The 144,179-nt window shown below is 36.6% G+C and overlaps 3 non-coding genes and 1 pseudogene across 3 annotated transcripts; all 4 read left to right on the top strand.

Moving 5' to 3' along the window:
* The first annotated feature begins 9,341 nt into the window (after positions 1-9,341).
* Positions 9,342-9,449, top strand: LOC112793317 (small nucleolar RNA R71). Its single transcript, XR_003198015.1, has one exon. It is a non-coding gene; the product is annotated as a small nucleolar RNA R71 (small nucleolar RNA).
* A 43,106-nt stretch (positions 9,450-52,555) lies between these two features.
* LOC112793753 (small nucleolar RNA R71) lies at positions 52,556-52,662 on the top strand. Its single transcript, XR_003198450.1, has one exon. It is a non-coding gene; the product is annotated as a small nucleolar RNA R71 (small nucleolar RNA).
* Positions 52,663-66,436: 13,774 nt separating this feature from the next.
* On the top strand, positions 66,437-111,970 carry LOC112777238 (large ribosomal subunit protein eL18-like; annotated as a pseudogene).
* On the top strand, positions 101,898-101,977 carry LOC112793587 (small nucleolar RNA snoR53Y). Its single transcript, XR_003198285.1, has one exon. It is a non-coding gene; the product is annotated as a small nucleolar RNA snoR53Y (small nucleolar RNA).
* Positions 111,971-144,179: the final 32,209 nt, after the last annotated feature.

Below are 144,179 nucleotides of genomic sequence, written 5' to 3'. Positions count from 1 at the left end.
GTGGAATCATGGCCTTGGTGTCCCCAGCTCTGTAAGAGACTCCGGCTACTGAGACCAGATCTGAAACCAAGACGGGAAAGGGTAGATTGCCCGGAATCTGTACGTGTCCCATGGCTTGCCGGAGGTGTATTGGTAAGTTGAGAGGCTGGTCTGTAAGGATACACTAGATGAGAATAGCCATGTCTGTAGTGAAAGAGGACGCGTGAGTGCTCGGAAAGACATAGTGGGGCATAATTTGTGCCCACACTCGAGCCTCCAAGGTAAGTGCTGAAGCCAACATGCCCTTAGGTCGGGATCGATGGTATCCATGGATCCATCTACTGCCATGTTATGCTATAACTCTGAGGACGTTGTCCCAGTTAAACTGGTATATCTAGCGTTTTAAAGTGGCTTTTTGGTATGCGTCCAATCCTTCTGGAGCATGAGGGAGATCTAAAACTCACTGAATGGCCCCTTCAGATATAGGGACTTAGTTCTAATAGACATAGACAGACTGTAGGGCTGGCATGTGAAAATTAGAGTAGAATTTAACTACCAATGAGAGGTTGACCTGTCGTGGCTGCTTCCGTAAGAATCCCTATTGTCTGCGCTCAATGCGAGGCTCTACAAATTCAACAATGTGGGTAGGGAGGATGAGTAGGTGTTCATTGTTGTAGTTCCGCTCAGCCAAGATAGGGAACATGTGCTCACAGTAGCGGTTAGTGAACCGTGTAGTGTCCTTTGCTGGAAAGGCTTTCTCGGTTTTATCGACCTTGATGATCCTCTTGACCCACTTTGTTGATGGCTTTACTGATGTTGAGGATGGTTCCACAGCTAGTGCTCTTTTCGTAAACACATGGTCGTGACTCCATGTACTTAGGACATCAATGGAAATATAGCATGATAAATTAAGACAATTAGACGCAAGATGTTTATTAGCATGCCGGCAAAGGCATGAGTAGCATAGATCAAGCATTAATAGGTCAATTTGATTATCAAATATAACAAAGTAACAATCACGTTTGTAACAATTATATTTAATCAATAAAAGATTGCAAGGGTTTTGTGAAAAATAGGCAGTAGAGTAGAAGAAAAGAATAATTAAGAATTTACAATGCCATACGGGATTTTCATAAACACTTGGTATGCATGTAAAATATGTTAGGGAAAGTATGAAATCCAAACATGCATGCAACCCAAAAATTAATATTAATTGTCAAATCACTCCCTAATATATCCACAAGCAAATATAGAAGAAAACAATCACCCATTTAAATTTCTAACACCAATGAAAAGAATGTAAAAAGAACAGATAAATAGTAAGAAGGAAAGAAAGAACCTTGAGAAGAAGATGAAAAGAGGGAGGTAATGGAGAATGTAAGTGGGAAAGAAGTAAGAGGAGAAGAAGAAGAAGAAAGAAGAATAAAGAAGGAAGAGATTAGGATTAGGGGAGAAAGGATAAGAAATCTGAGCGGCGTGCTGTTGTAATTGTGTGTCGCATGCGACACGTACGCGTACGGCACGCGTACGCGTGGGTCACATAAAGTTCAAGTGATGCGTAAGCATCTGGGACGCGTCCGTATGTTCTTAGTTTGTGCGAATCGCGCGAAGCCAGCCCCTCGCACGCACAACTCTTGAGTTAATGCGCATGAGGGCTAGATAGACAGACGACGCGTGCGCGTCAGCTATGCGCACGCGTGGATGGGGATAAAGTGAAAATTACGCGCACGTGGCAATGACACGTACGCGTGATGAAGATTGTTCTTCTAGCACAATTTCATCCCCCAAGCCATCAGAACTCTCTAGCCAAACACCTATTTACGCCGATTTCCTTGGTCTCGTGTATGCGTCAGGGACGCTTACGCATGGTCTGCTGAAAGCGCAAGCAATGCGCACGCGTAAGGTACGCATACGTGTGGGCTTGCTTGGGTGCAAAGTACACTTCCAGCGCCACTCCTGCCCAACTCTCTGTTACTTCCTTGGTGTCGCGAATTCACGCATGACGCGTACGCGTCAGCAACGCTTGCGAGTCGAACACCCTTTTTTTTCTTTTTTTATTTTTATTTTTTTATGCAGAATGCAGGTGATGATGCAGAATGTAAGCATGTATGCAGTGATAATGAGAAGAGTCACTAAAATAAAAATGAAGAAGAGAGGAACGATCATACCATGGTGGGTTGTCTCCCACCTAGCACTTTGCTTTTACGTCTTTAAGTTGGACGGTCCATAAGCTCAGTCTGTAACTATTGGCAGATCTTCCAAGAGAAAGATCTCTAACTCTTTGCTGTTCTTCATCTTCAGGTGATGTCCATTGACTTTGATGAAATTGGAGCTTGAAGGATGACTCAGGTGAAAGACTCCGAATGGCTCTGCCTTTTCTACTCTGTAGGGCCCTTCCCATCTTAATCTCAACTTGCCTGGCATGAGCCTCAACCTGGAGTTGTAAAGAAGAACCAAATCCCCAGGTCAGAACTCTCGCCGCTTGATGTTCTTGTCATGCACAGCCATCACCTTCTCTTTGTATAGCCTGGAGTTCTCAAAAGCTTCTAGGCGAAGGCATTCCAGTTCTTGTAGTTACAACTTTCTCCCAGCCCCCGCTTTCTTGAATCCCATGTTGCACTCATGCACTACCTAGAAAGCCTTGTGTTCTACCTCCACTAGGAGGTGACACACCTTTTCGTAGACTAGGCGGAAGGGACTCATTCCGATTTGTATCATGGACGCAGTCTGATATGCCAGAGTGCATCTGCAAGCCTGGTGCTCCAATCTTTCCTATGAAGCTGGACGACCTTCTCCAGGATACGCTTGATCTCTCTGTTGGACACCTCGGCTTGTCCATTGGTCTGGGGGTGGTAAACTGTGGCCACCTTGTGAATAATACCATGTTTCTTCAGTAGACCTGTCAATCTCTTGTTATAGAAGTGAGTGCCTTGATCACTGGTGCACAAAATTGTGATCATCAATGGCGCCATCAACATGGTACACTCAATTGCAATCTCAACTCTTTATCACAACTTCGCACAACTAACCAGCAAGTGCACTGGGTCGTCCAAGTAATAAACCTTACGCGAGTAAGGGTCGATCCCACGAAGATTGTTGGTATGAAGTAAGCTATGGTCATCTTGTAAATCTCAGTCAGGCGGATTCAAATGGTTATGGAGGATTAATGATTAAAAGATAAATAAAAGATAAAATAAAGATAGAGATACTTATGTAATTCATTGGTGAGAATTTCAGATAAGTGTATGGAGATGCTTTGTCCCTTCCGTCTCTCTGCTTTCCTACTGTCTTCATCCAATCCTTCTTACTCCTTTCCATGGCAAGCTGTATGTTGGGCATCACCGTTGTCAATGGCTACAGTCCTGTCCTCTCAGTGAAAATGTTCAACGCGCTCTGTCACAGCACGACTATTCATTTGTCGGTTCTCGATCATGTCGGAATAGAATCCAGTGATTCTTTTGCGTCTGTCACTAATGCCCCACAATCGCGAGTTTGAAGCTCGTCACAGTCATTCAATCCCTGAATCCTACTCAGAATACCACAGACAAGGTTTAGACCTTACGGATTCTCAAGAATGGCCTCCAATGGATTCTAGCTTATACCACGAAGATTCTGATTAAGGAATCCAAGAGATATCCACTCAATCTAAGGTAGAACGGAGGTGGTTGTCAGGCACACGTTCATAGGTGAGAATGATGATGAGTGTCACAAATCATCACATTCATCAAGTTGAGGAACAAGTGATATCTTAGAACAAGAATAAGCTAAATTGAATAGAAGAACAATAGTAATTGCATTAATACTCGAGGTACAGCAGAGCTCCACACCTTAATCTATGGTGTGTAGAAACTCTACCGTTGAAAATACATAAGAACAAGGTCTAGGCATGGCCGAATGACCAGCCTCCCAAAGAGGGTTCAATCATAAAAACATGATCAAAAGATGATCCGAAGATTGAAAGATTCCCTCCATACAATAGCAAAAGGTCCTATTTATAGAGAACTAGTAGCCTAGGGTTTAGAGAAATGAGTAAATGACGTAAAAATCCACTTCCGGGCCCACATGGCATGTGCTTGGGCTGAGCATTGAAGCTTCCATGTGTAGAGACTTTTCTTGGAGTTTAAACGCCAGCTTTTGTGCCAGTTTGGGCGTTTAACTCCCACTTTTGTGCCAGTTCCGGCGTTTAACGCCGGGAATTCTAAAGCTGACTTGGAACGCCTGTTTAGGCCATCAAATCTCGGGCAAAGTATGGATTATTATATATTGCTGGAAAGTCCTGGATGTCTACTTTCTAACGCAATTGAGAGCGCGCCAATTGGGCTTCTGTAGCTCTAGAAAATTCACTTCGAGTGCAGGGAGGTCAGAATCCAACAGCATCTGCAGCCCTTTTCAGCCTCTGAATCAGATTTTTGCTCAGATCCCTCAATTTCAGCCAAGAAATACCTGAAATCACAGAAAAACACACAAACTCATAGTAAAGTTCAGAAAATTGAATTTTAAATAAAAACTAATAAAAATATAATAAAAACTAACTAAAACATACTAAAAGCATACTAAAAACAATGCAAAAAAGCGTATAAATTATCCGCTCATCACAATACCAAACTTAAATTGTTGCTTGTCCCCAAGCAACTGAAAATCAATAGGATAAAAAGAAGAGAGTATACAATGAATTCCAAAAACATCTATGAAGATCAGTATTAATTAGATGAGCGGGGCTTTTAGCTTTTTGCCTCTGAACAGTTTTGGCATCTCACTTTATCCTTTGAAGTTCAGAATGATTGGTTTCTATAGGAACTCAGAATCCGGATAATGTTATTGATTCTCCTAGTTAAGTATGATGATTCTTGAACACAGCTACTTTATGAGTCTTGGCTGTGGCCTAAAGCACTCTGTTTTCCAGTATTACCACCAGATACATCCATGCCACAGACACATAATTGGGTGAACCTTTTCAGATTGTGACTCAACTTTGCTAGAGTCCCCAATTAGAGGTGTCCAGGGTTCTTAAGGACACTCTTTTTGCTTTTGATCATGACTTTAACCGCTCAATCTCAAGTTTTCACTTGACACCTTCACGCCACAAGCACATGGTTAGGGACAGCTTGGTTTAGCCGCTTAGGCCAGGATGTTATTCCTATAGGCCCTCCAATCCACTGATGCTCAAAGCCTTAGATCCTTTTTATTATCCTTGCCTTTTAGTTTAAAGGGCTATTGGCTTTTTCTGCTTGCTCTTTTTTTTTTTGAATTCACTGCTTTTTCTTGCTTCAAGAATCATTTTTATGATTTTTCAGATCCTCAGTAACATGTCTCCTTTTTCATCATTCTTTCAAGAGCCAACAATTTTAACATTCATGAACAACAAATTCAAAAGACATATGCACTGTTCAAGCATACATTCAGAAATCAAAAGTATTGCCACCACATCAAAATAATTAATCTGTTATAAAATTCAAAATTCATGCAATTCTTCTCTTTTTCAATTAAGAACATTTTTCATTTAAGAAAGGTGATGGATTCATAGGACATTCATAACTTTAAGGCATAGACACTAAGACACTAATGATCATGAGACACAAACATAAATAAAACATAAAGCATAATTTTTGAAAAACAGAAAAATAAAGAACAAGGAGATTAAAGAACGGGTCCACCTTAGTGATGGCGGCTTGTTCTTCCTCTTGAAGATCTTATGGAGTGCTTGAGCTCCTCAATGTCTCTTCCTTGCCTTTGTTGCTCCTCTCTCATGATTCTTTGATCTTCTCTAATTTCATGGAGGAGGATGGAATGTTCTTGGTGCTCCACCCTTTGTCCCATGTTGGAACTCAATTCTCCTAGGGAGGTGTTGATTTTCTCCCAATAGTTTTGTGGAGGAAAGTGCATCCCTTGAGGCATCTCAGGGATTTCATGATGAGGAATTTCCTCATGTCCATGAGTGGAATCTCTTGTTTGCTCCATCCTCTTCTTAATGATGGGCTTGTCCTCATCAATGAGGATGTCTCCCTCTATGTTAATTACAACTGAATTACAGAGGTGACAAATGAGATGAGGGAAGGCTAACCTTGCCAAGGTAGAGTACTTGTCTGCCACCTTATAAAGTTCTTGGGATATAACCTCATGAACTTCTACTTCCTCTCTAATCATGATGCTATGAATCATGATAGCCCGGTCTATAGTAGCTTCGGACCGGTTGCTAGTGGGAATGATTAAGCGTTGGATAAACTCCAACCATCCCCTAGCCACGGGCTTGAGGTCATGCCTTCTCAGTTGAACCGGCTTCCCTCTTGAATCTCTCTTCCATTGAGCGCCCTCTTCACAAATGTCTATGAGGACTTGGTCTAACCTTTGATCAAAGTTGACCCTTCTAGTGTAGGGGTGTTCATCTCCTTGCATCATGGGCAAGTTAAATGCCAACCTTACATTTTCCAAACTAAAATCTAAGCATTTCCCCCGAACCATTGTAAGCCAATTCTTTGGGTCTGGGTTCACACTTTGATCATGGTTCTTGGTGATCCATGCATTGGCATAGAACTCTTGAACCATTAAGATTCTGACTTGTTGAATAGGGTTGGTAAGAACTTCCCAACCTCTTCTTCGGATCTCATATCGGATCTCCGGATATTCACTCGTTTTGAGTTTAAAAGGGACCTTGGGGATCACCTTCTTCATGGCCACAACTTCATAGAAGTGGTCTTGATGCACCCTTGAGATGAATCTCTCCATCTCCCATGACTCGGAGGTGGAAGCTTTTGCCTTCCCTTTCCTCTTTCTAGAGGTTTCTCCGGCCTTAGGTGCCATAAATGGTTATGGAAAAACAAAAAGCAATGCTTTTACCACACCAAACTTAGAAAGTTTGCTCGTTCTCGAGTAAAAGAGGAAAGAAAAGAGTAGAAGAAGAAAAAATAGAGGAGATGGAAGGGGCTTTTGTGGTTCAGCTGAGGGGGAGAAGTAGTGTTTAGGTTGTGTGAAAATAAAGGAGTGAAAAAAGGTTTATATAGGGGTGGAGAGAGGGGTAGGGTTCGGCCATTATGGGTGGGTTTGGGATGGAAACTGGTTTGAATTCGGATGGTGGGGTTTGTAGGGTTTTATGAAGGAAGGATGTGAGTGGTGAAGAGAATGGTGGGATTTGATAGGTGAGGGTTTTTTTTTTGGGAAGAGGTATTGAGGTGATTGGTGAATGGTGAAGAAGAGAGAGAGTGGTGGGGTCGTTGGGGATCCTGTGGGGTCCACAGATCCTGAGGTGTCAAGGATAGCTCATCCCTGCACCAAGTGGCGTGTAAAACACCCTTTCTGCCAATCCTGGCATTAAACGCCGAGCTGCTGCCCTTTTCTGGCGTTAAACGCCAGTTTCTTGCCCATTCCTGGCATTAAACGCCAGTCTGGTGCCCCTTTCTGGCGTTAAACGCCCAGAATGGTGCCAGACTGGGCGTTAAACGCCCATTTGCTGCCCTTACTGGTGTTTAAACGCCAGCAAGTTTTTCCTCCAGGGTGTGCTGTTTTTCATTCTGTTTTTCATTCTATTTTTGCTTTTTCAATTGTTTTTGTGACTTCACATGATCATCAACCTATAGAAAACAGAAAATAACAATGGAAAATAGATAAATATAACATTGGGTTGCCTCCCAACAAGCGCTTCTTTAATGTCAGTAGCTTGACAGTGGGCTCTCATGGAGCCTCACAGATGTTCAGAGCAATGTTGGAACCTCCCAACCCCAAACTTAGAGTTTGAATGTGGGGGTTCAACACCAAACTTAGAATTTGGTTGTGGCCTCCCAACACCAAACTTAGAGTTTGACTGGGGGCTCTGTTTGACTCTGTTTTGAGAGAAGCTCTTCATGCTTCCTCTCCATGGTTACAGAGGGATATCCTTGAGCCTTAAACACAAAGGATTCTTTATTCATTTGAATGATCAATTCTCCTCTGTCAACATCAATCACAGCCTTTGCTGTGGCTAGGAAGGGTCTGCCAAGGATGATGGATTCATCCATGCACTTCCCAGTCTCTATGACTATGAAATCAGCATGGATGTAATGGTCTTCAATCTTTATCAGAACATCCTCTACAAGTCCATAAGCTTGTTTTCTTGAATTGTCTGCCATCTCTAGTGAGATTCTTGCAGCTTGTACCTCAAAGATCCCTAGCTTCTCCATTACAGAGAGAGGCATGAGGTTTATGCTTGACCCTAGGTCACACAGAGCCTTCTCAAAGGTCATGGTGCCTAATGTACAAGGTATTGAGAACTTCCCAAGGTCCTGTCTCTTTTGAGGTAATCTCTGCCTAGTCAAGTCATCCAGTTCTTTGGTGAGTAAAGGGGGTTCATCCTCCCAAGTCTCATTACCAAATAACTTGTCATTTAGCTTCATGATTGCTCCAAGGTACTTAGCAACTTGCTCTTCAATGACATCTTCGTCCTCTTCAGAGGAAGAATACTCATCAGAGCTCATGAATGGCAGAAGTAAATCCAATGGAATCTCTATGGTCTCAGTGCGAGCCTTAGATTCCCATGGTTCCTCATTAGGGAACTCATTGGAGGCCAGTGGATGTCCATTGAGGTCTTCCTCAGTGGCGATCACTGCCTCTTCCTCCTCTCCAAATTCGGCCATGTTGATGGCCTTACACTCTCCTTTTGGATTCTCTTCTGTATTTCTTGGAAGAGTACTAGGAGGGAGTTCAGTAACTTTCTTACTCAGCTGACCCACTTGTGCCTCCAAGTTTCTAATGGAGGACCTTGTTTCAGTCATGAAACTTTTAGTGGTTTTGATTAGATCAGAGACCATGGTTGCTAAGTCAGAGTGGCTCTGCTTAGAATTCTCTATCTGTTGCTGAGAAGATGATGGAAAAGGCTTGCCATTGCTTAACCTGTTTCTTCCACCATTATTATTGTTGAAACCTTGTTGAGGTCTCTATTGATCCTTCCATGAGAGATTTGGATGATTTCTCCATGAAGGATTATAGGTGTTTCCATAGGGTTCTCCCATGTAATTCACCTCTTCCATTGATGGGTTCTCAGGATCATAAGCTTCTTCTTCAGATGAAGCGTCCTTAGTACTGCCTGGTGCAGCTTGCATTCCAGACAGACTTTGAGAAATCATATTGACTTGCTAAGTCAATATTTTGTTCTGAGCCAACATGGCATTCAGAGTATCAATCTCAAGAACTCATTTCTTCTGATTCGTCCCATTGTTCACAGGATTCCTTTCAGAAGTGTACATGAATTGGTTATTTGCAACCATTTCAATGAGTTCTTGAGCTTCTGCAGGTGTCTTCTTCAGATGAAGAGATCCTCCAGCAGAGCTGTCCAATGACATCTTGGACAGTTTAGACAGACCATCATAGAAGATACCTATGATGCTCCATTCAGAAAGCATGTCAGAAGGACACTTTCTGATCAATTATTTGTATCTTTCCCAAGCTTCATAGAGGGATTCACCTTTCTTCTGTCTGAAGGTTTGGACTTTCACTCTAAGCTTACTCAATTTTTGAGGTGGAAAGAACTTTGCCAAGAAGGCATTGACTAGCTTTTCCCAAGAGTTCAGGCTTTCTTTAGGTTGTGAGTCCAACCATATCCTAGCTCTGTCTCTTACAGCAAAAGGGAATAGCATAAGTCTGTAGACCTCAGGATCAACCCCATTGGTCTTGACAGTGTCACAGATTTGCAAGAATTCAGCTAAAAACTGATGAGGATCTTCCAATGGAAGTCCATGGAACTTGCAATTCTGTTGCATTAGAGAAACTAATTGAGGCTTAAGCTTAAAGTTGTTTGCTCCAATGGCAGGGATAGAGATGCTTCTCCCATAGAAGTCGGGAGTAGGTGCAGTAAAGTCACCAAGCACCTTCCTTGCATTATTGGCATTGTTGTTATTTTTGGCTGCCATGTCTTCTTCTTGTTTGAAGATTTCTGTTAGGTCCTCTACAGAGAGTAGTGCTTTAGCTTCTCTTAGCTTTCGCTTCAAGGTCCTTTCAGGTTCAGGGTCAGCCTCAACAAGAATGCTTTTGTCTTTGCTCCTGCTCATATGAAAGAGAAGAGAACAAGAAAATATGGAATCCTCTATGTCACAGTATAGAGATTCCTTGAGATGTCAGAGGAAAAGAAGAATAGAAGGAGGAGGTAGAACAAGAAGAATTCGAACTTATCGAGATAGAGTTCGAATTGTTGATAGTGGAGGAGTGTTAGTCCTTAAATAGAAGGATGTGAGAAGACGGGAAGAATTTTCGAAAACAAATTAAAAGATTTTGAAGAAATTTTGAAAAATTGAAGAATGATTTTCGAAAATTAAAGTTGGGAAAGAAATAAAGTGATTTTTGTAAAAGATTTTGAAATTAGAAATCAAAAAGATTGAAAATTATTTGGAAAAAGATGTGATTAAGAAGATATGATTGAAGAGTTATGGTTTTAAAAACATATGATTGAAAAGATATGATTGCGAAATAATTTAAAAAGATTTGATTTTTAAAATTAATGACTTGGCTAACAAGAAATGTAAAAGATATGATTCAGACATTAAACCCTTCTTAACAGAAAAGGCAACATACTTGAAATGTTGGATCAAATCATTAATTGTAGGCAAGTATTTTTGAGAATGGAAAGAAATTGATTTTGCAAATATATGATTGAAAATATATGGTTTGAAAAAGATTTGATTTTGAAAAATTAAAAAAAACTTGAAAAAAATTTGAATTAAAAACAAAATATTCCCTCTTGTATCATCCTGGCGTTAAACACCCAGAATGGTATCCATTCTGGTGTTTAACGCCCAAAATGCTACCCTTTTGGGCGTTAAACGTCCAGCCAGGTATCCTGGCTGGCGTTTAAACGCCAGTTTTCCTTCTTCACTGGGCGTTTTGAACACCCAGCTTTTTCTGTGTAATTCCTCTACTGCATGTTCTGAATCTTCAATTCTCTGTATTATTGACTTGGAAAGATACAAATTAAAATTTTTTTTGAATTTTTAATGATGAGGAATAATCAAAATGAAACTAAGATCAAATAAACAATGCATGCAAGACACCAAACTTAGAAGTTTGTATACTATTGACACTAAAAAATTGAGAATGCATATGAGAAACAACAAAACACTCAAGACAAGAGAATTTAAAGATCAGAGCAAGGAAATCATCAAGAGCAACTTGAAGATCAATGAAGAACAAAATGCATGTAATTTTCGAAAATTAGAAGAATAAAGACATGCAATTGACACTAAACTCAAAATTAGACACTAGACTCAAACAAGAAACATAAAAATATTTTTGATTTTAAGATTTTATAAATTTTTTTGGATTTTTTCGAAAATTGAGTAGAAAAGAAAATAAGGATATCAAAATTCTTAATAAGAATTTCCAAGAATCATGCAATGTTAGTCTAAAGCTTTAGTCTAAAAAGATTAGACATGGCTAGCCAAGCTTCAGCAGGACATTACATTCAAGAGCTAAATTGATGAGAATCAATCAGCTTTGGTGATGATGAAAACGTCATCTGAAACTCTAGAATTCATTCTTAAGAACTCTGAAGAACAAAATAAAATAAAATTACCTAATCTAAGCAACAAGATGAACCGTCAGTTGTCCAAACTCTAACAATCCCCGGCAATGGCGCCAAAAACTTGGTGCACAAAATTGTGATCATCAATGGCGCCATCAACATAGTACGCTCAATTGCAATCTCAACTCTTTATCACAACTTCGCACAACTAACCAGCAAGTGCACTGGGTCATCCAAGTAATAAACCTTACGCGAGTAAGGGTCGATCCCACGGAGATTGTTGGTATGAAGGAAGCTATGGTCATCTTGTAAATCTCAGTCAAGCGGATTCAAATGGTTATGGAGGATTAATGATTAAAAGATAAATAAAACATAAAATAAAGATAGAGATACTTATGTAATTGATGCCAAGGCATCTTAGGCTAGTTTCACTAGCCTTTTTCTGTTAGTTTTAGTTGTTTTATGCACTTTCTTGAGCTTAAAGTAACCAAGAATGGTTAAATGAATAACAAAGCAATGAACCATTCAAACAGTATGATTTTGATGCAAATTCCATGAGTTTTTAGTTATATTACTTGAATGCTATGAATGGAAGAATTCTCAGGAAATTTTGCAAGACTTTGATGCAGTTGTTTGGATGATTTCAGGGAAGAAGAGGCTAGGCAAGGAAGCAACAAGATCAATAAAGGAAGCTTGAATATCACATGTGGAGTTTAAGTTCCAGTTTAAGCTTAAACTGGAACTTAAACTACCAAGCCATATAATGCTGGAAGTGGCGTTTAAGCTCCAGTTTAAGCTTAAATTGGAGCTTAAACGCCAGAATCATGAAGGTTGAAGGTGGCGTTTAACTTCCAGTTTAACCTTAAACTGGAAGTTAAATGCCAGAATGAGAAATGCACCAGGGAGCACTTCCACGTTTAAGCTCCAGTTTAACCTTAAACTGGAGCTTAAACGTGTTCGACCCAAATTATGCACCAGGAAGCCATTTCCACGTTTAAGCTCCAGTTTAAACCTTAAACTGGAGCTTAAACGTGTTCGACATTTCACACTCCTGGGCTACTTTCTTCATTTCCACGTTTAAGCTCCAGTTTAACCTTAAACTGGAGCTTAAACGTGTTCGACCACAATTTGCCTCCAGGGTTGCTTTCTCATTTCCACGTTTAAGCTTCAGTTTAACCTTAAACTGAAGCTTAAACGTGTTCGACATTTTATCCTCCAGGGTGCTTTCCTCATTTCCACGTTTAAGCTTCAGTTTAACCTTAAACTGAAGCTTAAACGTGTTCGACAATTCCACCCTCCAGGATTGCCTTCTTCCATTTCCACGTTTAGGCTTCAGTTTAACCTTAAACTGAAGCTTAAACGTGCTTGAATTATATCACCTCCAGGAGTGTCCAACGTTTAAGTTGCAGTTTAAGCTTAAACTGCAACTTAAACACCTCTATTTGAAAAGGTTTCTGGGCCAAAAATATTGCAGTTTAAGTTAGCATTTGAGCACAAATATTAACTTAAACATACTCTGGTATGAAACCCAATTGAATATCATGGTTTATGGGATTGGGCCTGAAGAATTGATGAGTCTGGAATTTCAATTGTTGAGTCATGTGTCATTACTTGATTATCACTAAGTTGGCTCAATGAATGTTACAGAATTGGATCAGCAGCCTCATCAGGGTTATGGATCATAAACCCAAAGCAAAAGGAAATCAAGAAAAGGCCTCAAAGCCCAAGAAGCACAACAGAAGCTCAATTTAGAAAGTGTATAAATAGGATAGAATTTAAGTTAGAAAGGATCGGGACTTGGGATTTTTGGATAATTTTCTAGTTTTACTTTGTGTAATTGAATTCAGAGCTATGACTCACTAAACCCCTTTCATTGGGTTAGGGAGCTCTATTGTAATTCAATGAATCAATCATAGTTTTTATCTTCTTCTTCAATCTTTTCTCTTGAATTTTGTTAGAAAGCTTCTCGATCTAATTCCATTGGTTAGTTGGCTTGGGAAAGAGACTATCCATAATTGGAATCCTTCGGAACCTTGGGAAAGGAATGGAGGATTCATGCTAGAGAAGTTTTCTCACAGTGAATTGGATTGGGGTTTGGATGGATATTGTGACATGTAATCCTACCAAATTGTGGTTCATGAAACTGTGTGGTATAATCAGTGATCGAGCATCATCTCTTCTTATGAACATTTAAACCAAGGGATTGGGAATTTGTTTGTTTTTAGAGAGAATTGGTGAGCCAAGGAATTGGGATCCAATCATATAAGATTGCCAAGCAAAATTCAATGAATGCATTGGTTGAGGAAGGGATAAAAATGTTTTGATTCGGAGATCTCAATATCTCCTGAAACCCAATGAATTCCCCATTTCTGATCTACACTTTCTCTTTACATTTTGCAATTAATTTCATACAATCACCCCGATCCCTTTTTAATTTCAGCACTTTAATTTCTCGCTCTTTAATTCATGCAATTTAAGATTCCGCAATTCTCATCTAAATCTTGATTCCGCTCAACTAGAACAACTTCTAATCCGAATTGCTCATTCAACCAATCCTTGTGGGATTCGACCTCACTCTATTGTGAGTTTTTACTTGACGATAACCGGTGCACTTGCCGGAAGGAATTTTTGCCGATTGTGCAATTTCCTAAATCGTAGCTATCAAGTTTATGGCTATCAGTAATTCATTGGTGAGAATTTCAGATAAGCGTATGGAGATGCTTTGTCCCTTCCGTCTCTCTGCTTTCCTACTGTCTTCATCCAATCCTTCTTACTCCTTTCCATGGCAAGCTGTATGTTGGGCATCACCGTTGTCGATGGCTACAATCCCGTCCTCTCAGTGAAAATGTTCAACGCGCTCTGTCACAGCACAGCTATTCATCTGACGGTTCTCGATCATGTCGGAATAGAATCCAGTGATTCTTTTGCGTCTGTCACTAACGCCCCACAATCGCGAGTTTGAAGCTTGTCACAGTCATTCAATCCCTGAATCCTACTCAGAATACCACAAACAAGGTTTAGACCTTCCGGATTCTCAAGAATGGCCGCCAATGGATTCTAGCTTATACCAAGAAGATTCTAATTAAGGAATCCAAGAGATATCCACTCAATCTAAGGTAGAACGGAGGTGGTTGTCAGGCACACATTCAAAGGTGAGAATGATGATGAGTGTCACGGATCATCACATTCATCAAGTTGAGGAACAAGTGATATCTTAGAACAAGAATAAGCTGAATTGAATAGAAGAACAATAGTAATTGCATTAATACTCGAGGTACAACAGAGCTCGACACCTTAATCTATGGTGTGTAGAAACTCTTCCGTTGAAAATACATGAGAACAAGGTCTAGGCATGGCCAAATGATCAACCTCCCAAAGAGGGTTCAATCATAAAAACATGATCAAAAGATGATCCGAAGATTGAAAGTTTCCCTCCACACAATAGCCAAAGGTCCTATTTATAGAGAACTAGTAGCCTAGGGTTTACATAAATGAGTAAATGACGTAAAAATCCACTTCCAGGCCCACATGGTGTGTGCTTGGGCTGAGCATTGAAGTTTCCATGTGTAGAGACTTTTCTTGGAGTTTAAACGCCAGTGTTTGTGCCAGTTTGGGCGTTTAACTCCCACTTTTGTGCCAGTTCTGGCGTTTAACGCCGGGAATTCTAAAGTTGACTTGGAACGCCTGGTTGGGCCATCAAATCTCGGGAAAAGTATGGATTATTATATATTGCTGGAAAGCCCTGGATGTCTACTTTCCAACACAATTGAGAGCGCGCCAATTGGGCTTCTGTAGCTCTAGAAAATCCACTTTGAGTGCAGGGAGGTCAGAATCCAACAGCATCTGCAGCCCTTTTCAGCCTCTAAATCAGATTTTTGCTCAGGTCCCTCAATTTCAGCCAAAAAATACCTGAAATCACAGAAAAACACACAAACTCATAGTAAAGTCTAGAAAAGTGAATTTTAAATAAAAACTAATAAAAATATAATAAAAACTAACTAAAACATACTAAAAGCATACTAAAAACAATGCCAAAAAGCGTATAAATTATCCGCTCATCAATCACTCATGATTGCTCGTGGTGATCCAAAGCGACAGATAATATTATGTCAAACAAAGGAGACAACAGTGTTAGCATCATCAATACGGGTAGGAATCGCTTCCACCCATTTAGAAACATAATCTACAGCTAATAATACATATAAGAAACCATGAGAGTTTGGAAATGGACCCATGAAGTCAATGGCCCAAACATAAAAAACTTCACAGAACAACACAGGTTATTGGGGCATCTCATCCCTCTTGGATATAGTTCCAAACCTCTGGCAAGGTGAACAAGATTAACAAAAAGCAGTAGCATCCTTAAATAGTGTGGGCCACCAGAATCTACAGTCTAATATTTTTCTGGCCGTTCTTTGAGGGCGAAAATGTCCACCACTCTCAGAAGAATGACAGGACTCCAAAATGGACTAGAATTCTAATTGAGGCACACACCTTATAATTACCTGGTTAGCACTACATCTCCATAAATATGGGTCATCCCATATATAATATTTGGACTTGCTTTTAAGCTTGTCCTTTTGATGCTTAGTAAAATCAGGAGGGAAGGTACGATTGACAAGGTAATCAGCTATAGGTGCGTACCAAGGAACTACTTCAGATATTACGTGCAAGCTATCAAATGGGAAAGCATCATTGGTAGGAGTGGAGTCATCCTTGATGTGCTCTAGGCGACTCAAGTGGTCCGCCACTAAATTCTGTGAACCACTCCTATCCTTAATTTCTAAATCAAATTCCTACAGCAACAATATCCAATGTATGAGCCTTGGTTTGGACTCTTTCTTAGCTAATAAATATTTTAGAGATGCATGGTCTGAGTACACTACCACCTTAGTACCAAGTAAGTAGGCTCAAAATTTATCCAGAGCAAAAACAATTATCAGAAGCTCTTTTTCAATGGTAGTGTAATTAGGCTGAGCAGTGTCTAAGGTCTTCGATGCATAGACAATAATAAAAGGGTCCTTACCATCGCGCTGAGCCAGTGTCGCTCCTACTGTATAATTGGAGGCGTCACACATTATCTCAAAGGGTTGACTCCATTCAGGCCCTCTCTCAACAGGGGCTTGGGTCAAGGCGATCTTTAGCTGATCAAACGCCTCCTTGCAGTCCGCATTCAGCTCGAACTCAACATCCTTCTACAGCAGGCGGGATAAAGGCAGTGCTACATTACTGAAGTCCTTGATAAATCGCCGGTAGAAACCTGCGTGACCAAGAAATAAACGGATTTCCCTCATGGAGTAGGGGTAAGGTAAACTAGAAATAACGTCTACCTTTGCTGGATTAACTGAAATGCTAGTATTAGAAACAACAAGTCCTAGAACAATACCTTGTTGGACCATAAAATGACATTTTTCAAAATTTATTACAAGGTTTGAACTAACACACATGTCCAATACTCTAGCTAAACTATCCAAGCAAAGGCTAAAAGAATCACCATACATACTGAAGTCATCCATAAAGACTTCCATACAGTTCTCAAGAAGATCTGAGAAAATACTCATCATGCATCTTTGGAATGTTGCCGGTGCATTACACAAGCCAAAAGGCATCCTCTTATACGCATACATTCCAAAGGGACATGTAAAAATAGTTTTCTCCTGATCTTTAGGAGCTATATGAATCTAAAAATAGCCAATGTAACCATCTAGCAAATAGTAGTGTGATTTACCTGATAGACGATCGAGCATCTAATCGATAAAGGGTAGGGGGTAGTGATCCTTGCGAGTAGCTTGGTTGAGACGCCTGTAATCAATGCATACCCTCCAGGTATTCTGCACTCTAGTTGCAATGAGCTCTCCATGCTCATTCTTTACTGTTGTGACTCCTGATTTCTTTGGAACCACCTGTATTGGGCTGACCCATTCACTATCCGAGATTGGATAGATGATGTCAGCTTCAAGCAGCCTGGTTACTTCCTTCTTGACCACCTCTAGAATGATGGGGTTCAGCTGCCTCTGAGGTTGACGGACAGCCCTTGCTCCCTCTTCTAAAAATATATGGTGCTCACAGACTTGAGGGCTGATGCCTACTATATCTGCCAAGCTCCACCCTATTGCCTTCTTGTGTCTTCTTAGCAACTAAGCAGCTGCTCCTCCTGTTGGGAAGTGAGTTGCCTTTCAATGATAAATGGGAGCTTTTGATTATCCTCAAGGTAAGAATACTTGAGGTGGGGTGGAAGGGGCTTCAGCTCCATTTTCTGTTCATGACTAGTTTCTTGATCATCTGGAGCTAATTGTGGTGGCAAGGTATCCTGAATAAGCTCAGAGGGTGTCCCCACACTTGCCTCTTGCTCCAAAAGTGCCTCTTCCACCTCTTCTTGGTGAACTTCAGCCACAGTCTCATCAATAATGTCACACTGGAAGATAGAGTGATCTTCCAGTGGGTGCTTCATGGCTTCATCCAGGTTGAAGCTCATTGTTCTGCAAGTTATCTCAAAAGAGTAAGTTCCTGAGAAGGCATCCAATTTGAACCTTGAAGTCTTCAAAAATGGCCTTCCAAGCAAGATGGATGATGGTCTTCCTGATTCATTAGGGGTCATTTCCAAAATGTAGAAGTCAATAGGAAATGTTAGCCCCTTAATGCTCACTAGTACGTCCTCAGCAATTTCAGCTACTGAGATAATTCTCTTATCTGCCAAAATAAAACGTGCTGCCGACCTTTTTAAGGGAGGGAGCCTCAAAGCATCATATACAGATAATGGCATAATACTCACACACGCGCCTAAATCACACATGCAGTTAGAAAATTGTACACCATTAATAACACAAGTAACCATGCATGGCCCCGGATCCCTACATTTTTCCGGTATGGCACCCATTAAAGAAGAAATAGAGCTAGCTAGAGGAATAGTTTCTAAGTCATTTATTTTATCTTTATGCATGCACAAATCTTTTAGAAACTTAGCATATTTAGGTACTTGCTGAATGGCATCGAAAAAGGGAATTGTTACCTCAACCTTTTTGAATATTTCTACCTTTTTGGGGTCTAGCTCCATCCGCTTTCTGGGCTTCCTAGCAAGGTGTGAAAATGGAATAGGAATGGCGCCACCTGTAGTGTCTACGCCTCTTGATGCTTCATTCCATGGTGGAGCTACTTCTTCTTCAACTGCTCCTTGTACTCCATCCGCTTCTTCAACGTCCTCTACCTCAACAATGTCTTCAACTGGGATGTCTGCTTTTGAGCTTGGCTCCTCATGACTCCTCTCTGGCAGTGTAGTCTCGGACCTCAAAGTAGCAGCATTGATTCCTCCTTTGGGGTTAGGTAAAGGTTAAGAAAGAAGTGTATTTGAGCTTGCAGGTTAATTGTTGAGGGTCGAAGCTGGTTCCAATCGGTAGATGAGAGCTTGTAAAGTGGAGTTAAGAACATTCATGGTAGAGTTAATTGAGTTCTAAAGGTCTTTTTGTCCTTGAGCAATAGAGTGAAGCAGCTCATCATTGGGAGAGAAAGAGGGGTAAGTAATTTGAGGGGCTTGCTGCTAGTTTTTTTTAGATGCATGGGCTTGACTTTGGTGAGGTGCTCGGTAAAGCTAGTTTTGATTCTGCTGAGACCGGTTTTATTGATTGCTATTGTTGTTCCATCTCTGATTTCCACCATTGTCTCTGCCTCATTGATTGTAGTTGTCCCTCCATCCTTGGTTAGAGTTACCTCTCCACCCTTGGTTGGAGTTATCCCTCCATCCCTGGTTGGGGTTGTCTTGCCAACCTTGATTGTAGTTCCCACCTTGATTATAATTACTGACTTGTTGGTGGTATCCTTGATTCGGGCGGTCATAGAAGTTATGGGTAGCTACCAAGGTGTTGTCTTCTTGTTGGAGTTGCGGACACTCATCAGTGTAATGAGTATAGCATGCACATATTTCACACACTTTCTGAGGGATCAGCTATTGACACTTTGTTATGGAGGAGGCTGAGGTTGCTGTTGACTCAGCTATATTTGCTTTAGTAAGTTGGTCATCTCACACAGAGTCTGCATGAGGGCAGTAGTCTCACTGCTAGAGGAAACCTCTGCAACAGCCTTGGGATGGTTATTCCTGTGCCTAGCATTTCGAGTAGATTCAGCCATGTTGGTGATCAGTTGCCATGCTTCATCCGCAGTCTTGTACTTTTTCAGAGAACCATTACTCGCACCATCTAATGTAGTCTTGTCCTGAGGCTTCATGCCCTGTGTAAAGTAGCTGATCAACACAAACTTGTCAATCATGTGGTGGGGACAAGCGTCTAGGAGGTTCCTGAAGCGCTCCCAATACTCATACAGAGTCTCCGAGTCGCCTTGAATAATGCAGGAAATTTCTTTCCTCAGTCTATCAGTCACTTCAGCTGGAATGTATTTTTCTAAGAACTCTCTCCTGAGCATATCCCAGTTAGTAACAACTGCTTCAGGTTGAGTGTAGTACCACTCCCTCGCCTTTACCTCAAGAGAAAATGGGAAGGCGGTTAGCATAATAGAAGTCTCGTTTGCACCATGACGCCTAACAGTAGAACAGGCTGTCTAAAAATCTCAGAGGTGCTTGAGAGGCTCTTGAGCAGGTAAGCCATGAAACTTCGGCAGTAGATTGATTAGTGCAGTCTTCAGTTAAATATCTGCACCCAGATTTGGATGACACGCTTGGAAAGGTGGCAGTGTAAAGTCCAGAGCTCCTGCTTCCTGGAGAGTAACCCTCCTAGGTGCTACCATGTTATCTGCACGTAAATCAACAGAGTCGGTAGAATAGGAGCTTGTTTCTCCCTCAAATGACACTTCAGATTCGTCCTCAAAATAAAACTGGTGAATTGGTGGTAACCACTTCACCACCTTCAGAGGCTAACCGACGCCGAGCTCGCCGTATACGTGAAAGAGTTCTTTCAATTTCCGAATCAAACGTGGCTAAGCTCAGATCAGGTAGTGAACGCGTCATTCAATGAAAGAAACATACGGCTCATGGTAATAAAAATATAAAGTAAAATATGCAAATATGTAAATTAAAATATTTGCACTAATTAATAATTTAGCACACTATTACAACTCCCCGGCAATGGCGCCAAAAATTGACGTGCGGAAAATTGTCGATTAAGAATTTATGATGAACTGACATTGCGAGTATAGCTCTTAACCAACAAAGATTCCACGTATCAATTTAGAAAGGGGTTTTATCACAATTTAAGAAAAAAATACTGGGAGTATGAATCCCATGTCGTCTCCCAACGAGTTGCTAAAAGAATGCTATTTATTGATCAGGGGGTTTCTGGGAGATTTTGGAGTTAGAGAATAAAATTAGAGCAAGGAAAATGAGTGAGAGATTTAATTAATTATGATAAAAAGCCTTGACTGGGAGGAGATTAATTGGAAGTTCTATCCTTGTTGGTTTCCCCAATATTAATAATGATTGATTGTTGTTCTACTTAGTTAACCCTTACCGAATAAGGGAAAGTCAAGTATTGAGCCAACTTCTATTCACAAGTCCTAATCCTCTCCCTTGGGAAGGATTAGCGTTAGTAACTAGAGAGCTGGCCAACAACTTCCAATCACCGATTAATGCTTGAGTATCCCAACTCAAGGGTCTCCTTTTAATCCACTCCCAAGTCAAGTTGGGAGTCTACTCCATTGACATGGATGCCAATTTCACATACATATTCAAGGGGTAGAAGGAATACATAATAATCAAATTAATTGAAAGCAAGCAACAAACAACGAAACTAAATGGAAAAAGGTGTTCTTTGCATTAATAGATCCCAAAGTCAGAAATATCCATAAGTAGCTCTGAATGATGTGAATGGTAAATAAAAAGGAAAAGGGATTAGAAAACAAACTGTAATGCTTAAACTTCACAGAGGTAATAACTCTTCACAACTATCCAATCCAAAATGTAGTACTAGAAAAAGGTATGACAATGACAAACCTTGGAGGAAGTAGTATCTCTCTTCCAAGATTCAAAACTAGACATAAAAACTAATCATTGATGATTGCCTGTGTCAATGTCTCTTGAGTCTCTGCTATCCCCTGGCTCTAGTCTATATTTCTGGGCCAAAAACTGGGTATAAACTCGGCCCAAAATCGCCCCCAGTGTTTTCTGTGTTTTCTGCACGTGGAACATGTCACGTGTATGTGTCAGCCACGCGTACGCGTCGATGGTCTTCTTCGTGTGTCACGCATACGCGTCAGGTACGCGCACGCGTCGCCGTGCAAATCTCCAAATCACGCGCGCACGTCAGGTATGTGCACGCGTCGCTCCTCGCTGGTTATCTCCTTTAAATCTTGTGCTCCTTCCATTTATGCAAGCATCCTCTCCATCCTCTAAGCCATTCCTGCCATATATAGTCTGAAAACACTTAACGCACGGATCACGGCATCGAATGGTATAAAAGGGGATTAAAAAGATATAATTTAAAGGTTTTGGAAGCAAGTTTTCAACCATAGAACCAAATTGGAAGAAATTGTAAAATCATGCAAATTGTATGGATATGTGTGCAAAGACTTGGTAAAAACCACTCGATTGAGCATAAGATAAACCATAAAATAGTGGTTTATCACCTGACAAATATGACTTTGTTGGCAGCTTCCACCTGTCCGTTGGCTTGTGGGTGTTCTACGGAGGTGAACTGGTGCTTAATTTTCAAATCGGCTACCAGGTTTCTGAAGCTGGTGTCGGTGAATTGAGTTCCATTGTCTGTGGTGATGTAGCATGTGAGACTCCAAACCTTGTGACAATATTTTTGTACAAAAACTTCCTACTTCTTTGGGCGGTGGTAGTGGCTAAAGGTTCAGCCTCGATCCATTTTGTGAAATAGTCTATTCCTACAATGAGGAACTAGACTTGCCCTGATCCCTGGGAGAATGGTCCGAGGAGGTTGAACCCCACTTTGCAAATGGCCAGGGTGAAGTGACGCAGATGAGTTCCTCGGGTGGTGCGGTATGGAAGTTGGTGTGCTTTTGGCATGGGGGCATCTTTTGACAAACTTTGTTGCTTCTTTTTGTAAGGTCGGCTAGAAAAAACTAGCTCGAACTACCTTTTTGGAAAGAGCTCGTGCCCCGAGGTGGTCGCCGCACATGCCACCATGGACTTCCTCTAGGACTTCCCTCGTAGCGGAGATCAGGATACATTTTAGGAGGGGTGTAGAGATTCCTCTCCTATATAGGATGTCGTGTACTATGGTAGTGTTGTGCTTCCCGTACTAGCCTTTTTGCCTCCTTTTTATCTGCGGGGAGTGTTTCAGACTTAAGATAGCTGATTATGGGAGTTATCCACCCTTGGTCCTGGTCCGATATGCTTAAGACCTTCTTTTCTTCCGAGGTTGATGGATTTTGTAGTGTTTCTTGGATGAGGCTTCTATTGTTGTCCCCTATTTTGGTGCTGGCTAGTTTCGAAAGTACATCAGCTCGGGTATTTTATTCTCGAGGTATATGTCGGATCTCATATCCCATGAATTTTTGGAGCTATTCTCTGGTCTTGTCTAGGTATTTCTTCATGGTGGGATCCTTGGCCTGATAGCTCCCTTCTATTTGCGAGGTGACTACTTGTGAGTTGCTGAAGATGGTAAGCTTTTGAGCTCCTACTTCCCTGGCCAGCTTCAAACCGGCCAGTAAGGCTTCATACTCGGCTTGGTTATTTGAGGCAAGGAACTCGAACCTTAGGGAGAGTTCGAGTTGGATTTCCTGATCACTTTCTAGGATCACACCTACTCCACTCCCGGCTTTGTTTGAGGAGCCGTTGATGTAAAGTTCCATTCTATGGGGTGCCCCGGGTGTCGGTGTACTCTGCGATGAAATTGGTCAGGTATTGAGATTTGATGGCTGTTCGAGCCTCATACTTAAGGTCAAATTTGGACAACTCAATTGCCCATTGTAGGATTCTTCCTGCTAAATCAGTTTTCTGCAGGATACCTTTTATGGGTTGGTTGGTCCGAATTTTAATGGTATGAGCCTAAAAGTATGGTCGGAGTCGTCGAGAGGTAAGTATAAGGGCATAGGCGAACTTTTCTATCTTTTGATAGTTTAGTTCAGCCCCTTGCAGAGCCTTACTGATGAAGTAGATAGGTTGTTGCCCGTTTTCGTCTTCTCTGACTAGTGCTGAGGCTATCGCCCGGCTTCCTACGGTGAGGTATAGGATTAGTTCTTCACCTTCCATAGGTCGGGTTAAGATAGGTGGTAGCCCCAAGAATGTCTTGAAGTCTTGGAAGGCTTGTTTACATTATGGAGTCCATTCAAACCTTTTTCCTTTCCTTACTGTTGCGTAGAAAAGGAGAAATCTTAAGGCCAATCCAGCTAGAAATCTAGATAGAGCTGCTATTCTTCCGTTGAGCTGCTAGACCTCTTTGACACTGGTGGGACTTTTCATGCTAAGTATTTCTTGGCATTTATCCGGGTTTGCTTCGATCCCCCTTTGGGTGAGTATGAAGCCCAAGAATTTTCCAGCTTCTACCGCAAAGGTTCATTTTGCGGGATTAAGTCTCATCCCATGCTTTCTTATGGTGTTAAACACTTCGGCGAGGTCTGATAACAACATTTCCTCCTTTTGTGTCTTTACCAACATGTCGTCTACATAAACCTCCATCAACTTCCCGATGTGATTGGCGAAAACTTTGTTCATCAACTTTTGGTATGTAGCCCCTGCATTCTTGAGTCCGAAGGGCATGACTATGTAGCAGTAGTTTGCTCTTGGGGTTAGGAATGAGATTTTCTCTTGGTCGGGTTGATACATCGGGATTTGGTTGTATCCCGAGTAAGCATCCATGAAGGAGAGGTACTTATATCCCGAGGAAGCGTCGACAAGCGTGTCTATATTCGGGAGTGGGTAGGGATCTTTTGGGCAGGCTTTGTTGAGGTCGGTGTAATCAGTGCACATTCGCCACTTTTCATTTGACTTTTTAACCAGTACGACATTAGCCAGCCATAATAGGTACCTTACATCACTTATAAACCCTGCCTCTAACAAGGCATGTACCTGTTCTTCTACAGCTTGTGATCTCTCTGGGCCAAGCTTCCTTCGTTTCTGCCATACTGGCCGAGATCTAGGGTATACTGCCAGTTTATGGCACATTAGTTTAGGATCGATGCCAAGCTTCCTTCGTTTCTAAGCCTTCCATGCAAAGAGGTCGGAATTATATTTTAGGAGCTTTGTCAGTAGCTCCTTTAGGTCTCCTTTTAGATTCGCCCCTATGTTTGTTGTTTTGTCTTGAGTGTCTCTGATTTGAACTTCTTCGGTCTCACCTTCTAGTTGAGGGCGGATTTCTTCGCGAGCTCGGATTCCCCCGAGTTCTATAGTATTGGTTTCTTTTCCTCTGGGGTCGCCTTTAAGGTTCAAACTTTCGTTGTAACAGCGTTGCACGAGTTTTTGGTCTCCCTTTATGGAGGTGATCCCTTCTGGAGTTGGGACCTTCATGCATAGGTGTGGAGTGGAGACCACCGTGGCGAGCTGATTTAGTGTTGTCCGACCTATGAGGGCGTTGTATGCGGAGCTCACGTCGACTACAATGTAGTTTATGCTCAGCGTTCTAGACCGTGTTCCTTTTTAAAATGTTGTGTGTAGTGGGATGTACCCAAGTGGCTGGATTGGGGCGTCTCCGACCCTGAATAAGCTATTTGGATATGCTTTGAGCTCTTTCTCTTGTAGGCTGAGCTTGTCGAAGGCGGATTTGAATAGGATATCTGCGGAGGTTCCTTGGTCTACCAACGTTCGGTAGAGATTGGCATTGGCGAGTATGATGGTAATGACCCCAGGGTCATCATGCCACAGTATGCTGCCTGCGGCGTCCTCTTGAGTGAAGGTAATAGCGGGGAGGTCGGGTGACCTGTCCCCTTCTCCGACATGATACACCTCTTTAAGGTGTCTTTTGCGGGATGACTTAGAGATCCATCTTCCTGTGAATCCTCCATTTATCATGTGGACATGTCTCTCAAGGGTGTGAGGGGGATGTTCAACTCGTCCGACCTCTTCATCCCTTCTTCTCTTTTTGGTCATCCGCTTTATTGGCTAAAAACCGATCTAGTCTCCCTTCTCAGGCCAATTTTTGGATGACATTCTTCAGGTCGTAGCACTCGTTGGTAGAATGCCCATAGATTCGGTGGTATTCGCAATACTCTGTCCGACTTCTGCCTCTCTTGTGTTTAATCGGGCAAGGGGGTGGGATCTTCTCAGTGTTGCATATCTCTCGGTAAACAACCACAAGGGACACTCGAAAGGGAGTGTAGTTGTGGTACTTTTTGGGTTTCTCAGTAGGTTGGTCTTCTTTTTTCCTGAAATCTTTATCCTTGTCCCGAGGTGGGTAGGAGAATCCGGTTTTTGAGGTTTCTCCTAATCGGAAGTTCTCCCATATTGATGTACTTTTCTGCCCGTTCTTGTACCTCGTTCAGAGATGTTGGGTATTTTTTGGATATGGAGTGGCTAAAGGGTCCTTCCCATAGACCGTTGATGAGTCCCATAATCGCTGCTTCTGTAGAAAGATTCTGTATGTCAGGGCATGCTTTATTGAATCTTTCCATGTAACTGCAAAGACTTTCCCGATCTCCTTGTTTGATCCCTAGCAGGCTTGGAGCGTGCTTGGTTTTGTCTTTTTGGATGAAGAATCTGGCTAAGAACTTCTTGGCGAGGTCATCGAACCTTGTGATCGACCTTGGCAGCAGGCTGTCGAACCACTTTATTGTCGTCTTTGTCAAGGTGGTCGGAAAGCTTTGCAACGGGTCACGTCTGTAGCATCTGTGAGGTACATCCGGCTCCTAAAGTTGCTGAGGTGATGACTTGGGTCGGATGTACCATCGTATGGGGTCATGTCTGGGGCTTTAAAGTCTTTTGGGACTTTAGCCTTCATGATTTCTTTCGTGAATGAGTCTTGGTCCTTGTGGGGGCTATCTTCACGGTTGGACCGAGTGGTTCTAATTTTGAGGTCAACCTCAAGCTTTAAGAGTTTGTCTTCCAGCTCTCAACATCGTCTTGTTTCTCTCCGGAGATCTCGCTCGGCTTCGCGCTGACGTTCAGCTTCTTGTTCGAGCTATTTGAGGCGATCTTGCTGTTCACGAATGGCATCTAAAATTTCTGTGTTCTAAGTCTGTTTGTCTCCCTTGGATTGGTGTGTGTCCTTTGGGGAGTTTGGTGTGGCATTTGCGTTCTTAAATGGTGTTCCTTCTTCTAATCTCAATTTGAGGTTGTTGGCAGGGTTGTTTGCCATGGTGATGGGGTGACTTCCAAGTCTCCGACAACGGCGCCAATGTTCCGATGGTTACCTGAAACGATGAGGTCGATCTCGGATGAGATCTTCTGGTTTGGTCAGAGCTGTCGTGTCTGACTTGTTGGAGCTTGAGGTGCTGTTGATCCTTGATCACTGGAGGGGGTGGCACCTGCAAGAGACTCCGAAGCTTAAGTCAGCACGGGCTTTAAGCAGATTTTTTGTAGAATTGGAGTATGAATTATACATGGGTGCTCTAGTGTATTTATAGTACTGTTGGGTGATCTTCCTTTGAGATAAGTAGTTATCTTATCTTATCTTTCGTGGGTGAGATCACTTATCTTTTGGTCAGCCACCTTCAGGTGGGCTGTGTTCCTCTGCTTTGGGCCTGTTTTGGGCCTCTACAGCGATTTGGCCGAGCTCTTTAGGAAGAGGTCGGTGACTAGCCAACCTTAAAAGAGGTCGGTCGTTCATCCAACCCGGACCATATAGCTCGGTCCAGGGTATGAACACTAGGGTCCCCTAGGAATCTCTTTGTATCCAAGTAAGGAGGTTGGCCCCAAGTATCCTAAAAGAAGTCTACCACACTCCTCTCGAGATCATCTAACTCGTCCACTTTTTGCCTAAGGGTGATGAGTGTATGTTGGCAATATAAGGGAAAATGAGGCTCTTGATTTCACCTAAAAAGAAAGGCCGGACTCCCTCAACACCCCGAACCTTAAAAAGGTGGTTCTTAAAGTCGTGAAAAGAATCATAAAAAGTGGAAAAAAACTTCCGACCTTGAACAGCTCAGAAGGATATCCAACCGGACTTCTTTGTGGAACTCTAGGGATTGGTCAAAACAAAAAGGTAGAAGAATACATTTAGAGAAGGTCGGACATCTAACTCCCGACATAGGAGCTGATATATCTTCAAAAAATCCCAAGAGTTAGGGTGCAATTGAGTAGGGAAAAGTTTGCAGGGCCACAACACATTGATCTCGAAATCGGTAAAAGAAAATCGGACACCTAACCTAGTAAAGAAACAGTCATAGGCATAAAAGAAAGGTCACTCAGATTTCTCTAAAGGGAGGAAACATACCCCCTCTTATGGATCGGGCGCTATTAATTCATAGTTCCTCTCATCTTCCCTATTCTCACATAAGCTATGGTGTCTACGAAATTCCTCACAATACTCTCTATTAGTTACAAGAACACAAGAAAGGACAATGGTGTCTATCCAATTTCGGAGACTATAAGGAACTTTGGTTGACATAATTGTAAGAACAGATCGTGACATAAAAGCTACACCAACAATCAAAATAACAACAAATGTCACTACAAACAACTCAGAGGACCGATCATAGAAATTGGGTTCAACCCGAGCTACTCTGGTAAAAACAAAAACATATCTTCATTACCACAAAGAATACCAATGAATCCAGAAATGGTACCCCTTTTCTAGACTAAGAAAAACGACGCCATTCAGGGGTAACACACACATAGTAGCAACAAAATCAAGACAGTTATAAATTCCATAATTCGAATCAAACAACAATCTTTATAGAAATCATATTGAGGCCCCATCATTTCCACCAATGAGCGTCCAAAGTTTTTGAAAAAACAAAACAATAAAGGAACTAGCCAATGAAGATAGGAACGGTTCTTCCTAAGGAATAGTTTTTCATAAAATTTAACACACATTAATGCAGCAGCGTTCGAACTATTCGAACTAGAAAGCAGAGAAAATCCAACCTCGATGAAGATGCAAAAACAAGGGTGGGCACGTCAATCAGCAGAAGCACGAACGTTCCTCTTCGAACACCACCAGACAGCTCCAGAAGAAACAAGATGGAGAAATCTTGGAATCAAGGGTACAGAGGAAGCAAGAAATTAAAAGAAAAGTAGAAGAAGTCTTTCACAATATGAAGGAAATGATTTCAAAGTAAAGAAATGAGAAAAGGGAGAAGGGAAAAATGCCTTATATAAGGGGAACAATAGCAGGGCAGCCGTTACACTCCTTACCAAAATGTTTGTGAACCCTAAGATAAACTGCCGACCTGAAAGATAGCAACGTTCAAAATTTTGAAATACATTGAAAACCCGACCTGAAAGCTAGAAGATCTATGATGCTTGAGCCTGACTTCTTGGAAAGCTCAGACTCAAGTAGAGGCACTATTTATATCTTGGCCCAAAGTTTGAAGCCAGGCCCACTAAAGAATAAAAGGCCCAACCCATAAGGGTTGGTCTTCACTTACCCGACCTCTTTAAAGAGGTTGGATATCGTTGAGAGAGCCCAGCTTTGCTTGCTTAAATCAAGTAACTGCCTCCGCGAATCTCTCCACTATCTCTATCTTCCCTAAAAGACAGACCTCAACAAACTCACAAGATAAAAAGGAATGGTTATCCGTCAATAAAGATGGAACTACTGTAACAAAGATGGTTATCAAATCTACTATAAATACACTGACACCTCTCAGGTATTATTTACGTTCTAATCTACTAAAAACCTGCCTAAAGCCTTTGCTAAATTAAGCATCGGAGTCTCTTGCAAGTTCTACCCCGACCTCCTCGCGAGAAACTCGGATGGTGGCACCTTAGAACCAATAACAAGTTAGTCGCTGCCACTAAAGGAGCCTGAACCTCACGTTCAGACCGAAATCAACATTTCAGGTAACCCTGGAAACAGTTACTTTATTAGTTCTCTCCCATTTGTCTTTGATCGGTTCATTCTAGTGTGACCACACTAATTTAATTATAAAGCTATTTTCAATTTTGAAACAATAAGCATATATTTTTCATCTTGATTTTTTGTTCTCTAATAATATTCTATCCATATAACATAACTAATCTAATTGGCCTACTATGATAAATTTAACCTTATACATAGGATTTTATTATAAATAAATAATTTAATTATTTTATTTAGAAAAACATGTAATTTATGGTGTATTTACTAATTTATAACATATTGATTTATCTCGTTTACAATATAAACAAAATAATTATGAATGTATCTTATTTATACTATAAACAAGATATATAAAATTTGAAAAAATATACATCATATTTCATTTACAGTGTAAACGAAATATGTATATTATTATTAAAAAAATTACGATTAAAATAATATCAATTTTATTAAAAACCAACTCATTTGAATTAGTACTCAAATGAGTATATAGAAAATAAATCAAATTGGATTGATTTAAATTTGAAAAAAAAAGATTTTACAAAGGATGAAAAGTTACGTGTAAAAATTAAAACATTGAGTATGCTTATTAGGGATGAGAGGTTACGTGTGTTCAGATCCATAATAAGAGAATATATGGGATGGAAAGTTATGTGTTCTGGTTTACGCGATTATCTCTCCCACTTGTTTCCACTTGTTTTGGTTTTATGATGAGAACATGCAGTTATCTCTCCACTTTTTTTCTGATTTATATACCCCATCAACTTCACAATTCTTTTAATATAATAACTGTCTATGCCTGATATTCTTTCGCGCACCAAACGATTCAATTACCGCGTTTCTTCTTATTATGGGATTTGAACATGTACAACCATATTTTTTTCCAAATTTAAATTATATACTCTTTTTAAGTACTAATTCAAATGAGTTAGTTTTCTAAAAAACATAATGCACTTATTTCAAATGGATAATTTTAAATCACTAGTTTTAAATAGAATAAAGTATCGTTTTTGTCCTCAATGTTTGGGATAAGTCCCAAAGTTGTCCCTAATGTTTAAATCGTCTTATTTAAGTTCCTAACGTTTTAAAATTGACTCAATGATGTCTTGCCGTTAAGGATCTGTTAACAGAATTGACAGCGAGACAAAATTGAGATGATTTTGAAACGTTAGGAACTTAAATAGGACGAAAACATTGGGGACAAAAACGATACATAGAAATAAATTTTAATTTTATCCTTCACTAATATCACTCTTTTACAGTACATAGTTATTTAATTATTTTTTAATCACATATAAGTAAATTACACTTAATCACATTACTTTGATTCTAAATAAATTTATGTTTTTTTTATAATTTTACTCTTAAAGATTTTTACTCATCATGAAATATTTGTATAATGACTAGAATCACACTACTTTATTGTATATGTATCATTTTTTTCCCACAAGTTTATGTACTAGTCATTCTATAAATATTTTATAATGAGTAAAAATTTTTAAGAGTAAAATTATAAAAAAATAAATTTATTTAGAACAGAAAAATGTGATTAAGTATAATTTAGGGTCAAGTACTGAAATCGTCCCTAAGGTCTGGGGTGAAAATCAAAATCGTCCCCAACCTTTTTTTTTTGTTATTAAAATCATCTTCAACGTTATAACATGTTATAAAATCGTCCTTTTCTATTTTTTTGGACTAAATTACCCTTAATTATTAATAAAATAATATTAAAAAAATAAAACCCCACCCCACCCACACCCAGCATCCCTTCGTCTCTCCCTCCACCCCAAACCCACCCCCAATTCCATCATCATCAATTCCCACTCCCTCACCCCTTCATCCCCACTCCCTCACCCCCTCACCCCCTCACCCCTGCGTTCAACCCGCGCACCGCCCCTGCGTCCAACCCGCCGCCGCCCCTGTGTCCAACCTGCCGCCGTACCTTCGTTCTTCTTATTTTTTCTTTTTTTAATTTTTGAAGAACATATACATGATTGATGATGGATTGTTGCTAATTTTGTGATTATTTTGTGATTGATGTTGTTGTTGAATTTTTTATTTATTTTGGTGATGAAGAAGGGAATTGGGGGTTACTGGGTTAGTGCCGATGAAGAAGGGGGTGAGGGGGTGAGGAGTGGGGGTTACGGTGAGGGGTTTTGTGACTGTCTCTACTTTTTCCTCTGCTCTGCTTGAACTTCTACTTCTAAAATTGTAACTTGATAATTATTGAACTTTTGGATATAAAAACTGAAATTGTAGTTGATGATTATTGAATTATTGTTTACTGAAATTGATGTGATTATTGAAATTGTATGTTATGCTTCTTCTGCTTCTGATTTTTTTGTTTTGTGAATGTTGCTATTAATTTGTTTTGTTATGAGTAATGAATGGTGCGAAAAGGGAGAGGGAGAGGGAGGAGGTGGAAGGAAATTGGGTGAGTGAGGGAGTGAGGGGTGAGGGGTGAGGAGAGAGGGGTGGGGGGTGAGGGAGTGGGTTGAGGGGGTTACGGGAGGGTGAGTGAGGGAGTGGGGTGAGGGAGTTATGAGAGGGGAGGGGGGAGTTTGTTTTAATTTTTTAATATTATTTTTAATTATTTTTATTAATAATGAAGGGTAATATGGTAAAAAAATAAAATTGAAGTAAAAAATGACGATTTTATAACGTTTTGTAACGTTAAGGATGATTTTAATAACAAAAAAAGATCGGGGAGGATTTTAGTACTTAACCCTATAATTTACTTAGATGTGATTAAAAAATAATTGAATAATGATGTACTATGAAAAATTGATATTATTGAAGGATAAAATCAAAATTTATTTATATGTATCATTTTTGTTCCCAACGTTTTCGTCCTATTTAAGTTCCTAACATTTCAAAATCGTCTCAATTTTGTCCCGCTGTTAATTCTGTTAACAGATCTCTAACAGCAGAACAACATTGAGTCAATTTTAGAACGTTAGGGACTTAAATAGGACGATTTAAACGTTAGTGACTTAAATAGGACGATTTAAACGTTAGAGACAACTTTGAGACTTACTCCAAACGTTGGGGTCAAAAATGATACTTTATTCTTTTAAAGACGTAGCGTAATAGTTTTAAGATATAACTTTTAAAAACTGGATTAATTTAAAAAATAAAAATTAAATTGATATTACTTTAATCATAACTTTTTAATAATAATACATATAGAGATACATTTATAATTATTTCATTTACACTATAAATAAAATAAATTAATGTGATATAAATTAATAAATACACTACAAATTACATATTTCGGTAAAATAATTTAATATTTATTTATAAAAAAAATCCCTTATACATATGCAACTTTATTCTATGTTTAAGCATATAATTAACACCTCTCTGTCCTTAAGAAAAATTTTTTAGTTATACATGTTTCCGTTTTAGCAAGAAAGTGTAATATATTAAAATGAAGCGAGGTTTGTAGTGTATACGTGGGAGAGTGTTATAAACTTATAATAAGGAGGGGACATGAAGAGAAGAGAAGTGAAATAATTTAAGAACAAGTTGGGACAGTTGGTAGGGAAGGTTCCCTCCAACAGTTATTTGTGCCGTGAATCTCGCTCCTTGCTTCTTTCTCAGGACTCCATTATTGAACTTGTACTCTTATGTGTCTTCACTGTACATTTTTTGAACTTATACTATTATCTCAATTTTGCCATATAACTTTTTATTTTTTGTTATTTAAAAATAATTGGTAACGTCTCAGGCTCCATTTGTCATTATCTAATTCTAATACAAATATTGAATTGGTCGATCAGTAAGCAAATTCCCTTCCTTTTTTTTTTACTGATTTTAAATTTAAGTCTTAAAAGTTAAAGTAATAAATAGTCACAATTTTTTAAACCAAATTAAATACGAAGACTCAATAGATAATAGGATTCAGATGCCAATAACAAAGATAGGAAAAAAATTGCCATGATTGGTTGGTATTTATTATTATCGGTCCTCTTAAAGGAACATAAATTAAATTTTAGCAAAATATAAAATAATTTTTCACATTCTTCAAAATTTCAACAACGGTACATCCAAATTTTATTATGGCTGATTATTATTACTTATTTTTATTGTTACTCATCATCATCATCATCATCATCATCATCATCATCATCATCATCATCATCATCATCATCATCATCATCATCATCATCATCATTATTATTATTATTATTGGAATAATTCGATGAAATTTGGCGTCCAATATTCTTTTTCAATTTTAGTGCTTATAACTTTTCCACGATCTATGCAATTTTCTTTTATTATTATCATTAAGTAAACTAATTTTTGTTATTGTCAATGTGTCGCTCATTTTTTTATAACTACCATCCACGAAAAAGAAACCATGATCTTTCACTTATTATAAAGATGAAATTAAGATAGATTAATAACAAGTACGAAGGTAGAGGTCGTTAATTAAGATGCAAATTATTATAGAGATTAAGGTTTCCACTAATTGGCCCTTCACTGTAATAGGCAACTCTCAGGAATCACCAATTGATAATGAATAGTTGCTAAATTTAATTTGTTGGTCTTTTTTACAAGGAAGAAAAGTGATCTTGTTGGTCAATAAGAGGGTTAATGCTGTCCATCCGAATGTGATGAGAAGATTATTAAAATTAGATATAAATACATATATTATTATTATTATTGAACATATACAAGTTACCATTAGCTAAGCCAACGATAAATAAAAATTTAACTTGGTGCTAGTTTAGAGAAGTTACACACTTGTACCCAAAACATATATTAGCTAATCAAGCTCATTTTTTATTTCCAAGAATATAAAATATTTTAACACACTGGTATAGTTAAACAACAAAATAAGTATAAAATTCCTTTTCGATCCTTTTTTTTTTATTTTAGACAATCTGCCCTTTAATAATTGAAAAATGATAATTTATCTTTTTTTTTTCTTTTGTTAGACATATGAGCTAGGAAGCACTAATACGACACGGGACACGGACACGACACGACACGGATACGCCGACACGTTTTTTTTTTATAAAAAATTAGATACGATATGTTTAGGATACGTTGTGAATTTAAATTTAAATAATATATTAAATTAATAAAATATCATATTATAAATATAAGAGTAAATATAATTGCATAAAAAAGTCTTAAAATTATGTAATTATTAAAAAAAAAAATTTAATCTACTCTTGCCATCTCGTTAACAGAAAATGTATCAATTTCTTCTCCTCTAAGTCCATCATCTGCAAACACCACAGCTTCCATCATCTGCAAACACCATGCACCACACAATGTAGTTCTTCAGTTCGTCTTCAACCTCTGTATCTTCTATTATTCTTATTCTTCAATATAACATAGAAAATCAAGAACGGCTAAGCTAGTGAGTAAGTAAGCTATCAAAGACAAACGGTAAATAGATTTAGGTTTTGATTTATTAATTATTTTATTTTTAAATTTAAATTTTGATTTGTTTTAATTTTAGAATATTTTAAAATTAGAAAGAAAAAATTGGTTAATCGGGCCATAAAATCACAAAATCAATTGAAGATTTGCAGTCCAGCAGAAAGATCCGTTTCATGAATATCTAAATCGGGTCGGACTCGTTTAGATTTGTAACCGCTCCACTAAAATTCTGCACCGCAAGAAGACACGCCGCCGATACGCTCGTTTGAAGTATCCACTACGTGTCGGCGTTGGATTCGTGTCCGACATGGATACGCCGGCACCAAGAGAGAATCCGTGCTTCATAGCATATGAGTCCTTATGTGAGAATTTTTGACAAAGAATGTCAGAAAATACTTAGGTGTAACATAACTTCTATAACCTAACCTTTTTTAGTCTTACGTGAATGATAACCATTTTATTGAGACGGTTAAGTTCTTCCATAATCATCAGAATAATGTCTCAATCAAATGGTTGTTATTATCATCCATGTATATTAAATTATTGTGTTATGTTTATTTGTTATCTTATTTTTTTCTTTTAGAAAGAAAATTTGTTATGTTTATCTTTTTCTAAGTTAGTTATACTTATTTTTCTCTAATAGAATCATCTAGAGATTCTGGTTGTTTTATCTTATTTTAAAATTCTAAATCAATTTAGTAATTAGTATAAATAGGTAGCATTGTTCTCCTATATACAACAACTTACAATAAAAAATTTTCATCTTATCTTTTCTTGTTTTTTCATAGTTTTATTATGGTATCAGAGTCATGGTATCCTCCTTGAGGAGGATATATAAGCTATCATCTTTTTTTGTGAGAAATCACCATGTTTCTTTTTCAACCTCCTCCCACAATAAATAATCAATCTTTCAATTTAGCTCAGAATCCAACCTTTCAACCTCCTTTGAAGATCACTCTTATCACGCTCTGCACACCCTCTGAAGATCAATCTTATCGCGCTTTATGCGCACTCTAAAGATCGATGCTTGCTCTTTCTCCCTCAAGCACAACATTTCCTTCTATGTTTGTTTTTGCATACCTTCATCTTTTCTTTTCTTATCCTTCCGAATCCAGTAGACCCAAAATTGTGGCGCTCTACGCGCCCTCTGCTTTACGCACCTTCTGAAGATTGGTGCTTGCTCTCTCTCCCTCAAGTATGGCATCTCCTATGTTTATGCATCACCGCACCACACGCGTCTTCCTCAACTATTTCATCAGAACTTATTCAAGCTGTGGATTATTGACATCTTCCATCCACCAGCTTACGGGAGCATATTAAATTCTTGTGTTATAAAGACATTACTATAAACTTTGTACCATTCAAGGTGCCGCTGATTTTATATTTGGTGCTGGCCAATCTTCGTTTGAGAGGTGTAGCATAAATGTGATTGGAGAGGCATTAAAAAAAGAGTTTGTAGGATATATAACAGTACAAGGGAGGACAAGTCCAAAGGATTCAAATGGGTTTGTATTCAAGAATTGTAATGTCTTTGAAAATGGTACAACTTCTTTGGGAAGGCCTTCGAGACCTTATGCTAGAGTTCTTTTCTTCAACACAAGCATGTCCGACATTGTTCAACCCTCTGGTTGAGACCCATGAAAATTCTCTCAACATGAGGATCACATTATGTTTGCAAAGTATGACAATTTTGGACTAGATTTTGATACCTCCAAACGAGTAAATTGGATTAAAAATGTTGGATTTAGAGACGGTTAATATGATGACAAGTGTGAATTTCATAGACTCCCAAGAATGGCTTGATCATAACCAACTGTTTTAGAAAGAACAACAACATATAATAAAAATCATTCATCTTTTTCTTTTCTTATTATTTCATAATTTTATTAATGTGGGACAGATGAAAACCAAATTATACAAGCTAACATCACACGTAAGCATTATTTTTTGTCACTTTTTATCGGAAATTTTCATAGAAAGGCTCATGTATCTGACAAAAAAGAAGAAGAAGAGGTGAATTGTCATTTTTCAATTGTTAAAGTGCGGCTAATCTAAATCAAAAAAGGATAAGGATAAAAAAAGTTTTACTCATAAAATAATAGCATAACTCTAATATTCAACAACATATTAGGATATATTATAAACAAAAAAATATAAAAACTAACCGTGAATTAGGAAAGAAGGGAGAAGAAAGGATGAACCTTGGTTAAGGCACGGTTTAGGATGGAGGGGAGAAGAAGTTCGGTATTGTGTGTTGTCTTTGGGTAAGAAAGGGTTGTTGTAACGTGTTTGGGAGGAATGTATGAATGAAACAAAGGCAAATAGATTAGGAGGTGTTGTTGGTCAATTTATAGCACGAGAATGCACTATTGGAGAAAGTAATGAATTGGTGGTTCGGTTATGTTGCAAAGAAGGGTGAGGATTGAGCATGTCTTTATTGAAAATCCATGGAATGGACGATGTGCATGTAGAAATGGGTGAAGACATGGATCACTCCTTCATTGGGCATGTGGTTCGGCCTCCTAAGTGTTAAACCATGCAGATTTTATTTCCAAGAGAACACAATTCCCTAAGTACATGTGACTCACTTTTCCCCCTTGTGACAACCGTACATGATGTGGTTTTGTCCTTTCCTCAATCTTCTTCATACCTATCCACATGAATCAAAGCAACATTGAGTTCAAATTTTAAATTTCATATGGTGGTGGTTATCAAGTAATATATATATATATAAAGAAAATGTTGTTATATGTTCCTTATCTATGAATAACCAACTATGCCCCTTAGAAATTGAACAAAATTTTGGTGAACACCAAACTTGTTTTCTGCTAAGTGATTCATATGAAACCCAATGAATATCTATCATAATTAGTCTATTCATTATAAGGAAAATTTTATTTGCTACCATACTACCATAAACTCATAAAATGATGCAATGTATGGTTTATCTATTCATGAATTTGAGCCTTTGAGCAAAAGTGATTTTCTTGAAATTCATAGCATATATAGACATCAAACTTAATGTTTGGCTATATACTTAAACAGAATGAACGAGTATATATCCCAAAATGGTTCTATGATCAATCATGCTTGAAAAGCTATTTTAAAGTGCCTTTAGGCACACCAAACTTAGGAATCAAACATATACTCCAAAATGATGTGTGCAGTTATTAAATCTACTCATGAGAGCTCAAATTTATGCTAGAAAAATCATTAATTATTGAAATTAAAACAAAAACAAGAATATTAAATCATGGGCTGCCTCCCATGGAGCGCTCTTTTATTGTCACTAGCTTGACATTGGATCCTTGTTAGGGTGGTTGTTGATTATGGTTCCTCAGCTTGTCCCCTCTCACTGTGAGCTTTCTTCTTGTGCTTTGTATGGTCAATCTCTATGTGCTCCAACGACAGTATTTTATTGACAATGTAGTAATCATCAGTTTGTGGGCCTGTCTCTAACTGTTGATATATTAGTTTCACTTTGTCTCCTTCTGAGGATCCTTCAGTTGGGATTTTTTTATTTTTCCACCCTTTTGGAATCCTTTTCTTGCTCTTCTTTCCTTTCTTTGGTGATCCTTCTGTCTTGACAGCAGGCTGTATGTTAGGGTATGTCTTTCTAGTGATCAACTCCTCACTCTCTTCCTGCCTTCTCTTCTCATTCTTTGCATCTTCATTCCCTTTTTGCTCTTCTTCATTGTTTGTCTTTTGCTTCGGAGGTGAGCTAATGAGTACTTCATCAGGTTTTTCTTTCCAATGCAAGTCTTCTTCTTTGACCCTCATACAGCTTTTCTCTTCAACAGTATGTTGTATTTCCTGAAAGACATTTAGAGTGATCTTTTTATCATGTACCCTCATAGTCAATTCTCCTTGTTCCACATTAATGATGGCCTTTACTGTGGCCAGGAAAGGTCTTCCTAATATAATAGAATCATTCCCTTCTTCCCCTAAGTCTAGGATTACAAAATCTGCTAGAAATATGAATTTTCCCACTCTGACCAAGAGATTTTCAATCACACCGTTGGGAATTACCAGTGATCTATCCACTAACTCCAATGACATCTGTGTAGGCTTCACTTCATCTATAAATAGCCTTCTCATCATAGATAAAGGCATCAGGTTGATACTGGATCATAAATCACACAGTGCCTTGTCAATGATTATATTACCAATGGTACAAGGCAAAAGGAAACTCCCAGGGTCTTTGAGTTTTGGTGGGAGGCCTTCTTGGATCACTGCACTGCATTCTTGTGTTAGGCGGATGGTTTCTTTCTCATGCCAGCTCATCTTCTTGTTGATGAGTTCTTTTATGAATTTTGCATATAAGGGCATCTGCTCCAATGCTTCAGCAAAGGGAATGTTAATTTCTAGCTTCTTAAAGACTTCTAGGAACTTGGAGAACTGTTGGTCTTTGATCTCCTTCTAAAATCTTTGAGGATATGGCAGAAGAGGGGTGCACGACTTCACCATCTTCCTCTGTTCTTGTGATTGTTCCTCCATGACTTGCTTTTCTTTCTTTAAAGCTTGTGTCTGTTCCTCTGTCTCCTTGAGATTTTCTTGGTCTTTCTCCTTAAGTGTCACTTCTTCCTTGCTGCTGGCCTTATCATTCTCAGCTGGCCTCTTGTTGGCATCTTTGTCATTCTTCAAGGTTCTTCCACTCCTTAATTGGATTGCTTTACATTATTCTTTGGGATTGAGAATGGTGTCACTTGGTAATGCATTGGGTGCTCTTTCAACCACTGTTTATTTGGACAATTGCCCAATTTTCCTTTCCAGATTCCTTAGTGAAGCTTCATGATTTTTACTAGTTAGCTCTTGATATTTCATCATCTTTTCCATAATCATCTCCAAGTTGGAGATTCTTTCGGATTCTTGGGGTGGTTGTGGTTGATTGTAGGATGTGGATGGTGGGTGAAATTTATTTTGGTTAGTGGATGGATTGTTGGGTGGATAGTAGTTGGATAGGGGTGGGTTGTTTTGTGGTTTTCTGTATTGGTTTTGGTTAGTGTTTTGATGATTTTGATGGTTTATGTTACGTGAATTATTTTAGTTAGAGTTTTTCTGCCAAGATTGTTGGTTTTGGTTGTCTCCCCAACTCAAGTTGGGGTGGTTCCTCCAAGATGAGTTGTAGGTATCTCCATGGAATTCATTTTGACCAGCACCTTGATTGTGCATATAGTTGACTTGCTCTTGTTGCTGCTCTTCTTAATTTTCCTCATTTTGCCCCCATGTAGATGATGGTTGATTTGTTGTGTTCACTGCAGCTATTTAAAGACCATCATTCCTCTTGGCCATCATTTTTATTTGTTGTTGAATCTGTTGGTGCATCACCTTGTTTTGTGCCAAGATGGTATCCACACCTTCCAGTTCCAATACACACTTCCTTTGAGCTGGTTGGCGTTGCCTTTGATGAGCATAGAAGTATTGGTTATTTGCCACAGTGTCTATGAGGTTCTGAGCTTCCTCAGCTGTCTTCATTAGCTATACTGATCCTCCAGCAGAATAATCCAAAGCATCTTGAGCTTTTAAAGTCAATCCCTCATAGAAATTTTGAAGTCTATCCTATTCATTAAACATCTCTGGTGGACACTTCCTAATCAAGGCTTTGTATCTTTCCCAGGTTATATAAAGTGATTCTCCATCCATTTGGGTGAAGGTTTGCACCTCTGTATTCAATCTTATGATCCTCTGAGGTGGGTAGAACTTAGCCAAAATTTTGCTCACTAAATCCTCCCAGTTGTTAATGCTTTCTTTGGGAAATGCTTCTAACCATTGAGTAGCCTTATCCCTCAAGAAAAATGGAAACAGCAGCAACTTATAGATGTTTGGGTGTACACCATTTGTCTTAACTGTGTCACATATCCTTAGAAAGATGGCTAGATGCTGGTTTGGATCTTCCAAGGGACCTCCTTCATAAGAACAGTTGTTCTGCACCAGTGTAATGAGTTGAGACTTCAATTCAAAGTTGTTTGCATGAACATTTGGAGTGAGTATGCTACTCCCACAGTGTCTCGCATTGGGGAAGGTGTAGGAGGCTAGAACTCTCCTTTGGGGTTGGCCATTGTTAGCCACTTCGTCTGTGGATTAAGGACATTCCCCTCTATTTCTTGATTCTCCTTCTCTAATTATTCTTCTCCAACAACTCCTTTCCCTCTTGCTTCTCTTCTCAATCTCAAGAGTGTTCTCTCTGACTCGGGATCAAAAGATGTGGATTCACCTCTTCTTCCTCCTGACATAAAACCAAAACAACAAGAAACACAATAGAGCACTCTATAGCTTGAGTGCAGTTAGGATAAGTAGAAACAAAGTCTCAAACAGTTGGTATGCTTAGCAAAAATAAAAGAAAAATCCTTAATCTAGATTATCACCCTACTTAATCATTGTCAATCTATATCAATCCCTTGCAACGGTGCCAAAAACTTGATGAAGGAAAAATGATTCCACACAAACTCCCCAGCAAGTGTACCAGGTTGCATCAAGTAGTAATAACTCACAAGAGTGAAGTCGATCCCACAGGGATTGATGGATTGAGCAACTTTAGTTAGGTGATGAATTTAGTTAAGCGAATATTTGATGATTTGATTGAAACTTGATTAACAGAAGTAAAATTGCAAGAAAATAAAAGGGAGAATGAAAATTTGCTGAATCTTAAAGTGCAGAAGAAGTAAATTGTAGGGACTTAAAGTGCAAGAAAGTAAACAAGCTGAAACTTAAACTGCAAGAAAGGTAATGATTGAAACTTAAAGTGCAAAAAATGTAAATTGCTAAATCTAAATTGCTCGAAAACTTAAATTACATGAAGAATAAAGGGATTTGGGTACTGGGATTCAAAACAAAGCTAGAAAATGTAAAGTGCAGTAAATTAAAGAAGTATGAGATGAAGAAAAATTGCAGAAGAACCAAAACAGAAATGAAAAATTGCAAAAGAATCAAAACAGCAAGAAAGCTTAGCTCAATTGTGAAATCCTAAAAGAGAAATTGACAATTGCAAAAGTGTAACAAGAACAGAAAGCAAATCTAAATCCCAATTACTCTCTTGAATAAACAGTAAAGAAGAAATTGCAAAAGAAATAAAATGAAAGCAGAAAGAAAGTTCAGATCCAATTTCCAGTTCTTAGAACTATAAAAAGGAAAAGTAAAAGATGATTCTCAGATGAAGAATTTCAGTGGAGTTCTTCAATCCGTATTCAAAACCCAAAACAGAAAATTAAAGTTGCAGAAGAAATTAAAATGAGCACAGAAAACAAAATTTAGATCTGATCCCAATTTCCCAAAATTCTAAAGGAAAATTAAAAAGAGAAAACTAAAAATGAGCTAAAAGTAAAAGTCTGTGTGTCAATCCAAATCAAATTTGATCCTATTTATACACTTTCTATTTTCAGTCATTGAGCAATTAGAATGGGCTTTTGGATTGGCCTTGAATGAAATTGGGTTGGGTGCATTGTGAAGCTCCCAGTGGAGCGCTCAGTGTGCTTTGTGAGCACTACGTTCACTTTACCAGGGCATGACCCCTCACGTGCTGAACTCCTTCTACTAGAGCTCACTTATTGAGCACTCAGTTGCTTTGTCGAGTGCTGCACCTTGTGTGCTTCCTTGGTTGAGCGCTTCTCCTCATAGTGCTCCTTTACTGACCGCTACCCTTTCTCCTTAGGTGTGTGCCTTTCTTCTTTGGCCAGCGCTCCCTTATTGAGCGCTACGTTCATTATTTGAATGCTGCCTGGTACGGATGGCATGAAACCTTTGCTCCAAAGCTTGAGATCCACGAAAAAGTTAAGAAAGTGAACGTGGCACTCACTTCCAAAGTGAACGCAAGCTGTTTGTGTTCCTAAGCGTGGCGTTCTCTATTTGAACGTAACGCTTCCCTAATTGCTTCCCCCTTTTCTTCATTTCTTCACCTACAAGCAACCAAACAACCAATCAAAGTCTCACCAAAATCACAAAGTCTTTGTATCATTCATGAAATCAATTAATTCTAGCATAAAACCTATGATTTTGTGTAAAATAAATAATGTTTGATTGATTCAAAACAATCATGAAACTCCACTCCAATCACTTACTTGTTGTGCAAGAAAGTGCATAAAACTTAATGAAACTAATGAAAAATGCTTATGAAACTAGCATAAGATGGCTTGTCATCAGTGACTACATTTCGTGTCAAACGCGCGAAAGGTACACAGTTCCATCACAATTCTCTGGTTTATGTACCGGGGATGGCAGCATTCAAATATGACACGTGTGCGTCTGCCACGCCCATGCGTGGAAGGTCAAAAATTCAAATGACGCATACGCGTCAGCGAGGTGCACGCATGGGTCGGTTTGTGCCTCTAGCACCCCACCTGCATGGTTCCAATGCAAATCTCTAGTTTTTGTATTAGAGCATTACAGCGTTGCATATGACGTGTGCGTGTCGGCCATGCACACACGTGACACACAATTTTTTTTCAATAAACATGCTACCAAAGTAATGCCAAATATTATTAAACAATTGAAACCACAACTTAAACTAAAGAAACCTAACTAAAAATAAAAATTCAACTTATTACCAATATAAACAAAAGGGAAAATAGGAAGAATTTACCATGGTGGGGTGTCTCCCACCTAGCACTTTTAGTTAAAGTCCTTAAGTTGGACATTTCGTGAGCTCCTTGTCATGGAGGCTTGTGCTTAAACTCATCTTGAAACTTCCACCAATACTTGGACTTCCAATAAGCTCCAACATTTCCAAAAAAATTCACCAAGGCTTGATGAAGTTCTTCACATGCTTTGAGCTTCCAAAGTTGATCCTCTTGTACGCCAGGATCCCAAATCTTGTTTCTATACCCGTCTTCAAGTTAATCATCAAATTCTCATGCAGGTGGTAAGCAAGCCGAATTCTCAATTAAATACCCAAACAACTTTCTAGACCCAAGCAATCTAGCTCTACACCAACCTTTGCACTTCAACGTTAAACATGCAACCAAATTGAACCTTGCATGACAACTCCTACTACTAACCATCTCCCTTGTGCTCTTAAAGCCACAAAGAGCTTTAAGTTGACCATCCGTCTCAAACAAACCATACTCAAGAGGAAAAGTAAAGTTTAAGGATAAGAATTTTATCTACGTAAATATTGTGTTGGATGGCAATGGCTTGGAGAGAGGTATTTTTAATGATCTTGCAAGCTCTACTCTCTTGTGCTCTTTTTTGATAACTTCCACCTCTTGACACGCTTCTTTAATTTCAACCTCTTCCTCTCGATAGCTTTCTTCCATTTCAATTCCTTGCTCACCAACTTCTTCTGTACATTCCTCATTATTTAAGTCATGTGCTGGAGGTTGCGCTCTAGCCTCCTCAACATCAATTTCAAGCTTCTTGGAGGGAGGTTCTATGACTTGAGATTCCCATGGAGGTTCCGCATCTCCTAAGTCTTCAACCATTTCGTCGCCTTCAACAATTATAGCTTCCTCTAGTTGTTCCAATACAAAATCCCACTTCTTTTTCTCCATCGGAGTTTCTAATCTCTCTTTCACGCTACATTGTTCTATTGATTCTCCACAATTGGCAATGGAAGTGCTTTGAGTGCATGAGTATTAGGAGGCCAAAGTGTTTACTACTTCGGTCAAGGTAGCCATGAATTCTAGTGTCCTCTTTTAAGTTTTACGTGAGAGAATCATCTCTTGGGGCTTGGGGTGGATAGAAGGGTTTATTATTTGAAAGGAAGGGTTCAAGATAAGAGGGTGGTTCATCTTGAGAAGGATATGGAGATGGTGTATATTGAGGTGGTATATGGGAGAATGGTGGTTCTTGGGAGTAATTGTGTTGGAATGTGGGTGATTCTATAGGTTGTCTTTTATAGTGGTCACAAGGATGAGTTAAGGGTGATTGGTTGTATGAGGGTATGGATCATAGGTTGGTGTTTTGTAAAATGGGACTTGTAAGGTAGGTTGAAAACTATATTGAGGAGGGGGTTCATAGGCATATGGTGGTGGTTGTTGGTAGTCACAGGGAGGTCCACCATAGCCATTGGATTGGTATGCATCTTGGAATGGCCCTTGCTCATAATGCATTGGAGGAGGTTGTTTCCATGAAGGTTATTCATAAGCTTGAGGCTCCTCCCACCTTCGATTGTTCTATCCTTGATGCATGTTCTCATTGTAATCTCCATTTCCTACAACATAATTTGAAACAAACCCATAGCCAAAGTGGTAAGAATCATAATGAAAAGAAAAAATAAAAACAAAAACTAATAAGAAATGAGTAAACAAAGTCCTAAAACTAGCAAAAACTAACAAAGAAGCAAAAAGGCAAACATATTCACAATATTAACAATAACCAATAACAAGGCACACATATGCAATTCCTCGGCAACGGCGCGTAAAACTTGACGAAGGAAAAATGTCGGTAAATATTTTCACAAAAGTATTACGTTGCAAGTATAGTTCTAAACCGACAATTAAACCTCAATCAACGTTTATATTGTTTGTCACTTAAGCAAACCCAATAAAATTAACCGAAGTATTTAAACCTCAGATCGTCTTTCAAAGAAATTGCAGGGAAGTGTAGTTTATTATTGGCTATGAGGTATATTTTGGGCTTTTTGTAATAAGAAACAAGAAAGTAAAATGGCAATAAAATAAACTAATAACTGAGAAAAGTCCTAGCAAGAGGTAAGAATTGGAATTCCTATTCTCATTATCATCCTATCAATTGTGATGGTATATGTAAATTGCCTTCACTCAGTTAACCTCTAACCAACGAAGGAAAGTCAAGTGCGTACAATCAACTTGAATTCACAAGTCCTAGTCAAACCATAGTGAAATACTAGATTTAGTGAAGTTCAAGTTAACCAGAAATCTTCAATTACCATTCAACAAGAGACTTTGATAATTCAAGAGTCTCCAAATCATCAACTCAAGCCAAGAACACAAAAATCTATTTTAAAATCCAACCAAGCATTTCATCAAACACTTGGAAGGTACCAAATAAAAACATAGAAAATTCACACGAATTATTAAATCTAAACTACCAAATGCAAGAATCAATAACCAACAATTAAAGAAAGAAGCAATAAACATGAAATACCTCAAATTGCATTAAAAGAAAATTGAATCTAACAAGAATAGTTCATAAATGAAATTAGGGAAAATAAAGAAATCAACAAGAGAAGATAAACTAAGACACTAAAACAATAAAAGGTATAGGAGAACTAAATTAAAACAAGATAAAATTCTGAAACTAAGAAGAAATAAGACTAAAACCCTAAAAATCTAGAGAGAGGAGAGAGCCTCTCTCTCTAGAAGCCTACATCTAAAACCTAAAGTGTGTGAATGAATGAAAAGTGGAATTGTTTTAATGATTAGCTCCACTTCCCAGCCTCTTGTCTTCAATTTCGGGCCAAAAACTGGGTCAAAAGCAGCCCAGAAATTGACCCCAGCAGTTTTCTCGTAACTGAGGCACGTGACGCTTGTCATGCATACGTGTCGCTAGATATTGAACTTGCCACACGTATGCGTCATTTGTCTGCTTTTCAAATCTCTAAATTCTTGTGTTTCTTCCACTTTTGCATGCTTCTTCTTCATTCTCCATGTCATTCTTACCCTATAAACTCTAAAAACACTTAACAAACATATTACAGCATCGAATGGTAATAAGAGAAGATTAAAAATTAGCAATTTTAAGGCCAAAGAAGCATGTTTTCAATTATAGCACAAAATTAGGAAGGAAACTTAAAAGCATGCAATTTACATGAATAAGTGTGAGAATAGTTGACAAAATCCTCTCAAATCAGTACAAAATAAACCATAAAATAGTGGTTCATCAGTCGCATCCCTTAACTCCTCCAACGAAGTCGCCGTCGCATTCCCCCACCGAAGCCACTTGATATCGCGAAAACTGTCTCTCAACAATTTTCTACCGACAAGTCAACCGGATTATCGTCAAGTAAAAACTCACTATTGAGTAAGGTTGAATCCTACAGGGATTGGTTGGTTGATCAACGTTAATTGAAAGATTGTTCTAGTTGAACTCAATCGGATTTGAAATTAGGATCGCAGAATGTAAATTGGCAGGAAACTTAAATTGCAAGAAATTAAATGGACAGAAATTAAATTGCAGAATGTAAGAACAGTAACTTAAATTGCAAGAAATTAAATGGGAATGGGGATTAAGCATCAAATTAAAGAACGGAATGTAAAAGAATGGGTAGATCAGAGATGGGAAAGCTCATTGGGGTCAGGAGATGTTATAATTCTCTAAATCAAATTCTTTTTTATCTCTTCCTCAATCAATATATTCATTGATCTCCTTGACAATCTTAAATTATTAGATCCTAATTCCTTGGCAATCTAATCTCTCTAAGAATGAACAATTGCTCAATTCCTTGATTTAAGTGCTCATGGGAAGAGATGAAGTATGGTCACTGATTATACCACAGATATTCATAGATCAAAGTGTTGGTAGGATTACATGTCACGATATCCATCCAAACCCCAATCTAATCCAATGTGAGAAAGCATTTCTAGCATGATCTCCTCATTCCTCTTCCGAGGTTCAGAGGAGATCCAATTATGAATAGCTTCTTTTCTAAGATAACTATCCAATTGGATGAAGACCGAAAGCTTTCTAGCAAAATCAAGAGAAAAGAAAGAAGAAGAAGAATGAAAACTAATATTGATCCATTGAATTACACAGAGCTCCCTAACCCAATGAAAGGGGTTTAGTTGTTCATAGCTCTAAGAATGGAACACGGAATAGAAAAGTACATTGCAGAAAGAACAAAATTGAGAGAAAGATAAAATTGGCAGAGTTTCAGTACTCAGTGTATCAGCCCCCTTACTGACTTGAACTCTAAGATATTTATACTACTTTCTTCAATTGATCTTCAAATCATCTTAATTAGGTATTTGGCCTTTGTTGAAGTTGATTCAATTGGCTCCCATGCTGTTGAGAAAAATGGTGATTTGAAATGCAGGGTTCTGATGCCCACGTTTGAGTTCACGTTCGAGAGCAAACATTGAGTCAAACGTCCTTTAAAGAAAATTGATTATGGACGTTTTGAGCAACATTTGACTCAACGTTGAAGTGCCAATATTTTCTTGTGCACGCGCACGTGTGATATACGCGTGCGCGTGGATTGTACAAATAACCATTTCATGCATCTGCACTGCCTATGCGTATGCATGTTTGGTGCCAGAATGCTTATCCACGCGTGCGTGTTTCCTACTCGTGCGCGTGGATACAAAATCCCCAAATTGAATTTTAAAACATTTTTGTACATGTTGTCCTCAACGTTGGACCAACAATGTTCCCTCCAGTGTTGATTCATCCACGCATACGCGTCACTGACGCGTGCGCGCGGATTACCAAATTTCACTCTCACACGTACGTGTGCGCGTCGATGCGCTTTTCCAAAATTGAGTTTTAAACTTTATATCGCGCACGTTGGCATCAACGTTTGAGTGGCAACGTTCCCTCCAATGTTGGCCTATCCACGTGTGTGCGTCACCTACGCATGCGCGTGAATTGGCAAAATTCACAATCCACGCCTACGCGTATAGCACGTGTACGCGTCACCACAACTTTTCTAATTTTTCAGAAAGCACGTTGTGTCACTAGCGTTGGAGGTAACGTTGGCTCACCATCGCTCCCTCCAATGTGGGTATCAGATAATTATGCAGAACTTGCTCTGCCTTCCTTCATTCCAATGTTTGAGGCAACGTTAGTGGTCCAACTTTGGCCACCAACGTTGCTTCCTCTTCGTCCTTTCTATGGCCATTCTTTAACCTCCTTCCATGCAATTCTTCACCTGTCATCAACCAATACATGCATCAAAGCCTTGCTAATATCATGAGATATTGCATCATTCTTATCGCACAAGTAATTATGGCATAAATCTCATAAAAAACATCAAATTAACTATGTTTGAATGAATCAAGGTGTGTATGAACTTTTAACGCAATTGATTGCTTATAGCTCAAGAAAGTGTATAAAACCTACTAAAAACAAAAGAAAAAGGCTAGTGAAACTAGCCTAAGATGCCTTGGCATCACAACACCAAACTTAAATCTTGATTTTCCCCAAGCAAGCAATGAATTATTGAGAAGAATGAATGAAATAGAAGGTAATACATGTCTATATCAGCAAGTAATTGAAATTTATTCATGGGGTTTTATGCAGAGAATGTTGCAGCTCATTTTTTATTGATTCTTAGGTGAGAAGTGTCCCTTTAAGCATCAACCGACATACTGCTATGACCTCTTATTATTCATCCTTGGTTATTTCTTTTCTTTGTTTTTCTTTGTCTATGAACTTATTCTCCATTATAGCTTAGTGTCATGTTTTTGAGGCGACTCATTAAGGTAGGCTTTCAGTCAACACTCCCGAACCAGTTGGTTCAAGGTGCTAGGTGTTGTAACACTCCTAAGGACTTAACTACCCAAGTCTCTCCTCAGTACATATCCACTATAGACACATGGTTTGTTATTCATTCTTTAGGCCTTGGTGTCCAGCACCTCTTTGGGTTACTAAATATTTTGTGACAAGGTTGCTCTTGATTGTGAATTTTCAGTTTACAATCCCGAGTTAGTTAACCCAAGTTGTCAAGTGATGAAGCACTCCTATAAACTTACTCATTCAAGCATATCCTTGTACAAAAACACCACAGACACATGCCTTAAGATTAAACTATATGTGCCTAGCTTTTATTCTTTATTTCTTTCATATTTATTCTTTCTTTCTTCCAAGGGTTTCTATTTGTTAAGATTCATAGGCAGCAGCTAAGTTTACACTAAAGAGGGACACTCTACCTTTATATTCATTATTAGTGAGCTAGCTACACAATCAAACACATATACCACCACTCAATCTTTATTTTATTCCTTACCAAATGGAACTGATTCACTTCTATTCAAACATTTCTTTTATTTAATTAAAACAAGGGGGCAAGACATACATTCAAGCAAGTGAAGTTTACCCAGACATTTAGACTAAAACACTTATTTGGAATTTAAAGAAACAACTAACGGAATTCAATCATAAGTATACTATTCAGCAGGGGTTTATTCAAATTTCCAATATCAGCAAGTCAAGGTACAAGCAATTAAGTGACAATACAACCTTTTGGCATCTTCTTTGTTGTTCATCACCCTTCCTAGCCTTGGTATTCTCTTTCTCCCTGGATGATGGTGCATAGCTTTCCCAAAGGTTTGATTGTCTTCCTGCAAAACTATTGAAGTTGCTTGTTCCCCAAGCACTCGAGAAATGGTAAGTCTATATGTATGCTTGTGATTTTCAGAACTTAAGTTGGTGTGTGAACATCAAACTTAATTCCTTTCTTACTTCTAAATGCTACAAGGTGAACATACATGTGAAACTGCAAGTGCTTTTATCAAGAAGTTAAACTATGACTGAAAATAAAAAATTTGTCAAGTAGTTTCTCTGATTGCTTGGAGCTTCTAACCAGTTATGCTGAAAAATGCAATGTGCTCCTTTAGGGAAGTCTATGGTGAAACACCAAACTTAGGATTGCACATTCATCTCTGAATTTTCTTGGTGTGCAACACCAAACTTAGCTCCTTTCAATGTAGAAAAGCCTTCTTGAATTTTATTTATTGACTAGCCATGAAAAGGAAATTACCTTTGGTTGGGTTTTCTCCCAACAAGCGCTCTTTTAACATCACTAGCTTGACATTGGTTCTCTATTAGGGAGGGTTATAGTGCCTCAGATCCTCCCCTCGCACAGTGAAGCTATCTCCACTTGATTCCTTGATAATTTTCACATGTTCTAAGGAGAGAATTTTTCTGATTGTGTATACCGGAGGTAGCTGAGATGAAATGGCAGGAAAATGAGGTGGGAGTAGTGGAAAGTGGGTTGATATCACCTTGTCCTCTGGAGAAAAATCCTATGTGAGAACCTTTTTATTTCTCCACCTCCTTGGGATCTTCTTTTCCATTCTTTTCTCTCCTCCCAGTAATGTTTCATCTAAACTTGTGTCAGGAGGGTCTTTTTTTGTCTCCAATGAAGGCTGTGACACTAACTTTTCCTTGGTTTCCTCAGTCTATAACTTCATCTTTACTTCTTCCTTCTCTTTCATGGATAACTTTAGACTCTCTGGGGCTGATTCATTGGGTGCTTCTCTCTGATCAGTGTCACCAGAATCACTTTTTATGCAGTCCTTTTCTTGATCTAAATCTTGTGATGGGTTGAAAACATGGAAAGTGAGTTTCTCATCATGTATTCTCAGTATTAACTTGCCTTGCTCCACATGTGCCCTGACAGTGGCTAGGAATGGTCTTTCTAGGATGATCGGATGAAGGTAAATTTCCTCTATTTTGATAATAACAAAAAATCTGCCGGCAAAAAATACTTCCCAACCTTTACCAGTATGTTCTCAACTACTCCTAGTGCTTGTTTCTGGGTTTTATCCACCAGCTGAAGGATCACATCCGTGGGTTTCAACTCATTAATTTTTCGCTTTTTCATGAGAGATAGAGGCATTACATTGATGCTTGCTCCCAAATCACAGAATCCTTTATCAATCATGGTACCCCCTATGGTACAAGGGATGTGAAAGCTCCTTGGATCTTTTTTCTTTGTAGGCAAGTCCTTTTGGATGATGGCACTACATTCCTTGTTCATTACCACTGTTTGTCCTCCTTTCAGGGTGCTCTTCTTAGTAAGTAGCTCCTTCATACATTTTATGCATGTAGGCATTTGTTGTAGTGTCTCAAGGAAGGAAATATTGACATGAAGAAATTTAAATGTATCCAGGAATTTAGTATATATTTTCTCCTTCTCACCTCCCCTGAGTCTCTGGGGAAATGGTGCTTGTGGCACAAAAGGCTTGAGGACTTCTTTCTATTTTTGTTCCTTCCTCTGCTCAGGGCTAGCCATTTCTTCTATCTCCCTTACATTCTTCCTTCACTATCCTTCATCATGATCTGAGTGTCTGGAGCATTCTTCCTTCAGGACTTCTTCACTACTTAGATTGATTGACTTGCATTCTTCCTACCTTACTTTTTGGGTCTCTCCTCTTGGGTTCTTTTTAGTATTACTTGGGAAGCTATCAGTGGACTTTGGAAATTGTTGAGATAGATAACCCACTTGGGACTCAAGTTTCTTAATGGTTTCTCCTTGACTTTTCATACTAGCTCTCACTTCCTCCTTAAAGTTTTTCATATCTTCAGATTTCTTGCAGAGGCCTACAAGCATAGTTTCGATCTTGGACATCCTATCCTCAGAAGGTGGGTTCGGAGTGTGATGTTGAGGTTGTTTGTTTTGGGTTTGGTATTGTGGCTGGGGATAATTATTTTGTGAGGGTTAATATGATCTTGAGTTGGACTGTTGGTAAGTGGAATTATTGAATTGGTTGGAGTTGTGGGGTCTGTGATTTTGGTTCTGGTTTGGATGGTTTCCCCTCCCAAAGTTTGGGTGGTTCTTCCAACCTGGATTGTAGGTCTTGGAGTATGGATTATGCTCTTGTCTAGATGAATTTCCAATGTAGTTAGCTTGTTCCCAGTCAACTCCTTCCTCTGTAATTGACTCTGTTTGAGGTGATGGTTGAGTGTGGATAGCTGCAGCCTAATTATTTTTCATTTGCTTGGTCAAATCAGCTAGTTGCTTTGTGATCATCTTGTTTTGGGCCAGGATTGCATTCATGTTGCTTAGCTCCATGACTCCTCTGTTGTTGCTTCTCTCAGAGGCATAGAAATACTCATTGTCAGCCACTGTTTCTATGACATCAATGGCTTCTTCAATAGTCTTCTTCTTGTTAAAGGAGCCTCTGGATGAGTGGTCCACAGCTTTCTTTGATTCATAGGAAAGCCTTTTATAAAAGATGTGCAGTTGCACCCACTCATTAAACATATCAGGGGGCATTTCCTTGTCAAATCTTTGAATCTTTCCCATGCTTCATACAAGGTTTCACCATCCTGTTGCCTGAATGTTTGAACCTCTGCTCTCAGCCTATTGACTATTTGTGGATGATAGAACCTTGCCAAGAATTTATTTACTACATCCTTCCAAGCTGTGAGGCTTTCCTTGGGAAATGATTCTAGCCACTTGGATGCTTTATCCCTTAGAGAGAAAGGGAATATAAGCAATCTGTAGGCATCAGGATGAACTCCATTTGATTTCACAGTATCACAGATCCTAAGGAATGTAGTGAGATGCTAATTAGGGTCTTCTTGAGCACTTCCTCCGAAAGAACAATTGTTTTGGATGAGAGTGATGAGTTGAGTTTTCAATTCAAAGTTATTGGCATGGATGGTTGGCTTTTGAATTCTGCTCCCACAATTCCCAAGATTGGGATTAATGTAGGAACCCAACACTCTCCTCTCTTGTCCAACAGGGTTAGCTGCACCTTCTCTGGCATGATTGTTTACCTCCCTTTCATGATGGTTTTCCATATCATCCTCCATGTTTATATCCAAATCTTCCAGTTCTTCCTCTCACCAATAGCCTTCTTTCCTCTTGATTCCCTCCTTAATCTAAGGAAGGTCCTCTCTGGTTCACTATCAAAAGAGGTTGAGGTTTCCCTTCTTCTACCTGTCATACAATGAACAAGTACAAGAAATGGAAAGTGCAAAGTCTACTGAAACAGAGTATAGTTAGCTTGGTTAGAGCAATTTATCAAATGGTTAGTGGGTTAGCTTGCTGGAAAGTACGAAAATAAAGAAAAATAAAGAAAAACAACTACAATAGCAGAAAGTAAAATTAAACAGCTGAAATTGAAATTCAAAAGAAAAGAAAAATGCTCAATATAGTTATCCTCCAATTTAGTAATTGTCAATACAAAACCAATCCCCAGCAACGGCGCCATAAACTTGATATCGCGAAAATTGTCTCTCAACAATTTTTTACCGGCAAGTGCACCGGATTATCGTCAAGTAAAAACTCACTATTGAGTGAGGTCGAATCCCACAGGGATTGTTGGTTGATCAACGTTAATTGGAAGATTGTTCTAGTTGAACTGAATCGGATTTGAAATTGGGATTGCAAAATGTAAATTGGCGGGAAACTTAAATTGCAAGAAATTAAATGAACAGAAATTAAATTGCAGAATGTAAGAACAGTAACTTAAATTGCAAGAAATTAAATGGGTATGGGGATTAAGCATCAAATTAAAGAGCAGAATGTGAAAGAATGGGTAGATCAGAGATGGGAAAGCTCATTGGGGTCAGGAGATGTTATAATTCTCCAGATCAAATTCATTTTTATCTCTTCCTCAATCAATACATTCATTGATCTCCTTGACAATCTTAAATGATTAAATCCCAATTCCTTGGCAATCTAATCTCTCTAAGAATGAACAATTGCTCAATTCCTTGATTTAAGTGCTCATGGGAAGAGATGAAGTATGGTCACTGATTATACCACAGATATTCATAGATCAAAGTGCTAGTAGGATTACATGTCACGATATCCATCCAAACCCCAATCTAATCCAATGTGAGAAAGCATTTCTAGCATGATCTTCTCATTCCTCTTCCAAGGTTCAGAGGAGATCCAATTATGAATAGCTTCTTTTTCAAGATAACTATCCAATTGGATGAAGACTGAAAGCTTTCTAGCAAAATTAAGAGAAAAGAAAGAAGAAGAAAAATGAAAACTAATATTGATTCGTTGAATTACACAGAGCACCCTAACCTAATGAAAGGGGTTTAGTTGTTCATAGCTCTAAGAATGGAACACAGAATAGAAAAGTACATTGCAGAAAGAACAAAATGCAGAGAAAGATAAAATTGGCAGAGTTTCAGTACTCAGTGTATCAACCCCCTTACTAACTTGAACTCTAAGCTATTTATACTACTTTCTTCAATTAATCTTCAAGTCATCTCAATTGGGCTTTTTTCCTTCATTGAAGTTGATCCAATTCGCTCCCACGCTGTTGAGAAGAGAGGTGTTTTGAAATGCAGGGTTCTGATGCCCACGTTTAAGTTCACGTTCGATAGTCAAACATCCTTTAGAGAAAATTGATTTTGGATGTTTTAAGCAATGTTGGACTCAACATTAGAGTGTCAACGTTTTTTTTGTCCATGCGTATGCGAGACATACGCGTGCACGTGGATGGTACAAATTACCATTTCACGCGTCTGTGCTGCCTATGTGTACGCGTGTTTGGGGCTAGAATGCTTATCCACGCCTGCGCGTGGATACAAAATCCCAAAATTGAATTTTGAAACGTTTTCGCGCACGGTGGCCTTAGCGTTGGACCGACAACGCTCCTTCCAACGTTGATTCATCCATGCGTACGCGTCACTTACACATGCGTGTGGATTGCCAAATTTCACGCTCAAGCATGCGCGTCAATGCGCTTTTCCAAAATTGAGTTTTGAACTTCATATCGCTCGCTTTGGCATCAACGTTTGAGTGGCAACGTTCCCTCCAACGTTGACCTATCCACGCGTGCGCGTTGATTGGCAAAATTCATAATCCACGCGTGCGCGTATAGCACGCGTACGCGTCACCACAATTTTTCTAATTTTTTAGAAAGCACATTGTATCACTAGTGTTGTAGGTAACGTTGGCTCACCAACACTCCCTACAACATGGGTATCAGATAATTATGCAGAACTTGCTTTGCCTTCCTTCCTTCCAACGTTTGAGGCAACGTTGGTGGTCCAACTTTTGCCACCAACGTTGCTTCCTCTTCATCCTTTCCATGGCAATTCTTCAACCTCCTTCCATGCAATTCTTCACCTGTTATCAATCAATACATGCATCAAAGCCTTGCTAATATCATGAGAGATTGCATCATTCTTAGCGCACAAGTAATTATGGCATAAATCTCATGAAAAAGTATCAAATTAACTGTGTTTGAATGAATCAAGGTGTGTATGAACTTTTAACCCAATTGATTGCTTATAACTCAAGAAAGTGCATAAAACCTACTAAAAACAAAAGAAACTAGCCTAAGATGCCTTGGCGTCACCGTTAGTTGTCTATCGTCCTACTACTCCACTTTCATCTAATTTTAGGTTAGATGTTCCTTTTTTCTCTATTTTTTTTTGCCATTTTTTACACATAGGGTTTGTATTTAATTAATTATGAACCAATTAGAGTTTGATACTCTTCCTTTGAATAAACTTTGTCATGTGTTCTCTAAATAATCTGCTCTATTATTTGTTTTTTTTTTTTGTTGATTTATTGCAGTTTATAATTTATCCTCTTTTGCATATTATACATTAGGCTTATATTCCTCTTCTGCAAAATGAAAAGTTCTGCTTTTTCCAGGGAAAAACATTGTTGGTTGTTGCTGGATCTATGCTGTTATGGTTTGCAAGATGGTTAAATAGATTATCTTATGTTCTTTTAGATGCTAAGGGATATACATAGACTTGTGCTCTAGATTACAGGGATACTTGGTGCTTATTGTTGTAAGCATGTGGTCCATATTACTTTTTAGATGGAACATGCTCATATAGGAGAATTATTTGGTTGACTAACTAATTTGGGATATGATAATCGGCTTCTTAACATATATGTGTAAAGACGTTGTTTCTCATATTTTTATGGTGTTGGTGTTGTCTCTTACTATTGAGGACGTATTATCTTCCACTTTCCTTTTTATATCATTCTATTGTTTTGATCACTTCATTACCCAAAAATGAATAACAGTTGTTGACTGGGTCTACGACAATTAGTCATCCTCTCCCATATTCTGTACAAATACTTGTCAATAGAGGTTTTACCACAGTTATTTGGTATTAAAGCTCAATTTCAAGTCAAATTCAACTCTCGAGAATTATTGATTGGTATAATATACGTAAATCAGCGTCGAAATTTTCAATTCCTTCGGACTATGAGATTGATATGGGGGATTTAGTAGTTTAGGTAATTATTTTTTTACTATGTCAAATTTTTATTTAATATTTCTTCTTGTTTATGATGTGTGCTAACATATTCATGTTTGTGTTATTTTAACAGAGAACATGAACTTGTTTGTTGAAAGTTGTATTTTGACAATAAAAAAATATTTAATGTTGCAGACTTTATTTTATGGCTTTTTTTTAAATGAAAGTTGTATTTTAAGATTTTGTTTTATGAACTATGATTTGTTATTTGGTATTTCTAGACATGTAAATTGTAATTTTGTATAAGATATATTGGTGTGTTGTAATCATGTTTTGTGGTTTTTTTTTTAATTTTTACCTATAATTTTCATGTAAATGTTCAATATAAGGAGATAGCAAATGGGACCCTGCAAAGCTAGAACACAACGAATGCGAAAAACGAGGATGGGAACAATTATCTCCCGTAACAGGGATAGAAATAAAATCTAGGGGCGGGAACGGAGAACAGGAAGGCATCTCCTGCTCTCATCCTGTCCTATTAACATCCCTAATTTGTCTACTTTTGAAAAAGACCCAACAAGTTCACCAAAGTCCAAGGTTTTCAATTCAACCTAACTATTTTGTGGATACACACACTCATCCATTGCCATCTCACAATGGAATGCCAAGGAAATATAAGTACTAACTTTTAATTAATCATCAACGTTAGTCAATTTTGTATTAGAGTTTATAATTTAGAATCTAAAATTAAGAATTTAAAATTTAAAATTTAAATTTTAAGATAAAAAATAATTTTTAAAAAATTAATTGATATTAACTCAAAAAATTAATTACTTAATATTATTTCAAAATATCACTCACCCACGTTACTAAACTATATATTCTCACATTTAGATGCACAAATTAGAAAAGATGTATAAACATAAGATGTGTAATTGGAGCAAAACTTTTAAAATATGAGACTTCTGATCTCTCTAATCTATTTTATTTTATAGCTCCTAAATTGTATAAGTAACAATAAATTTAAATTCTTGCTATTTGCATAAGAATTATACAGTGTTAAACCCTAATTTGCCTTCATATATTTGATCGCCATTGCTATACTTATGCACAACAAATAAATTTGTGCATATAGTTGGTGAAAGTTATCAATAGCCTAGAGAAAGGAGGTTAAATTTATGGTCTTTTTTAAATTTGTACACTTTAACTTAAAATTAAATTTTATTTAGTGTTACTATTGAGTTTGCAATATTAATTATGCAGAAGACAATTTTGTTTTATCTCTTAACGATTGATTAGGAACAGAACAAACAAGTTACTTTTAAACATACTGAGTTGCTATGACTTCTGCTAAGTTAATTTTGCAGGAAATAATTTCATTTTGTCTCTTATCAAAAGAAACCATAAGCATAGTAGAGAAAAGAAAATAACACAGTCATATATCTTGTTTTTACCACCTTGTGCAATATGGCCTACATCCATACTACACCATAATAGTGGTGGAATTTCCACTATTTTTCACAAAGATTACAATCACCAATTTTCTAGAATTCTACCCAATCCTATCTGGGACAAACCAAATTTCTACCTAAATTTGATTTAGCTAGGTTCACTCCCTAGACTTTCAATCACTAAGTGCTCACCAAATTTAGTAAGGGAATCGCCCCAAGATCATGAATACAAAACAAAAATACAAACAAAAGAGTTTGAAATAATTTTATGATTTTTCGCCAAGAATATGCTCTTTGGCTTTTCTCTCAATGACGTTTTCTATTACCACACATAATGTATTTTTCCATTGATAAGAAACAAAAAAAAAAGATAAAAACTAAAGCACAAAAAATTCAATATAAAGTCATGATGGAGAAGAAAGGATAGCTTGAAGGCTATGAAGACCTAAATAGTATGCTCGCTCTCCTTACTTCGATTTCTGGCTGTTTACCCTTTTTAAAGAAGAGTAAAACTTTCAAAACTTGAGCATGGTTGAACACCTTTGACTTATTCTTCTTTTCCAAAATTTCAGATCAGAGACACATAGGAGAGATGGGATAGCAGCAGGGATTAGAGTTGGCATGCATCCTTACCTTACTGCTTCTCGTTCTTCCTTTCTCTTTTGGCTTCAAGAATCTGAGCCACTTATCCATTGTTTGTCTCCAAGTTTTGTTTTTGACCTTTGATTTGTAGCAGTGATACACAACTTTCATTTTCTTCATCTTATCTAAATAATACATGCAGGAGGAAGGCAACTTTAACAAGCTACAATAGAAGTATAAAGATAGAAATATTGGTCTGATTTTCTTTTGATTCAATCTTTGATTTTATTTTTGCTTTTTACACTAGCCTCTGACTTTTCTTCTTCTTTTCTCTTGCTGCTTCAACTTGGTGATTACCTTTTTTGTTTTAATGGAACCCTAAACTGGGCTTCTTTTTCTTTGCTTGATTTTGAAACTTTTCAACCTTGATTTAAGGTTAATCACGTGGGTTGCAGTTTTGAAGAGAAAAGGGAGTGTTTAATTGTTTGCTTACGAGCCAGAGAAGAGAGTGTTGCTTTTCTCCTTAATTTGTGATCAGTAAAAATTGTCATGGGCAACATGAGAATGAAATGTTTGCTTTTGATCTTGGGCTTGTTGCATAATAGCCTAATGAATTACACACACTATTGGGCTTTTTTTGAACATTTTATTTTTATGCACAATAAACACACACATCACAATATTTTTTTGGATTTTTAACCCAAGATTATAATATTAGTCATCATCATATTATTATTATTTTTCTCAAATTCAACAGTTGAAAATAAATTATTTGAGTAAATACCTTTTCTGATCCTTCACTCTTTATGCAAAGGATAAAATGTCTAAAAAATATGAAAATTTTTTATTGATCTTCAATCACTCAAATAAATGGTTTAATTGACCTTCTTACCAGTTATTAAATAGTGACCTGCTGATTATTTATGTATTTTTTTCCTCTAAAATTGAAGTTAATCGAGCTTTGCAAATTGATAGTGATCGATAAGGAATTAAAAATAACATTTATTCAGAATATATTTTATTAATTTAAATAAAAAAGGCAAAACATCCATATAGGAAACAAACATTATAAACGTAATGTATATGTAACAAAATATTATGTTGTATTTTTTTTTTTTGGTTATGAATTGTATGTCTTCAACCTCACCCTTTTCTTTTGGGATCATGTGAGTATTAAGAGTATTTACTCATTTTAGTCTCCAAAGGGACAAAATGATCTTTAATCCCTTTTGTGTGGAAACGACATCATTTTCTTTTAATTTTCATGATATCTCCTATAACTCTAATAGTTTAATATTCTGCAACTTCAAGCTGCACAACTGGTGCGGTATTTTACAACCGACAAACTAACCGGCAAGTGCACCGGGTCGTACCAAGTAATACCTTACGTGAGTAAGGGTCGATCCCACGAGGATTGATGGATTAAGTAACAATAGCGTTTGATAGGATTAGTTAGACAAGCAGAAAAGAGTGTTTTGGTATTCAAAGAGCATTAAACACAGACAAATAAATAAGTTGAGAATAATATAATGAGAAGATAGTTAAGGTTTCAGAGTTATCTATTTTTTCGGATTAACTTTTCTTACTCACTATTTTAATCATGTAGGATTTAATTTATGACAAACTATTTATGACTAGACCCTAATTCCTTTGACCTTCTTAATCTCCTCTAAAATTCATCAACTGCCAATTCCTTGGTCAATTAATTCCAATTAGAGGGTGAAGTTCAAATTCCAGTTTATATGCCACAAAAATTCTAATTACCCAAAAATAAGAGGATTATATGTCACGTATTCTGTTAAATCCAAATAATTAAAACTTAGGAGAATATGTTTTAAAGCTGTTGTTCAAGCAAAGAGCTTTTCCAAGTTTTACAAGAACTCAAATAGAAAGAGGGTCATACTTCCGTTCCACCCAAATTCATAAGATAAAAACGAAAACAATTCTTAAATTATAAAACCACACATGAATTAAAATAGAAAAAACAATAAAATCAATCCATACAAATAGACAGAGCTCCTAATCTTAACAATGGAGGATTAGTTGCTCATGAAATGCGGAATGTAAATTTCTATAGAATTCCCTAATGGAATCCCCCTAATGGAATCTACCTAATAGAAGAGAAGTCTCCCCTTTTTATAACTAATCCTAATTAATTTAAAATCTAATATTTAAAATTAAAATAATATCTTTTTCTATTTTAAAATCAAATTTGAATTTAAATCAGAATTAACTAACTACTCCGCGTCTTGTAACGCGGGGACCACTTGGCTTCACTGGATCCGCGCCTAACTTGGGTGCTAAAATGGGGCCCAGAAATTACCCCCAGTATTTTCTGCGTTTTCTGCATGTGGCGCATGTCACGCGTACGCGTTAGTCACGCGTACGCATCGATGGTCTTTTCTGCGAGTCACGCGGACGCGTCGGTCACGTGTACACATCGTAGAGCAAATCTTCAAATCACGCGTACGCGTCAGTCACGCGCACGCGTCACCATGGATATCTCCAAATCACGCGCACGCGTCAGGCACGCGTACGCGTCGCTCCTCGCTGCCATCTCCTTTGATTCTTGTGCTGCAGAAACTCCATCAAATTCCGCCGAATGCTACCTAAAATAAACAAAATTGCAAAATCCTCAAAGTAGTATCCATATTGGCTAAAAGATAATTAATTCTTTATTAAACTCAATAAATTAGATGCAAATTCACTAGAAAAAGATAGGAAAGATGCTCAGGCATCACAATACCAAACTTAAACTGTTGCTTGTCTTCAAGCAACCAAAACTAACATAAGCTTAGGATGTGAATTTTCATGAGAATGAGAGTTCGATTAAGCTCGTGTCTCTTTTTATAGTCGGGTTTATAACTGTAATCCTGGATAGGTTTGGCATGTCACTCTCCTTTGAATCAGGAGGATGTTATTGTCATTCTGAATTAGAATCCGAATAATATTATGAATTCTCTGATCTTTTATATTTCAGTTTAATCCTTGAACACAGCAAAATTTAGTTTAATTTATTTTTCTTTTGTGCTTTGCACCTTGAGCCTAGCCGTGACTTTAAATGTTTTGTCTCAAGGATTACTTGACACAGAAATACCACAAGCACTTAACTGGGGGACTCTCTTTGAGTCCTGATTTTTCTTTCAGTTACTCTCAGACAGTGGTGCTTAAAGCCTTTGGCATACTCTGTTAAACACACTTGGTCTCGACTCTAAGTTTTCTGTCTCAAGGATTACTTGACACAATCACACCACAAGCATATGACTAGGGAAGCAACTCTTTGAGCTTTTAATCATGTCTGACCTCCCTAGTCATTGATGCTCAGAGCCTTGGACCTTGCTTTTATTATTATTTATTTTTTTTCTTTTGCTGTTTCTTTTGCTTCAAGGATTAAATTTTTGTTTATTTCAGAGAAGTCATAATAATTCTCTAAATTCCTGTTCCTTATACATCAACATCCCTTGATTCAAATTCAAATATGCACTTTTCATATCATGCATTCAGAATTACTATTAATACCACAACATTTAAGTAAATAAGACTATTTAAAATTAACTTAATTTCTCATGCAATACATCACTTCTTTTCTTTTCTCTTTAGATTCAAGTTCAGTGAGTGGTACATGAAACATCGTTTCAGCATTAAAGCATTTAAGGGAAAACTAAACTAGACCTAGGATTCTCACTAATAAAGGATCATGCAGCAAACAACGCAAAATAGCAGAAAACCGGAACATAACCTAGAAAAAGAGGGGAGGAATAAAAAATATGAAAGGAACTCAACCACCTTAGTTATCCTAGCGGTCGCTATATTCTTCAGGTTGTGCTCCTCCGTGAAGATGATTCGCCTCCCTTTTGGTGCCATAGGAATAAACAGAAAAGCTTTAAGCAAAGCGTCAACACCAAACTTAAATGTTTGCTTGTCCTCAAGCAAACAAAATCTGAAAACAAAAACAAATGATAAGATGAAAGAAGAATAAAAGGATAAAGGAACAAGAGAGAATTAGGATTGGGAGAGAGAGAAGAAAATTAAAACTGGGCGGCGAACTAGTGTAATTGTGCGGCGCAGGCGACACGTACGCATGCAACACGCATTCGCGTGGGTTGCGAAATTTTCTTAAGGACGCGTAAGCATCAGGCACGCGTACGTGTGCCCTGGGTTTTATGCGATTCGTGCGAAACTAGCCGCGTGCACGCACAACTCTTTGTTCGCGTGGCTAGGGAACCAATATTGGCATACGACGCGTTCGCATCATGCACGCGCACGCTTGGATGTTTGGTCAAATGACGTGCATGCGTTAGGGACGCGTACGCGTGGTCAATTTTGTGCATCTAGCACACTTCCAGCCCCAAACCTACATAACTGTCTGCCAAACACATATTTACGTCAAAATTCAAGTCATGCGTACGCGTCAATGACGCGCACGCGTGGAGTGCCAAAATCACTAATGACGCGCACGCGTGGGCATGTTTGTGCGAAAGGCTTCATTCCTACGCCACTCCCACGCAACTCTCTTCATTTTTATTTTTTACACACACCCATCTGACGCGTACGTGTCAGCAACGCTTGCGCGTCGGGTGCTCTTCTTTCTCTTTTTTTATATCCGGTTCTTGTTCTAAAATAGCTGCATGATCAGAAAATTAGTACGAACTCAATAAAAATCAAATAAGTGAGAAAACTACTACTACGAAAAATAACTAAGAATGAAAAGGAATGATCATACCACGGTGGGTTGTCTCCCACCAAGCATTTTTAGTTAAAGTCCTTAAGTTGGACATGTGGTGAGCTCCTTGTCATGGTAGCTTGTGCTTGTACTGATCCAGGAATCTCCACCAATGTTTGTAATTCTAATGGCTACCGGGATCCCAAACTAGGCGCATAACGCCTTTGAGCAAGTTGAAGCAAGTGACAAGGCCCCAAGAGTGTTGATTGTGGGAATGAATTCCAGGGTCCTTAACCTTGCTTTTACACCCGTCTTCTTGTGGATCACCATTATTTTCACCGGGTGGCAAGCAATCTGAATTCTCACAGAGACATCCAAACAACCTTCTAGACCCATTCAATTGAGCTCTTCTCCAATCCTTGCACTTCAATTTGGAGCATGCAACCATATTGAACCTTACTTGACAACTCTTGCCACTAACCATCTTCCTCTTACTCTTAATACCACAAAGATCTCTAAGTTGACCATCCGTCTCCAGTAGCCCATATTCAAGTGGGGAAGTAAAGGTTAAGGATAGGAATTTTTCCCACTTGAATGTTGTATTAGATGGTAATGGCTTTGGGGAGGTCTTGCAAGCTCCACTCCCTTGTGCTCTCCTTTGATTTTTTCTACCTCTTTGCAAGCTTCCTCAATTTGAACATCTTCCTCTTGGTAGTTTTCTTCTAATTCAATCTCTTCTTCATTGTTTACCAAGGGCATGGGAGGTTGTGCATCTTCCTCTTCTTCCATATGTGAGGGTGGAAAGTTCTGTAATTCACTAAAGTATAAACTCCTTTGATTGGTTTCCTCACTTTCTTCCATAGGATCTTGCATTATATCTCTTGGGAAGGAATTTGCTTGTTCCACTTTCTGGTTCTTGATTATTGTCTGCACATATTTCTCTATATTTTTGACAATTGTCTTTATATCATGTAGGAATTCTTTCATGAGAAGCTCAAGATTTGATGGTATTTGAGATGAATAAGGAGATGGTGGCTCTTGATATGCATAAGAAGGAGATGCTTGTTCTTGATATGAATAGGGAGATGGTGGCTCTTGGTATGGGTAGAAAGATGATGGTTATTGATATGGATAGTGAGATGGTGGTTCTTGATATGAATATGGAGATGGTGGTTCTTGATATGAATATGGAGGTGGTGGCTCTTGATAGTTGGAACATGGAGCATTAAAGTTTCTTTGGTTTTGACTTTGCCAACCAAAATTTGGATAGTTCCTCCATCCACCATAGTATGAGTCACTACTCGGGTGTAAGTAGTCCATGTGATCTCTCTCCATTATTTTTCCTTAGCACAAAACACCAAACAGAATTAAATGCACCATGTGGTAAATAGGAAAGCAAAGAAGAGAGAATAACAGTTTTTTATTTAAATTTTTTTAAGAGAAAAATTACTACGGAACACCAAACTTAATTTCAAAAATTAAGAAAAACTTGATGCTATTTATTTATTAAAAAATTATTTATTATTTTTTTAAAAAAATAGATTTTAATAAAATTAAAAACGCCTAATCTAAGCAATCAAACAACTGATAGTTGTTAATCACAGTCAATCCCCGGCAACGGTGCCAAAAACTTGGTGCGGTATTTTATAACCCACAAAGTAACCGGCAAGTGCACCGGGTCATACCAAGTAGTACCTTACGTGAGTAAGGGTCGATCCCACGAGGATTGATGATTAAGCAACAATAGCGTTTGATAGGATTAGTTAGACAAGCAGAAAAGAGTGTTTTGGTATTCAAAGAGCATTAAACATAGATAAATAAATAAGTTGAGAATAATACAATGAGAAGATAGTTAAGGTTTCAGAGTTATCTACTTTTCCGGATTAACTTTTCTTACTCACTATTTTAATCATGTAGGATTTAATTTATGGTAAACTATTTATGACTAGACCCTAATTCCTTAGACCTTCCTAGCCTCCTCTAAAACTCATCAACTGCCAATTTCTTGGTCAATTAATTCCAATTATAGGGTGAAGTTCAAATTCCAGTTTATATGCCACAAAAATTCTAATTACCCAAAAATAAGAGGATTATATGTCATGTATCCTGTTAAATCCAAATAATTAAAATTTAGGAGAATATGTTTTCAAGCTGTTGTTCAAGTAAAGAGCTTTTCCAAGTTTTACAAGAACTCAAATAGAAAGAGGGTCATACTTCCGTTCCACCCAAATTCATAAGATAAAAACGAAAACAATTCTTAAATTATAAAACCACACATGAATTAAAATAGAAAAAAACAATAAAATCAATCCATACAAATAGACAGAGCTCCTAACCTTCACAATGGAGGATTAGTTGCTCATGGAATGCGGAATGAAAATTTTTATAGAATTCCCTAATGGAATCCCCCTAATGGAATCTACCTAATAGAAGAGAAGTCTCCCCTTTTTATAACTAATCCTAATTAATTTAAAATCTAATATTTAAAATTAAGATAATATATTTTCCTAGTTTAAAATCAAATTTGAATTTAAATCAGAATTAACTAACTACTCCGCGTCTTGTAACATGGGGACCACTTGGCTTCACTGGATCCGTGCCTAACTTGGGTGCTAAAATGGGGCCCAGAAATCACCCCCCAGTGTTTTCTACGTTTTTTGCACGTGGTGCATGTCACGCGTACGCGTCGATGGTCTTTTCTGCGAGTCACGCAGACACGTCGGTCACGCGTACGCGTCGCTGAGCAAATCTTCAAATCACGCGTACGCGTCAGTCACGCGCATGCGTTGCCATGGATATCTCCAATTCACGCGGACGCATCAGGCACGCGTACGCGTCGCTCCTCGCTGCCATCTCTTTTGATTCTTGTGCTACAGAAACTCCATCAAATTCCGCCAAATGCTACCTAAAATAAACAAAATTGCAAAAGACTCAAAGTAGCATCCATATTGGCTAAAAGATAATTAATTCTTTATTAAACTCAACAAATTAGATGCAAATTCACTAGAAAAAGATAGGAAAGATGCTCACGTATCAACAACATACACTATACAACTTCAATGTTCATAAGAAAAAAACTTCTTAACTTGTTCTGAACCCAATTTGCTTCTCACCAATTCAATGCAGTTTCAAAGATATCATGATTTCCTTCACACCTTTCTTCTGAAATCCACAAAAATCTAAACCTATTTAGGGTTTTTCTTTATGCACATGGAATTCGACATAAGCATTGAAATTTCTTGAATACGAGATGCCATTGATGATGTGGTGTATGATTCAAGGTCGCAAGGAGAAGTTGGTATCGCGGGCCATCATATTCAACTTCCTTTGGGGTTTGGGAATCGTCCCTGATGAGTTGCATGACCTTGAGCTACCTTCAACAATTGAAGTCATGAGAGAGCGCATTGAGTTCCTCCAGAAGCTAGGGCTAACAATTGATGCCATCAACGACTATAGTTTGATGTTGGGATACATTGTGAGGAAAGTAGTTCAATGTGAAGGATTAGGGTTATGGGAAATATGATGGAAATTGGTAGAAAATAGCATCGTTTCAACACAAAGGAGGCCAGGAATCATTTTGTCCTTATTGTCCACATGGCACTTAACGTCTGATAGAGAATGTTAAGATGATATATACAGCTTTGTTAGGAGTTGATGAAATAAAGTTGGCCAGGAACCTAAGTGACTGACGTTAGGATTTTTGCTAGTAAAGAATTCTATAAAATATAGTCGCGTTGTGAGAATAGATTCTAAACCAACAGAAAATCTCTTCGTACAAACGTTTTGGTTATCACAAGTAAGAAACCCCTAAATAAATTGATAATCGAGTATTTAAACCTCGGGTCATCTTCTCAAGGAATTGCAGGGAGGTATGTTCTTATTATTGGTTATGAAGATTATAAATCGGGGTTTTGAAAGTAAGGAAGAAGTATGTTAAATGACAAGTAAAATAAATAAATAACTGTAAAATAAACTCTTGGCAAGGTATGCGAAATTGGAAGTCCTATCCTAATTATCCTTATCAATGATGATGAAAATTGAATCTTAATTTTACTTAGTTAACCTTTGCTAGTGCAAGGGAAGGTCAAGTGACTAATTAGTTTGATCTTAAAATCCTAGTTAACTCCTAAAAAATATTGGGATTATTGAAGTTCAAGCTAATTAACAAAGATAGCAATTATCGATCACGTTGAGTCTAATAACTCCTGAGTTACTGATTTCTTAACCAAGACCAAAATGAAAACTAAATCATAAATAGAGCAAAACAATCATGAGTCTGAAATACTTCAAATTATATTGATTAAGAAAATCCTAACATGAATGGCTCATAAGCCAATTGGGCAACATAAATCAGATACAAATGAAAGCATCAGAGTAAATAAAAGTAGAAGAGAAGCATATATTATTGAACCTGGTACGAAGAAACAATCCTAATGATTAAAAGAAATCCTAAATCCTTTAAGAGGAATCTTAATCCTAAGAGAGAGGAGAGAACCTCTCTCTCTAAAAACTACATCTAAAACCTGAAATTGTGAGTAATGATTGAATGATTCCTTCTGCTCCACTCCCAGCCTCTAATCTGTGTTTTCTGGGCCGAGAATTAGGTCAAAAACAGCCCAGAAATCACTCCCAGCACTTTCTGGTCCGTACAGGTCACGACAAAGTGACGCGGAGGCGTCATCCACGCGTTTGCGTGGAATGAGATTCGCAGATGCGACGCATCCGCGTGGAGCGCGCGTTCGCATCATCTATCTGTATGGACACTATGGCAAATTATATATCAAATCGAAGCCCCGGACATTAGTTTTCTAACTCAACTGAAACCATCTCATTTGAACCTCTGTAGTCCAAGTTATGACCATTTGAGTGCGAAGAGGTCAGGCTGGACAGCTTAGCAATTTCTTCAACTTCTTGTATTCCTTCCACTTTAGCATGCTTCCTTTCCATCCTCTAAGCCATTCTTGCCCTGTAATCCCTGAAATCACTTAACACACATATCAAGGCATCGAATGATAATAAGAGAGGATTTAAATGTAAGAAAATAAAAGCCAAAGAAGCATGTTTTCAGTCATAGCACAAAATCAGGAAGGAGAATGTAAAACCATGCAAATTATATGAATAAGTGGGTAAAGAGTTGATAAAAACCACTCAATTGAGCACAAGATAAACCATAAAATAGTGGTTTATCAACCTCCCCACACTTAAATATTAGCATGTCTCCATGCTAAGCTCCAGAGAAGCTATAAAGGAGTGAAGATGAATGATAGAGAGTATGCAATGCAACCTATCTATGCAGATGCAACTACATGCAAAATGTTTCTACTTACTTGGTTAAAAGTAAACAAGTTTTTCAAGACAAATATGAATCAAATTCCACTAATTCAAATTACACAATAAAAGACAAGTAAACTTGTAAGAAGATAGCTCATGAAAGCAGGGAACATAGAATCAAGCACTGAACCCTCACTGGTAGTGTATAGCACTCTAATCTCTCAAGTGTCTAGGGTCAATCACTCTATTCTTCCCTAATCATGCTTTCTAAACTTTGTCCTTCATCTAACCAATTAACGAATATTTAGTATACCCATGCACACATTATGAGGTCTTTTCAAAGTTGTAATGGGGCCAAGGCAAGGGTGAGAATATATTTATGGCTAAGTGAGCTATAAATTGAATCTTTGAGTAACCTGAGCTATCACCTAACATACATACATTCTATATAATTTCTAAAATCATGCCTAGCTACCCATAATTCCCACTTTTATATCACATACTCATGTGTCAACTTTTCTTTTGATGTGTGTCACATATGCATTGATCTTTTATTAACTTAACATTGGGGTAATTTTGTCCCCTTATTTATTTATATTATATTTTTTTCTTTTCTTTTTTTCTTTTCTTTTTTTTCTTTTTTTTATAGAGACATAAAAACTAAAATAACATATCAATACATATGGAATTTTTTAATTTTCTGTTTTACATGAGTAGATACCCAAATTTCCCAATATTCAGAATTAGAAACATGATACATTCCCTTTTTAACCCATGTTCCCACAGTTTTTTCACACTTAGTTGATGCACAACCTCTATCTTAAGCTAACCAAAGATTCAATTGAGATATTTAATTTGTTTTTCTGCTTAAGGCTAGTGATGTGGTTATAGAACAGAAGGGGATTAAAAAGCTCAAAGTGGCTAACAAGGGTGACATAAAACGGTAGGCTTATTTGGGATAAGTGAGCAAAAACAAGTAATGGCCTCAATCATATGCAAGCATGTAAATACACTAAATAATGGACATATAGAATGGAACAAAGCCAAGATTGCAGTTATAGAGAAGAAGACACACAAGAATAAAATATTTATGGTTAAATAATGTAACCATGTAAATAAGCTCAAATATCACAGGTTGTGTGTTCTAGCTTTTAACTATGTTCCCAAATACAACTTCCAAGCAAATTTAACATTTAAATTTTGATTTAAATTAGTGAAAATTTTCTTTCAAAAATAGGCTCTTAAAAAGAAACTCATTACTTTAACCAAGTAGTAGCTAAATGCATAAAATCAAACAAACATGCAAATGCAACAATGAACTACAAATGAAACAATGGTGTTGAAAAGAAGAAAATAGCTAACCCATGGAGATCTGTATCGACCTCCCTACACTTAAAAATTGCACCGTCCTCGGTGCAAGCTGAGATGTGCAGGTGGACGGGTTGCTCCAACTGATGCTTTTCTCCAAAGATTGTGCGGTAAACTTGTTCACAGTTCCAGTTAGAAACTCGTCTTTTTCCCTCTTGGTGGCCAGCCTGAAAGAAGAGGAAAAAGAAGAAAAAAGTAACCCAGAAATAAGAATATAAATAAAGTCTGGGTGGGTTAATGCCAAATAATGGGAGTCTCAATTACATGGTAGCTACAACATGCAAGTGAGAAAATAATAGAAGCACATGGCATGTCAACTAAATAGTAAACAAGTTAAGAAGCACCTAAAATAATGCAAGAGATATGCAACAGATGAGTAAAAAGATTGTAACACCAATGTAAAATAGGAGATATAGAAAAGAAAGGGAGAAAAAGAGAAAGAATAGAGTAAAGAGAGAAGAAGAAAAAGAATGAATAAGGTGAAGAATAGAGATAATAGAAGAAAGTAAAGAAGGAAGAAGAAAGAATTAAGAAAAGGGAAAGAAAAAGATTAAGAAAAGATAAGATAGTTGGCGCTGGGATGGATAGGCTGTGCGGCACAGGAAACGCGGATGCGCGGGGCACGCGGTCACATGGATAGTGCTTCGAGGAAGTGACGCGAATGCGAGTGGCACGCGGACACGTGACTCGATTTGTGCTAGTGGCACGAGTGTAGCCTCACGTTCGCACAACTCTCTGTTTAATTGCATTTGCCAAAAATCTGGGTGACGCGGTCGCGTAGGGGACGCGATTGCGTGGATGGCCTATTTTGAAAAATGACGCGTACGCGTCGGGCACGCGTTCACGTGGTAGGGCTTGTGCTTCTAGTACGAGTCCAGCCCAATTCCAGCTCAACTTTCGGCCATACACCCTTTTTACGTCGATTTTGAGGCATGCGTCGCGTGGGTGACGCGAACGCGTGGGTGACGCGAACGCGTGGGAGGCATTTTTCCCAAATAACGCGGACGCGTCAGCGACGCAGTCACGTCGGTCAAATTGTGCCAAAGGAACGCCTCCAGCCACGCTTTCGCGTGACTCTCTATTCAATTTTCTTTTCTTCCCAACACACATATGACGCGGACACGTTGGCGACGCTGTCGCGTCGCATGCGTGAAATTTTTTTTATAATGCAGTATGCAGAATGCAATGCTTAATATGAATACTATGCATGATTCCAGGTTCAATCAAAACTCAAAAACAGACTAAAATTAAAATAGAAAAAGGAACGATTATACCATGGTGGGTTGTCTCCCACCTAGCACTTTTAGTTAAAGTCCTTAAGTTGGACATTTGGTAAGCTCCCTATTATGGTGGCTTATGCTTGTACTGATCCAGGAATCCCCACCAATGTTTATACTTCCAATAGCCTCCGGGATCCCAAACTAGGCACAGAAAGCCTTCAAGCAAGCTAAAGCAAGTGACAAGGCCCCAAGAGTATTAATTTCTAGATTGAATTCCGGGGTCCCAAACCTTGCTTTTGCACCCGTCTTCTTGTTGAGCAATATTGTTCCATCTGGGTGGCAGGCAGTCTGAATTCTCACTGAAGCGGCCAAACAACTTCCTAGACCTATTCAGTTGAGCTTTACGCCAACCTTTGCGTTTAAATGTTGAGCACACAACCATGTGGAACCTTGCTTGACAACTTCCTCCACGGACCATCTCCCTCTTACGCTTAATGCCACAAAGAGCTCTAAGTTGACCATTGATGAGCGGATAATTTATACGCTTTTTGGCATTGTTTTTAGGTAGTTTTTAGTAGGATCTAGCTACTTTTAGGGATGTTTTGATTAGTTTTTATGCTAAATTCACATTTTTGGACTTTACTATGAGTTTGTGTGTTTTTCTGTGATTTCAGGTAATTTCTGGCTGAAATTGAGGGACCTGAGCAAAACTCTAATAAAAGGCTGATAAAGGACTGCTGATGCTATTGGATTCCGACCTCCCTGCACTCAAAATGGATTTTTTGGAGCTACAGAACTTTAAATGGCGCGCTCTTAACGGCGTTGGAAAGTAGACATCCAGAGCTTTCCCGCAATATATAATAGTTCATACTTTATTCGTGATTAGATGACGTAATTTGGCGCTCAACGCCAGTTCCATGCTGCATTCTGGAGTCAAACTCCAGAAACACGTCACGAACCAGAGTTTAACGCCAAAAACACGTTACAACTTGACGTTCAACTCCAAAAGAAGCCTCTGCACGTGTAAAGCTCAAGCTCAGTCCAAGCACACACCAAGTGGGCCCCGGAAGTGGATTTCTGCATCAATTACTTACTTCTGTAAACCCTAGTAGCTAGTCTAGTATAAATAGGACTTTTTACTATTGTATTCAGTGTCTTTGATTGTATTTTTTCGATCTTTTGATCACGTTTGGAGGCTGGCCATTCGGCCATACCTGGACCTTCATCACTTATGTATTTTTAACGGTGGAGTTTCTACACACCATAGATTAAGGGTGTGGAGCTCTGTTGTACCTCAAGTTTCAATGCAATTACTACTATTTTCTATTCAATTCCGCTTGTTCTTATTCTAAGATATTCATTGCACTTCAACATGATGAATGTGATGATCCGTGACACTCATCATCATTCTCACCTATGAACGTGTGACTGACAACCACTTCCGTTCTACCTTAGACCGGGCGCATATCTCTTAGATTCCTTAATCAGAATCTTCGTGGTATAAGCTAGATTGATGGCGGCATTCATGAGAATCTGGAAAGTCTAAACCTTGTCTGTGGTGTTCCGAGTAGGATTCAGGGATTGAATGACTGTGATGAGCTTCAAACTCGCGATTGTTGGGCGTGATGACAAACGCAAAAGAATCAAGGGATTCTATTCCAACATGATCGAGAACCGACAGATGATTAGCCGTGCCGTGACAGAGCATTTAGACCTTTTTCACTGAGAGGATGGGATGTAGCCATTGACAACAGTGATGCCCTACATACAGCTTGCCATGGAAAGGAATAAGAAGGATTGAAGGAAGACAGTAGGAAAGCAGAGATCCAACAGGGACAAACACCTCCACACACTTATCTGAAATTCCCACCATTGAATTACATGAGTAACTCTATCTTTATTTTCTGTTTTATTTATTATTCAAAAACTCCATAACATTTACTATCCGCCTAACTGAGATTTACAAGATGACCATAGCTTGCTTCATACTAACAATCTCCGTGGGATCGACCCTTACTCACGTATGGTATTACTTGGACGACCCAGTGCACTTGCTGGTTAGTTGTGCGGAGTTGTGACTAAGTGTGATTCACGTTTGAGAGCGCTACCAAGTTTTTGGCACCATTGTTGATGATCACAATTTCGTGCACCAACCATCCGTCTCCAGTAGCCCATATTCAAGTGGAATTAGAAAGCTAAAGGATATGAATTTTACCCACTTGAATGTTGTGTTGGACGGTAATGGCTTTGGAAGAGGTGTTTCTAATGAACTTGCAAGCTCCACTCTCTTGTGCTCTTCTCTAACAGCTTCCACCTCCTTGTAAGCTTCTTCAATTTCAACCTCTTCCTCTTGGTAGCTTTCTTCCAATTCAATCTCCTCTTCACTGCTTTCCAAGAGTATGGGAGGTTGTGCTTCTTCTTCTGAAATCTCCATCTCTTGATCAACCTTTTACAAGTCTTCAACCATGATATGCCTTGGAGGTTGTACACCCTCCTCAACAACAAATTCAAACTCCTTAGAAGAGGGTTCTGTGACTTGAGGTTCCCGTGGAGGTTCTACATCTCCTAAATCTTCAACCACTTCTTCCTCTGCAACTATTATGGCTTCCTCCATTTGTTCCAGGGCAAAGTCATGATCCTTATTTTCCACTGGAGTCTCTAGTGTCTCCTTCATGCTACGTTCTTCATTAGATTTTCCACATGAAGCCATGGGAGTTCCTTGAGTGTCTGACCGTCTGGAAGGTAATTGATTTATTGCTTGCTCCAATTGATGAAGGGTTGCATGAAATTGATCTACTGTTTCCTGGAAATGATCCCTTGACTCTTGTTCCTCCTTGATGATTACCTTTCCATGACAACTCCCTTCAATTACTCCTTCATCTTCAAGGGTCTCTCCTACCTTCACCTTTAGTGCCTCCTCTAGCTCCTTATGAAGTATGGATTTGCGAAGATGATCATCTTTCTCTTGTTCCATATCAATTGCATCATTGGGATCATCTTGCTCTTGGATTGATGGATGTGGGTGCTCTTTCATAGATGGTGGTGATGGGATGGGTGTATTATTATGTGGTTGAAAAAGAAGTGCACTAGAGCTTGAGGGTTGATTGTTGAAGGTATTTGGTGGTCCGATTCGGGCGGCGAGAGCTTGTATAGTAGAGTTTAGATCGGTAAATGCTTTCTCCATGGAGGTTTGGGGTGGATAGGAGGGTTCATTTGTTGGGAGAAAGGGTTCATGGTAGGAAGGTGGTTCATCTTGATAATAATAAGGAGATGGTGTATATTGAGGTGGTGGTTCTAAGTATGGCTCATAAGGTGGTTGGTGTGGTGGACAAGGATTAGGGTCATATGAAGGTGTTTGGTGGAAAGGGGCTTGTGAGTATGGTGGTCCAAAGTTATGTTGAGGAGGGGTTCATAGGCGTATGGTGGTGGCTGTTGATAATCGAAAGATTGCTCACCATAGCCATTGCCCTGATATGCATCACAAAATGGTTGTTGATAGTCCATTGGAGGTGGTTGTTGCCATGAGGGTTGATAAAATCCTTGTGGCCCCTCCCATCTTTGATTGTTCCATCCTTGATGCAAGTTGTCATTACAATCTCCTCTTCCTGCAATACAGTTGTAACCAGACTCATAGCTAAAGGGGTGAGAGTTCATAGTAGTAGGAAAAAATAAAAAACAAAAACTAACAAAAAGAAAATATTTTGAAAAAGATATGATTTTTGAAAAAAAGGATAAGATAAGATTTTGAAAAAGATAAGATAATATTTTGAAAAAGATATGATTTTTTAAAAAAAAGATTTGAATTTTGAAAAATAAGATAAGATAAGATAAAAATTTTAAAATAAAAATCTGAAAATTTTTTTTTTGAAAAATATTTACAATAACCAATAATAAGGCACACGTTTGCAATTCCTTAGCAACGGCGCCATTTTGACGTTAGAATTTCTGCTAGTAAAGAATTTTATAAAATATAGTCGCATTGTGAGTATAGATTCTAAACCAACAGAAAATCCCTTTGTACAAATGTTTTGGTTGTCACAAGTTACAAACCCCTAAATAAATTGATAACCGAGTATTTAAACCTCAGGTCGTCTTCTCAAGGAATTGTAGGGAGGTATGTTCTTATTATTGGTTATGAATATTATAAATCGGGGTTTTGAAAGTAAGGAAGAAGTATGTTAAATGACAAGTAAAATAAATAAATAACTGTAAAATAAACTCTTGGCAATGTATGAGAAATTGGAAGTCCTATCCTAGTTATCCTTATCAATGATGATGAAAATTGAATCTTAATTCTACTTAGTTAACCTTTGCTAGTGCAAGGGAAGGTCAAGTGACTAATTAGTTTGATCTTCAAATCCTAGTTAACTCCTAAAAAAGATTGGGATTATTGAAGTTCAAGCTAATTAACAAAGATAGCAATTATCGATCACGTTGAGTCTAATAACTCCTGAGTTACTGATTTCTTAACCAAGACCAAAATGAAAACTAAATCATAAATAGAGCAAAACAATCATGAGTCTGAAATACTTCAAATTATATTGATTAAGAAAATCCTAACATGAATGGCTCATAAGCCAATTGGGCAACATAAATCAGATACAAATCAAAGCATCAGAGTAAATAAAAGTAGAAGAGAAACATAAATTATTGAACCTGGTACAAAGAAACAATCCCAATGATTAAAAGAAATCCTAAATCCTTTAAGAAGAATCCTAATCCTAAATCCTAAGAGAGAGGAGAGAACCTCTCTCTCTAAAAACTACATCTAAAACCTAAAATTGTGAGTAATGATTGAATGATTCCTTCTGCTCCACTCCCAGCCTCTAATCTGTATTTTTTGGGCAAAGAACTGGGTCAAAAATAGCCCAGAAATCACTCCCAGCGCTTTCTGGTCCGTACAGGTCATGGCAAAGTGACGCGGAGGCGTCATCCACGCGTTTGCGTGGAATGAGATTAGCAGATGTGACGCGTCCGCGTAGAGCGTGCGTTCGCGTTGCCTATCTGTACGGACACTATGGCAAATTATATGTCAAATCGAAGCTCCGAACGTTAGCTTTCTAACAAAACTGGAATCATCTCATTTGGACCTATGTAGCTTAAGTTATGACCATTTGAGTGCGAAGAGGTCAGGCTGGACAACTTAGCAATTTCTTCAACTTCTTGTATTCCTTCCACTTTTGCATGCTTCCTTTCCATCCTCTAAGCCATTCTTGTCCTGTAATCCCTGAAATCACTTAACACACATATCAAGGCATCAAATGATAATAAGAGAGGATTTAAATAAAAAAAAATAAAAGCCAAAGAAGCATGTTTTCAGTCATAGCACAAAATCAGGAAGGAGAATGTAAAACCATGCAAATCATATGAATAAGTGGGTAAAGAGTTGATAAAACCACTCAATTGAGCATAAGATAAACCATAAAATAGTGATTTATCAGTGACTGATGGAGTTAACTGTTAGAAATAAACCAAGTAATTAATTTTAGTTGAAAACTAAAGTGTCTAGTTCGAAATTTTTTAGACCAAAATAAATAAATACTCGAGTATTAATCATAAATTGTAACAAAATATATATCTCTATTTTTTATAAGAACTCTGCTAGGTAACTAACAACTAACCAACTAACTACTAGTTAGTAATCTTGAGTTTTCAAATTGTTATTAATTAGTAATTATTTAAATTTTATTTTTTAAAAAATTTAAAAATTAATAAATATTAATTACAATTATTTAAAATTAGTTGGTTAAAAATTATTTACCGATATTTTTCCTTTAGTAATTATCAATAGTAATTGGATTGTTTAAACCAATTGCAAGAATAATATTTTGCCATGAGAAAAGACATCAAATTTGTACCTGCTTTAATATATATGATCCACAGGTAGGGTGTCACATTTCGAAGCCTTCTCACTTTCATACACCCATGCATCGAACACATACATGAATTATATAACTTAGGCATAAGATTTATCACATCCAAATCCAAGTCAGTATCTTCATGCAGTTGGATGAAGGCAATGGAAGTTGATTGATTAAACCCCACCTTTCTAATAGTGCCTTGTAAAAATTTGGACCCACCATGTATATATAGGGAGAAAAATATTGTGGCTACCCTTTCCTAAGTGGATAATACCAAAGCACTTGCAGATATTGTTGAATCACCTGGATTGTGACCTTCATTAGTGACTCCTTCAAAACCCAAAAAACACACCAATTCTCTCTCTTTTTATTGTGTTTATGACTTTGCACATGTATGTATTTTTAACAAAAGACATCTTTATTGTGTTATAGATTTTCCACTTACTACCTTTAATTATTACCCTTTTCATTCTTAAATATCTATCTATCTCTGCCACTGTTAAATTTTTTTTTTATAAATTATTTTCATTTTAAAATGTTAAATAATTAATATTAATCACTTTTTAGTTATGCACCTCGTTGAATTAAATAAAAATATTTCAAAAAGATATATATGAATAATAAACTATGCATAGATATTTATTTTTTAAATATATATTTTTAATTTTAAATTAATTTAATTTATATACACACAAAATTATTAGGGAACTACTAATTGTTTTTAATTATTTTAATCATTTGCACAGGACAGAAAATTAAAACTTTATTTTATACTCTTAAAAATATAAGGACTAATTTTTAAGTAGTTAATATTGAGACAAATCACATAAAGAAATGAATTGGAGGATAAAATTACATTTATTTTTTAAAACAAAAAAGAGTTAGGTGCATGTTTTTAATCACATTCGTATATAAATCAAATTGATTGAAATTGATTTACCCATAGTAGTAATAAATTGAATCATATTGTTTTAAATTACTAGGTGTTTTCGTAAATTGGTATTAGTAGATTTGTTTTACTATGAATTACAATTTGAATTTTCTCTACCCATAGTAAATCGAAGCACCTTGCTTCGATCTGATACCATAGTTTATGCCCTTAGTAATTCGAATTTAATAGCTTCGATTTAGTAGTAACATTGGTTAGTGGTAAATCAAATTACATGGATTCGATTTAGTATATATATATCTATATAAACAATTCAAGTTTATTTATTTTAAATTACATTTAACCAAATTTCATCCTCCCTCCCCAAAACGCAGGTCCTAGAGAGAAGTTAGGAAAAAAAAACTATAAGATTCAAACTGCGAAAATGAAAGACGATATGAAAATTGTATCTATCGGTTGGACAGAGTCGCTTACATTGCTGGTAGCATCCATGAAGAAGTTAGTAAATGAAATTTATTTCATTAAGAAATAAAGAATTATTAGTGATATTAAATCACTTAGAATTTGATTGTTCACATTATTAGAATTTTAAACTAGTAGTGATTTAGTAGTTTTTTAGAATTTTGAAGACTACAAATGCAAGTTGGAGGAGTGATAAATAAGTGTTAGTTAGAGTAGTGATATAAGGTTTGGTTAGAATTTGTATGTTTTAAATTTATCAGAGTTTGTTTAATTTAATTTAGGTTTCAATTGTTAGATTTATGCATTAGAAGCTTATGAAGGAATCAATTTGATTTAATTTATTTAAATTTAATTTAATTCCTAAATGTTAGATTAACGAGATACTACAAGTTTAGTTATAGTTTAATTTTTTAATTTACGTCTTAAATATTAGATTAAATATGTATGTTAGAATTTAATTAAATTTAGGTTAATTAGGTTTAATTTAATTTAATTTAATTTAAATCTTAAATGTTACATTATCTATGATTAGGTCTGCAATATAATTTACATTAAAGTATGTTTTTATTAGAAGTCTCTATTTTAGGTGATTTTTGTTTTCTAAATTGTTATGGTTCTTAGAGAAATTTTTTCATCGTAGTGCAGCCACATCAATGTATTACCAGCATGAGGAGGTAGCATGGTAAGTCCCTATACGACAGAATCATATCGTACCTACAGATTGCTAGCTTAGCCTATCTTGCGAGGCTTAATGACCACTGGTTTAGGTTGGATAAGCCGCTCGCCAATGCATTTGTCGAGCGGTGGCGGCTCGAAACTCATACCTTCCACATGCCATTCGAGGAGTGCAGGATACGTTATAGGACATTGCGTACCAATTATGCCTTCCCATCGACGGACAATACGTCAGCGGATGCCTGATTGACTTTGAACAGTACATTGATGGTGGGTAACCTGAGTGGGATTGGTTCCAAGAGTTATTGGGTAGTGAAGTGTCTGAAAGTACCCGCAATCGCAAGTCCGATCTCTCAACGAGACTTTGTAAGTACCAAGTGAGGAATCATGAACAATAGAAATCAAACTTCTGTAATATAACTTTTCTATTCGTTTCATTCTCTGCAATCCCAATTTTTGTAGAACTGTATTCTGAAAATCAACAAAGTCCATAGAGGTTTTAATAAAGACATTCAACGGATCTTTGTCAGTAATTTTATACTCGATTGTATTTGTTTCTTAATTGTGTTTTGTAGTGCACAAGAACTAGAAAACTCTCTTCACTAGCTATTGTGAATTTACTTTAATTTAACGCTCCGATCCTATTTATATACGACACGCTCCTTAAGTAAATCGAATTAAATCAATTCGATTTAATCATAATCATTGCTTTCTTAGTAAATTGAATCATATAGATTTAAATTACATGCATTAACATCTAACGTAAATCGAATTATATTGATTTGAATTATATGTATTAACCTTGTCTAACGTAAATCAAATCATATTGATTTGAATTGCATGATACCCCAGTAAATTAAATTAAATTGTTTCGATTTACATAAAGTGAAGGTAAATCGAAATAACTTGTTTCAATTTACATAGAATTAATGCATGTACATAACGTTTTGTATTTTAGAGAATTTATGTAATTTTGTTCTCCATTTCGTTGTGATTTGTCTTAATATTGGTTAATTTTTATTATAATATTATTTTTTTAATCTTCCATTTTTGGAGAATTTAGGATTTATGGTTAGAATTAAAGTACAAAATTTAAGATTTAGTACTTAGCACTTCAAAGTTTAGTGTTTAAAAATTTGGAATTACTAAAAATTGCTTGATGTTAGCCAAAAAAGAATTGGCTCCCTAATTAAATTCTTTAAGCTTGTTTGTGTGCAAATAAGTTGGTAGAAAAAGATTTTTTTAATAAAAAATATATTTTAATATATTTAATAAAAGTTTAGTAATAAAGATAAAAACACTAAAAAAATAGATAATATTTTTTTTAAAAGTTAAATTTTATATTTTTTTAAAAAAATTTTATTTAAAAAAATATATTTTTAATTTAATAAATAAATAATATGTACCTTTTAGTTATATTGTTATATCTAAATATAATTATTAAATAAAAAATATTTTTTATATAAAATATTTAAATATAAAATTAATTTTATTTTTTTATAAATTTAACAAAAAAATTACTTGAAAAAAAATGTATTCGTAAAAGTTTATGGAATCAGGCCCTTTATAATGATTGCATCCATCTATCAAATTTTCTTTATCATTATGATGCGAATTTTTGGAATTGGAATTAATTTGATTTGTATATCTACAAGATTTACTTTATACCTGACATCAAATTATCTCATTTTCTTTAAGATTTCAATGGAATCAAAATGATTTTGTTCAGCATAATAATTCAGTTTTACTCGTTCGATATTAATGTAAGGAGAAGAGTCAACTCCCTAGCCAACCTCCGATTACTGGTGGTGCTTTGATGATGATGGAGGATTATGTAATAACGGGAGTGTAAAGGATAAAATATAAAATTCTACTTTTAAATTTAGAAAAAGTATAGATAAACAATATTTATTATCAACAATGAATTAAAAAAATAAAATTAAAATTAAAAATTAGATTATTAATTAATTATTTAATTTATAATTTTAAAAATTTTAAAAATTAATATTAGCATTTAAGTTTATTCACACTACGTACGTACGATTATTTCTAATCACACCATAATCTTTAATACACGTTTAAAATTCGCCGTCATCTTTTGGGGTCCTCACCTCGCACCGCATCCACCTCCGTCGGTCAACAAGACCTGCCTCGCCCTCTGGTGCTCAGCACAACATTGCTGCCGCTATTTTTGCGCCACTCTCCCTGCAGCCATCATCAAGGACGGCAAGTCCTTTTTGTCGCGCGTCCGTTGTGCCAGGCTCGTCTCTCTCGCATCGGAAGTCAACTTCGGACTCGTTTTCAACCACTGCCATCTCTCTTTCCATATAGTCGTACTCCTCGCCGCTGAACTCGTCGGCCTTGGCACTGCTACGCCATGCACCCCAGCCGTCGTGCTCTCACCAACCTCGCGGCCAGGATTCTTCGTCTGTTGCTGGTTCGGCCAGAGCCCCCGGACGGCATCGCTGTTTTAGGATGGTCATTTTAGTAAGTATGCGGATGGTTATTTTAATTGTTATGTGGATGATCATTTTGATTGGATTGGATTTAATTATATATAATTAAAATATGTTAGATGTTCAATTTATTAAATATGCATATGATTATTTTTATGGTTAAGTAAATAGTTATTTTAATGACGATGAAGTGTGTGGCAAGCCAAGCAGTGACGGTGAAGTGGGATGATTATTGATGAAGATGGGGTGGTAAGTGGGAGAGAAGAAGGCATTGGAGTAAAATGTTTTAATAAATTAGAGTTTGTGATGGTTATTTTTTTAAAATAATTGAGTGAATTTTTTTGTTTAAATAATTTGTGGAGTATTTTTTATTTTTTATTTGTATTTAGACTAAATCATATTGTTTAAATTTCTCATTTTTTCCTAACAGAATTCAATAAATTTATTCTATTCTCATTAATTTATAATGCAGACATAATAATGGATTTCTAATTCAATTCTAAGTCTGATGTTATTATATCATTTATTCTAAACAGTATAATATTAAATTTTTAATTTAATTAATTCTAATTCAAATTAATTTAATTTTAAAATATTGTTTCAAACACTTTTCCTTATTAACAAAGAAGTAAATCAGATTTAAGAGACTTCTAGTCTTTTTATAGAAGTTTAATATAGTTTAATGAAAATAATTATAAATAAATTGAGTTTTTAAAAGCAAGATCCAATTAACGAAATAATTCTACCGAGTAAAAATCGTTCAGAGAATTCATTACCCTAATTATTTTCCATTTTTTGAAATCAAGTGTTGAGTTTATGACCAATATATACCAGACCAGACTAGTGCCGAGCAAACCTAGAAGAATAAGTGTGTTTCTGTCACCCTAAGTAACATTATAGAAAGAAAAATTGTAAAACTTTGTATTTGTACCCCCAACTAAATTAATTGGGTCTGTATAGTTGATGCTAAATTGAGCAGCGTAGGGACACGCAAAAGACTCTGTTCAACCGCTGGTTTTCTGAATGGATCCATCCATGAGATATGCATGTCATTGTCAAGTCATTGTCTAAACAAAACTTAGCATCTCATGCATTCGACTTCTTATCATGCATGTTACTTCCTTCAATTTCATTATTAATGCGTGCTATATTTATATTCTTTTAAAATTTTAAAAATATATGCGTGATTAATTTACAATATTTTTTGGTTTTATCTTTATAATGAATAATTTTAAGAAAAAATATGGTATCAAATTAATTAATTGAAGTTTATTTTTATGATGAATAATTTCTTCTAATCAAGCAATTTTATGTTTTTTGTTTTTTAAGACGAAATTTGTTAAACGTATAAATAAAAGATTTTATATATATAAAAAAAGTCTCATATAATTTAATATTATTGACAATTTTATCTTTTCAATAAAATCCTTTTGAGTTTATACTCTTAAAAATTAAAACAGACATGTTATATGTAGACGAAAAATTAAATACTAATAAATTAATCATTCGTATAAAATACATATTGAAATAAAAAAGACGTATTAAAAATATATAAAACAAAACATATACACTACAATACATTTTGATATTATTGATGATCTTTGTGATGTCAAAACCATTAGTAATTAATTTTGCCGACGGCTAGATTGTCGGTAAAATTATGACCCGAGCTAATTTAATTGATGGCTAAATAGTCCATAAGACTAAATTATTAATACCAATGGGTAAGTCATCGATAATATTAACGTTAAAAAATAATTAAAAAAATTTTAATATTTATCGACAAATAGACCGTCGGTAATTTTAACATTATAAAAAAAATGACACATTTATCAACGCTTTTGTCGTCGATAAATTTAATAATTAATTTATCATTGTTAAATATTACCTAATTGAAAAATTAAGCTAATGAGTCCGTCAAAAACAACAAAAATAACTAAACAATCCTTATAGTTGCAACAACAACAGTGGTAATATCTCTAAAGTCACCAAAAATGATAAAAAAAAAAGAATGAAAGACACAGTAAAAATGAAAATATTAAAATAAAAAGATACTTGAAATAATTATTTTTTTATTATATTTCTAAGAAATTTGTTTTAGTAATTTAGGTCATCAGAAGAGTTTTTTCTACTAAATATTCAAAGAACATGTCATTTACAACCTAGATTAAAGAGATAAAATTAAAATAATTAACACTAAGAGTCACTTTAGACTAAATCATTCAATTTCTTCATGTAACAAGTAAAGCATATCACTCACTTTACTTGAATACTCATAAAAATTCGTACATTATAGCACCTATAAAATTTAGGTTAATTACCAATTCGATACCTGAAAGATTTAGTCACTGACAAAAGGTCCTTAAAAAGATCTTATCGATAAAACAATTCCTGAATTATATGAAAATAAGACAAAAAGAACCAATAATAATATATTTTTTTATAAGTGATTAAAAAATTTATATTTAGTAAATGGCTTATCCATTAGATCTAAATTTTTGTGGCAACATTTGAATAAATTTTTAGAAAATGCACAAAAAAATTTGAAACAAAATTTAATCTCTATATTTTTCTTTTTATTTTTCAAAAAAATGTAGTGATCATTCATAAAAAAAATTATAAAGAATTCACTTGACAAAAAATTACTAAATTTTAAGAATGAAAAGATCTTATTTTTCTATTAATGATTGCAAAAATTTGCATCAAAATGTGATCTCTAAAATTATTTTTTAGTACATATATTTAATATCAACGTCTTTTTGTTATAGTTTTTTAGGAGCTTATTTCTCGTTAATATCTTTTAGGGTTCGTTTTGTCAGCAATACTAATGTTTGAGTACTATTTTGGTAGTGTACTCTAAAATTTATTAATAAGAAATTTCATAACATGTCTTATTGTTTAAATAAACTCGTAATTGATCATTCTAAAAATGGGTCATATCTTCCTAGAATGAAACTATATATGAAATCTAAAATTAAACTAAAAATATAATTATAGACTTGATCCTAACTAATTTAAATCAGATTTAATTTTTAAAGTCTTAGAATATACTAATTAATTTAAATCATATTTGATCTTTATAGATTAGATCATATTTGATTTAAAATTTAAACACTTAAAATACTACTAAAAAAATCAGAACTAAATCAAATTTTTTGACAAATCCTAACAACAAATTAAATTTAATTCTAATTAAATGAATTTGAATTTAATTCCTATATAATGCGACAACGTAGCTCTTCCCACTTGAATGCTTGCATCTTAAGTAATTTCCGAATCTGAGCTAAATCCAACCAACTTAGTTAGATATGGTCTAGATTTAGTGAACATCTCATGGTTATATGTACTTCAAGTAACTTTAGAAAATTCACATTTCTTACTCCTTAATTAAGTCGATGCATTTGTACTTGAGACGAACTCTTAGTCCCTTTGATTTCCAAGACTGACATTATGTAACTCTTTTAGTAATCAAAATCTTGAGAATGATAAGATTTCATTTTGCTCATTGGCTCTAGAATGGTGAAATACCCTTTCTGAGGACGTATCATCCTATCCTTCTTTGAGAAGAGTCGTCCTCGAATCTGCTTATATAAAAGGAGAGAAATTAGATATACTAGACACATCTAAACCATAATACTTATCAAGAAGTTTAATCTTGTTGGAATTGTCATTGATAATTTCAAACATTTCGAATGGACCATCTTCTCTAACAAGTGTGTTTTTTCTTTCAATAAGAAACTCTTTTTTCATCTAATAAATCAAAATCCAATCTCCTGGTTCAAAAACTATATTTTGATAGCTCTTCTTTGCCCATTGAATAGTAGCGATGTCCTTCTTGTTAACTATGTTATGAGCTTTCATATTATAGATTTAGCCTTTTCAGTGTTACACTCACCATCTAAGGTAACAACATCACTCAAAGGTGAATGCATCGTATCTAAACTAGTCAAATAGTTAAAATCATTTGCAAATTCAAAAGAATAACAACCAACAGTATTATAAATTGCCGAATTATAAAGAAACTCAATTTCTAAAAAATAATTATTCAAAAGACTCTTACTATGCAAGATATGATCATCTAAACAACTAGCATAAGTTACCACATAATCAACCTCTTTGAAAAATATCTCAGCAATGTATGTGAAATCTTTAATATCTTGACATGAAACTAAATGTACCATTATACTATATTTATGAGTGAATACCCCATCCGGTCCCTGACAATTATCTCGAAAGGACAACGAGGCCCCCAAGAAAAAAAACACCCAACCCGGCTCTTGAGATTTTTTTGGGATTGATTAGCCCCTGTGCCAAAAAAATAACATTAATTTTTTTTGGCACAGGGGCTAATCAGTCCCATAAAAGTAAATCTCAGGGATTGGGTTGGTATTTTTTTTGTCAAGGGCCTCGTTGTCTTTTGAGATAATTGTCAGGGGCTATTTTGGGGTTTTCTCTATATTTATCCACAATAACAATAATGAAATAATTATATTTCCTAACCCTAGCTAATTGATAGATAAGAATTTATGCCAATTCGGAAAACTAGATAAAGTAATTCCGTTGTGAGTATAGTCCAAACCGGCAATGAATCCTCTCAATCAAATTTCATTTCAAGATATTGTCACTATTCAATTCAAATGTAAACCGAGAGTATCTAGACTCCCAGGCCCTAGGAACTAGTGCCAACAAGTGCATACAATTTTGGTTGTGAGAAAGCAAAGGGGGGTTCAATGATTTAAAGCAAACAACATAAAGGAATTAAAGAACGAGACAAAACCGCAATTAATAAACTAATAAAGGAATAAAGAAACTATGTATGCAATATAAACAAGTAAAGCTATAAAGTGAATGAAAAGTGGTTTAAAACATAAATGAAACATTGACTTGGGATGAATTATGAAATCCCTTCTTTGTCACAACTACAACTATGATAATTATGATGGATTAATCTCACTAAGTCAACCCTTAACATCGAAGGATAAGTTAAGTGAGCATAGTTGTCATTAATCCACAAATCCTAGCTAATTTACCAAACTAGTTGTTAAAAAGCTAGCGTTAGTGGAAACAATAACAACTAACAACCCAAGAATTATCACTAAATGTTGGATATTATAGCTCTAGTAATCCATAAACTCATTTTTCCCAAGCCAAGGAGTGGAAATCTATCCCATAGCTAGGGTTGACATTTCATCAAACACCTAGTATGCATATTCACAAAACATGGCAAAATTAGTAAATTAACGAAAGTTATGAACCACAAAAGAACAAAATCAACATAAACAACTCGAACAAGCATAAAATAAGCATCAAACATCAAATTAGCAACTAGGAATCCAAAATTGCAAAACTATGTAGATATTGACAAAGGACATTAAAGTAGAAGAAAGTGTAGAACAAGAAGTGTAATAAAAGAGGAATTAAAGAAATACTTACAATGAGATAGCAAAATCCAAGAACAAAATTGAAGTATAAAATGCTACATTGAAACCCTAATTAAAAACTCTAAGAGAGAAAACCTAAAACTAAACTACTCTAAAACTACTCCTAAAAACTATTCTATGAAGTATGGTAATGTATGTTATGATATATAGTTGCTTCCCCCTTCAAATATGCTCCAAAGCCTTCAAAAATGGGCCAAAAAGCCCCCAAAATGCGAGTCCACGTGCAATTTTAATGGAGGCACGCGCTGGTACCCGTGCGTACGCACAGGTCTGTTTGTCCAAACTCAACAATCCCTGGCAATGGCACCAAAACATTGGTAGCACGAATCCTCACAATTTCGTACTGTTGTACCAATAAGTGCACTGGGTCGTCCAAGTAATACCCGAGTGAGTCAGGGTTGATCCCACGAAGATTGTGGTTTGAAGCAAGCTATGGTTATCTTGCAGGTCTTAGTCAAGCAGATCAGAAGGTTGTTGGATTATGGAGTTTAGGATTTTTACAACAGGGTGCTAATACTTTAAAGATAGAGTTGAGGATTGGAGTTGCTTTACCTTTCTGAAATAACTCTGGTACTATTGTCTTCTCTGCTTGTGAGTGATCTTCTTCTATGGCAGGTGGTGGACGAAATTGTGATTCATTTGTTATTCCATTTTGCAAAATTCATTGCTTTTCATTCCCTGGTAATGGCGCCAAAAACATGATGCCAATACCATGGTTCACAACTCCGTTCAACTTAACCAGCAAGTGTACTGGGTCGTCCAAGTAATAAACCTTACGCGAGTAAGGGTCGATCCCACAGAGATTGTTGGTATGAAGCAAGCTATGGTCACCTTGTAAATCTCAGTTAGGCAGATTAAATTTGTTTAATGTTTCGAAAATTAATAATAAAAAGAAAATAAAAAGGATAGAAATACTTATGTAAATCAATAGTGGGAATTTCAGATAGGTGTATGGAGATGCTGTGTTCCTCTTGAAACTCTGCTTTACTACTCGCTCTTCCTTCAATCCTTCTTATTCCTTTCCATGGCAAGCTGCATGTAGGGCTTCACCATCATCGGTGGCTACTTTCAATTCTCTCGGGAAAATGGTCCTATGCGCTGTCACTGCACGGCTAATCGTCTGGAGGCATCACCCATGGTTGATGGCTACATCCCGTCCTCTCAGTAAAAACGTTCCTATGCTCTGTCACAGCATGGCTAATCATCTGTCGGTTCTCAATCAGGCTGGAATAGAATCCATTGATTCTTTTGCATCTGTCACTAACGTCCAGCCTTCAGGAGTTTGAAGCACGTCACAGTCATTCAATACCGGAATCCTACTCGGAATACCACAGACAAGGTGAGACTTTCCGGATTCCCAGGATCCTACTCGGAATACCACAGACAAGGTTAGACTTTCCGGATCCTCATGAATGCCGCCATCTATCTAGCTTATACCACGAAGATTCTGTTGGAGAATCTAAGAGATATGCGCCCGGCCTAAGGTAGAACGGAAGTGGTTGTCAATCACGCGCGTTCATAAGTGAGAATGATGATGAGTGTCACGGATCATCACATTCATCAAAGTGTTGTGCAACATATATCTTGGAATAAGAATAAGAGAGAATTGAATGAAAAGTAATAGTAATTGTATTGAACTTGAGGTACAGCAGAGCTCCACACCCTTAATCTATGGTGTGCAGAAACTCAACTGTTGAAAATACATAAGTAAAAGGTTCAGGCATGGCCGAATGGCCAGCCCTCTCCATGATCAAGTGACCGAATAGTCAAGAGATTAAACTGTCAAAAGATATCTAATACAATAGTAACTTATCCTATTTATACTAGACTAGCTACTAGGGTTTACATGAGTAAGTAATTGATGCATAAATCCACTTCCGGGGCCCACTTGGTGTATGCTTGGGCTGAGCTTGATCTATCCACGAGCTGAGGCTTCTCTTGGAGTTGAACTCCAAGTTATAACGTGTTTTGGGCGTTCAACTCCGGATCATGACGTATTTCTGGCGTTTAACTCCAGACAGCAGCATGTACTTGGCGTTCAACGCCAAGTTACGTCGTCAATTTCCGAATAAAGTATGGACTATTATATATTGCTGGAAAGCTCTGGATGTCTACTTTCCAACGCCGTTGAGAGCGCGCCAATTGGAGTTCTGTAGCTCCAGAAAATCCATTTCGAGTGCAGGGAGGTCAGATTCCAACAGCATCAGCAGTCCTTTTGTCAGCCTTTTTCAGAGTTTTGCTCAAGTCCCTCAATTTCAGCCAGAATTTACCTGAAATCATAGAAAAACACACAAACTCATAGTAAAGTCCAGAAATGTGAATTTAACATAAAAACTAATGAAAACATCCCTAAAAGTAGCTTGAACTTACTAAAAACTACCTAAAAACAATGCCAAAAAGCGTATAAATTATCCGCTCATCAGCAGGCTGTATGTGATCAACGCCATGGGTCGTGGTCATTGATCTCCTCTGCTACAGATTGAACGCTATTGGCCATGGTCATCCAATCTGACAAAGGGTGAAACATTAGCAAGTCATTCTCTTGGCGATCCTACTCAAAGCACCACAAATAAGGTCGAATCCTCCAGATCAGAGAACGCTGCTTCCTTGGATTCTAGCCTATACCACAGAGACCCTAATCTCCCCGGAAATCGGCTGAACTGGTGTCTCGAGAAGTCCCTAACAAAGTCGTGGATTAACTATCTGAGAGTTGTATAAACATAGCTATTGGCTCATGCTTTCCAGTCACGTATTCACACGAACCTAAGTAGACGCGGGTGTTTGTCAGGAACGTTTATCTTAATGTGATGAATAGAGCTGATTGTTTGATCATCCTATTCACCACGATGAAGATCGGATATACATCTTAGAAACAGATCAAACATGGATCGAAGAAGAAACAATAATACTTTTAATAATTCATAGGACTCAATAGGGCTCCTCTCCTCAACCTAAGAGGTTTAGAAAGTCATACTAATGTGAAAACAATGGTAAACGTGTATGCTATGTGAATATGATGGTTAAAGGACTGAATTACATAAATTTAATCCCTTAAATACTAAACAGATGACTAGTAAGGGTAAAACAATCTATTTAGTGTTAAAATCCACTTCCAGGGTGTACTTGGTGAGTGTTTAGGCTGATCTTTGATGAGATCCACGTGCTATAAGGTATATTGGGCATGGAATGCCAGCTAGGGGGGTCCTCATTGGGCATTTGGATACTAGTCTCTGCTTTTGGGCGCTAGACGCCTGGAATGGGGCAGGAAGCTGCCGTTGGATGCCAGTTTTGGGCCTTCATGTCCGAAGCAAAGTATAAACTCATATATATTGCTAGAAATCTCTGGAAGTCAGATTTTTGTAGCCGTTAAGAGAGCTCCATTTGAAAAGAAGATAAAATATCAATTAAGAAAAGATTTGAATTTAAAATAAGATATAAGATAAGAAAAGATTTGAATTTTAAAAATCAGATAAGAGATAAGAAAAGATAAGATAAGAAATTAAAAAGATTTTAAAAAGATTTTAAAAAGATAAGATTTTGAAATTTGATTTTGAAAAAGATTTGATTTAAAAATTTGAAATTTGAAAAAGATAAGATAAGACTTTTGAATTTTGAAAAAGATATGATAAGGTTTTGAAAAAGATAAGATTTTTTTGAAAACGATATGATTTTTATTTTTGAAAAGATTTGATTTTTGAGAACTTAACAACTAAGATAAAATAAGATAAAAATTTAAAAATTGAAATCTGAATTTTTAATGAGATTTTCGAAAATCAAGCTAAGATTAAGTTAGAAAAGATATATTATTTTAATTTTTGAATTTTATGATGAAAGAGAAAAACAAGTAAAAGACACAAGACTTAAAAGTTTTAGATCTAGCACCCTTATTTTCGAAAATTTTTGGAGCGAAACATAAAGGGACACCAAACTTAAAAATTTTAAGATCAAACACAAGGAAGACTCAAGAACACTTTGAATACAAACAAGAACACAAAGAACAAAATTCAAGAACTCAAAGAATACAAGAACATAAAAAGGACACCAAACTTAAAATTATTAGAAAACCAAACATAAATTTTCAAAAATTAAAAGAAAAATAACAAGAAGACACCAAACTTAAAGACTTAACCAAAGAAAATATTTTTGAAAAAGTTTTTGAAAGGAGGTTACAAAAGGAACGAAAATTTCAACTAGAACAAAAATAAAAGAAAAAGGTGACAAAGAAGATAAAGGTTGTTGGTAAAGTTTTAAAATTTTTGTAATTGAAAAATAGGAACATGCAACACTCAAAGGAACAACAATTACCATGAACATAAGCACAAGGCTCTAACCAAAAAAAATTGAACAAAGAAAATAAAAATATTTTTAAAACTTTTTAGAATTTTCGAAAAAATAGAGGAGACGAAAATAAAATAAAAGACTCAACAAGAACAAATACGAAAGACTCAAACTAAGAACAAAGATTAAACAAAGAAAATCAAAATATTTTTGAAAAAGGTTTATATATTTTTTTCGAAAATTAGAGAAGAAGAAAGCCAAAATTAAAAGACTTAAATAAAATAAAATAAATTACCTAATCTAGGGAGCAAGACAATCCGTCAGTTTGTCCAAACTCAACAATCCCTGGCAATGGCGCCAAACCATTGGTAGCACGAATCCTCACAATTTTGTACTGTTGTACCAATAAGTGCACTGGGTCGTCCAAGTAATACCTGAGTGAGTCAGGGTTGATCCCACGAGGATTGTGGTTTGAAGCAAGCTATTGTTATCTTGCAGGTCTTAGTCAAGCAGATCAGAAGGTTGTTGGATTATGGAGTTTAGGATTTTTACAACAGGGTGCTAATACTTTAAAGATAGAGCTGAGGATTAGAGTTGCTTTGCCTTTCTGAAATAACTCTGGTACTATTGTCTTCTCTGCTTGTAAGTGATATTCTTCTATGGCAGGCTGTATGTGATCAACGCCATGGGCTGTGGTCATTGATATTCTCTGTTACAGATTGAACGCCATTGGCCGTGGTCATCCAATCTGTCGAAGGGTGAAGCGCTAGCAGTCATTCTCCTGGCGATCCTACTCAAAGCGCCACAAACAAGGTCGAATCTTCCGGATTAGAGAACAATGCTTCTTTGGATTCTAGCCTATACCACAGAGACCCTAATCTCCCCGAAAATTGGCTGAACTTGTGTCTCGAGAAGTCCCCAACAAAGTCATGGATTAACCGTCTGAGAGATGTTGTTGGCTCGTGCTTTCCAATCATGTATTCACACGAACCCAAGTAGACGCGGGTATTTGTCAGGCACGTTCGTCTTAATGTGATGAATAGAGCTGATTGTTCGATCATCCTATTCACCACATGAAGATCGGACATACATCTTAGAAACAGGTCAAACATGGATCAGAGAAGAAACAATAATACTTTCATTAATTCATAGGACTCAGCAGGGCTCCTACCTTCAACCTAAGAGGTTTAGAAACTCATACTGATGTGAAAACAATGGTAAACGTGTATGCTATGCGAATATGATGGTTAAAGGTCTAATTAAATAAATTTAATCCCTTAAATACTAAACAGATGACTAATAAGGCTAAAACAGTCTATTTAGTGCTAAAATCCACTTCTGGAGCCCACTTAGTGAGTGTTTGGGCTGAGCTTTGATGAGATCCATGTGCTATGAGGTCTCTTGGGAATGGAACGCCAGCTAGGGGTCCCTCATTGGGTGTTTGGACGTTGGTCTCTGCTTTTGGGTAATGGACGCCTGGAAAGGGGCAGGAAGCTGGCGTTGGACGCCAGTTTTGAGTCTTCTAATTCGAAGCAAAATATAGACTATTATCTATTGCTGGAAAGCTCTGGAAGTCAGCTTTTCAGAGCCGTTAAGAGCGCTCGATTTGAACTTCTATAGTTCCTGAAAAGCTCTTTCAAGTGCAGGTAGGTCAGATCTAGACAACATCTGTAGTGCTTTCTCTGTCTCTGAATCAGACTTCTGCTCCAACTCCTCAATTTCAGCCGGAAATTACCTGAAATTGTACAAAAACACAAAAACTCATAGTAGAATCAAAAAATGTGATTTTAACACTAAAACCTATAAAAATATAATAAAAGCTAAATAAAACACACTAAAAATTATATGAAAATGATACCAAAAGCGTATAAAATATCCATTCATCATTTATCACGAAGAATAGAATCACAAAATAAGAGTATACTTTAAATTCGCACAGAAACACGAGCAGTAGATCAGAAGTATGACATTTTACACTCTATTTGTATCAAGAACAAATAAATCACTAATTAAAAATAGCTTAAAATTTTAAAGAGTGAGATTAGAGATGGTTACGAGAAGAACTAAGAGAGTGAGATGAGATTAGATGGAAGAGGCGCCAGACGCAGCAGATGCAATGAGAGCGGCGGTGGCGGAAGCTCATGCGATGTGAGTGGTGGTAGAGAAAGCTCGTGTGACGATAGCGATGAAGGGAGCAAATGAGATGAGAGAGGCGGCAGAGGGAGCTCGTGCGACGCAAAGAGTGACTAAGAGAGCTCGTGTGACACAAGCAGCAGTGATGGAAGAAGCTCGTACGACAAAGAAATGAGTTGTTTTATTTGTATGCGAGTGTGTAGATGAAGCTCGAGGGATTTTGTTTAAGTTAGGGTAACTCAAATTTGTGACAGATTTACTAACTGATTAAAGACAAATTTTTCGTCGGTAAAAGTTTAAAATAAAAATTTCAATGACACTATTGCATAGTTAGATATATGAAAAATTAAAGACTTTTTGGACTTCAATGACACTATTGCACTTTTATCTAACCTACATTTTTTTATTTCTTCATAAGTATATTTGTTTTGGAATATTTCTGTAAGCCCAATACTAAGAAACAAGTTTGATGATTAAGTATTCTCTCGAATTCCAAAGAATATGTTACAAAGAGGACACAAACTCTTCATAACTCATTCTAATGCCTAATAACTTAATTTTATGAGGTTAATTGTTACATTGTAACTATCATTCTACTATTAAAGGAGAATATTACAACATTCACTATATATAGGACTATGAGTATCATATGAAAGAAGACCACAAAAGTCATAAAGATACACCCTTTTATCTCTACCCAATGTTTCCAACTCTCCCAAACTTGAATGATAAACACCTCACTAACCTATGTTAATCAAAGATCCAAATTAAGGATATTTATTGTTTTTCACTTTAGGCTTGTAATGTGTTAAAATTAAGAACAATTAGGTTAAGCATAGGCTCAAAGTTGGCTAACAATGAGAGATAAAAGGTAGGCTATTTGGGTAAGTGAGCTATTTGAAACAATGGCCTCAATCATATAAGTGCATTCATACACAAAATAATGGATATATAGAATTAAACAAATCAAATATTACAATCATAGAAAGAGAATAATGCACACAAGAATGAAAATAAGTGGTTATATGATGTAACCACACAATTAGGCTCAAATCTCACATGCTTGTGTTCTTAGTTCAAAAATCATGTTCCATAATGTATAGTTCAAGCAAGTTCTAAAAAATTTTTTTTTTCAAGATGAATTTCTAGGAAAATCTCATTATTTTGACTAAGCTTATTATATACATATGCAAAACAAGAAAATGCGACTAAAAATCCTAAAAGACCTACAAATGAAATGCAAAAGTGTTGGGATTCGAAACTTGTCACCCAAAAACGTCGAGTGGTCGGACGACCTCCCCACACTTAAAAGTTTGCACCGTTCTCGGTGCACTCAAAGATGAGCAACGGGGTACGGTGACTCTCCGGTTTGCTACCTTCAGCTGGTAGGTCAACTGGTTGCTGCATGTCCTTCTCCCGCTTCTATTTTTGCTTATGGTGCATTATTCATGAAAAATAGAAGATAACATCATAAGATGAGAGAATACAAAAGCAAGGGAGCATAAATTGTTGGATAAGGTGAATCACTAGAATTGAGTGAGTGAATTAGTGTGACATTGATGAAAAATAGGTGTGTGAATTTTAAAATTGCGTGTGGTTTAGAACTCCCACCCTAGTATTTGAAAGCCATGTCACACTGATACGAAAGAAGTATGCACTTCACTCATCCTAGTGTGCTTGAAATACTTTAAGAAGACTTGTAAGTCAATATACAAACAAGTAGTGAAGAAGCATGAAAGCATTCAAGCAATTACTCGAGCAATTATGAATTGGATAATGCATGTGCATTGATTGATATGCAAGTAAACTTAGTGAACAAAATGGTATATGAGACTTACACATCAAGCAATGACATATATCGAAGTTGTTGCAACACCTAAGTGACATAGAGGTGGAACACATGAGTGCTATGGAACTTAGCAAAAGAAGATAGAAGTGAAATCAATCACATAGCAAACATGGTCCACAAAGCTTTACAAGCTCAAAAATATGTCACTAGGTAAGCTTTAGATCCAACTTCACAATTCCCGAAATCTCAATGCATTAAATAGGTGATGTGAATAAGGGTAAATCATAGACAAGCATCACCTAAAAAAATGTATTGATAATGTACCATTGCCTAACAATGGATGATGAATGCATGGCGGCCAAAACATGCAACTCAAAGATTTAGAAGCTTAGCTTGAAGGCAATGTAACATGTACTTGGTATTCACAAATGTCAAACATGAAAACTCAAAACCAAGTGACAAAACTCAACCTTAACAAAGAAATCCAACAATAGAGATTAACAACAATGATGTTAAAATAACATCTCATCAATAATCAGCAACAAGAAATGATAAACAAGATTAATAATCCAACACTTATAATGAAAATAGAAAGTTAAATGAAAATTAAACTAACTAAATAACTAATTAACTAATCAACTAACTAAAAGAAATGATGTTAAATGGTGTTTGGTAGTGTTGGATGATGGGTGAAGAAGGGAAAGAAAAAAAGAGATGAGAGAAGAAGGAAAGAAATGGAAAGAAGAGAAGAAAAGAAGAGTGGTAAAACAGGGCAATCCACGTGTACGCATAGAGTGACACTGGGCGTGGATATGTAAAATGGGACTCACGCGTACGCATGATGGATTATTAAGAGATGTGATGCGTACGCGTGGGGTGACGTGTACACGTGGGTTGGTTTTGTGCTAGTGGCACAGATCCAGCATGCAACTTGCATAACTCTCGGGTTTTACTATGGAAGTTGAAATTTTTGGATCCATGCGTACGCGTGGGCAACGCGTGCGCGTGGATGGTTGAAATTCTTGATGTCACGCGTACGCGTGGGTGACGCGTACGCGTGGGTTGGTGCTCTATTTTTCAAAATTTTTCTATGTTTTTGCACCAAACCAAGCATTCCAAACCTCCAAACAGCTACCAAAACATCATAAATCTTTATTTAACCTACTAGACTCCCAATTAAACTCAACTAATTAAACAAAACATGAAATTAAATTAATTCTACCAATATTTACAAAAGGAAAAAAGGAAAGATGTTACCATGGTGTGGTGTCTCCCACCTAGCACTTTTGTTTATTGTCCTTAAATTGGACTTATGGGGAGCTCTTCATCAAGGTGGCTTGTGCTTGAATCCATCCTTGAACACCCACCAATGCTTGGACTTCCATTATGCTTCATCATTCAAAGTTAACAACTCCAAGTTTTGATGGAGTTCTTCACAAACCATGGGCTCCCAACATTGATTCTTTGTGTGATCCGGGATCCCACACTTTGTTTTTACACCCGTCTTGAAGTTGATCATGGTGATTTTCTTCGGGTGGCAAGCAAGCCGAATTCTCATGAGGGTACCAAACTACCCTCCTAGACCCATTCAATTGAGAATCACACTAATTCATGCTCCTCAATTTTGAGCTTCCAACCATAATGAGCCTAGATTTACACCGCCAACCACTAAATATTCTCCTCTTACGCTTAATTTCGCAAAGCGCCTAAGTTGGCCATCCATTTCAAGCAAACCAAATTCAAGTGGGATAATAAAGCCAAGAATTAGAAGTTTTACCCACTCAAATGAAGGATTAGATGGTAACCTAGGTAGAGAAATTCCCAACAGTCTTGATCACGCATGCTCCACTCCCGTCTATCTTCTTCGAGAGGCTTCCACCATTTGGCAAGGTTCTTCAAGCTCTACCTCTTGCCATGTTTCCTTAAGTTCACATTCTTCTTTACCAATGTCTTCAAGCTCTTCCCCATCACTCAAATCATAGATAGGAGGTTGAGTAAAATCTACCTCATCGTCAATTCCAAGCATAGTGGGGAAGGATTCCTCAAACTCAAAAGGATCACATATTGATGCGGAATCATCATATATAGGGCCACTAGTTGCTTGTACCACTTCTTCCAATCTTTCTTCGTGGTGGCTTTCTTCCAATTTCTTCTCTTCTTCATTGCTCACCAAGCTTGTGGGAAGTGAGGTATCTCCTTCTTTAATCTCCATGTCAACCCCAATGGGAGAGGATTCAATTGTAGATAGAAACTTATCAATGATTGAACCCATCTCTTTATCAACCCTTTCAGAATCTTCAACCATGATATGCTTCGGAGGTTGTACAATATCCTCCTTAGCACCAATTTCACACTTCATGGAAGAAGGCTCTTCAACTTGAGATTCCTCTATGTACTCAACATATCCTAAATATCCAATCACTACTTCCTCTTGTTCATTAATCTATACCTCTTCCTCCTGTTGCACTTCTTGCTTTAACTCTTCTTCCTCACCTTGAAGTGCCAAATTCACTCCCTCACCAAGCTACTAGGTTGCTTCTCCACATTCAACAATGGGAGTGCCTTGATCGCGCAAGCTTAGGCAGGATGAGACTATGTTGTTAACGGCTTCTACCATGATAGCCATCTTGGCTTTTAACTCCTTAACTCCTTTTCCGTCTCCTCTTGTTGCCTTAGGATATAAGATTTAAGATCTCTTTGTTTTAGCATGAGGGCTTCATTGGAGGGCGGTGGTGGAAGAGAGGGTTCATTGTTTGAGGGAAGGGTATTATAGTTGGAAGGTGGTTCATATTGGTGCAAGTCTTGAGGTGGTGTATGTGGAATTTGTGGTTTTAGGGAGTATTGGTGTTGGAATGATGGTGGCTCTAGATATGGTTCATATGGTAGTTGGTATGGTGGATATGGGTTAGGATCATATGGAGGCCGTTGGTGGTTTGAGGCTTGGGAGTATGGTGGAGGGCTATATTGAGGAGGGGGTTCATATGCGTATGATGATTGTGGTTGACAACCACAATGAGGGTCATCACACACATTAGATTGATATGCATCAAGAGTTAGATTGTACCCATAAGAAGCCGAAGGAGGTTGTTGCCAATAAGGTTGTCCATAAGTTTGAGGCTCCTCCCACCTTTGATTCCCAAATCCTTGATGCACATCCCTATTGAAGCTTCCATTTCCTACAATATAGTTGTAACCATGCTCATAGCCAAAAGGATGAGAATTCATAGTAGCAAGAGAAAATAAAAACAAATACTAATAAGAAACAAAGAGAGCAAAATCCTACAACTAGCAAAAACTAACAAACAAACCAAAAATCAAGCTATTCACAATGTATACAATAGCCAATAACATAGCACCATTGCGATTCCCCGGCAATGGCGCCATTTGATGCAAAATTTATTTGGTGGTCTAGAAATTCCTCTTATAGGAATAAGAATTTCGTTGTAAGCATAGCTTCCAAACTAACAAACAATCCTCCCAATCAAAATTTAGTTGTCACAAGTACAAACCCCAAAGAAAATTTAAGCGAAGTATTTAAACCTCGGGTCGTCTCATAAGGAATTGCAATGAAGTGGTCAATTGTTGCCTATGAAGGTACAAAGGGAGTTTGATTTGGTAAATGAGCAAGAAAAGTAAATCAAGCAAGAAATTAAAGAAAGCAAGTAATAAAGAGAGACATTCATGGCAAAGATTGAGAATATAGGCTCTCTATCCTAGTCATACAATGATTAATTCATCTTATTTAGTCAACTCCAACAAATGGAAGAAGGTATCATGTTATCTTTACACAGGGAGAACGTAAAAAAATACTAGTTAATCATATCACAATAATAAACAAGAATTTATCTTATTACGTCATCCCCGACGATGGAAGAAGGTTTAATATTATCTTCATAATCAAGGAAAGTCTAATAAGACTAGCTAATCTCAACCCAAAAGTCCTAATCAACTTACTAATTAAATTAGCAAAAGATTAGCGTCGATGAAAACAATATTAGCTAACAACTCTAGATCACCAACATGAGTTGGGTGTTGATGACTCAAGATTACCTAATTACTTTTTTCAAGCCAAGAATGCTCAAGATATACTCTAACATCCAACCAAGCATTTTGTCAAACACATGGAAGGCATAAGATGAAAGCATAGTAAAAATGCAAGAATAATAAATCTACCAACTACCAATTGCAAGGAAATAACAATAGCAACTCAAATTAACAATAAAAGGGCATCAAGCATCAAATATCATTAAAAGAGATCCAAATCCAATATGAGCATTCATGAACATAAAAGAGACATAATAGGAAAAGTAACAAGAGAACTAAGAAGAATCAAAGGCATAAGATCAAGGAATCATAAAGAAAACTAAATGAGAACAAGAATCAAACCCTAAATATAGGATGTAATTAACCTAAGAACCCTAATTCTAGAGAGAAGAAGAAGCTTCTCTCTCTAGAAACTAACCTACATGATGCCAATCCTACACTAAGTGCTTCCCTCTTGCTCAAGCTTGAATTCAGCTTGAAATACTCTCAGAAACGAGTTGGATTTGGGCCTAGGCATCCCAGAAATTGCCTCTAGCATTTTCACTTTAATGAGGTTACGTGCAAGCAGCAACGTGTACGCGTGGGTCACGTGGACGCGTCGCTTGGCATTTTTCCATCCACGCGTACGCATCATGTCACGCGTACGCGTCGCCATACGACATCATATCCACGTGTGCACGTCTGTCACGCGTGCGTGTCGGCGTGTGCACTCCAAATCCTTGTTTTTCATTGAATTCTCCACTTTGCATGCTTTTCTCTTCACTCCTTTGACCCATTCCTAGCCTTTTCAACCTGAAATCACTCAACAAACACATCAAGGCATCTAGTGGAATCAAAGTTGAATTAAAATTACCAATTAAAGGCCTAAAAAGCATGTTTTTACACTTAAGCACAAATTAAGAGAGGATTACAAAACCATGTTATTTCATTGAATAAATGTGAGAAAAGGTGATAAAATCCCCCCAAATTAAGCACAAGATAAATCACAAAATTAGGGTATATCAGTGGCCAAAAGGTTTAAAAAAAACTAATAACTCTAAACACGCTTCGAGACTCTCTCACTCCCAACAATGCCTCCGTCACTAACAACCATTGCACTGAAGGCGAAACCCTAATAACCCCTGAAGAACGAAGAACATCGCCGGTGCTTACAATGCCTCCGTTGGCACTCCCACTATCGCTAGTCCCGCCATAAACCCCAAATTTGAATAATTTTATGATACAGACCACATCACAACACACAGTTTCCTCTATCTCTCTCAATATTAGGGCACGCATAGGCACCATTGGCCACCGTTTAGACACCCATCAGCCACTGTCACTGGCCTCACTGTGTTTTTCCTCAAAATTGGCACTGCTCTGCTTTTGCTGGACTACTTCTCAGAACTGGCTACTCTGCTTTCGCGCTGCACAACTTCTCTACGTCGCACTGCTCGCCAGAGAACCTTAGTCACGTTACCACCAATAGCGACCGCAAAGTGTGAAGGTAATTGCTCTACTGCTACTCCTCTTCTCCTCGATGCTCCTCCTCCTGTTCTACTCCTGCTCCTTTCTTCTTAGCGCTGCTCATCTTCTTCTCCTCGGCGTTGATGCTCTTTTGGTGAGGAAGGTCACAAGCCCCTACTCAACCACTCTTTTTCTTCTCGGCACTGGTTCTGGTAATGATTATGAACTTTTTTTTCTAAAGTAGGATTAAGGTCTAACCGTTGTTATTATAATTTATAATGCTAGATTTTTTCAGAACTTGTTTTCATAATTTATAAAGTATATTTATTGTTCTGAACTTCTGATTATTGTTGATTTGTTCTCTTTGTTTGATTCTGATATGTTTTTATTTTAATTACATATGATGTTGATTTGTTCTCCATGTTTGGGTCTGGTCTATTATGAATTTAATTAAAATATGTTCTGATTATTGTTGCTTTGTTTTCCTTGTTTGTTTTTTATTTATTCTGATTTTAATTAAAACTTATTCTGATTATTGTTGATTTGTTATCCTTATTTGGTTCTGATTTGTTTTTATTATAATTAAAACATGTTTTAATTATTGTTGATTTATTCTAATTTTAATTAAAATATTTCAATGCTTAATTATTTCTCATATTTGTCCAATGTATGTGTTTCTATTCCTTACTATGAATAACTCTTTTTTCCTTTTATTACAATACTGTTATATATATGTGGGTAAGCTCTTAATAACTACTATATAGTTTTCTTGGTTTTATAACCACGTCATGCTTCTTTTATAGTCTTTTCTTCTTACTCTTCTACCTCTCTATCACTTCCTTTAGTTGTTTGGCAGGAGTGTTTGGAAATGCAGAAAGGGGAGGCCTTCTATCACTTTCAATTCAACACATGGCTTGTAAAATCCACAAGTGGGCATTTTAGGTAGAGATTTTTGTTCATTTATACTTAAACCTTGCTAATTCTTAGGCATTTTTGGGGAAAGCGGGCTGTTTCATTTGCACTGCTATGTATTTGATTTGAATAGAGCCAATCATTTAAAAATTATTAAAAACCATAAATCCCTGCTTGTGTTCCTTGCTTGGATAAATTTCATCATATAGTTAAATTTTTTTCTTCTTTGGAACGATTTAATCATGTGGATGTTTATTATACTGCACCTAGGGAGTTCTTATATTTGCTATGCATAATTTCTAGTGTCCATTTTAGCTCATTACTAGTCATTAATTTCTGGATTGCAGATCAGGATCTGAAACAAACACATGCTCTAATATGTAACAAATTCTGATTAATAATGTTCTGATTAATAACGTTATATTTTATGCTTTTTAGTAATACTTTAGTGCATGTAATTTGCAAGGTTCCCAATGATGCTGATATACTTTACCATGCTAATGATAGATAACATTTGATTATTCCTTTCATTATACCGAGGGAACTCTTTAACTATAAATTGTGCAAACTTTGATCTATTTTAGAGATTTATTTGTTGTTTATTGATGAGCGGATAATTTATACGCTTTTTGGCATTGTTTTTAGGTAGTTTTTTTATTATGTTTTAGATACTCTTTAGTATATTTTTATTATTTTTTATGCAAAAATCATATTTCTGGACTTTAATATGAGTTTGTGTATTTTTTTGTGATTTTAGGTATTTTCTGGCTGAAATTGAAGGACTTGAGCAAAAATCTGATTCAGAGGCTAAGAAAGGACTGCAGATGCTGTTGGATTCTGACCTCCCTGCACTCGAAGTGGATTTTCTTGAGCTATAGAAACCTAATTGGCGCGCTCTTAATTGCCTTCGAAAGTAGACATCCTGGGCTTTCCAGCAATGTATAATAGTCAATACTTTGTCCGAGATTTGATGGCCAAAACTTGCGTCTAAACGCCTACCAAAGACCCTTTTCTGGCGTAAAACAACGAAACTGGCACCAGAACTAGAGTTAAACGCTCAAACTGGCATCCAAGCTAGCATTTAACTCCAAGGATAACCTATGCATGTGAAAGCTTCAAAACTCAGCCCAAACACACACCAAGTGGGCCCTGAAAGTGGATTTCTGCACTATCTGCACTTAGTTACACATTTTTCTGTAAACCCTAGTAACTAGTTTAGTATATATAGCACTTTTTACTATTGTATTAGAGGTCTTTGAACCTTTTTTTCATTTAACATGCCACTTGGGAGGCTGGCCATTCGGCCATGCCTAGACCTTCTTCTCTTATGTATTTTCTACGGTGGAGTTTCTACACCTCATAGATTAAGGTGAGGAGCTCTGATGTTCTTCATGAACTAATGCAAGTATTATTATTTCTCTTTCAATTCACGCCTACTTATTCTCTATGATATACTCTCGTACTTAATTCAGTTAAGTCAGAATGAAGGGGGTGACCCAATCACCCACAATCTTCATTACTCGCTTAGCCAAGATCCATGTGCCTGACAACCACAGGCGGTCTACATGATGTTCAACGTAGTCATTGGACGACCCAGTGCACTTGCTGGTTAGTTGTGCATAGTTGTGAAAAGTGTGATCACAATTTCGTGCACCAAGTGTTTGGCATCGTTGCTGGGGATTGTTCGAGTTTGGACAACTGACGGTTTATCTTGTTGCTTAGATTGGGTAATTTTATTTTATGTTTAAGCTTTTTATTTTTATTTTCGAAAAATACAAAAAAAAATTTATAAAAATCATAAAAACCAAAAAAATATTTTGTGTTTCTCTTTTGAGTCTAGTGTCAAATCCTAAGTTTGGTGTCAATTGCATGTTTTTAATTTTCCTAAGTTTTCGGAAAAAAATTCATGCATTGTGTTCTTCTGTGATCTTTGAGTGGTTCTTTATGATTTCCTTTGTCTAATCTTATGATTTTCCTGTTTTGTGTTTTATGTTGTTTTTCATATTTATTTTCAAAATCATAGTGTTTGAACATTCAAAATTTCTAAGTTTGGCGCCTTGCATGTCTTTCTTTTCTTAAAAATTTTCAAAGATATGTCCTTGATATTCATCATGATCTTCAAAGTGTTCTTGGTGTTCATCTTGACATTCAAAGTGTCCTTGCATGCATTACTTATTTTGATCTTGCATTTTTATGTTTTATTTCATTTTGTTGTTTTTCTCGCTTTTCATTAAAAATTCAAAAATCAAATATATATATATATATATATATATATATATATATATATAATATATATATATATATATATATATATATTCTCAAGTAAATAATACAGAGAAATGAATGTTCAGAACATAAGGCAGAAGAATCACAGAGAAAAAGAGCTCACTGGAGTTAAAACGATAGTAAAGAGGCAATTTGGGCGTTAAACGCCAGAATGGCTATCATTCTGGGCGTTTAACACCAGTCAAGGTAACATTCTGGTTGTTAAACGCCAGAATGGATAGCGTTCTGGGCATTTAACGCCAAAACTGGCAGCATTCTGGGCATTTAGAAAAACGCGCAGTAAAGAAGGATTTCTGGCGTTTAACGCCAGCCAGGGCGTTAAACGCCCAAAGAGGCAGCCAAATGGGCGTTAAACGCCAGAATGGATAGCATTCTGGGCGTTTAACGCCAGGATGACACAAGGGAGGTAATTTCATTTCCAATTCAAATTTTTTCAAATTTTCATGTTTTAAATCATAATTTTAAAATCTTATCTTTCAACATTTTCAAAAATCCTTGCTAACAATTAATGTTTTGATTCAAAAAATTGCAAGTTTGTTACTTTCTTGTTAAGAAAGGTTCAACCTTTGAATTTTAGAATCATATCTTTTAATTTCTTATTAGTCAAGTCATCAATTTTAAAAATCAAATCTTTTTCAATCATATTTTTTCAATCATATCTTTTTAAAATCAAATCTTTTTCAATCATATCTTTTTAAATTTTGATTTCAAAATCTTTTTTCTAACTTTTTATCTTTTTAAAATTATTTTCAAATCTTTTTCAACTAATTACTATTTCTTATCTTTTTCAAAACCACCTAACCACTTTTCCACTTCCAATTTTTGAAAATCACTAACCACTTTTCAAAAATCTTTTTAATTAACTAATTGTTTTAGTTTTAGTTTTTGAATACTCTCTCTCTCATCTCTTTCTATTTATTTGCTAACACTTCTCTTCTACTTATAATTTGAACCCTCTCTCTCCCTCTGTGTTCGAATTCTTCTTATTCTCTCTCTACCTCATTCCTCTATTCTTCTTTTCTTTTAACACATCAAGAAATCTCTATACTGTGACATAGAGGATTCCACTACTCCCTTTTGTTCTCTTCTTTTTCATATGAGCAGAAACATGGATAAAAACATTCTTGTTGAAGCTGATCCTGAACCTGAAAGGACTCTAAAGAAGAAGCTAAGAGAAGCTAAAGCACAACACTCCGGAGAGGACCTTTCAGAAAATTTTGAATAAGAAGTAGACATGGCAGCCGAACCCAACAACAATGCAAGAGATGCAAGGAAGATGATTGGTGACTATACTGCACCAACTTCCAACTTCTATGGAAGAAGCATCTCAATTCCTGTCATTAGAGCAAACAACTTTGAGCTTAAGCCTCAATTAGTTTCTCTAATGCAGCAGAATTGCAAGTTTCATGGACTTCCATCGGAAGATCCTCATCAGTTCTTAGCTGAATTCTTGCAAATCTATGATACTGTTAAGACCAATGGGGTTGATCCCGAGGTCTACAGACTTATGCTTTTCCCCTTTGCTGTAAGAGACAGAGCTAGAACATGGTTGGACTCACAACCTAGAGAAAGCATGAACTCTTGGGAAAAGTTGGTCAATATTTTCTTAACCAAATTCTTTCCACCTCAAAAGATGAGCAAGCTTAGAGTGGAAGTCCAAACCTTCATACAAAAGGAAGGTGAATCCCTCTATAAAGCTTGGAAAAGATACAAGAAATTAACCAAAAGGTGTCCTTCTGACATACTTCCAGAATGGAGCATCCTATGTATATTCTATGATGGTCTGTCTGAATTGTCCAAGATGTCCTTGGACCATTCTGCTAGTGGATCCCTCCATTTAAAAACCCCTGCAGAAGCCCAGAAACTCATTGAGATGGTTGCAAATAACTAGTTCATGTACACTTCTGAAAGAAATCCTGTGAATAACAGGATGACTCAGAAAAAAGAAGTTCTTGATATTGATACTCTGAATGCCATATTGGCTCAGAACAAAATATTGACTCAGCAAGTCAATATGATTTCTTAGAATCTGACTGGATTGTAAGCTACATCCGACAGTGCTAAAGAAGCCTCCTCTGAAGGAGAAGCTTATGACCCTGAGAATCCTGCAATGGAAGAGGTGAATTACATGGGAGAATCCTATGGAAACACCTATAATCCTTTATGGAGAAATCATCCAAATTTCTCATGAAAGGATCAACAGAAGCCTCAACAAGGCTTCAATAATAATAATAATGGTGGGAGAAATAGGTTTGGCAATAGCAAACCTTTTCCATCATCTTCTTAGCAACAGACAGAGAATTCTGAGCAGAGCCTCTCTGGGTTAGCAAACATAGTCTCTGATCTATCTAAAACCACTCTTAGTTTCATGAATGAAATAAGGTCCTCCATCAGAAATTTGGAGGCACAAGTGGGTCAGCTGAGTAAAAGAGTTACTGAAACTCCTCCTAGTACTCTCCCAAGCAATACAGAAGAGAATCCCAAAAGAGAGTGCAAGGCCATAACTATAACCAAAATGGCCAAACATGGAGAGAGTGAAAAGGTAGTGATTCCCAGTGAGGAAGACCTCAAGGGACGTCCACTGACCAATAATAAGTTCCCTATTGAGGAACTAGAGGAATCTGAGGCTCATACAGATACCATAGAAATTCCACTGAACTTACTATTGTCATTCATGAGCTCTGATGAATATTCTTCCTCTGAAGAGGATGAAGACACTGTTGAAGAGTAAGTTGCTCAGTATCTAGGAGCAATCATGAAGCTGAATGCCAAGTTATTTGGTAATGAAACTTAGGAGGATGAACCTCCATTGCTCATCAATAAACTGAATACATGGATTCAGCAAACATTGCTTCAAAAGAAACCGAACCCCGAAAAGTTCTTAATAGCTTGCACCATAGGCACCATGACCTTTGAAAAGGCTCTGTGTGACTTGGGGTCAGGTATCAACCTCATGCCACTCTCTATAATGGAGAAACTATGGATCTTTGAGGTACAAGATGCAAGAATCTCACTAGAGATGGCAGACAAATCAATGAAACAGGTTTATGGATTTGTAGAGGATGTCTTAGTGAAGGTTGAAGGCCTTTACGTCCCTGCTGACTTCATAATCCTAGACAGTGGGAAGGATAAGGATGAATCTATTATCCTTGGAAGATCCTTCCTAGCCACAACAAGGGCTGTGATTGATGTGGACAGAGGAGAGTTAGTCCTTTAATTGAATCAGGACTACCTTTTGTTTAAGACTCAAGGATCTTCTTCTGTAAACATGGAGAAGAAGCATGAAAAGCTTCTCTCAGTACAGAGTCAAGTAGAGTCCCTACACTCAAACTCTATGTTTGATGTTGGGAGGCCACAATCATGCTCTGAGCATCTGTGAAGCTTTGTAAGAGCTTCCTGTCAAGCTATTGACATTAAAGAAGCACTTATTGGGAGGCAACCCAATTTTATTTATCTATATTAATTACTTTTTCATTTTATTTTCTAGTGTTAGTCTATGTTTTCTTTAGGTTGATGATCATGTGAAGTCACAAATACAGCTGTGAAAATTAAAGCAGAATAAAAAACAGCATCAAAAACAGCACACCCTAGAGGACGAGCTTACTGGCATTTAAACGCTAGTAAGGATAGCAAAATGGGCGTTTAACGCCCACTCTGGCAGTATTCTGGGTGTTAAACGCTGGAAATGGCACACAGACTGGCGTTTAATGCCAGAAGAGGGTGTCTGGTGTCTAATTGGTGTTAAACGCCAGTAAGGATAGCAGAATGGGCGTTTAACGCCCAGTCTGGCTGCCAGTTCTGGCGTTTAACGCCCAGAATGTTGCCAAACTGGGCGTTAAACACCAGAAATTCCACACAGAGGGCATTTAAATGCCAGAAAGGTACAGGAATGATAAATCCTTGACACCTCAGGATCTGTGGACCCCACAGGATCCCTACCTACCCTAACTCACTCTCATTCCTCTTCACACCTTTTTGCTTTTCCATAACCATTAATGGCACCTAAGACCGGAGAAACCTCTAGAAAGAGGAAAGGGAAGGCAATTGCTTCCACCTCCGAGTCATGGGAGATGGAGATATTCATCTCAAAGGTCCATCAAGACCACTTCTATGAAGTTGTGGCCAAGAAAAAGGTGATCCCCGAGGTCCCCTTCAAGCTCAAAAAGAGCGAATATCCGAAGATCCAACAAGAGATTCAAAGAAGAGACTGGGAAGTTCTCACCAACCCCATCCAACAAGTCAGAATCTTAATGGTTTAAGAGTTCTATGCTAATGCATGGATCACTAAGAACCATGGTTAAAGTGTGAACCCGAACCCAAAGAATTGGCTCACAGTGGTTCGGGGGAAATACTTGGATTTCAGTCTAGAAACCATGAGGTTGGCATTCAACTTGCCAATGATGTAAGAAGATCTTCATCCTTTCACAAGAAGGGTCAACTTTGATCAACGGTTGGACCAAGTCCTCATGGACATCTGTGTGGAAGGAGCCCAATGGAAGAGAGACTCCAAAGGCAAGCCGGTTCAACTGAGAAGGCTTGACCTCAAACCCTTGGCTAGAGGATGGTTGGAGTTCATCCAATGCTCTATCATTCCTACTAGCAACCGGTCCAAAGTGACTGTGGATCGGGCTATCATGATCCATAATATCATGATTGGAGAGGAAGTGGAAGTTCATGAGATCTTACCTCTAGAACTATACAAGGTGGCTGACAAGCCTTCCACTTTGGCAAGGTTAGCCTTCCCTCATCTCATCTATCACCTATGCAATTCAGCTGAAATTGTCGTAGAGGAAGACATCCTCATTGAAGAAGACAAGCCTTTCACTAAAAAGAGAATGGAACAAACAAGAGAGCCCACTCATGGACCTCAACAAGAGCATGAGGAAGTCCCTCATTAAGAAATCCCTGAGATGCCTCAAGGGATGCATTTTCCTCCACACAACTATTGGGAGCAACTCAACACCTCTTTAGGAGATTTGAGTTCCAACATGGAGCAACTAAGAATGGAGCACCAAGAGCAATCCATCATCCTCCATGAAATCAGAGAGGACCAAAGAGCCATGAGGGAGGAGCAACGAAGGCAAGGAAGAGATATTAAGGAGCTTAAGCACTCCATAGGATCTTCAAGAGGAAGAACTAGCCGCTATCACTAAGGTGGACCCGTTTTTTAATTTTCTTGTTCTTATTTTTCTATTTTTCGGTTCTTATGCTCTATGTTTTGTCTATGTTTGTGTCTTTATTACATGATCATTAGTGTCTAGTGTCTATGTCTTAAAGATATGAATGCCCTATGAATCCTTCACCTTTCTTAAATGAAAAATGTTTCTTAAAAATGTTTCTATCTTGAAATTAGTTTAATTATTTTGATGTGGTGGCAATACTTTTTGTTTTCTGAATGAATACTTGAACAGTGCATATTTTTGATAGTGAAGTTTATAAATGTTAAAATTGTTGGTTCTTGAAAGAATGATGAAAAAAGAGAAATGTTATTGATAATCTGAAAAATCATAAAATTGATTCTTGAAGCAAGAAAAAGTAGTGAAAAACACAAAGCTTGCAAAAAATTAAATAAAGAAAAAAAGCAAGCAGAAAAAGCCAGTAACCCTTTAAACTAAAAGGCAAGGGTAAAAAAGATCCAAGGCTTTGAGCATCAGTGGATAGGAGGGCCCAAAGGAATAAAATCCTGGCCTAAGCGGCTAAATCAAGCTGTCCCTAACCATGTGCTTGTGTCATAAAGGTTCAAGTGAAAAGCTTGAGACTGAGTGGTTAAAGTCATGATCTAAAGCAAAAGAGTGTGCTTAAGAACTCTGGACACCTCTAACTAGAGACTCTAGCAAAGCTGAGTCACAATCTGAAAAGGTTCACCCAGTTATTTGTCTGTGGCATTTATGTATCCAGTGGTAATACTGGAAAACAAGATGCTTAGGGTCACGGCCAAGACTCATAAGTAGCTGTGTTCAAGAATCAACATACTGAACTAGGAGAATCAATAACACTATCTGAATTCTGAGTTCCTATGGATGCCAATCATTCTGAACTTCAAAGGATAAAGTGAGATACCAAAACGGTTCAGTAGCAAAAAGCTACTAGTCCTGCTCATCTAATTAGAACTAAGCTTCATTGATGTTTTGGAATTTATTGTATATTCACTTCTTTTTATCCTATTTTATTTTTAGTTGCTTGGGGACAAGCAAAAATTTAAGTTTGGTGTTGTGACGAGCGGATAATTTATACGCTTTTTGGCATTGTTTTTAGGTAGTTTTAGTATGTTTTAGTTACTTTTTAGTATATTTTTATTAGTTTTTATGAATAAATCACATTTCTGGACTTTACTATGAGTTTTTGTGTTTTTTGTGATTTCAAGTATTTTCTGGCTGAAATTGAAGGACCTGAGCGAAACTCTGATTCAGAGGCTGAGAAAGGACTGCAGATGCTGTTGGATTCTGACCTCCCTGCACTCGAAGTGGATTTTCTAGAGCTACAGAGGTCCAATTGGCGCGTTCTCAATTGCGTTAGAAAGTAGACATCTTGGGATTTCCAAAAATATATAATAGTCTATACTTTTCTCGAGATTTGATGGACCAAACTGGCGTCTAAACGTCCACCAAAGACCATTTTCTGGCGTAAAACGCTGGAACTGGCACCAGAACTGGAGTTAAACGCTCAAATTGGCATCCAAGCTAGTGTTTAACTCCAAGGATGGCCTATGCACGTGAAAGCTTCAAAACTCAGCCCAAACACACACGAAGTGGGCCCTGGAAGTGGATTTCTGCACTATCTGCACTTAGTTACTCATTTTTCTGTAAACCCTAGTAACTAGTTTAGTATATATAGCACTTTTTACTATTGGGTGCAATGACGGTGTGCAAAAGGATCCAGTGATCCTATTCTGACCCAAGTGAGAACCGACAGATGATTAGCCCTGTGGTAGCTGTGCCTGGTATTTTTCATCTGAGACGAGAAATTCGACAATTGATTAGCCGTACAGAAACCGTAGCCGGACCATTTTTACTGAGAGGATCATACAGCTTGCCATGGAAGGGAGGATGCATGATTGGATGAAGACAATAGGAAAGCAGAGGTTCAGAAGCAACAAAGCATCTCCAAACACTTATCTGAAATTCCCACCAATGAATTACATAAGTATCTCTATGTTATCTTCCGTTTTATTTGCCTTTTAATCATCAATACCTCATAACCATTTGAATCCGCCTGACTGAGATTTCCAAGATGATCATAGCTTGCTTTAAGCCGTCAATCTCCTTGGGATCGACCCTTACTCGCGTAAGGTATTACTTGGACGACCCAGTGCACTTGCTGGTTAGTTGTGCGGAGTTGTGAAAAGTGTGATCACAATTTGGTGCACCGTTTATCAAAGTATGCATTTAAACGGTTTGAATTTAGTGTGACATGATCAGCTTTACCGCTTCCTTGTGAGGAGGATCGGCAGCATTTTCAATGCCGTGATACTGAAGCGCTTGTTCATGAGCAAGGTTAACTAGCCCCTGCTTTCTCTGTCACTTGATTAACTTTATGAAGGCCAAGGTTTGTTTTTTCCTCTCTTATCTTTCTCAGTGGTAACATATGAATTTTTTTAAGTTTTTTGTACTTATACTCTCCATTGGATGTTTGTTTTATTGATGCAGGAAGGTAAAATTGCCGTGGTAGTGAGAACTGTAACTGATGATATCAGAGTGTATGAAGTTCTTGCATTGAAGGTTACCACACTCATGTTTATAGAGACTGCACGGGCTAGAATAAAGAAGGTTGGTGGTGAATGCTTGACATTGGATCAACTTGCACTTAGGGCACCTCTCGAACAGAACACAGTATGCGTAGATTAGATATATAATCCACTTACTAGTTTCAAATTATGTCTATGACTATTATATATAAACTTATCAATGGATATTTGAGTTGGACTGGTTCAAACAATATTTATATCGTTTGATTGAATGAATCACATAAAATCAAGCATAGATTCATTTGTGAATTATAATGGTACTATGCATTATGATAGGATGGATTTGGAAATATTGAAGTGATCAGTTTTTAGATGGTTAATTTGGTTTATATATTGTTGTATCAATGTAGGTCCTTCTTAGAGGCCCAAAGAACTCCAAGGAAGCTGTGAAACACTTTGGTCCTGCTCCTGGTGTTCCTCACAACCATACCAAGCCTTATGTACAATCTAAGGGAATGAAGTATGAGAGGGCTAGAGGAAGGAGGAACAGCAAAGGACTTAGGGTTTAAGTTGTATTGTTTCTGTATTTTTCTTCAGTTTTTAGTTTTGGAATTTAACCCTTTCTCCCATATCCTAGTGCTTTCATGCTCAGGTTGAGAAGCTTGTTGAGAAATCAGAGTTTTGAACTCGAGATTTATTTTGTATTTGAGTATTAGTTTTTTAATGTATAAAAAAATTATAGAAAAATTATAATTGTCACTAATTACTGTTTGATTTGTCTTGTAATAAAAATTTCATACTATATTTATAGGTTTGATAATAAAAAATGACTAAAAATTTATATTGTGCAGCAATAAAGGTAAAGTCAGAAAAGGTTTTTTTTTAATTTGATAAGACTATTGCAACACTTTAAAAGCGTAGCCATATCTCATTATCGCCACGCTTTTAAAACGTGGCAATAGCTCCCTCTATTGCCGTGCTTTAAAAGCTTGGCATATCTCTCTCTATTGGCACACTTTAAAAGCATGAACATATCTCACATATGGCCATGCTTTTAAGCGTGGAAATTTGTAAAAAATGTGGCAAAAAAAGCATGGCAATAGGTTTCCAAAGGCGTGGCGATAGAGCAACCGCCAAGCTTGCAGACCCTTTCAAAAGCATGGCGGTAGCTCAAAAATCGTGGCGAAAAGATATCGTCACACTTTTTTCACCTTTTCGCCATGCTTTAAAAGTGTGGCAATAGAGGTGTTTTCTTACAATGAGAGTAGGTGATACGTGAATATCTTATACCCATTTTAGGCTTATTTTCTAGTTAAATTTAGTTGGAATTTAATAAGTTTAGTTACATTTTAGGTTAAAATCCTCTTTGGATGCTACTTTGAGTTTTTCTGGTGTTTTTATTATTTCAGGTGAAATTTGGATCAATTTGGTAGAGTATTGAGCAAAAAAGAAAAGTTTCAAAGCTTTTCCCTTGGGAGCAAAACGCCCAGCAAGCGTTTAGCACCAGCAATCAGTGAAGACAAGAGCGTTTAGCTGTCCCACTCAAAGAGCATCTTTAGTGGATTTAGCTTTTAGTTATTATCTTATCTTTTATTTTTATAATTTTTATTTACAAACAAAATCTTTTTGGTTTAGGATTTCTTATTTTATTTTAGTTTCAAATTAAATTAGGTTAGATATAAAAGGGAAAAGATTCACCCTTTAGGAGGATCTTCTCACTTCCGCACGTTTCACTTTTCAGAACCCTTGTTTTCTCTGTAAGTCATGAGCCAGTAAACCTCATCGGTTAAGGTTAGGAGCTCTATTTATTTCTATGGATTAAGACTATTGCTTTTCTATTTTAATTAATTTATTGATTCAGTTTCACATATTGCTTTCGTTCTTCATCTTGTGAATCTGGATAGAACGACAGTATAACCCTTATTCTACATGTGTTCTTGGGATTCTCGATAGAGCTATCTCGCTTCAACAACAACTTGAAAGCAAATTCCTCCTAAATTGCTAATTACTTGAACTAATCTGGATACGTGACATATAATTCGTTTAGCTTTGGGTAATTAGGTTTTCTGTGGCCATAAACTAGAATTACTCTTCACCCTCTAATCTAAATTAAGTGACCAAGACATTGGCGATTAAGTTGGGTTAGAGGAGACTAAATCACTAAGACATTAAGGTTTAGTCAATTACAGTTTGCTGTGAAACGACTCTTGCATGATTAAAATAGTTAGTAAGAAAACTTAATCCGGATGAATAAATAACTCTGAAGTCTTAACTATTTTCTCTCATATATTTTCATACCACTTTTATCATTTGCTTTTTAATTTTCTAAATTTACTGTTTAATACGTTTTACAACTCTCAAAACATAAATTTCTACTTGCCTAACTAAGTGGATCATTTGTCCATTGTTGCTCAGTCCATCAATCCTCGTGGGATCGACCCTCACTCACCTGAGGTATTACTTGATATGACCTGGTGCACTTGCCGATTAGTTTGTAGGTATTCAAAAATCCGCATCAAGTTTTTGGTGTTGTTGCCGGGGATTGATTGTGATTGACAACTACCAGTCGTCTGATTTCTTAGATTAGGCATTTTTAGCTTTTGATTTTTTTTCTTTCTTATTTAATTTTCGAAAATTTAGTTTAACTTTATTTTAAAACTTTTTCTTAATTTTTGAAATTAAGTTTGGTGCTTTTAATTTATAGTTTTATTTGTTTTTGTTCTTAATTTTTTTCTTCAAATTCTTAACTTTATTTTAGTTAAAATATTTCTCTTTAATTTTTGAATTTAAGTTTGGTGTGCCCCTTTAGTAATTTTATTTTGTTTTTCTTGATTAATTTTCTTTTCTTAAGTTTCGAAATTAGTGGTTCCTATTTTTCTTTAATTTTGAATTTTTAGTATTAATCATTTAGTTTATTTTATTTTATTTCTTTTACATGGGATACCTCACGGGGAATTCTCTACATTCTGATGTAGAGATTCCCACCTTTTTTTATTTTTTATTTTTTTATGAGAAGGAACAGGAACAAAAAATTCCTTCTTGAGTTTGATTCTGAACTAGAGAGGACCTTGAGGCGACATTTGCAACAAGCTAGAGCTTACAAAGCCGGAGAGAATCTCAAGGACACTTTTGAGAAGGAAGCTAAAGAGCTCACCATGGATCCCAACACTAATGTTGAGAATCCAAATGGTAATAAACAGCCTATAAAGATGCTTGGCTCATATATTGCCCCCACTCCTGATTTCTATGGGCACAGTATTGTGGTGCCCCTAATTGGCGCAAATAACTTTGAGCTGAAGCCACAGTTGATCACTCTGGTGCAACAAAACTGTCAGTTTTATGGACTCCCGCAGGAAGACCCAAATTTGTTCATCTCTAATTTTCTACAGATCTGTGATACTGTGAAGACTAATGGAATGAATCTAGATGTTTATAAGCTCATGCTCTTCCCATTTGCTGTGAGGGATAGAGCAAAGCAGTGGCTTGATAATTAGCCCAAGGAAAGCTTGGACATTTGGGACAAGGTGGTTAAAAAGTTTCTAACCAAGTTCTTCACTCCTTAGAAGCTAATTAAGCTGAGAACAGATGTTCTGACTTTCAAGCAGAGAGATGGTGAGCCCCTCTATGAAGCCTAGGAGAGATTCAAGTCAATGATCAGGAAGTGCCCTCTTGATATGTCCTCAGACTAGATTACGTTAAAGATCTTCTATGATGGACTTTCAAAGATGGCCAAAATGTCTTTGGACAATTCTGTCGGTGGCTCTCTGTACATGAAGAAGACCCCTGAATAGGCCAATAAGTTAATTGAGATGGTTGCTAACAACCAATACTTGTACACCTCTGAGAAGAATCTTCTGAAGAAAGGAGTTATGGAGCTAGATACTTTGGAGGCCATTCTTGTGTAAAACAAGGCCACGTCTCAACAAATCAGCATGATTACTCAGCACTTGAGTAGGATGTAAGTCTCGACTGTTAATACTCAAGATGCATCTTATGACATGAGTAGTGGTTTCAACCAACAGGAGACTTATGGCTATGCTTAACCCACTCCTGAACAGGTTAACTATATGGGAATTCCTCTAGAAATCCTGGTAATGATCCTTACTCTAACACATTTAATTAGGGATGGAGGAATCACCCAAAATTTGGGTGGAGAGAGCAACCCCAGAAGCCTCATCTGAATTTCAATAACAACTCTCAAGGCGATTTCAATCAGAAAAAATTTAACAACTGCTAGTTCCAACCCTCTCAGCATCAACAAGCGACTTTCCAGCCTCAGAACACTTTTGATCTAGCTTTTATAATTGCAGAACTTTCCAAAAACACTCAGAGTTTCATGCAGGAGACCATAGCTTCAATTTGAAACTTAGAAGTCTAAGTGGATCAGTTGAGCAAGCAAATACATGAGAGACCTCCAAACACTCTTCATGGTGACACAGCGGTAAATCCAAAGGAAGAATGCAAGTCCATCATAGTGACTGGTGGCAAAGGAGGAAGCACAAGTTGTTGAAGCTATAAAAAAGGCTGAAGACACCATAATACACACTTCACCCAAGGCATCCGAGCCCCAGCCCAAATCATCATACCCTCAGAAGTTCTAAAAGGAGACCAAGGATGGGCGATTCCCGCAAATCTTGGAAGTCTTCAAAAGGTTATAGATAAATATTCTTTTTGTTGAGGTACTGGGACATATGCCTTAGTATGTTGAGTTTATGAAGGGTTTACTCTTTGAAAAGAAGGCTCTGAAGGGAGATGAAAGAGTGGTCTTAACTGAGGAATGCAGTGCATTAATTCAAAGTATTTTACCAAAGAAGATGCCAGACCCAGGAAGCTTTCAGATTCCATGCACTGTTGGGAACATCAATTTTGACAAGGCCCTGTGTGATCTTAGTGCAGGCATCAATATAATGCCCTTGTTTGTAATGAAGAAGCTCGGAATCTAAGAGGCACAACCGACAAGGATAGCACTACGAATGGCAGACAAGTCTTTGAAACAAGCATATGCAATAGTAGAGAATGTCTTGGTCAAGGTTGGAGAGTTTTTCCTCCCTTCAGACTTCGTGATCCTTGACATGAAAGAGGATGCAAATGATTCTCTGATCCTTGGAAGACCATTTCTGGTCACTAGGAGAGCTTTGATTGATGTGAAAAAAGGTGAGCTGATTTTGAGGATGCGTGAGGATTACTTGGTATTCAAGGTTTTTAGACCTTTACATCACTCAGATAAAGGAGCCACTAGCATGAAAAATGAACCCACTAACCCTAGCCTCCAAGGGTACTTGACTGATGCAAAGCAGAGTTCATTATTCAAGCCTCGTTTGGTTGGAACCAACAAAATTCTCCCTGACATCAAACCTAAGTTTGGTGTTGGGATGGCATCATTCACCAAGGAAAGAGGCCCCAAGAAGAAGGTGCCTAGAGGTTGGAGGATCAAGAAGATTCCCACTGAGGATTTCTCACCCAGAATAAAGGTTGTAATCACTAAGAGTCCAATTATGCCTCATACAGTGAACAGGATCCTGTCTTATGAGCACATTGAGTTAATCCATGATAGCATAGGAAAGAAGTTCACAGTGAGGGGTAAAGAGATAAGCCAATATTATCACCCCTTCCCTAGTAGAGCTAATCGTCAAGCTAGTGACGGTAAAGAAGTGCTTGTTGGGAGGCAACCCAACTATAAGTATCCTTTAGTTTCTCTTTTAGTTTGATTTTCATGCATTTTTTTATTACTTTTATTCATAGTTTTTCTTGGTTTAATCATGTTTGTGGTCATGCAAAGTATGCAGAACAGGGACAAGAAGACTCTGAAGGAGAAACAGAACACCCTAGGGAACAATGGAATCAAATGAATTGGCGCTAAACGCCAGCTGGGTGAAAAAGGGTTTTCGTCGGTTAGGAATTTTCACAAAATAATTCTGTTGCTAGTATAGTTTCCAACCAATAAACAACACTCAATCAAAGTTTTCATATGGTTGTCACAAGTACAAACCACAATAAAAATAAACTGAAGTATTTAAACGTTGGGTCATCTCACAAGGAATTGCAATGAAGTAATCAATTATTGGCTATGAAGGGGCAAGGGGGTTTGATTTGGTATTTGACAAGAAAAGTAAATAACAAGAAAGTAAATGACAATTAACTAATAAAGGAAAGAAAAAAAACTCTTGGCTAAGGCATGAAAATTGAGATTATCATCCTTGTGTACAAAGCATGTGTTGACAATTATGAGGGACCAACCCATTAAGTCTACTTCTATGCTTGAAGTACGTCAAATAGGCTAGATCAACATCAACTCATAAGTCCCAACCTAGCTACTAATTGATTTAGTAGTAGGCTAGCGTTAATGGGTATCAAATTGACCACTAAGGGTTCTCAAATCATCAATTTAATGAGACCCAACGACTCAAGGTCACCCAATTCCCTTAGCCTAGGCCAAGAGTATATAAAACTACTCTAAAACTAGTGAAAATATTTCATCAAACACCTAGAGTGCAATAAAAGTAAACATCAAAAAGTGCACAATTAATAAAAGCTATAGCTAACATGAGCAATAAATCAACAATGGCAATTAAGATAAACATAAAAAGACATGGAAACATAAAATTGCATAAAAAGAAAATAGAAATCCAACAAAGGTTCATGAAAGTAAAAATGGCAACATAAAGAAAGCAACAAGAAAAACTAAGAAGATCATGGCAATAGAACAATAAAATATAAAGAGAGTTGAACTAAAAACAAGAAATAAAACTTGGATCTAAGAAAATTTAACCTAAACTACCCTAAATTCTAGAGAGAAGGGAGAACTACTCTCTAGAATTCTAACCTAAAACATGATGAAAAACTATACTATGACTACTTCCCCCTCCCCTCATTCCCTAACAATTCTTGGGTTCAAAAGCATCAGAAATAAGTTGGATTTGGGCCTCCTTGAGCTCAGAAATCGCCCCCAGCATTTTGCCTTTAATGAGGTCACATGCCGCTTGTCACGCGTACGCCCATGCGTACGCGTCACCTTGACAATTCCTTCCCAAGCGCACGCGTGGGCCACGTACACGCGTCGCTGGGCAGATTACCAAATTCTCATTTCTTCATGAATTCTCCATTTTTGCATGCTTTTTTTTCATCTCTTCAACCCAATCTTTGCCTTTTAAACCTAAAATCACTTAACAAACATATCAAGGTATCGAATGGAATTAAAGTTAATTAAAATTAGCAATTTTAAGGCCTAAAAAGCATGTTTTCACTCTTAAGCACAAATTAGGAGAAATTCACAAAACTATGCTATTTCATTGAATAAATGTGAGATAAGTTGATAAAATCTCTTAAATTCAACATAAGATAAATCACAAAATTGGGGTTTATCACTGGGTGTTTAGCGCTACAATTGGCAAAAAAGGAGCTGGCGTTAAATGCCAGGGAGGGCATTTAACACTCTAGAAGCCCAAAGGACCTAATGTTCAATGCCAGGTGGGAGTTTAACGCCCATAATGAGCAACCATTTTCATGGCACCAAACCTCCTATGGCACTACGCCAAGTGACTCGTCTTTCAAAAAAAAGCCAAGTCTGAAGCTAAACGCCGAGGCTAGTGTTTGATGAAGAAAGAAGTTTGTTGTTGGTTTAGAAATTCCTCTTATATGAATAAGAACTTCGTTGTAAGCATAGCTTCCAAACCAACAAACAATCCTCCCAATATAAATTTGGTTGTCACAAATACAAACCCTAATGAAAATTTAACAGAAGTATTTAAACCTCGGGTCGTCTCACAAGGAATTGCAATGAAGTGGTCAATTATTGGCTGTGAAGGTACAAAGGGGTTTTGATTTGGTAAATGGGCAAGAAAATAAATGACAAGAAAAGTTAATCAAGCAAGCAATTAAAGAAAGCAAGTAATAAAGAGAGACATTCATGGAAAAGATTGAGAATATAGGCTCTCTATCCTAGTCATACAATGATTAATTCATCTTATTTAGTCAACTCCAACAAATGGAAGAAGGTATCATGTTATCTTCACATAGGGAGAACTTCAAACAAGACTAGTTAATCATATCACAATAATAAACGAGAATTTATCTTATTACGTCATCCCTGACGATGGAAGAAGGTGTAATATTATCTTCACACTCGAGGAAAGTCTAATAAGACTAGCTAATCTCAACCCAAAAGTCCTAATCAACTTACTAATTAAATTAGTAAAAGATTAGTGTCGAAGGAAACAATATTAGCTAACAACTCTAGATCACCAACATGAGTTGGGTATTGATGACTCAAGATTACCTAATTACTCTTTCCAAGCCAAAAATGCTCAAAGATCTACTTTAAAGCCCAACCAAGCATTTTGTCAAACACTTGGAAGGCATAAAATGAAAGCATGGTAAATGTGCAAGAATAGTAAAATCTACAACTACCAATTGCAAGGAATTAACAATAACAACAACTCAATTAAACATCAACAACATGAAAACGTAAATTACATTAAAAAAAGTCCCAATCCAATAAGAGGCATCAATATAAAAGAGGCATGAAAAGGAAAATTAACAAGAGAACTAAGAAGAACAAAGGTATAAGAACAAGAAATCATAAAGAAAACAAGATAAGAACAAAAAATTATGCGTAGATCTAAGATGGAATAACCCTAATTAAGAGCCCTAATTCTAGAGGGAAAGGTGAGCTTCTCTCTCTAGAAACTAACCTAAATGATGCCAATTCTACAACTAAGTGCTCCCCCCTTTGCCCAAGCTTGAATCCTACATGAAATACTCTTAGAAACAAGTTGGATTTGGGCCTGGGCAGCTCAGAAATTACCCCAAGTATTTTCACTTTAATGAGGTCACGTGTGAGCAGTGACGCATACGCTTAGGTCACGCATACGAGTTGATGAGTGGAAAATTGATGGTATAGAATGTCACAAATGAAATCTCGTTGCAAGTATAATTTCTAAACCAACAATAATCCTTTCATACAAAAATTTGGTTATCACTAAAACAAACCCCTATAAAAATAACCGAAGTATTCAAACCTCGAGTTGTTCTCCCTAGGAATTGCAATAAAGTGTTCTTGCTATTGGTTATGAAGTATGTTTGGGGTTTTTTGAGATAAGAAACAAGAAAAGCAAATTGCAAAAGAAATAAACTAGCAAGTAAGAAAGCTCTTGGCAAGGTATGAGAACTAGCAGTCCTATCCTAGTTATCCTTATCAATTGTGATGAGAATTGTTCATTGCTCCCACTTAGTTAACCTCTAACCATGGAGGAAAGTCAAGTGGATGAATTAACTTAAGTCCCAAATTCCTAGCCAACTCATAATGAAAGGCTAGCTTTAGTGGCCTTCAAGTCAATTAGCAACTTCTAATTATCAATCAACAAAGGAGTTTGACAACTCAAGAGTCACTAATTACTCAACCAAAGCAAAGAGGAACAAAACCTACCTCATAACTAGAAGAAACATTTCAACAAACACATAGAAGGCAATAAAGGCAAACATTATTAATTGCAAGAATTAAAGGAATCTACAACTACAAAAGTAAGAGATTAACAATAGAAAGGGCAAAATAATTATGAAACAACAAAGAACTTACCAATTGCATTGAGAAGAAATGAAGATCTACAAAAAAATTCATAAACTACAATTAACAATACAAAGAAACTACAAGAGAAGTAGAATGCTACAACTACAAGAGAAGAATTAAAGAGGAAAAGGAAAATTGAAGCAAGAGAAGAGAGAGATCTAGATCTAAAACTAAGAACCCTAATTTTAGAGAGAAGAGAGAGCTTATCTTTCTAGAAACTAACTAAAGCCTCATGAAAACTAAACAAAAACTAATTAACTAACTAGATGGTTCATCCATTTTCAATCCTTGGGTTAAATAGCATCAAAAATGAGTTGGATTGGGCCCGGAATGCTTCAGAAATCGCTGGCCACGAGTTGCCTTTAGTGAGTCACGTGCAGCTTCCCATGCGTACGCATCCTTAAACGCCAAGAAACTATAGAAAATCTTATATCATTTTGAAGCTCCGGATGTTAGCTTTCCAACGCAACTAAAACCACCTCATTTGGACCTCTGTAGCTCAAGTTATGATTGATTAAGTGTGAAGAGGTCAGGATTGACAGATTTGTGATTCCTTCATTTCTTCATGAGTTCTCCATTTTTACATGCTTTTTCTTCATTCCCTTAATTCCAATCTTTGCCTCCTAAACCTGAAATCACTTAACAAACATATCAAGGCATCTAATAGAATCAAGGTGAATTAAATTTAGCTATTTTAAGACCCAAAAAGCATGTTTTCACTCTTAAGCACAATTAAAGGAGAATTTACAAAACCATACTATTTTAGTGAATAAATGGGAGAAAAGTTGACAAAACTCTCTAAATTCAACACAAGATAAACCCTAAAAATGGGGTTTATTACGCGTCGCTTGGCATTTTTCCATCCACACGTACGCATCATGTCACGCGTGCACGTCGCCATGCGACATCATATCTGCGCGTACGCATTTGTCACGCGTGCGCGTCGGCGCGTGCACTCCAAATCCTTGTTTTTCATTGAATTCTCCACTTTGCATGCTTTTCTCTTCACTCCTTTTACCCATTCCTAGCCTTTTCAACCTGAAATCACTCAACAAACAAATCAAGGCATCTAGTGGAATCAAAGGTGAATTAAAATTACCAATTAAAGGCCTAAAAAGCATGTCTTTACACTTAAGCACAAATTAAGGGAGAATTACAAAACCATGCTAATTCATTGAATAAATGTGAGAAAAGGTGATAAAATCCCCCAAAATAAGCACAAGATAAACCACAAAATTGGGGTTTATCAGTGTTTAGCGCTAAGAATGCCATATTTGAATTTTGAAGCAAGCTTTTAACCGTTTCCAACGATTAAAATACCACCCCTTCCACTTGACCACCCCAACCCAACACCTTATCATCCCCCTAACTATTCTTCCATCCACATACATCCCCCACTTTTCCATACATCTATCCACATATCTATCACTCAATCAAATCTCATCAATCAAATCTCATCAATCTCTCCACATTTACCTTCCCCATATCCACCTATAACTACTACCATTACTCAAATTCAAATTCATTTTCCTCCCACCCTTACCCACCCTAACCGAACCTCCCCCCTCCCACACTCTCTATAAATACAACTTTACCTTTCACTTTCAACACACTATTATCCACTTCTTCTACATTTTCTTCTTCTTACTTCCAATTCCCATTCTCTTCATTTTCCTTCCCTTTCCTCCCCTTCATTGACCCTCATAGCCGTAACCCACCACCCCTCCATACATTTTTCTTCTTTCATCATTTTATTTTCCTTGTCCCTCACCTATTTTCATCATTATCTCTACTTTTCTTTGCTCAGGAACGAGCAAAACTTTAATTTTGGTGTTGGGTGGTCCGTTTTTCTTTATTTTCGCCATCCATATGGCACCAAAAATTGGAGAATCCTCTTCAAGGAAGAGAAAAGAAAAGGCCCCTGCATTCGACCTTATGACTTCACCCAGTTCTTCTCTAAGACCCATGAGGACCACTTTCACGAAGTGATGAACAAAAAGAAAGTGATCCATAAAGTCTACTTTGATCTTCAACTAGAGGAGTACCCGGAGATCCAGAAACAGATTCTGAGATGGGGTTGGAAAGTTCTGAACAACCTTGTGACATTGTAGGAGTGCTGATGGTCAGGGAGTTTTTCACCAATGCTTGGGTGATTTACAAGCATGCACACAGCGTAAACCTAGACTCGAAGATCTGGCGCACCATGGTCTGAGGAGTGATTATAGAGTTCAGTCTTGAGAGTGTGAGGGAAGCACTACAACTACCACCATCAAGAGAAGACCCTCATTCCTACACTCAGAGGGTCAACACTGACCAGAGGATGGACCAGATTCTCACAGACATATGCCTTCTCAGAGAACAGTGAAGGAGGGATGCCAAAGGTCAGCCATTCCAGCTGGGTAGGCATGACCTAAAGCAGGTTACTAGAGGATGGTTGAAGTTTATTCAGTGCTCCATCATGCCCACAAGCAACCGGTCAGAGGTAATCATTGATGGAGCTATGATGATACACTACATCATACTCAGTAATGAGGTGGAGGTACATCAGGTGATCCCACAGGAGTTTTACTGCATAGCGGCAAAGGCTTCCACCTCAGCCAGATTGGCCTGTCCTCACCTCATCTTCCGCCTGTGTGAGGCAGCCCAAATTTGCATTGATGGAGATACCCCTATTGAGGTAGATAGACTATCACTCGGAGGGGGTATGGTGTATGTTCGGGAGCTTGGACATGCACCACCACAGGAGCTTCCGGAGATGCCTCAGAAGTTTATTTTCCTCCCCGTGACTACTGGACTAGTTGACCACATCCATTGAGGAGATGACATCTTCTGTGGATCAGCTAAGGATTGAGCACCAGGACTACTCAACCCTCCTCCATCAGCTAGTGGAGGAGTAGCTGAGGTAGAGGCACAACTTGGATGAGCTGAAGCACCAGAGAGGATTCTCGGAAGGGAGCAGCAGCCACCATGACTGAGGTGGTTGAGCTTCTTTATTTTTTGCTTATCTTATTTTCTATTTTTTAGTGCTTTATCTTATTTCTTATTTTCTGTTTGAAAGCTTTTGCATGATCAGTAGTAGTATTTTATTATTTCGAGTTTAGTTATTTATTTTGCTATTTTATATTTATTTTGAAAAATTGTCTCATGTATTGCTTACTAAGCTTGAAAAATCAAAAGAAAAAGAAAAGAAGTAGTAAAATGTATGAGACTTGAGTTATATATTATGAGATTCTGATTACTTTGATGTGGTGACATGAGCTATAGCTCTTAGTAAAGTATTATGGATTCTCTAAAGTAAGTTAGAAATTGATCCTTGAAGCAAAATAAACAGCAAAAAGAAAATATAAATAATAAGCAAGGTCCAAGACTCTGAGCATCAACGGTTAGGAAGGTCTAAAATGATTAAAAGCTCAAATGAGTTGTTTTCCTAACTATATGTTTGTGGTGTGAATGTGTCAAGTAATCTTTGAGACAGAGCACTAAGAGTCAAGATCAATTGCAATTACAGAGTATGCCAAAGGCTATGAGCACCACTGTCTGGGAAAAATTAAAAGAAAGATTAGAACTCAAAAAGAGTTCCCCACTTAAGTGCTTGTGGTGTTGTTTTATCAAGTTAAGCTTGAAGACAAAGCACTAAGAGTCACGACTAAACTCAAGGTACAAAGCACCAAGGGAAAAGAAAAGAAAAAGCTGTGTTCAAGGATTAATCAGAGCTTTAAGAAAAAGAGAATCCAAAATACCATCCGGTTTTTAGTTCTAAAAGTGGCGTAAATATCTCTGAGCTTCAAAGGATAGTGAGATGCCAAACCTATCCAGAATTATAGTGTCAGTAGCCCTACCCAGTGATTGGACATGAGCTTAAATGAAGACTCAAGTCTTAGGGTTTTCTCTCTTCAGTCCTATATTGTTTTAGTTGCTTGAGAACAAGCAACAGTTCAAGTTTGATGTTGTGATACATAAATATCTTATACCCATTTTAGGCTTATTTTCTAGTTAAATTTAGTTGGAATTTAGTAAGTTTAGTTACATTTTAGTGTTAAAACCCTCTTTGGATGCTACTTTAATTTTTTCTGGTGCTTTTATTATTTTAGGTGAAATTCGAATCAATTTGGCAGAGTTTTGAGCAAAAATGAAAAGTTTCAAAGCTGTCCCCTTGGGCATTAAACGCCCAGCTGGTGTTAGCACCAGCAATCAGTAAAGACAGAAGCGTTTCTGTCCCCCTTTGGGTGTTAAATGCCAATCCTGGCATTTAGTGCCAGGCAATCTGAACCGAATCCCCACTCAAGGAGCATCTTTAGTAGATTTAGCTTTTAGTTATTATCTTATCTTTTTTTTTGTAATTTTTGTTTACAAACAAAATCTTTTAGGATTAGGATTTATTATTTTATTTTAGTTTCAAATCAAATTATGTTAGATATAAAAGGAAAAAGATTCACCCTTTAGGAGGATCTTCTCACTTCCGCACGTTTCACTTTTCAGAATCCTTGTTTTCTCTGTAAGTCATGAGCCACTAAACCTCCTCGGTTAAGGTTAGGAGCTCTGTTTATTTCTATGGATTGGGACTATCTCTTTTCTATTTTAATTAATGTATTGATTCAGTTTCAAGGATTGCTTCCGTTCTTCATCTTATGAATCTGGGTAGAACGATAGTATAACCCTTATTCTACATGTGTTTTGGTGATTCTCGCAGAGCTATCTCGCTTGAACAACAACTTGAAAACAAATTCCTCCTAAATTGCTAATTACTTTAACTAATCTGGATACATGACATATAATCCGTTTAGCTTTAGTTAATTATTGTTTCTGTGGCCATAAACTAGAATTACTCTTCACCTTCTAATCTAAATTAAGTGACCAAGACATTAGTGGTTAAGTTGAGTTAGAGGAAACTAAATCACTAAGACATTAGGGTTTAGTCAATTACAGTTTGTTGTGAAATAAATCTTGCATGATTAAAATAGTTGCTAAGAAAACTTAATCCAAATGAACAAACAACTCTGAAGTCTTAACTATTTTCTCTTTCACACCACTTTTATTATTTGCTTTTCAATTCTCTAAATTTACTATTTAACTTGTTTTACAACTCTCAAAACACAACTTTCTGCTTGCTTGACTAAGTAAATCATTCGACAGTTGTTACTCAGTCCATCAATTCTCATAGGATCAACCCTCACTCACCTGAGGTATTACTTGATACGACCCGGTGCACTTGCTGGCTAATTTGTGGGTATTCAAAAATCCGCATCAATAGATTGGAGAAACGATGTTACCACTATCCTCTTATTCTGGATTTTCAATGTCCCGAATTTGTCATTCCTAATGGTGGGGGGTGTACTTGCAAGGACTCCGATGCTCAAGTTAGCATGGGTCGCGAGAGACACTAAGTTAAAGATCATACCATAGTGCATGTATATATTTAGAATAGTGTATATATTGTGAGGTTGTGATGATACAAACTTCTCTTATGCGGATTGTGCATTCCATGAACTACTCTCACCATAAGATGCTTGATGCCTTTTGTGATCTCCTTTCATATAATGCTCTTAGGCTATATATAGTCAATATTATAATATTCTCTTTTAATAGTAGAATGATGGTTATAATGTGATAATTAACCTCATAAAATTAAGTTATTAGGCATTAGAATGAGTTATGAGGAGTTAGTGTCCTTTTTGTAACATATTCTTTGGAATCCAAGAGAATACTTAATCATCAAACCGGTTCCTTAGTATTGGACTTGTAGAAATATTCCAGAACAGATCTCCAAACTCGGTATGTCTTTCTTTCAAGAAAGATTTATGAGTTTTACATCTCAACCCAAGCGTCTCATCTTTTAAGATGGAGATTTTTATTTTGCTTACTTTTCTTATAAGTTTGAACTCTAACCATAACTTATATTAATCATAGTTACCACCTAGAATTTTGAGTTTGCATTGGGAGTTAGATTTTTTAATCGAAGTTTGCATATTGTGATTCTAGTATCAAAAGTTGACATTTTATTCTTTGAATGTCAAAATTATTTTTTCTTGAATTTTTTTATTTTTTGGTTTAATGGACTTTCCGTGGTGGATTTGATAAACCCCAATTTTGTGGTTTATCTTGTGTAGAATTTGGGGAGTTTTATCAATATTTTTCACACTTATTCATATAAATTCCATGGTTTTGTGTTCCTTCCTAATTTTGCTTCATGGTTTAAAACATGCTTCTTTAACCCTAAAAATGCCAATTTTTAATCCTCTTCTGTTATCATTCGATGTCGTGATGTGTTTATTAAGTGCATTTAGGATCTATAGGGAAAGAATGGCCTAGAAGTTGGAAAGGAAGAATGTAGAAGTGGGAGGGACATGAAGAATGAAGCTTTGGAGAATTGGTGGTGATGCGCACGCGTGGCTAACGCGCACGCGTGGACGCATGTAGCGAGGATTGGCGCGCAAAAGCTGGCGCACTCGCGTGGTGGTGCGAATTCCCACCGATGCGTATGCATGACCGACGCGTACGCGTGGCCTAAGGAGTTCATATGACACACATGCGTGGCCGACGTGTACGCGTGAAGCCCAACACGTGACATCATTAATAAAATCGTGACTGGCGATTTCTAAGAGGCTCCAGGTCCAATCTGAGCTCAATTCTGCATGGAAAAGACCCAAGGAACCAAGGGGGAAAGAGGGATCGACTTATTTTGCGCACAATACACATAATTTTAGCTAGTTTTAGGTTCTTATTCTCTAGAGAGAGAAACTCTTACTTCTCTCTATATTTAGTTTTTTTTTATCTTCCTTTGTTGAATTTCTGAATTGGATCTTGTTAATTCTAGTTTCAATTACTTAATTTGAGTTCTCTAGTTATAATTTTGTTTAGATCTTGTGTTAGATTTGTGTTTTCTTGTCATTTTTCCCTTTTCTTCTCATCTTGTGAACTTTGTTGATTTTGAATTTTCATTAGTGCATTGATGTTTTCTATGATTGATAGTGTTATTTGAGTTGTTTTCTATTGATAGTTGTTAGTGGGTACTTGTGAGTTCCAATTAATTTTGCAATTTAAACATGTCTTTAGTTAGTGCATACTATGTGTTTGATGAAATATTTTCTTTGGTTATGGAGTAGTTTTCTTTACTCTTGGCCTAGGCTAAGGGAATTCGGTGATCTTGAGTCATTAGGTCTAATTGAATTGGTGATTTGAGAACCCTTAGTAGTCAAATTGATACCCATTGACACTAACCCACTACTAAGCCAATTAGTAGGTAGATTAGGACTTATGAGTTGAAATTGACCAAGCCATTTGACATACTTCACTTCTAGAAGTAGACTTAATGAGCTTGGTTCCTCATAATTGTCAAAATATGGTTATTAGAAAAGGATGGGGATCCTAATTCCTATGCCTAGCCAATAGTTCCTTTTCATAATTCATATTTGAAACCTAAAAATCCCAATTGCTTTATTCTTATTATAGTTAGTTTAGTTGTTCACTTAGTCTTAGAATAGAAGTAGCTTTATATGTTATCTTGTTAGATTGCATTTACTCATACCTCGCTTTAATTGCTTTGATTTAGTTTCTTGCACTTTAAATTTCTTGCATGTTAAGTTTTAGTAGTTTAAATTCTTGTTTATGACTCTCAACCATGAATTTCTAACCATTATTGATGCACATGTTTGTCCATTCTCTTGAGGACGACCCGAGACCAATACTCTCGGTTACTTTTTATTGGGGTTGACTTTGTGACAACCAAATCAAAATTTGATCGATAGGGTTACACATCGGTCTAGGACTATACTATGACAATGACATTGATTTTCTATTGATGAAAATTCTAGACCGACCATAATCTTACCATCAGGGTACCTCGTAGTTTGTATGCTCGAGCTTCCGAGTTTTTGAGATTTCGACAAAGACATATCAAAATAAATTCAAGTTATCAGAATCAATATTTATTAAATTAACTATGCTTGAAATAGTAACTCAATCATAAAAATATTGAGATTAAAATAAAGAAATTATTTTTTCTTAAAACAATTGCATAATGAATTTTTTTATTTTAATTGCAATCTATCAAAATAAAACTTTCTCCAATCTAAACCAATTGTTTGGAGAATTGAATGATGGGTTTTTCTAATTTAGATTTGTTGACTCATGAAAATTTTTCATTAAAGAATTATTCAAAGATTATTCCTTTACTTCTACCACAAATTTTCGTATTATTTTTTAAATAATAATATTCTCTAAAATATTTTATAAAATTTTAAATAAAATAAATCAGAACTTTATGTATCTAAGTATGAATGTGGTTTGGCTTCAAAGGGTTGAGTCAGGATTTTTAACGTGGGGATGAGTTTTCATCTTTTGGCTTTGTAACCTTCAATCTCTGAGTGTCAAGTTATATTTTTTGTGATAAATGTCCAAAAAACTTTTGAAGGAGTAATTTTCTAGAGTTTTAGAGACACTAGAATAATTTCAATCTTAATTAATACTCTAAAGTAATATGTAATGAAATATTTAGATACTTGAAAATTGAAATCAACAATCTTGTTAATCGTATGACATTCTCCTCTTCTTTTTTTGTATTGCATTTTTCAAGAACACTCCGATTCTTTTTTTTTTTTTTTTGAAATTCTCTATTTTTTGTGCTTTTTCTTCTTTTTTTAAAAAAAAATGTCCATTTTTTTGTGCTTTATTCCTTTTATTGAATTTTTGAATTTTTTCTGCATATGACTCTAAAAAAATTACAAAAGTTAAAAGATAAAACAGTAAAATTAGACGAAGACCCTAGAATATATAGATAAATAAGAATTTAACTACAACCTATAACTGATACTAAACTATTAGAATAAAAGAATACAGTAGAAATGAAAATATTAAGATAAAATAATAGCTGAGATAGTTGTTTTCTTACTAGACTTATAAGAAACTTGTTCTTAACAACCTAGGTCACCAAAAGAGTTTTTTCTATAAGACCTTCAAAAAATATGTCCTTGACAACCTAAATTAAAGAGATGAAATTGAAAGAACTAGCTTGCATTAGGTTGGATAATTCAATTTCTTAATATAACAAGTAAAGTAAATCACTCACATCACTAGAATGCACATAAAAATTTAGACATAATAGCACCCATAAAATTTATTAATAAAAAATTCATAAAATGTATGTCTTACAAATTTGTTTATATAGACCTCTAATTGATTAGCCTAAAATTGGGCCAAATCTTCCTAGAATAAAGCTATAAAATCTAAAATTAAACTAAAGACATAATTCTAGACTTGATCCTAACTAATTTAAATTAGATTTGATGTTATTAGATTATATCAAATTTGATTTAAATTTTAAACTTCTAAGATTTGCTAATTAATTTAAATCAGATTTGATCTTCATAAAATATGTCAAATTTGTTTTAAATTTTAAATGCTTAACATACTATTAAACAAATCAAAACCAAATCGAATATTTTAACAACTCTTAATAACAAATTAAATTTAATTTTAATTAAATAAATTCAAATATAATTCTAATATAATCCAACAATATAGCTCTTTCCACTTAAATGCTTGCACCTTAAATAACTTTCGAAAATCCAACCTGGTTAATTAGATGTGGTCTAAATTTTGAATGTCTCATGGTTACACGCACTCCAAGTAACTTCTGGAAATTTAAATTCCTTGTTCTTTAAATCGATGTAATCATACGTGAGACGAATTTTTGATCTCTTTGATCTTGATAGCCCGATAATGTAATTCTTCTTATAACTCTTAGTCTTTTTGATCTCGAACATCTCATTTATTCAATTTACCAACAACTTAGTCTTCAGTAATATAGAAATAGACGAGAACATTAAAAAGTTTCACCCATTTATTTCATTAATGTCACACGTATATTTACCGACGGTTAAATTGCCGATAATAATAATTGTCGGCAATATTTTCTCGCGCCCAATGACATTAAGCTTGTGCCAAAACGTTTTGATGATTAATGACCACTGAGTCGTCAGTAAAATAAATCTTCAAAAATCAAAATAAAAATCCACTAAATTTACGGGTGTCTTTAAAGTTCATCGACGGCCTGGCCATCAATAACCTTTGCCACCAAAATGGTCGTTGGAGGCTCCATCGGTAATCACATCTAGTGTAATAGTAAAATTTATAAAGAAATACATATTAATTAATTTGGTGGCTGATTTTTTGTACTTGCATAACATCTTGTTCTTCAATCTTTTTTATACTATTCTTAAAATATTTATTTTGTGTTTAATGTTTACCTTGATTTGTTCACTTTTTGTTTAAAATTCATATTGAGAATCACAAGAGAGAGTAATATAAAATTGACCTTGAAGTCCGAATATGGAATTAACCCATATGATTAGCTAAAATCAGTCTACGATTATATGAGACATACCCATTTCATTAATTAAGATTGAGAGACAAAACATCACTAATTTGAGAGAAATTAAGTAAATTATTTAAATAAGTAACTTTTAATTATTATTAATTATATTTATATATGATTGATAATGATCCGTATTGGGAGCATTATGGTGACAACCATGTGCATTATGCCTAACATGCATGGAATCATTCCGTTGGCGTGTCGAGTGGCAGAGGCAACGGAGATTGAAAGACAGAATGGAATCATTCTATTTGCCTCTGATATATTCCTAAATTATGAAAGAAAATTAAAGGTTCCATGAAATTAAAAGCAGGGATGATTTAGCATTTAACATTTCTGCCTAAGCCTTGCGTTTCAACGTACAAGTGTTTTAAATGGTCAATACTCCTTTTTACATTAACTTATATTTAAATCAACACTAACGAACTTTTTTAGAACTTAGTACTTAGGGTTTAAGATTCAGAATTTATAATCTAATCTAGTATCATGCTCTAACTTCTGTAGGTTTATTAATAAAAAGTGTTGTTTATAGTGCTGAAAATGTTCCAGTTTCTACCCAATTATTCTAAAATCATAACATAAAATAATGAGACCCATATTGACAATTTCTCCAATACTATAGATGAGACAAATTTAGGTCATTTCGACAACTAAATAAAAAATCTCAGAGAACTCGCCTTAATAAAAAAAGCTCCACAACATTCGGCAATAAAGATATTGATAACCTTAAAAAAATTCTCACTTCAACTAATATTTTGGAGTTGAGTTAGAGTGACCACTTACTTTCAATTTTTATCTTACACACTTTGAGAATTAAAATCTCTAAATAAATACTTAAGAACTTAATTAATCAGCCAACTAGGCTAGATCTTGTAATTTATGTGTCTTTCAAATGCGCTACAAGTCTCAAGCATTGATGTGGCAGCATTGGCATATCTTGGGTGGGTGAATTTTGTGGTAATGGCAGACAATCTTTTCTTTTTAATTCATCATATGGCTGAATGAGCAAGATCGAGTTTGGTCCTAAAAAATGGCAAAATAGCCAACGTAAGACGTAACCATTGCTCAATATGGTTCGTGTGCCTTAGTTGTGTCATATCTTGTTTGCTCGATATTCAACGAAGGCATCTTTTGATGCTATAATGTTTCTTGATTTTATTGCCTATTGCTTCCATGTGCCCATATACGATTATCCTGTTATATACTTATTACGACAACAAGATATTAGTTAATTTTTATCAATTTGACCATTGAATATTGTACAATCACTTATTATGAGTTATGTATGATTGTTAGAGTAAATCACGTATATACATCGTAAGCTTGATATTTAGGCCACTATTGATCTTGCCAAATATCTTGGGGAACTATAAGAAGCGAATTTTAGTCACGGAAAAAAATTGTGACTAAATTAAGAAAAAAAGTGCAGTGACAATGTTCTTGCACGAATGAAGACCCGTAATTAGAAAGGGTTGTGCTTTTTTATTAGCTATATTTTTTGTTAAGTCGCCATTATAAGAAAAGAGGACTATTTTAACACTTTATTTTTTAACACCATAATTAAATGTCAAAATTAATATATATTTTTGATAAATATCACAAATGTCAAATTCTCTATGTTTTTCTGATGAATAATTTGATCGTAGAAAATTATTTCTCAATTTTGACACTCATTTGTTTTCAATTTACTCCACTATTTCTCTTCTTCTCTGGGCTTTGTCAATTTTGACATCACACTGCTCTCAATTTTAGATCATACTACTCATTCTTTATCTTCAAAATCTCAATTTATTCTTCAATTTCAAGATCTCATCTCATTCTTTGTTAAAAATATTTGTTGAGAATATTTTATGGTCAATAAGTGTCAAAATAAATAGTATTTCTGATGGTTAATAAGTATCACAGATTCACAGAAAATATATTCTCAAATTTTTCTAACAAATTATTTTTGACAGCCAATATTTATCAAAATAAGATTTAAACTTTTTTCACAATTACTTATATGTTAAAAATACTATTTTTGACAAAACTTTTATTAACATATTTTCATAGTTAAAATAGTGTCAAAATTTTTTTTTTGACAAATTTTAAATTTTTTTTACACATATAACCCTAAAAAATAATCTATATTATTACAATGGTCTTGCTATACATTTAAACTTTTTTGGTAATTAAGTCAAATTAAGTTAGTCTAAATATAATAAAAATCAGTTTCATTAGTGAGAGTGTGTCTACACGCACCAATTTCCCAGCCACTAACATAAAGGTTCATATTATAACATCCTACCGCACAGAACTTTACGTCTAGGATGTAAATCAGAGATGGTGAAGCGCTACGATCTCTAAATGAAATACTAAATAGTTAAATGAAATACCAAGAGAAAAGTGTGTCACTCTCGATCGGATTAACGCATAAAGGTAGATAAGATCGAACAGAAAGGATAACATATACAAGATCAGAGTTCCAAAGATACAATTAACAAGCTCGAGGCTCGACCTGTGAAGTAAAGGCCGACCAGAGTATAGATATACATATATATAAAACCCGACTATAACCAAAAGGCAAAATACAAAACCTGTTTCTCCGAAATCAACCTCTAAAAGGGACAAAATGTAAGTTTTGTATAAGATGGAGAATACTATTTATATACACAATCAAAACTCTAAATAAAAAATATGCCATAGGTAGATCTTCGCATCCCAAGAGTCTCCAATGAGTTCAATGTGGTGTCACATGTCTTGCATTTGAAAATAACAATATATATACGGAATGAGAACCAAAGGTTCTCAGCATAGTAGAGGTGCATGCCCACATAGATAATACATAAGGTCTCGAAAAAGCCAGAGGTATTCCTAGAACTCTGACACTTAGATAATCAGAATTAAAATTAATACTAAACCTTAAAGTTTGCTAATCTACCCAAAGGATTCCCATTTCTAAACTAACTCTTCACTTCTTATCTCCTCTCCTATCCTCCGAATTTATTAGGTGGAACAACCCTCAGCATCACCTCCACCAGTATGAGGGATCTCTCAGTTGAAAATACATACAAAATAGACAAGGAAAGCACATGTATAGATAGCAGTTACAGCAAGTAAAACAAGTAGCAGACAAGCAGAGTTAAGCAGTTAAATAAACCAAAACAATGCATACTCAAGCAAAACATACAAATGCATATGATGTGTGCCTGTCCTACAGCTGATGAGTCTCATCTGTCGGTTATATAGCCAAATTTGACATGTCTGATAGCTAACTCTGGACAGAACACCAAACATAGAGCAAGTGGGACCAAACCACAACCCTTACATCTTACCCGCATACCTAGAGCAAAGGGACAACCTCACCCTTGCATCTTACCCAGGCGGTGTTACAATTTTCGACCGGAGCAAGCGGTGACAGAACTCAACCCGTCTCTTACCCAGGGTTTTAAACACTTATCCAAAGCAAGTGGATAACACTATCGCATCTTACCCGGCTTCTTAACTCTTACCCCGAGCAAGTAGCTAACACCACCACATCTTACCCGAAGTTTTAACTTATACTCAGAGCAGGTGGACAATGCCACTGCCTCTTACCCAGAATCTCAACTTATACCCAGAGCAGGGGGACAACGCCACTCACTCTTACCCGATGATATGTTCTCAAATAATTTTAAATGCTCACTGATGAGCGGATATTTTATACGCTTTTGACATCATTTTCATATGGTTTTTAGTAGTTTTTATTTATTTTTTATTGAGTTTTTATATGTTTTAGTATTAAATTCACATTTTTAGATTCTACTATGAGGTTTTGTGTTTTTAGGAAATTTCAGGTATTTTCTGGCTGAAATTGAGGAGCTGGAGCAAAAGTTTGATTCAGAGATAGAAAAAGCACTGTAGATGCTGTCTAGATCTAACCTGCCTGCATTCGAAAAAGCTTTTCTGGAGCTACAGAAGTCCCAATGGAGCGCTCTCAATGGCCATGGAAATATATAATAGGCCATACTTCTCTTCGGATTAGAACGCCCAAAACTGGCGTCCAATGCCAGCTTCCTGCCCCTTCCAGGCGTCCAGTGTCCAAAGAGCAGAGACTAATCTACAAACGCCCAAAGAGGACCCCCAGCTGGCATTCCACACCCAAGGAGCCTGATAGCACGTGGATCTCATCAAAGATCAGCCCAAACACTAACCAAGCGGGCCCCAAAAGTAGATTTTGGCACTAAATAGACTATTTTACTCTTACTAGTCAACTGTTTAGTATTTAACAGATTTTATTTAATTCATGAGACTTTGGAACCTTTTGCACATCATACACATTTTACCATTGTTTTTACTTCAGTATGAGTTTCTAAACCTCTTAGGTTGAGGGGAGGAGCCCTGCTGAGTCCTATGAATTAATTTAAAGTATTATTGTTTCTTCTTCGATCCATGTTTGATCTATCTCTAAGATGTATATCTCGATCTTCATTGTGGTGAATAGGATGATCTAACCAATTAGCACTGTTCATCACATTAAGACAAACGTTCCTGACAAACACCCGCGTCTACTTAGGTTCATGTGAGTACCTGGAAGAAAAGCGCGAGCCAACAGCTATGTGTATGCATCTCTCAGACGGTTAATCCTCGACTTTGTTGGGGACTTCTCAAGACACCAGTTCAGCCGATTTCTGGGGAGATTAGGGTCTCCGTGGTATAGGATAGAATCCAAAGAAGCAGCGTTCTCTGATTCGGAAGATTCGATTTTGTCTGTGGCGTTTTGAGTTGGATCGCCAAGAGAATTGGCTGCTATGCGCTTCACCCTTCGTCAGATTGAATGGCCACAGCCAATGGCGTTCATTCTGTAGCAGAGAAAATCAATGACCACGGGCAATGACTTTGATCACTTGCAGCCTGCCATAGAAGAAGATCATTCACAAGTAAAGAAGACAGTAGTACCAGAGTTACTTCAGAAAGATAAAGTAACTCTGACTCTCAACTCTATTCCCATCATATAATTCCTATCATTTAATCCAATTGGTTTTATCCCTTCCAGGAATTTGTGAAATATAATCATTCAACATACAATCAAGAACCTTCTGATTCCGCCTAAATAAGACATGCAAGACAACCATAACTTGCTTCAAGCCACAATCCTCGTGGGATCAACCCTAACTCGCTCAGGTATTACTTGGACGACCCAGTGCACTTGTTGGTACTGCTGCTGTACGAAATAGTGTGGGTTTTGCGTACATGTGCACCACTCACACCAATATATTTTTATTCATCATTTCTCAATGCCATTATCATCATCAATCCATCCCTCATTCAATTGCAATTCCTCATTTTTATCAGCATCTTTATCAATCACCTCTCATTCAACATCACCAACACCTTGGTAATTCAGTTATCACCTCGCAAATCCTTCCCAACATTTTCTCAACTTTATTAACATATTTTCCCTCATTCTAAAACTTACAAACTCGCAAACAAACTCTAAAAAAGTTTTAAAGAGGTTTGAGAGGCTAGAGAATAGGTTTAAAACTTAAAAACACAATTTTCAGCCAAAATAGGGTTGCGGAAGTGTGAAATCTTCCATTCTCGAGTACATGACACTTGTCTGTGTACGCAAGACGTCTGGGAAGAGCTCAGGGTTTGTGTCGCATGCATGTCCGTGTATGCATGGGCTGCAGAATTGGCAAAAAGCTACTAAGTTTATAAAATCAGTTTTTTACACCCAACTTCGAATGCGCATAACTTTTTCGTTAAAAATTGTTTTTAATATGTTGTTCAAACATTACGAACCTCATGGACCTAATTTTTATTCAAAATAAGTTTTACCAAATTTGGGGGTCTGAAAGCCAAGTTATGACCATCCAAAGTTGGTCAAAAATCAACTTTTATCCAAAAAGACCAAACCTCAAATTTTCCAAAGTTCTCAATTTTAAACCAAAATTTTCACAACCGAACCATCACCAAATGTGTTTAAACCATATTTATATACTCTTAATTCATTTCACAACTTATTAACATCCAAACCTTCAATCTATTCAACAATTCATTCATAAGTTCTCACCAAATCCATCATCAATCATCAATATTTCACATTGTATGCACATACCATATTTACTCAATCAAACCAACTATACCATAATCACCTCAACATATAGATTTATCAATATCACTCAACACAATAGCATCATTATCCTATACTCATTAATAACATAATCCAACATATACAAACTCATTCCCCCTTCATATACAAATCATATACCATTTACACAAATTAATTCATTTAGTTCATTCCTATCTTAAGGTCTTCTAGCCTAAGTTTTCACGTGATATTAAATATTAACTACGAGAAACAAAAATTATATCTTGGTCGATTCCTCCCTAAGCCCAGAATACCTCAAAACACCTTTCCTTCACAAGGTCCAAGTCACAATTTCCAACTCTGCAAGCCCCAACACCTGAATCTCATTCCAAACCACAAATTGGACTCTAAAATAACAAGAAGCACAATCTAACTCACACAATATCACAATAGTCAACATAGGGCTCACTAAATCACCAATATCACAATAGTTAAATAGACTAAACTCAGTGATTTTTCGCTGCTAGAGTCCACCTAAATAATCAAGAACACCAAATCTCTCAACATATAACACCTAAAATTACAAAATTGAAGGTGATGATAACTGGGCATAAAATATCAAATTTATTACCACAATTATTGTATTTTTAAAGAGAATTCCGAGATGAACGCGTGACTGCTGACGGCTCGTCAATTGGAACTCCGGATTAAAAGTTACAAGGAATTGAAATTTAATTTTAAATGGAAGCTAGGGTTCCAAGTTTTTTCTTCTCTTCAGCGTGTGTGTGCTTGAATGGAAGGGGAGAATGCTAGTTACATGCTTATATATATTGGGCTTTGGGCCCAATATAGGTCCGGTCCAACCAGTTTGGCCTGTTGGCCCATTTTTTGACCAAAAACTTTAAAATTAGTGTCAAAATTTGTATTGTAAATATTTTTACTCTTCTAACTTATCAAATTTAACTTCCGAATTTCTTTGAACAATAATTAATTTATTAGCTAATTTTTTAGTAATTTATCGGGGTTTACATATATCCTGTGTTCCTCATTCTTCTTCACGTTCTTTCTTATTCTTCTTGTGTTTCCTCCTCATCGTCGTTCTTTTATTGCTGCTGCTGTTGTTGTATATTTTTTTTCTTTTTCTCTTCTTCTTTCTGGTGATTTTGGAATATTAAATGTTTCTTCTTCTTTGTTTGATTTTTTCTTATTTTTATTCTTGTTAAGAGAGTAAAATAAGAAGAATTATGAGAAGATAAAACAAAAAGAAGATGAACAAGATGATGATGATGATGATGGGACGAGGAGGAGGAGGAGGGAGAATTTTTTAATCGGGACATATAAATTTCTTAATTTTGACACTGAAATATTACTACAAAAACATAGAAATGTCTTCTTTAATGTTGTATTTTTTCTTCTTATCATTCTTCTTTTATTATGTATTGCTCTTCTTCTTCTTTTAGAAGCATTGTTTCTTATATTAAACTTAAATAAACATGTCTGTACTGTATTGGAATCTTATTTAGTTGAATGAATATAGGTTCACACTTATTGGATTAAATTCTTGTCCTAAAAAAAATAGCACCAAAATTTATTTAAATAGACACCAAAATTTAAATACAATCATATAGAATGTAAAAAGTAAATTGCATACTAAAAAATCACATCGACTCTATAAAATGAAACAAGATAGTACCGAAATTACTTAAAATTGACACAAAAAATTTACTAACATGACATAAAAAAGCGACGCCTTTTTATTTTATCGAGGGCTAAGCCGTCAATAAACTCTGCCTTGGGACGAGTCGTCGGTAAGAACATCAGTACGAAGACTTAATGCAGTAGTGTTCAGAAATTGTTAATCATTCAATTTTATTTTAATAATTTTGTGAAAACATATTTTTTTTAAAATTTCAACAAAAACACAAACTTGATTCCTATTCTTCTCAGTTTTGATTTTTTTCCCTATAATTTTTTTGTATTTTTCTAAAATTTGAACAAAAACACAAATTCAATTCCTATTCTTCTCAATTTTGATATTTTTTCCCATAATTTAATTGAATCTCAATAAGAGTATTTCTTTATTAATATTTTTAAGGTAATTTAATCAGTAAAAAATGTCAATACTCTAATGGAACTGATTTTCTCATATTTCATTAGCAAAATCATTTATAAAGCATTTTGCCCATGAAATACGATAAAAATACACAATCCTAGAAATGTTAGATCGTTACAAATACTTTTCTCTTCCATTTTACTTACATTTGAGACAATATTAGTAGAAATTATTTTTATAGAAAAGAAAAAGGTGTAATCACTAATATTAACATTTGGAGTGTTATACAGAGATGTGAACATGCAGGTATTGCAGGTGACGAAGAGGTATCGTGCACTATAAGAAAAACACTGAGTATTGTCGAATTTATCGTTGGATTTAGCGTCGCAAAGTAGAGGCGGATTTACCGGCGATAACGGCGTCGAATTTGTAATGTTAAGTAACTACTGGCGGATTTTGTTTACCGACGGTAAATTTGCCAGTAATATTTGTGGGAAAACAAAAATAAATTGTCGCATCCTTTAGGGTCGGATTTATCGTAAAAAAAATTCGACGATAAACTTAGTTAGTGAATCGCTATGTTTTGGTGACCTGCAATGGTTTACCGTCAGAAAAAATTCTCTTCCCCCTCATTTGAATTTCACACACTCTCTCTCACTCATCCATTTCCTCAACTCTCCCCAACACCATAATCTATCACCGCCAAAACCACCACCACCACAGCTCCTTTTCTGTCGCTGTCAACCCACCATCAAAACCCTACCTTTTTTTTTTCTTCTCCCTCTTATCGCATTGCCATTTAGCCGTTAATCTTCTCCCTTCTCAAAACCACCGCGCTACACAACAGAGCCACCACCGGCGAGCCATCAAGCCACCGTTATCCCCAGCATCATCACGCCGCCGCTACCTAGCTTCGTCGTGAGTCCATCCTTCAACGCAGCAAAACACGGAACCCTCTGTCCCAGTCTCCTAGCGAGTTCCTCAACCTTCGACGACCGACGTCCGTAGCTTCTCGCTTCGGCAACAACATAGTGTCGTTGCGATCCCATCTCTTCCTTCTCCTCTATTTAATATGTTGCCCTACATCATAGGTTTTTTATTGAACTCTGCTTTTCAAATTCTGTTTAGTCAATATTGGTTCATTAGTTTGGTTTTAGTTAGTTTAGTTAGATTTAATTTTCTATTTTAGTAGATTTTAGGTTGTTACGATAGGTTATGTATAGATTACTTGGATCTGAGATTGCTACAAGTGGTTGGATTATCTGATTATGTTGATTCGTGGTGTTACGGTTAATTTCGCTGAGATATGGCTATTGGAATTGCTGGATTCTGCTTGATCTCGGCTTGTTTTGTGTTAACTATTACTGGTGTGCTTGTTGATTTGGAATTGGGATTGTATATTGATGTTTGGTATTGATTTTTGCTTGTTTGATTAATTTGGCACGCCAAGTGTTCGATATATACCTCAAAGAGTTCTAAATGAAAATTTGGTTCAATCTTTAAAAATCAATGCTTGCTTTTACATGATTAGTGTTATTATGCATTGATGTGAATGTGAATGTTTCTAATTTAGCAAGTTTAGTTTGATATGATAGATTGCTCGAGATGCTATTTCTCATTAATTGAGTTTTTGAGTATATGTGTTATGTACAATTGTCATGATTAGCTTATTTGAAAACTGAATTTCACTCATCACATCACATACTCTAAAACTCTTCTTTTGTATAATCCATCACATTACATCAATTCTTGAATGGCCTAAGTGATTATTGAGCTTCATGTTGATTGTTTTCTTATTTTTAACTCGCAAATGTCTTAAAATCATCTTAGGCGCACTAATTGAGTTGAATTTAAATTTTGAAAAGTGTTTGGATTATTGAACTAAATTGTTGAATATTGTTGCTGGAGTTGTTTGAAATTGTATGAATTATATTGATTCACTGTGTTACGACTAGTTTTGCTATTTGCAGACACAACGACAGGTAGAGGTGTTCTAGATCAGGCTACTGGTCGTGGTTGTAGTCGTGATCATGGTAAAATGAGGGTTTTCTTTTGGTACCCTCGGGAATTCTGGATCTTCTCCCTCTACTCCGACTTCCCTGGTGACATCATAGGTTGTGGGTTTATCAGACCAATTGTTCATCATGTTCCCTAACCCCAACTAGGTCCCTCTGTCTACGGCGACGACGCTGCCTCCATCTGCTCAGCAGCCCAATTCTACGGCGATGCCGCCTCCAGTGACGGACACTGCAACCCTGGAATACTCTCACAGAAATAAGCCAGCTAATGCCCTTCCACCACCTCCCATCGTACGGTTGACGATTTAGCCTGATGGCGAAATGGGATAAGTATCACTTTAAATCTTCTATGTGCTGAAAATATCTGACTATTGATTCTATTTTAGTGGATTTAAGATTATAGGTTTGAACTGCTGAAAGTTATTGATATATCGTGAAAGTTAGTGATTCTTGATCGTTGATTCTAGTTTTAGTGGATTTAGGGTTGTATGTTTGAATTGCTGAAAGTGTTTCATATTTCCTGATTGTTGAATTACTAAAAGTGTCTGATTATTGATTCTAGTTTAGTGGTTTTATGAATGTTGATTCTTGATTATTGCCTATTTTTCATTGATTGTTGACATTCAGTGCTGTTTAAGTTAATTGTTGATGGATAGAGTTTGTGGGGCATTCCAGTTATAGATGAAACTCTGCCAAAATTTCTAAAGAAATCTCAATATATATTATGGTTATTTTCTTCTGAAGTTTTAATTTATATTGTCATATTGATTTGTTTGTGGATTGTTGATAGGTTTACACCGAACAACAACTCATAAACCCAAGAGATGACCAACATCATCAAGCTGATGTACGACCATCTGTGGCCTAGCTACAAGAAGATCCCCTTTGAGACCAGAGAGCGATGGTTTCAGAATTGGATGCTAATCAATTTTATTTTTTTTTTAGATTCAAACCTTAGCTAGTTTATTTATATCTTCTATTTTGATTAACTAATTTTAAAGTTTTGTGCAGCTACACTTTATATGGGACGCTGAGCATGACGTTACCATCATGAAGATATACGACTATCAAATGCGTCGGCGACTATAACAGATGCTAGAGGATATCCGTGAGGGGCAGGACCACCTCACAACCTGGCTCCGCCAGAAAATCAAGAAGGCTCTGTTATTTCATTGTGAGATCGATGATGGATTTAGACGACAGCGTCTCACAAACAGAGCTAACAACGCATCGGCTAGGTCGTCTAAGTATATCGACGGCTCCGCGACCTTCATGAAGACTAAGGCCAGGATGGTATGTAGTTTTTTTAATGTTGTTACTAATTTAGTTGTATTCTTTTACATATATCATTATTCGTAATGCTAATCATATTGTTTTAATGCAACATGTGTAATCGAAGTCGTTGATTCGCGATGCAACATTGTTGGAGACATTCAAGTACACCCACACTTTGAAGAAAAACAAAGGGAGATTTGTTGATCAATGCTCTCAGGATCATTATGTGAGTAAACATCTGATCTTGCGATATAAAATTAGATATTAACTATATAGATATCGTACTAATCATTATAACATGTGCTACACAGGAGTCCTACAAGCAGACACTATAGGCCGCGACTCAACAATCTCAGCAAAGTTGGTAGGACGTCGATAGCTCTACTGCTTTAGTCGTCGATTCTGATGCAGTTTGGTGCAAGACCACCTCAATGCCGTAAAAGAACTGCGTATACGGGCTGGAGTCATTCTTTGCCAACAGCCTCCGCACCTCCACGTTGAGGTCTTCTGCCTCTGCAACCAGTTAAGTCATTAACCCCGAGAAAGGCATTGATCTGGGGCATCAGAAGATCTTCACACGCGTGACAGATACGGATGACCTCAGGCTGGAGTGGAGGGAGCAGTTGGAGCAACTTCAATGAATGGAGGCTCAGATGGATGTGTACTAGGCTCAGATACGCTCCATTGGCATTATCCCTGTTGGTGGCTGCAGTCCAAATGGTGGCAATAGTCCAGCAGGTGCTAGCGGTGTTGGTGGTGGAAACGACGTTGATGACTGCCTGGATCTTTAGTGATTAGGGCTTCGTTTATTGTTTTATTGTATTTATTTGATTTATTAGACTTTTAATTTATTTGAGAATTTGATATTTAATTTACATAATTAGTTTTTATTATTTATAAATTGACCATTAATTGTGTAAGAAATAAATTTAAATACAAAACTAAAATTAAAAAAATTAAGTCATATTTTTTTAAAAAAATTGACATTATCTTCGGATTTACCGAGGGATTAATCTGACGGTAATTGTGCGGGAAACAACATAATGTTGCGCCAAGATTACCGTCGAAAAAATCTGTCGGTAACCAAATAGTTTTTTAGGCAGGTGATCTGTTGCAGAATCTGACAATAATCACCGTCGGACGAAAAAATCCGATGGTAACCATTTAACGGCGAAGTTTATACCATCCTATTCCTTCTGACTGTAACTTAATTACCATCGGATTTCATTCGTCTTTCCGACAGTAAGTCTAATAGTACTCAACATTTTTCTTGTAGCGATGCAACTTGTGAGGTGCCCAATACGCAGAATACATAGAGCTCTCGTAGGAAGTATCTCATACAACATGTAATTTGCATTCTAGCACGGTGGAGATCAGCTTTTTCAACATGCGGGTTATGTGCTGCTGCGGTGGAGATCAATTTTTTCAACGCACAGGTCGCGT

Source organism: Arachis hypogaea, chromosome 3 (assembly GCF_003086295.3).
Source record: "Arachis hypogaea cultivar Tifrunner chromosome 3, arahy.Tifrunner.gnm2.J5K5, whole genome shotgun sequence".
Lineage (NCBI taxonomy): Eukaryota > Viridiplantae > Streptophyta > Magnoliopsida > Fabales > Fabaceae > Arachis > Arachis hypogaea.
This window is presented reverse-complemented; position numbering and strand designations above follow the sequence as displayed.